Source organism: Prunus avium, chromosome 4, assembly GCF_965620075.1.
Source record: "Prunus avium chromosome 4, drPruAviu1.hap1.1, whole genome shotgun sequence".
Lineage (NCBI taxonomy): Eukaryota > Viridiplantae > Streptophyta > Magnoliopsida > Rosales > Rosaceae > Prunus > Prunus avium.
This window is the reverse complement of record NC_142287.1, coordinates 31,909,650-32,050,903: the sequence shown is the minus strand read 5'-3', so window position 1 is coordinate 32,050,903 and position 141,254 is coordinate 31,909,650. Positions and strand designations below refer to the sequence as shown.

At 38.7% G+C, this 141,254-nt stretch overlaps 13 protein-coding genes and 12 pseudogenes across 17 annotated transcripts; 6 read left to right on the top strand and 19 right to left on the bottom strand.

Moving 5' to 3' along the window:
• Positions 1 to 316: 316 nt before the first annotated feature.
• Positions 317 to 3,831, top strand: LOC110760243 (ethylene-responsive nuclear protein / ethylene-regulated nuclear protein (ERT2)). Of its 2 annotated transcripts, XR_015835167.1 has the most exons (3): positions 317 to 2,136; positions 2,268 to 2,354; positions 2,990 to 3,831. XR_015835167.1 is itself a non-coding variant. In XM_021962480.2 (1 exon), the coding sequence occupies exon 1, from the start codon at positions 437 to 439 to the stop codon at positions 1,997 to 1,999; it is 1,563 nt and encodes a 520-aa protein (XP_021818172.1). In that variant the 5' UTR covers positions 317 to 436; the 3' UTR covers positions 2,000 to 2,205. The 2 variants fall into 2 exon arrangements, 1 of the variants encoding a protein (XP_021818172.1); XM_021962480.2 differs by lacking the exons at positions 2,268 to 2,354; positions 2,990 to 3,831 and having other exon boundaries at positions 317 to 2,205.
• Positions 3,832 to 5,445: 1,614 nt separating this feature from the next.
• Positions 5,446 to 6,423, bottom strand: LOC110760252 (putative germin-like protein 2-3). The gene is made up of 2 exons (XM_021962491.2): positions 6,244 to 6,423; positions 5,446 to 6,107 (listed from the first exon to the last, which is right to left on the bottom strand). Exons 1-2 carry the CDS (start codon positions 6,356 to 6,358, stop codon positions 5,569 to 5,571), a joined length of 654 nt encoding a protein of 217 aa, XP_021818183.1. The 5' UTR covers positions 6,359 to 6,423; the 3' UTR covers positions 5,446 to 5,568.
• Positions 6,424 to 8,991: 2,568 nt separating this feature from the next.
• On the bottom strand, positions 8,992 to 10,114 carry LOC110760253 (putative germin-like protein 2-3). Its single transcript, XM_021962493.2, has 2 exons — positions 9,834 to 10,114; positions 8,992 to 9,694 (listed from the first exon to the last, which is right to left on the bottom strand). The coding sequence occupies exons 1-2, from the start codon at positions 9,946 to 9,948 to the stop codon at positions 9,156 to 9,158; spliced, it is 654 nt and encodes a 217-aa protein (XP_021818185.1). The 5' UTR covers positions 9,949 to 10,114; the 3' UTR covers positions 8,992 to 9,155.
• Positions 10,115 to 17,205: 7,091 nt separating this feature from the next.
• On the top strand, positions 17,206 to 21,008 carry FAH1 (fatty acid hydroxylase 1). Of its 2 annotated transcripts, none has more exons than XM_021962483.2 (7): positions 17,206 to 17,519; positions 18,646 to 18,712; positions 19,223 to 19,315; positions 19,436 to 19,632; positions 19,817 to 19,922; positions 20,304 to 20,450; positions 20,646 to 21,008. In XM_021962483.2, the coding sequence occupies exons 2-7, from the start codon at positions 18,662 to 18,664 to the stop codon at positions 20,763 to 20,765; spliced, it is 714 nt and encodes a 237-aa protein (XP_021818175.1). In that variant the 5' UTR covers positions 17,206 to 17,519; positions 18,646 to 18,661; the 3' UTR covers positions 20,766 to 21,008. The 2 variants fall into 2 exon arrangements, with proteins under 2 accessions (XP_021818175.1, XP_021818174.1); XM_021962482.2 differs by having other exon boundaries at positions 18,643 to 18,712.
• Positions 21,009 to 21,793: 785 nt separating this feature from the next.
• Positions 21,794 to 29,113, top strand: MEE22 (maternal effect embryo arrest 22). 2 transcript variants are annotated; one of them, XM_021962475.2, is made up of 9 exons: positions 21,794 to 21,953; positions 22,078 to 22,133; positions 22,239 to 22,311; positions 22,820 to 24,045; positions 24,810 to 26,203; positions 26,438 to 26,565; positions 26,672 to 27,507; positions 28,141 to 28,253; positions 28,478 to 29,113. In XM_021962475.2, exons 2-9 carry the CDS (start codon positions 22,080 to 22,082, stop codon positions 28,797 to 28,799), a joined length of 4,146 nt encoding a protein of 1,381 aa, XP_021818167.1. In that variant the 5' UTR covers positions 21,794 to 21,953; positions 22,078 to 22,079; the 3' UTR covers positions 28,800 to 29,113. The 2 variants fall into 2 exon arrangements, with proteins under 2 accessions (XP_021818167.1, XP_021818168.1); XM_021962476.2 differs by having other exon boundaries at positions 21,795 to 21,953; positions 22,070 to 22,133.
• A 535-nt stretch (positions 29,114 to 29,648) lies between these two features.
• Positions 29,649 to 31,627, top strand: LOC110760231 (putative protein phosphatase 2C 28). The gene is made up of 5 exons (XM_021962464.2): positions 29,649 to 29,942; positions 30,022 to 30,411; positions 30,540 to 30,819; positions 31,059 to 31,213; positions 31,323 to 31,627. The coding sequence occupies exons 2-5, from the start codon at positions 30,262 to 30,264 to the stop codon at positions 31,458 to 31,460; spliced, it is 723 nt and encodes a 240-aa protein (XP_021818156.1). The 5' UTR covers positions 29,649 to 29,942; positions 30,022 to 30,261; the 3' UTR covers positions 31,461 to 31,627.
• Positions 31,628 to 31,763: 136 nt separating this feature from the next.
• On the bottom strand, positions 31,764 to 33,530 carry LOC110760230 (berberine bridge enzyme-like 22). The gene has a single exon (XM_021962463.2). It carries the CDS (start codon positions 33,528 to 33,530, stop codon positions 31,953 to 31,955), a length of 1,578 nt encoding a protein of 525 aa, XP_021818155.1. The 3' UTR covers positions 31,764 to 31,952.
• A 2,221-nt stretch (positions 33,531 to 35,751) lies between these two features.
• On the bottom strand, positions 35,752 to 45,195 carry LOC110760229 (berberine bridge enzyme-like 22; annotated as a pseudogene).
• Positions 45,196 to 45,623: 428 nt separating this feature from the next.
• LOC110760227 (tetrahydroberberine oxidase pseudogene) lies at positions 45,624 to 47,477 on the bottom strand (annotated as a pseudogene).
• A 134-nt stretch (positions 47,478 to 47,611) lies between these two features.
• On the bottom strand, positions 47,612 to 49,459 carry LOC110760242 (monolignol oxidoreductase AtBBE-like 15). Its single transcript, XM_021962478.2, has one exon. The coding sequence runs from the start codon at positions 49,405 to 49,407 to the stop codon at positions 47,800 to 47,802; it is 1,608 nt and encodes a 535-aa protein (XP_021818170.1). The 5' UTR covers positions 49,408 to 49,459; the 3' UTR covers positions 47,612 to 47,799.
• A 6,575-nt stretch (positions 49,460 to 56,034) lies between these two features.
• On the bottom strand, positions 56,035 to 58,097 carry LOC110760244 (monolignol oxidoreductase AtBBE-like 15). The gene has a single exon (XM_021962481.2). The coding sequence runs from the start codon at positions 57,945 to 57,947 to the stop codon at positions 56,301 to 56,303; it is 1,647 nt and encodes a 548-aa protein (XP_021818173.1). The 5' UTR covers positions 57,948 to 58,097; the 3' UTR covers positions 56,035 to 56,300.
• Positions 58,098 to 61,529: 3,432 nt separating this feature from the next.
• Positions 61,530 to 64,353, bottom strand: LOC110760226 (tetrahydroberberine oxidase pseudogene; annotated as a pseudogene).
• Positions 64,354 to 65,896: 1,543 nt separating this feature from the next.
• Positions 65,897 to 67,750, bottom strand: LOC110760257 (tetrahydroberberine oxidase). Its single transcript, XM_021962495.2, has one exon. The coding sequence runs from the start codon at positions 67,707 to 67,709 to the stop codon at positions 66,090 to 66,092; it is 1,620 nt and encodes a 539-aa protein (XP_021818187.2). The 5' UTR covers positions 67,710 to 67,750; the 3' UTR covers positions 65,897 to 66,089.
• A 582-nt stretch (positions 67,751 to 68,332) lies between these two features.
• Positions 68,333 to 70,123, bottom strand: LOC110760225 (tetrahydroberberine oxidase pseudogene; annotated as a pseudogene).
• Positions 70,124 to 73,080: 2,957 nt separating this feature from the next.
• On the bottom strand, positions 73,081 to 74,904 carry LOC110760236 (tetrahydroberberine oxidase pseudogene; annotated as a pseudogene).
• Positions 74,905 to 84,276: 9,372 nt separating this feature from the next.
• Positions 84,277 to 86,058, bottom strand: LOC110760223 (tetrahydroberberine oxidase pseudogene; annotated as a pseudogene).
• A 5,084-nt stretch (positions 86,059 to 91,142) lies between these two features.
• Positions 91,143 to 92,881, bottom strand: LOC110760254 (tetrahydroberberine oxidase pseudogene; annotated as a pseudogene).
• Positions 92,882 to 93,908: 1,027 nt separating this feature from the next.
• Positions 93,909 to 95,274, bottom strand: LOC110760224 (tetrahydroberberine oxidase pseudogene; annotated as a pseudogene).
• Positions 95,275 to 99,386: 4,112 nt separating this feature from the next.
• Positions 99,387 to 101,087, bottom strand: LOC110760250 (tetrahydroberberine oxidase pseudogene; annotated as a pseudogene).
• Positions 101,088 to 106,641: 5,554 nt separating this feature from the next.
• LOC148295243 (uncharacterized) lies at positions 106,642 to 108,824 on the top strand. Its single transcript, XM_088252437.1, has 2 exons — positions 106,642 to 106,804; positions 108,466 to 108,824. Exons 1-2 carry the CDS (start codon positions 106,642 to 106,644, stop codon positions 108,822 to 108,824), a joined length of 522 nt encoding a protein of 173 aa, XP_088108563.1.
• Positions 108,825 to 109,489: 665 nt separating this feature from the next.
• Positions 109,490 to 111,433, bottom strand: LOC148295242 (uncharacterized; annotated as a pseudogene).
• Positions 111,434 to 115,333: 3,900 nt separating this feature from the next.
• LOC110760255 (tetrahydroberberine oxidase-like) lies at positions 115,334 to 118,287 on the bottom strand (annotated as a pseudogene).
• Positions 118,288 to 118,429: 142 nt separating this feature from the next.
• LOC110760240 (berberine bridge enzyme-like 21) lies at positions 118,430 to 121,726 on the bottom strand. 2 transcript variants are annotated; one of them, XM_021962474.2, is made up of 2 exons: positions 120,100 to 121,726; positions 118,430 to 118,706 (listed from the first exon to the last, which is right to left on the bottom strand). In XM_021962474.2, exons 1-2 carry the CDS (start codon positions 121,703 to 121,705, stop codon positions 118,612 to 118,614), a joined length of 1,701 nt encoding a protein of 566 aa, XP_021818166.1. In that variant the 5' UTR covers positions 121,706 to 121,726; the 3' UTR covers positions 118,430 to 118,611. The 2 variants fall into 2 exon arrangements, with proteins under 2 accessions (XP_021818166.1, XP_088108171.1); XM_088252045.1 differs by lacking the exon at positions 118,430 to 118,706 and having other exon boundaries at positions 119,923 to 121,712.
• An 8,598-nt stretch (positions 121,727 to 130,324) lies between these two features.
• LOC110760249 (berberine bridge enzyme-like 8) lies at positions 130,325 to 132,284 on the bottom strand. The gene has a single exon (XM_021962488.2). The coding sequence runs from the start codon at positions 132,187 to 132,189 to the stop codon at positions 130,528 to 130,530; it is 1,662 nt and encodes a 553-aa protein (XP_021818180.1). The 5' UTR covers positions 132,190 to 132,284; the 3' UTR covers positions 130,325 to 130,527.
• Positions 132,285 to 135,100: 2,816 nt separating this feature from the next.
• Positions 135,101 to 136,828, top strand: LOC110765006 (berberine bridge enzyme-like 17 pseudogene; annotated as a pseudogene).
• The last annotated feature ends 4,426 nt before the right edge of the window (positions 136,829 to 141,254 follow it).

Below are 141,254 nucleotides of genomic sequence, written 5' to 3'. Positions count from 1 at the left end.
AAAACGAAAACAGAAATGTCACCAAACCAGAGCCTTTATTATTTGGGGGATTCAATCCCATTTTCCACAGAGCCACGACGAAAACAAAACAAAACAAAATAAAATTTCCGAAACGCAGAAACAGAAAAGACAGAAAAGGAATTTCCAAGTCTCTCTCTCTTCCCCACCCACACCGCGTTCAAAGTTTCAACCTTTCACTTTCAACCACTCTGCTCATAATTTCCTCTCACTTTCGCAAACCCTTTTCTGAATTTTTTTATTCATTTTTAAATTGTTGACATTAAAGTCCAATTCTTTTTCAGAAACAGGGGACGACGGACTGCTATAAAATAAAGCCAAAGTAAAGTCCTTTTTTCCTCACATCTAAATAAGAAATTGAGTTTCCTCTGGAAACCAATTCTCAAGCTCTGTTTTTTTTCCCAAATTTTCACTGACCATGCCGCTTCCGTGGAAGAAGATGCGGGTGAACCGAATTTCCCAATTCGTCGCCGATCTCCAATCACCGAAACGGGGCGGTTCACTCGTGGTCCAGACTGGTTTTCCGACATCCCTCGTCGACCTCTTCGTCAAGAACCGCGATCACTTGAAAAAGCCGTCGAAAAAGAACAATAACAAGAACAGGAAGAAGAATAACTGGTCGGCTGACCAGGTCAACGATCGGATCACGGCGAATTGTGAACTGGGTTCGGGCAATTTCGGGATTTTGGTGCAACCCAGTTCACCAAAGGTCGAGAATTTGAGCCGGGAAGAAGGTGATCGCGGTGTTGAAGCTGGTGGTTTTCGGGTTTTGGGTGAAACCCATGTTGAGAATCGGATTGTTGATGATGAGCAATGCGTCGGTGGGAATTGGAGAGCGGTTTTGCTGGCAGTGTTGAAGATGTTCGCGGTGGTGGTTTTGGCTTTGAGTACCAAGAAGCTCGCTGTTGGGGTCACATTGTCTGCTTTTCTGCTTCTGTTTCTTGAATACGCGGGTAAGCACTTGGCTTGTTTCTTCAAACCATGCTCGAAAGCGAAATTTGTTTTGCAAAACATGGCTCAGAGGGCGTCTTCATTTTTATTGTTTTTGAATGGTTTTCATGAGAGTGAGGATTTGAAGGGGGTGATTGTATGTGAAAAGACTGGGGATGTTGTGTTTGAATTGGTTGATGCTACGAGTGATTCAGACTCTGCTATTGGAGAGATTCAGATTGTTGAGTCTAACAAGAAGGGAAGTGTGTGTGTTGATGAAACTGGTGGAGACAGACCTTTGATTGATTTACTTGGTGCGGATTATGAGAAGGAGAGTGTCGTGGATAAGAGAGATGTTGGTGATAAAACTTTGGTTGAGTTGCTTGGTATGGATTATGAGAAGAGGACGGTGGTGGATAAGAGAAGAGTGCGTGCAGAAAAAGCTGTCGGTGAAAGAACTTTGGTTGAGTTGCTTGATAAGGATTATAAGAAGATAAAGGTAGTGGAGGGTGGTGAAGATGGAGGTGAATTTGTAGCAGATAAGAAGAGTAAGGGTGGCAAAAATTCTAAGATTAAATCAAAACTTATTAAGAAATTTGTGCCTAAGAAGTTGCGCAGAAAGGGTAAGCAAACTGAACCGGAGCTGGAGCCTCTCCTAAGCAGTGAAGTTTCTTGTCACATGGGAGATGATAAGGTAGAGGGATGTGAAGAACATGAAGACCATAAAGATGTGAAACAAGAGGAACAGGAAAGCGAAAACATGTCAGTGTTTTCTGCAGAAGAGAAAAGTGAAATCCAAGGATTTGATGGAGTTTCTGATCTTGGTGAAGGATCATTGGCTGGCGGAGAAACACCCTTGATTGTTGAAAGGAAGGAAACAGAAGGGAATTTAGGGTATCTGGTTCTCTTTCTAATTGTTCTTGCTGGACTTTTCGGAGGTCGGATTGTAGCCCTGATGCTTACAATCACTTGCTGCTTTATGCCGAAGTTGGCTGGAAGCCTGAGGAGATCGGTAAAAATATGCCGGTGTTCTGTCCCAATCTCAAGTTAGAATATCTGTGGTTGTTATAGTGATGTCTTGTTTTCCTTCAGATATAGGTTCTTGAATTCAAGTCTCGAGTTGTAGTCTGAATGTGAAAGCTCAGTGTGATAGAAATTCCAACCTTTTCGTTGGAAACCCAGCTTGAGGTGTTGTACTCAAAACTGTAAAATTGTTACAGATACAAATCAATAGTACATAGTTCTTGTTTCCTTGTATTGATTTCGTTTATTTGTGATAGCCAAATCATTTTTTCATTATATCTGTTGTTCTGCTGTAGACTGGGGTGCAGAAAATACTGGCCAAAAGACACCCGTTTGCACCAAAAGTTGCACCAAAAGTATTGAGCGACTTTGTTACACGGATGGTGAGAAACTTCATAAGCTTAATTTTTTCAAATCATCCTCATTTTTTCTTATTTTCTGAAGTCTAAATTGAAACTTTGAATTAGGATTGGGGTTGAAATCTTTTTGAAGAAGATTGGAAAAGTTGAATGCAATTAAGTAATGTTAGTGTGAGAAAAAAAATGATGATACTAGAAGACGACCGCGTTCATAGTTGATCACCTGTTCAAATATAATCATGGGATTCACACAATCATTATCTTCTATTGAACAGGAATGTTGACAATTGATTTACCTATCAAAACTCATCACCGAGTGCTTTTAATAATGTATCGACCTTATATTCTAATTTCTGCAGTTCTATTTGGAAATTCTTCTTTATGCTTTATGTCAAGGCACTTGTAATCTAATTGGTTAAAAGAAAACAATAAAATAACAGGTACCTAGTATCTGGAAGCTTCTCAAAAACCTTGGATCTATTCTCCACCTTCTTTCATTTAGTACCATTTGCGTGGTCTTTCATTCCATTCTTTAGATATTGATTTAGCTGCTCACTTTCCATGTTGTCATCAAATTCCTTTCTTTTGATAACACTACATTGTTGACTGATTTCTGCATTTCTTTGATGATTCTTGTTTCTTGTTTCTGCAATTCTCAGTTTATTGAGCTGCCTTTCCACAGAAGTTGATAACAGGGCATCAGCTCAAGGAAGATAAGCATGCTCTTATGAACTTCATTTCCTGATATGAGAACCCTGCTCTGCACAGAAGATCAACTAGACAGCATGGGGTAACTTCCCACCATCTCATTAAACAATTTGCAGCCTCTATTAACTTCACTTTGCATTCTCCAAACTCCCACGCTTCAGGTACTTATAGAGCACTACACACACACGAACACATTCACCTAGAAGTTGTTAATATCACTAACTGAGCTATGAAGCTAACGCGAACGCTATCAGTGGTGTTGTGCATCCCAGTCATTGCACACAAAACACAGACAATGTTGTAGATGATATATTGAGGAGATGGTCCATCGTCCAGGTTTAACTTCCTAGCAGAGGATGCAAGCATGCTGGGTAGAGTAACAGGGTTAAAACATCTGCTCTCATCATATCTGTTATATGCATTCTTAATATCCAAGAAAATCTCGAAACCTTGTTTAAAGACCTTGTCTTAGTGAATGCATGAACCATTAAATTCCATGAAACAATGCCTTTCAAATCATAAGCAAGTTATGCAAACCAGTTACAGCCACTAAATTCTGACCCTTGGTAGACATTGTTGAGTTTAAAAACATTCAAGTGTGCACACACACACACACACATATCTATCTCTTGTCTTGTTTTTTGGTCCTAAAATCTCACTTCTTAGGTTGTTAGAAATGCAGGCAGGTCTAGGGCACAAAGGTTCTTGCCTTCATCAGGAAGTAAAGGGAAACACAATAATGAAAATATTTATAGAGTTCTATTCATGGATTCCATAACGCAAATGTGCTTATCTCATGATTTGGTATGTGGGTTGTAAGTGAAATATATAAAAGAACAATTTATTTATTATTTGTTATTCAAGGGAGTGTGTGAGTAAGTAACAACTTCTTGTTAGCCTATGAATTTGCTGGTTTGTAGTTGGATTACTGCTGTTTTCAAATACAAGGCTAAGGGCTCGTTTGGGAGTGCTTCTTCCCAAAGCGCTTATGCCAGTAGCGCTTATGTTAGTAGCACTTATGACATAAGCACTTCTACAAAGAAGCAGTTTGTCGTTTGGATATCACATTTAAAAGTGCTTTTGCACTACATAAAAGCGCTTTTGATATTTTGTTGAGTGTTTGGTTGACATAGTATAAGCGCTTTATAGCATTGACAACCCTTCCCAGTATTTTAATCTCTCACAAAGCCATATATGTTTTCCATTAATGCATCTGTCTTTTTCCTTTTCATTCAATTTCAATCAAAATATATGGAAAGTATATATGTGCTGAAATTTGAAAGTAGTGAGCGAGGGAGTGACTGAGGCAACAAATAGACAAACAAACCATAAATTTAAGCAAAAGGGAAAACACCAAAAAAATCAAACAAGAAAAATAAACATGAGATATGCGCCTGTAAAGGGTCGGCTTCTCTGTCTTTTGTCTCTCTGTCTATGTGAAAAGCTCAAGTGGGTTCTGTCTTTCTGGGTTGCTTGCTCCTTTCACTTTCTTTCCTTATTTTCTGTCTCGGGTTGATGTGTTTTTGGTATATTTCAAGGCTAAAGAAGCTAAACTGAAGCTGTTTATTGTTGCGAAGATAATAAATGCAGGCATATATGATCACAACGTTTTTCAAGGCTTCATTTATATAGGGAGGTTTCTTTGGGGATTTTTTCAAAGTTCTAACTTAGTCTGGAAGTTTGGGAACTGGAAATGGTGGAAAAAGGTCTGAGAAGAAGAAGGCAGAAGAAGAAGAAGGGTGTTGCTGAAGAGTGATGAGGATGAAGCTTCGTTGCCGACCAGAGTTAGCAGTGTGTGTGAGAGAGATGGAATAGAAGCTGTGTTTTGGTGTCTGTTGGGCCTTTCGCGGATAGAGAAAAAGAGAGAGGGTATTTTGGCATTTAAAAAAATTAAATATGGGTATTTTCGGCATTTTAAAAGTTTCATTAAAGGGAGCCAAGTGCTTCCCGTGTTTTTGTCCTACAACGCTTTTGAGAAGAAGCACCTCTCAAGTGCTTCTTCCAAAACCACTCCAAGTGCTTTTGGATCTCACCCAAAGCGCTTTTGCAATTTTTGCCAAACACCATTTTTAAAAGATAGAAGCGCTTTCACCCATTTAGAAGCGCTTTTCGCTGCTCCAAAAGCACTCCCAAACGAGCCCTAACAAATTTTTCTTTGTCCAAACGTCTCGCACCACACAGATTGCCGGGTCTATGTTGCGTTGTCTTCGTTGGAAAACTGTGGCAGAAAATTTCAACGAAAACCCAATATTCAGGTGTTTTTTTAAAAAAAAAAACTTATTTTTTTAATGTCCAGGTAGTTTTTTTTTCCCTTAAAATAAGAATTAATGAAAAATTGCTTCTCGGACAAAATTTTCACTTAGGGGCATTCAGATATGAATCAAGATTAATATAAAAGAATTTCATAAAAACCATTCGATTTCATGGAGATTTTAATACACTTCTACAAATCCAGCTCACAAGGTGCAAATCAAAAGCATAAACAGAGAGATGATATGAAATATGAGAAACTTTTTTCCAGGGGAAACATCTAAAATTTTGCCTGAAGACTGCTTATTACGGATTTGTCCACCTGGAAAGACTTGGCCAAAACGTCATCTGGAATTGAAGGATTGGCTCCAAAAACAGCATTAGCAATGGTGTTGACTCCAGGGTTTTGGCTGCTCAATGAAGAGAGTGATATGGCATTTCCATTGCCGACATTCTGCTGGAAATGAACTAGCCCAACAGGGAACACAAACACATCACCCTTGTAAAGGACCTTTGAGATGAGCTTGTTGTCAGGGTTTGAGGTCACAAAGCCAACATAGAGGCTGCCTTCTAGGACGGTCAAAATCTCGGTGGCACGGGGATGAGTGTGGGGAGGGATAACGCCCCAGGGTGCATAGTCGATGCGAGCCAGAGAGATGCCGAGTGTGTTGAGTCCTGGAATTTGAACCACATTGACTGGGGTGACTATTCCTCCTACAGGGTTTGAGGTGTTGCCTGGGATGTGAAGTCCACTGAAGAAGAAATGCTCAGCCTGTGCTAGCTTGGAGTCCAAGCAAGGTAGCCCGTTCACTCTTGTTGCTGTGATGCACAAGTTCAGTTGACAACACAATCACATAAAGTTAAAGTCATTGTAAAATCAAGTAGGAAGAAGAAGGATACTTATTTTTCAAAATGCAAATTAAAGCATGCATAAACCGGTAATTTTGATACGAACCTGAGCTAGTAGTGTCAGCAACGCAGAAATCTTGCAAAGGACTAGGCTCAAAAGCAATGACCAGAGCACAGGTCATGGCTAGCAAAGTAGTCAATAGCAACATTTGGTTTGCCATCTTAATTTTTCACCTTCTTCTATGGGATGGGATTTTAAGTGAAGTTCTTGGAAATGAGAAACGGAAAGGATTGAGAGAGAGGGAGAGAGATGTGAAGCAATTGAAGTACAAACTTTGTTATTTATAGAGACGGTAGAAGTAATTTGGTTATGATTCTGAATGAAGAACAAAGATATAATAGACAAAGCTACGCCGGCCCTGCATTATAGACACTGGACAAGTCTCTTGAACATACACTTAAGCTAAGAATTGTTCCTTCATTAATTTTCTATTCCTTGTGATTTGAGTAAATACTCATTCTGCATATGTTAAACATATCCGGACAAAGTATCCTGCTAAATTAACCGGGTCCAATTTAATTTTGTAATAATAAAATAAACTTTCAAAATCAATAACAAACCATGAAAAGTAAGATTCAGAAGCAGCTTACAGAATTCTGAAAACCATATAATAATAAAGCATCTATTTTTGTTTGTTTGCACATGCCCTGCTCCGGCAAAAGCTGATATATGGTGAGACTATAAGTTATATTGCCCTGTGTCTCTGTCCACTTGCAGATTCTGGCCAGCTTCTCCTCAAGACTAAGTCACAGTGTGAAAAGGATGATCGTAAAGTAATGAAATTTATCTTCATCTCTATGAATGCCTACTCCTTTTCAAAGCCAAATTCAAACCATGAATTATTATTTTTCATATGGTGCAGTGGCTAGAGGCTACAGAAAAAACGATGATCGAATTCTTTTGAAATGAAAGGTTAAAAGGTCCGCCGATTCCTCATGAATAGATGTATGAACTATGTGATCTATGCATAGCCATTATTTAGTGTGTTTTCTCTTTCTGGAATCTGGATTAGGAAATTACCCTTTTTATGTTTTTCTCCACTTTGCTGTATCCATTGGTCCTGTGGTAAATCTTAAATGTGATGATTGATTTTTATTTGACAATGAAGTGCCACAAACTGAGAGTACATGCATGCTTACCATGATACCATCTCAATTCCCAAATAAGAACAAAATGAAAGAGCTCAAAATGAGAGTACAATTGCTGTTCCAATCGAACATTTGAGGAATGAGAATAGAGGTTAATAATTTATCACATGGAAAAGTAGAGAAGAAAAGTGAAACCATCTCCTCATACCATAGTGGGCAAAATCCAAGTAATTCGCCCCCTGTACTGCAGTTGAAGCTTTAACCAGCAATGTTCCCATTTTCCGGAGTAGATTAGCACAAATGTATACCCAGGATCAATGATGTATATGGATCTGGACGAGACTCCGGAAAGTGTAAAGTAGAGATGGACATGGATTCATACGAACTCAAGAACAAAGCATCAGTTCCTATACTCTCAATCTCAACACATTTCCTGATATGAGAACCCTGCTCTGCAGTGCAGCCTCTATTAAGCATGGGGCAACTTCCCACCATCTCATTAAGTAATTGCCAGCCTCTATTAACTTCACTTTCATTCTCCGAACTCCCACACTAAACGTACTTGTAGATTAGTGCCCTTCCCAGCAATATATCTTGTCCCACTGCTGTAGATTGTAGATAATACACAAGCACACATACGTGCGCACACACACACACAACAAACTATTCACCTAGAAGTTGTTGATATCACTAACTGAGGCTATGAAGTTAACGCTAACGCTATCAATGGTGTTCAGAAGTGCTCTGCATCCAGGAATTGCACAGGTGAAACTCATATACAAAAACAGACAACGCTGCAGAAGATATACTGAGGAGATGTTCCATCCTGTATGTTTAACTTCCTAGCATGCTGGGTAGAGTAACAGAGTTATAACATATGCTCTCATCATATCTGTTATATGCATTCTTAATATCCAAGAAATTCTCCAGGCATTGTTTAAAGACCGTGTCTTAGTGAATGCATGAACCGTTAAATTCCATAAAACAATGCCTTCATTTCATAAGTTATGAAAACCAGTTGCAGCCACTAATTTCTGACTCTTGATAGACATTGTTGAGTTTAAAAACATTCAAGTGTATATCTGTTTATATAAACACATATTCATCTCTTATTTCTTGTTTTTTGGTCCTGAAATCTCACTTCTTGGGTTGTTAGAAATGCAGGTAGGTCCTGCTAAGAAACAAATGCCGGGCACAGAGGTTCTTGCCTTCATCAGAAAGTAAAGTGAATCCCATAACACAAATGTGCTTGTTTCATGCTTTGGTTAGTGGGTTGCAAGTGAAATATTATTAAAGAACAATTTATTTATTATTTGTTATTCAAGGGAGTGGAAAAAACTCTGGCCATGAGTGTGAGTAAGTAACAACTTATTGTTAGCCTATGAATTTGCTGATCTTATTGTCTAAAATTGGAAGATGAAATGCTAGGTTTATAGTTGGATTGAAGAAATTATGGCTGGAGTAATGCTGTTTTCAAATACAAGGCTAACAAAATTTTGCTTTTCCCCTGCGTCTTGTATCACACGGATTGCCGGGTCAGTTGCGTTGGCTTCGTTGGAAAACTGTGGCAGAAAATTTCAACCAAAACCCAATTTTCAGGTGTTTTTTCTTTTACTTGATTTTTCAAAAAATATTCAGGTAGATATTTTTCTTTTAAAAAAGTCATGAACAACTGCTTCTCAGACATATTTTCACTAAGGGGAATTCAGAAATGAATTGATATCAAAGAATTTCATACAAAATAATTCGATTTCATGGAGACTTAATACACACTTCTACTTCTACAAATCCAGCTCACAAGATGCAAATTCACAAGCATAAACAGAGGGATGATATGAAATATAAGAAACTATTTTCCAGGGAAAACATCTAAAACTTTGCCTGAAGACTGCTTATTACGGATTTGTCCACCTGGAAAGACTTGGCCAAAACATCATCTGGAATTGAGGGATTGGCTCCAAAAACAGCATTAGCAATGGTGTTGACTCCGGGGTTTTGGCTGCTCAATGAAGAGAGTGATGTGGCTTTTCCATTGCCGACATTCTGCTGGAAATGAACTAGCCCAACAGGGAACACAAACACATCACCCTTGTAAAGGACCTTTGAGATGAGCTTGTTGTTAGGGTTTGAGGTCACAAAGCCAACATAGAGGCTGCCTTTTAGGACGGTCAAAATCTCGGTAGCACGGGGATGAGTGTGGGGAGGGATAACGCCCCAGGGTGCATAGTCGATGCGAGCCAGAGAGATGCCGAGTGTGTTGAGTCCTGGAATTTGAACCACATTGACAGGGGTGACTATTCCTCCAACAGGGTTTGAGGTGTTGCCTGGGATGTGAAGTCCACTGAAGAAGAAATGCTCAGCCTGTGCTAGCTTGGAGTCCAAGCAAGGTAGCCCATTCACTCTTGTTGCTGTGATGCACAAGTTCAATTGACAACACAAACACATAAAATTAAAGTCATTGTAACATCAAGTAGGAAGAAGAAGAAGGATACTTATTTTTCGAAATGCAAATTAAAGCATAAATAAACCGATAATTTCGATATGAACCTGAGCTAGTAGTGTCAGCAACGCAGAAATCTTGCAAAGGACTAGGCTCAAAAGCAATGACCAGAGCACATGTCATGGCTAGCAAAGTAATCAATAGCAACATTTGGTTTGCCATCTTAATTTTTCACCTTCTTCTATGGGATGGGAAATGGAAAGGATTGAGAGAGGGAGAGAGATGTGAAGCAACTGAAGTAGAAGCTTGGTTATTTATAGAGAAGGTGGATATGGTTCAGAATGAAGAACAAAGATATAATAGAAAAGGCTATGCCGGCCCTGCATTATAGACAAAGTATCCTGCTAAATTAACCGGGTCCAATTTAATTTTGTAACAATAAAATAAACTTTAAAAATCAATAACAAAACCATATCAACAAAAGTAGGATTCAGAAGCAGCTTACAGAAATTCTGAAACCATATAATAATAACTAATTAAAAAGGCATCTGTTTTTATTTGTTTCCACATGCCCTGCTCCGGCAGAGGCTGATGATATATGGTGAGATTATAAGTTATATTGCCTTATGTCTCTGTCCACTTGCAGATTCTGGCCAGCTTCTCCCCAAGACTAAGTCACAGTGTGAAAAGGATGATCGTAAAGGAATGAAATTTATCTTCATCTCTATGAATTCCTACTCCTTTCGAAGGCAAATTCGAACCATGAATTATTTATTTCATATGGTGCAGTGCCTAGAGGCTATAAAGAAAACGATGATCAAATTCTCTTGAAATGAAAAGTTCAAAGGTCTACCTGTTGTGAAAAAATGGACAAACACTTTCACTCACTCCCCTAATGATCTTGTTGTTGATGGACTTTGTGACACACACAATGATGGATGAATCACACACACACACTTGAGACAACAACCAAGTACAAAGTGACACAAGAATTTATAGAGGTTCAGCAATTGCCTACATCCTCTTGGTGATCCCCTTGAGAAATTCACTTCATGAAAGAATAAGTTACAACTTTGGTTTTACACAGAAAAACCCCCTTAGAACTCTATTCTCTCCCCAAGCTCTCTTTTCTCTCACACCCCTTGCTCAACACTTTGATGCACTTGTGAAAAACTCTCACAACCCTTGGTGTTTCCCTCCTTGGTGTCTAGACTCTCAAGACCCCAACTCAGCTCCTAACTTGAACTGATTGCTCTCCCTCACGTTCTCCCTTGGTAAGTTAACCTCCTTTGAACACAATAGCACCCAGCTACTTGACCACCTTGAGATTAACCACACCTAACTTCAACTTGCTTTCTCATCTTATAATGTCTTGCTTTATCTCCATTACCTACACAAACCAATGGACACAAGATAAGGCACCATCTTGTCTTCCACGTTCCTTCCTTTAGTCTCCCACTTAGACTAAAGATCAGATCATGCAAGTAAACAAATCCCACTTCAGCCACCTTCCACAAAACCAGAAAATGGAGAATGGATTCTCCAAAACCAAGACAACCAATTGGCAATGAGTGCTCTCCCAACTATCCAGCAGGTAGTCAACCCTCTTTTACCTCAGAAGTGACCCACTAAGCCTCTGAAATCTTGTGGAAAGCGATAGCCACCGAAAACACAGTTGAAAACACGTAAGAAAACATCAACACAGCACAGGGGCGACCGGTCGCTGATACCTTGCGACCGGTCGCTACGACCATTTGGATACATAGCGACCGGTCGCTGATACCTTGCGACCGGTCGCTCGTTGCGATTTTTCCAGATTTCGAATCTGCTTCTAAACGACCGGTCGCCCAAACCTTGCGACCGGTCGCTCACTCATTCGCTTGCATACTAAATGTGAGCCTATTTTACAACAATCTCCACCTTGGCGAACCATTTAATCAACCCGTGAACCATTGTTGACCTCTAGAACCTCTTCAACCTCTTAGAAATCGTTCTAGTAATTTCCAAGAGCTCCACCATGGCAATACACCTCTTGCCTCAATGCACCTTTGGTGGAAGGTGCTCCACCCAAGCCTAAACTTGAGTAACTTGGACCTCTTGTGCAGAGAAGAGTTCCCCCTTGCCAAATTCGTTGCTCCTTGCCTCCTTGGAACCTTGAACCTTGGACTTCCCTTGATATGCAAACCACATACCAAACATTTGTTCACTAAATCCCCACTTAGCACTCCTTGCTCTTGGATTTAAGAACACATTTCTTTTCATCAATGCACTTCTCCAACTTTCCCGCTTCATGCTCCCTATAGCACTCCGAAACGTGGTTGGAACTTCTTGGTCCATCCATCCAAAACCTAGGGAAGGTTTGATGGATTCCTTGGGCCCGGACCTTGCAATTGATGATGGCTCCACCTCAAGTAGAACCCCTTTGTGAGTTTGTTGTTGTTGCCCTCCTTCTTCAGCCCTTGTGTCAAGCTCCACCTCAAATGGAGACTCCTCCATGACCACCTTGGCAAGAAGTTTCCTTTCAACAACATCCTCCCCATCATTCCTTGTCTTGACTTCACCTTTGTGGATTTTCCACTCCATACCTTCTGCACCTTTGAAATCAAGCACCCTTGATGATGAATTGTTAGTCACACAACCTTGACTAACCTTCCTTGCCCAACATCTCTTGAGCACACTTGCAGCTGCATTATGTTGGATCAGCTCCTTGACTTTAAGATTTGTTGCTTGCTCTTCCTTGGTACAAATCTCTGCACCACCCAAGAGCTTGTATGTGTTGTTTGGTTGAATCTCCCCCCTCATAACCACCACAGAACCTTGTGTGACCATGAGCTTCCCTCCTTTGGCCTTGTAAGAGCAACCTTCTCTATCCAAAGAACCAAGAGAGACTAGATTCGTTCTTAGTGCAGGTACAAACCTTACCTCACTAAGAGTCCAAACTTCACCACCTTGCAACTTGATCTTCACAGTCCCTATGCCCAAAACTTCACATGTAGTTTTGTCTCCCAACATAATCTTGCATGCATCCTTATCCTCATATGTGTCAAACATCAACTTATTTGCACACACATGATATGAGCACCCGGAATCTAAAATCCAACTTGAAGAAGAATTCTTACATGAAGAACTTGCCATGACTTCCCCGTTACTTTCATCCGTAACCGTCAAGAGTTCATCACATGTGTCCTCATCACACACGTGGGCTGAACTTCCAGCTTTCTTCATCTTGTTCAGCTTCTCCTTCCATACCGGACAATCTCGTCTCCAATGATCCATAGATCCACACTCGAAGCACCCTTCATTGTCCTTGGACTTAGTATTCCTTTTGCTGCCCTTGCCTTCTTGCTTGCTTGAACGACTCTTTGCGAACAAACCAGCATCTTGAGAGTTCTCCTCCGAACGTTGAGACATCCTGTGATGCGTCATCACATCTTGCACCACCTCCTCAAAATTCAGAGTACTCTTCCCGAACATAAGTGTAGTTCGGAAATGCTTATAAGACGGAGGCAAGGATGTTAGTAACATGAGTGCCTTATCCTCCGTATTATACAACACATCCATTCTTTGCAAGTCAGCAACACATCTATTGAAGCTGCTCAAATGCTCCATTAGATTTCCTTCCTCCGCCATCCGAAGATTTAGGAGTTCCTCCTTGAGGAAGAGCTTGTTGGACAGCGACTTCCCTGCAAACATCTCTTCGAGCTTCTCCCATGTTTGCTTCGCTGTGTCCTTCATCACGTTGATGAGCACCTCATCGGAGATGAAGTTCTCGATGGCTCCTCTAGCCAACTCATCTAGCACACCCCACTCCGCATCTGTCATGGTAACCGGCTTCTTCTCTTTGCCTTCCAAGACAACACTGAGATTTTGTTGTGTAAGGGCTGACTTCATCCTCCTTTGCCAAAGTGTGAAGTTCTCCTTCCCTGTGAAAGGCTTCAACTCCACCTTCATGCTGACAGATTGTGGTAGCCTCTGATGCATAGAGCTACTTCCACCTTCAGCTTCCTTGTCACTTGCCATCTTCAACACACTAGCAATTGCTGCTCCAACACAGCTCTGATACCACTTGTTGTGAAAAAATGGACAAACACTTTCACTCACTCCCCTAATGATCTTGTTGTTGATGGACTTTGTGACACACACAATGATGGATGAATCACACACACACACTTGAGACAACAACCAAGCACAAAGTGACACAAGAATTTATAGAGGTTCAGCAATTGCCTACATCCTCTTGGTGATCCCCTTGAGAAATTCACTTCATGAAAGAATAAGTTACAACTTTGGTTTTACACAGAAAAACCCCCTTAGAACTCTATTCTCTCCCCAAGCTCTCTTTTCTCTCACACCCCTTGCTCAACACTTTGATGCACTTGTGAAAAACTCTCACAACCCTTGGTGTTTCCCTCCTTGGTGTCTAGACTCTCAAGACCCCAACTCAGCTCCTAACTTGAACTGATTGCTCTCCCTCACGTTCTCCCTTGGTAAGTTAACCTCCTTTGAACACAATAGCACCCAGCTACTTGACCACCTTGAGATTAACCACACCTAACTTCAACTTGCTTTCTCATCTTATAATGTCTTGCTTTATCTCCATTACCTACACAAACCAATGGACACAAGATAAGGCACCATCTTGTCTTCCACGTTCCTTCCTTTAGTCTCCCACTTAGACTAAAGATCAGATCATGCAAGTAAACAAATCCCACTTCAGCCACCTTCCACAAAACCAGAAAATGGAGAATGGATTCTCCAAAACCAAGACAACCAATTGGCAATGAGTGCTCTCCCAACTATCCAGCAGGTAGTCAACCCTCTTTTACCTCAGAAGTGACCCACTAAGCCTCTGAAATCTTGTGGAAAACGATAGCCACCGAAAACACAGTTGAAAACACGTAAGAAAACATCAACACAGCACAGGGGCGACCGGTCGCTACGACCATTTGGATACATAGCGACCGGTCGCTGATACCTTGCGACCGGTCGCTCGTTGCGATTTTTCCAGATTTCGAATCTGCTTCTAAACGACCGGTCGCCCAAACCTTGCGACCGGTCGCTCACTCATTCGCTTGCATACTAAATGTGAGCCTATTTTACAACACTACCAAGGTAAGGCTGCAAAGCTGATCAGTATAAATGAGGAACAAGGTATTTTGCTAGAGAATTTTAGGAAACATTTTGTTAGAAAGCTGACCAAATAAGATTTCTGTGTTATCAGCATGACCGGCCGTCTATTGGGATACAAAATGATTAAACAAAACTCAATTTTTTTTCCAATTAAAACCAATTCTTCTTATTTTTCAGAATCAAAATTAGTGATTCAATTATTATATTTGTGTTCTACAATTACCACACTTCTACAGTTCCATATATGCTGCAAATTCAAGGAGAAACTTTTACTGCATGGAGCTTTTGCTTTGCCAGCTTGAATTCAATGGACCATATACATAGAACTCATGTAGAAATAAGAGACCGAGATTAAACTGAGGTATTGTATTGTGAAGAAGATGAAGAAAATCTATTTTAAATAATTTATGCTAATCGAAAACGACATTTTCTGGCACTCTATAAAGGAAACTTAAACAGTGCCCTTGTCTCACTTACAAAAATATAAATGTCCTAACTATTTGTTGCAACTCATCCACAATTGTTTTCTGTGGCGATTGTAGTTATTTTGACATTGAAGAACTTTCTCAATGAGCCAGATTTCTGATCAGATTGTCAAGGACTCAAAGCTAATGTTGCTGGTGAACATGGCATATGGTTACCAAATTTTCCATTTTCATTTCCATTTAATTAGGAAGGAAAACGAAGAAGATCAAGAAGAAGATAAAGAAGATGTGGGAAACCAACATGTTGATGAGATCAGCCTGAAATTAAGAGTGAAAAAAGTTGTGAAACAAAGCAGCATAAAGCTTCCTATTTATATGCAGTTGATATATAGAAGCAAATGATGCAATGCAACTTACATTCCAATCCAAACTAGATCTTTGATTTTGCCGTCCAAAGTTCAATTCACTCCAGCCAATTGTCTCAACTGTAAAGCAAAATTTGTCTCAAGTAGTCCAAAGCAAACACATAAGAAAAGCAGTAGCCGGTTTGGCATAACCAAAAGGTGTTTTATTTTTTGGGTGCTATTGTGAATGGAATATGAGAAGCTTTAAATGGTATCCAAAAACGATTTCCTTTTCCATTTGACACCCTTAATCTTATATGAAATCCGTAAGTTTTGTCCTCCCATATGTGTTGTTCACGTGATCCTCTTATACAAGAAATTAACGGAAGTTAATGGATGTATCACCCTTAATCTTATATGAAAGACTTTCGGAGACGGTTTTATTATTTTTTTGATCCTCTCTTCTTCTCCCTTTCTGTCAATCTATCATCTATTTTTCAGGATTATCTGCATTTCTATGCCTTGACAAACACTTATGTTTATGCTTGACAGAGAAATCACTTGAACCATCACTTCAGAATTCAAAGTAAGGGATTTGGGGTCACCTCCTCCTTATGGGACACTGTTTTTGGAACACTTCCTTCCACCAAGGAAAAACTGCCGATCCAAAAAACCAATAACTAGCTAGTAAGCCTTGCTGGCTGTCTGGCTTCATCGCATGGCTCACATAATAGTCACATGGATTCTCTTGCTACCTTAATTTAAGCCTTTTATTGGCTGTATCACATCACATTGATTTTCTTGCTACTATTTTAATAACTAGCAATCAAGCCTTGCTGGCTAGTTGTATCTTTTGTTTCTCATTTTGTTTCCCTTAACTTTCCTGAAACATATATGGTTTATGACATCTGTTATAATATGGATGAACGATAATATGTTATAGATTTTAGGTATATATGTCTCAATGTGACAATTACACAAAAATGATTAGTGTAGACATAATCCGGCCCAATTATGAGATTAATACAATTCAAAGTCTCTTAATTTTATTCTTTTAATTAAAATACACATTCTATTAATTGGTTAAAGGGTACCACATTTCCCCACCATTTTTTGATTTCTTTTATGGAAAACAATACAATTTATAGAATTTTAATTTTATTTCTGTGTGTGTTCAAAATGACGTTGAGAAAACAGAATCTGTCACAGTTGGGTGAGGAGAGAAAAATGGTTTGCCAAAACTTGATAAAACTGCCGGCGCTGACTGGCACTTGAGGAATCCGGACAAAAATATCACTGATTAAAAAATAAAATAAAAAATTCTGATATGCCCAAAAGGCCCAACCAAATCTCCATAATTAACAAAGTTGACCAAATGGGACCCGCAAATCGTTTGACCCAACAGTCTTCTCAGATCCTTTGACAAAAACAAACTCACACCCAACCATTACCCTCTGAGTACCTACATGCCAGTTTAGCCCAACTCCAGGCCCAAGCTGTAATTCTAATTCTAATTCTAATTCTTAAAGAAAAAAAAAAAAAATAAAATAAAAATAAAAAATAACTTGAAAAGTTCCAGACTGGCCACCGTTAGAGACTTGGAATCCAACGTGAGGATCGCTGGCTTGATTCTTTGATGCCCATACAAAAACCGACGGCCCAGATCGTCCCGTCTCTTAAATCTTTACCAGTTCGACTTGAATTTTTCCACAAACACGGAGAGAGAAAAAGAGAGACTCAGATTCCCTCTGCCACTGCACCACTTGACCCTAAACGCTGAAACTTGTTCTAGTGGTGGTGCTGGTGGTTCGTAGCAAGCGAAAGAGTGAGAGGAACTAGGGAATTCGTATTCTGTTGTTCTCTTCCATTGGATCCGACCCGCGTTTCTTAAGAGGTTATCTATTGGCTTTTTCTCTTCTGATTTCAGTGGTTTTTGTGCAATTTGTAGATCTGGTTTTGTTGTTTTTTCGTGTTTTTCTTTGGAAGATTGTGGCTTTTCGGGTTTGATTTGTGGGTTTTGGAAGTGGGTCTGGTACGCGCATTGTGGGTTTTTTTTTTTCAACAGTGTGGCTTTTGATTTCATGATGCTAATGCTAAATTATGGCGTTGAGGGGAAGAAGCATGAGTTTTGAGACTCTGTTCTATGGGAATTTTTAGAGAGAGATTATCTGGGGTTTTTTCATCTCTTTTAATTGTTTTGATTCATTGAAAAAAAGAACAAGAAAAAATTGGATCTTTATGAATTAATTAGTTTCATTTGAGGCATTTTTGGGGAAATTTTCTTGCTGAATTATGTTATGAATAACGTGGCTCGCTTTGAAACTGGAAGGACGCTTATTTCTCAAGAATTTTCATTTTTTTCCCTCCTCATTGATACATGTTAAAATTGCTTTGTTGAAAATGTGAGTCTTAAGCTTAAAAGTATAACTATCACGTGTCATGGTCATTTAATGCGTTGAATTCACTACTGAAATCCAATTTTGCTTGTGGTGCTGGTAACTGCTTCACCTTCAAAATTTTCACTTTTGATAATTTGGAAAGAAATACTTGTGACCTTTAGACAGGTACTAGTTTTCTATCAGGGTCGGTTATTTGAGGAAGGTGTAAGAAAACTTTATTCTAAATTGTCCTTGTCAGTCCATAAGACTAAGCCAGAGGCCATACGCCTAGATCCATCAACATTGAGTTTACAGTAGCCAGTGCTAGGAGGTTCTCAAACAAGGAAAACTTGAACTTTAGGTCAATTACTGACATTATTATTAGATACTAAGTTATCACATGTTACAAAGTTCTTTGTAATTTCTGAATCCTTATCTCAACTGTGTCCTTAGATCCTTTTGGTTCTTATCCCCAATAGATCTGCATCAGAAAACTTTACAGAATGATTGAGAAGAAGTTGGAGTGGGTTAATATTATAAGAGTCATTCTCTGTGTAATCCTTGACATTTTCTAAATTCCAGATGTAAAATAAAAGTTGTTCCTTGCCTAATCTGTCTTTTTTGTGCATGTTTCTCCAGCAGTGTTGTACGTGACAAGATGATTGCGCAGGACTTCAAAGTTGATTTGAATAAAGCCCTCGTATTCCAGGTGAGGTTACATTGTCAAATGTTTCATTTTATTTTATCTATCCTTTCATGGGAGTTGATTATGTGCACTGGTTCACTGCATTTGATGGACTTAAATGACTATATTGTCACATATATATTTCAAGTTTGATCTCAGGGCTCATAGATTTTGACAGCACCATCTTTCTAGGTTTCTGCAATAGTGGATTGTGTGTAAAGAAGAATAAGTAAAAAGACACTTGTTAAACAATAGCCCAGTTTATAGAGAAACTATCTTAACTGTCCTGAAGAATTTCAATAACTTTGTTTCACTCTAAAGTACTTGTTTGGCACTTCCTTACCACTTTAATTGGCTCCTCATTTTCCTTTTTTGGTAGTTCAGAACATGCATTGCATTTTAGTTTTAGAATTACTTTTTCCACTTTCATTATTCTTTGAGCAGAGTGCTCTACCTCTGCCTGCTCAATGTATTGTATTTGCCGTGCTGTAATTGGTTTTACTGTAAATTTTACCTTTTGACAATTTTTCGCAGGTTGGCCATCTTGGAGAAGCATACCAGGAGTGGGTTCACCAGCCGATTGTTTGCAAGGAAGGCCCTCGATTTTTTGAAAGTGAATTTTGGGAGGTACTTCCTGCTCCTTTTGTTCATATATGTACAATTCGGATATGGTTGCACATGCATCTAGATTTTCATTCTCGAGAATTTGGAGCTCCCGTTCTGACTCATTTGTACTACTTGAAATAGTTCTTGACCCGCACAGTGTGGTGGGCAGTTCCTGTCATATGGCTGCCAGTCGTGTTCTATTCTATCTCCATGTCTGTACGGATGGGCCATGGATTTCCTGAAATAGCTCTGATGGTTTTTGCTGGCATTTTCGTGTGGACATTGCTTGAATACACGTTGCACCGCTTTCTTTTCCACATTGAAACAAAGAGCTACTGGTGTGTTTCTTGTATCTCTCTCTCTCTCTCTCTCTTTCTCTCTCTCTCTCTCTCTCTCTCTCTCTCTCTATATGTATCTATCTTTATCATATCTCTCCCTCTCTGTGTTTATGTATTTGTTCACTTATATGCATATTTGGAAAATCTTCGAGACTAATGCGCTAGTTTTGTTGAGATTGTTCAGGGGGAACACCATACATTATCTTCTTCATGGCTGCCACCATAAGCACCCAATGGATGGCCTGCGACTTGTTTTCCCTCCTGCTGCGACAGCTGTTTTATGTGTTCCAGTATGTCTTTTCTTTCATATCACTTATTGTCTTGCCACCTGGTCACTATGTTTTTCTTAAGAATACACTGGTGGCTATGGTTACTGATTTTGAGCCGTCAAATTCATTATTTTTCCAATGGAAAACACAATTACACGTCGTACAGCCATGATACATTGCCTTGAATTTGATTAGATAGGATAGCTCAGTTACTGTTCTTAGTATTAAGATTACTTTATTGTGATCGGGAGGTTTACTTGGTCATTATTATTATTATTACTATGATTTAAATTTGTCTAGGTATTAATCTTTGTTGTGTGATTGTAGAATTGTCCTTTCCAGTCGTTTTTGTGAGAAAACAAAATCATTACCAGTCGTAACTCTTTTGTCAATTGTTGCCAGTTCTGGAACTTGGTGAAGCTGATTTCCGTTCCTTCTGTCACTCCTGCTTTGTTTGGAGGTGGTTTATTGGGTTATGTGATGTATGATTGTACCCATTACTATCTCCATCATGGTCAGCCATCAAGTGACGTACCCCGAAACCTGAAGGTAAATATCAGTACAGGTTTCATGCTTGCAGGATATTTTACCTATTAGACCCAAAACTACGTTTTCTTGGTAGTCCAGATGAGGAACTATAAATCTTGTAAAGTAGAGCACCAGAAAGAACAGCAGAAAAATTTATGTTTTACGGGAATTGGTGAATGCCAACAAGAATGAGCTGATGTTTGCTTGTTTTTGCAGAAATACCACTTGAATCATCACTTCAGGATCCAAGATAAAGGCTTTGGAATAACTTCAAGTATATGGGACAGGGTGTTTGGAACACTTCCTCAATCAAAAGCAGCCAAAAAGGACAGATAATTTTGCAAGGGTTGGCAGGTGGCATTGGTTAGGAAAAGCAAGTGCAAGGGAATTCAACATTAATATTCTTTATTTTTGCTGTCTCCTAAATTTGTTGTACGCATAAATTATTTATGTCTTGTGGGTGGCATGTCATGGATGAAGGTGTCAATTTTTTGTGGTGCTGTCATGTATAAATTAACAACGTTGACTGTCCTTGGATTCATTGGTTGTTTATGGGAGCAGGCTTCCCCTAGTTGTCTATATTGCCTTAGCTTTTAAGTTTTCTTGCATGTCAATTCCCTAGTATGAATCTTGTATGTCTTTTCTGTTGACTTGTTTTTATTTTTATTTTTATTTTTTAATATATTTTTTTTATAGCATCGAGAATGTTAATGTTATTAGTCCGCATGTTATAATATTAGTAGACCACATGATACTAAATAAATAAACGTGTTATAACATGAATGGTTTGGTAAAAACGCATGGTCATGCGACGGTCACACTCAAAAGCTTATTTCATAAAAGGGCATCCTTGACTGGATGTTTATATTTATTCTAACATAACCTTAATATGCATATGCCAAATCATTCTATCCAAAAAGAACGAAGTGTTGCAGGTACGGAAAGGCTATAATGAGGAGTTTATAGTGAGGAGCTTATTTGAGGGGTTCAATCCCACCATCAACAAATGTAAGGAAATCAATGGACTTAAAACATTTTAAATGGTTTGATAGTGGAATTGAACTCCTCAAATAAGCTCTTCACTCTAAACTCCTCGTTGTAGAAGCTGCCCCCTCAAATATCTTCTGTGTTAAAAAAAAAAACAAGGATGTGCCAAACTGGGCCTAGATGAGAATTTAATCTCAGCCCATATTGAATTCGTTAGCTGTTTTGATTTGAAATCGATTCGGATCTAACTTGGGTCGAGAACAAAATGAAGTCTGATCCAAAAAATCCAAAATAAACCCAAATCTGGGGGGTTTAAGGATCCGATTGGAAATCGGGTCTTCCGACCCAAATCATTAGGGTTCTTCTCACGGCCAGTTCTCAGTTGTCAGTTGTAATATTAACATAGGCGGTTAGGTTCCCTTCTTCTTCGATTCGCGCTCTCTTTGGGTTTAGCTATTAATCAGATTTTTGGGGCTTTAGGGTTTGCTGCTTGTTAATGGACTACTTCAGCGCCTTCGTCCCACGGCAATAAATCTAGTACTACTCTTCTCTCTCTCTCTCTCTCTCTCTCTCTCTCTCTCTCTCACTCCGCGTGTTACTAAGGAGCACGTTAACTTTTTCCCTCTCATTTTAAAATTTTGTTTACTTTTCCGACTGGTAGCAATGGCAGCAGACGTGCCAGTGAATCTCGAGGTGGTCAATTCATGTTGTGCTGCGGTAAGGGTTTCGAATTTTGATTTTCGTTTTCCTGTGAATTTATTTGAGTATGTGCAAGTGGTATTCGATTTCAATGTTCACCTAGTTTTATGATTTGCTATGCAGTGGAAAAAGGAGTGCTCAGAGATTGAAAACAGACGAAATGCTCTGCGGCAAGCTGTGCATCTCCTTACGAAAGGTAATTTTTGAAGTATCTTTCAGACATTAAAAATTCAGTATTATTGGGTAAGCTGTTGAAATGATAATCATTGCTTCACCCGATTCACTTGGATTGTGGATTAGATAACAAGATTCATGTCTGAAGCTCCTTCTCGAGTGGTTGTAAATTGAGTACCTTTTTGTTTTCTGAGTACAAGGTTTTTTGTTTGATCAGTCATCGACGTAATTTGTATGTTTTTGTTCCCTACCTGTTGAAATTTATGCTTAATTAGTTTACCTATAAGACTTATGTGTTTCATGTTAAACATGAATGAGATGCAAAACAAGGCCACCCAAATCCGTTGTCATGCAGTAGCATGCTTACGAATGGAAAGGCCAAGATGGCCAAGAGTAAAGTAAAATTTTCATGAAATGCTTCACTGAAGCTCTCCAGTTGATATGTTATTGTTGGTTAGTGCGTATTTGTTTTTCCTCTGTTGGAGAGTGTCTTATAACTTCTCTTAGTGACAAATCTTGTTTTCTTGCAGCATGTGAGGTAGAGAAAACTCGAGCAAATATTGAGAAAAAGGAGAAAGAGAAAGAATCTTCCATTAGGGTGTCTTTGGAGAATGAAATTTCTGGGTTGAAATCTGAGATATATTCTCTAAAGCAGAGAGGAAATGCAGATGCTCAAAATAGAAATGAAGTAAACCTTCTTAAAGCTCAAGTTTCTGACTGCGAAAAGGAAATTAATCGTCTCAAAGACCTAATTGAGAGAGAGAAGAAAAGGGCAGAGTCAGAAAGTAAGAATGCAGAAGTGGAGAAGAAAAAGGCTTGCGAAGCACGTAAAGCTGCTAAAGCTGAAAAAAGTAAGGCTGATGAAGAAAGGAAGCGCGCCAATACTGAAAAACAGAAGGCTGATAATTATGGGCTTCAGTTGGAGGTATTGAAGAAAGAAGTGCATAAAGCAAGTTCTAATTTGGCCTCGGAAACATTGAAGCTTGTTGAGGCAAATAAAAAGCTTGAAGCAGAAAAACAGAAGGTGGTCAAGGAGAGAGAATGTGCAAATTCAGCGGTGGCGAAAGCAGAGGAGCAAAAGAAGTTTGCAGAAGTGAATAGGACGAAGAGTATAGAAGAAAAAAGTCGTGCCGAATGTTTGTCTGTGGAATTGGTAGAGAGTAGGAAAAGGATTGATGAGTTACAGAAAGAGATAAATGAAATTAGGTGTTCAAGAGAATTGCACGAGGCTCCTGGCAGCCAACCTGATAATAATAGAAAGGTAATGGAGCTTCCAAATTTTGAGGAAGCATATAAAAGGTATGAAACTGAAAAACAGAAGGCAATCAAGGAGAAAAAAAGGGCAGAGTCTGAGATGGCGAAAGCTGAAAAGCAGAAAAAGCGTGTGGAAGTGAATTGGAAGAAGGCTATGGAAGAAAAATCTCGTGCTGATCATCTGTTTACGCAGTTAGACGAAGCTAAGAAGAAGATTGAGGAGTTATCCCCTAGAAAATTGATTGAGGCATCTGCTGTTGAACTTGGAAAAGATATGGGTGCTGAAAGTGCGAAAGTGAAAGATTTGAAGAAACAACTTAAGTTTGAGAAAATGCAAAAGAAGCATGCCAAAGAAGTAGTCAAGCTGGAAAGAAGTCGTAACAGCATCCTGCAACAAGAACTAGGTCGCTTGAAGTTCGAGTTCGATCAATTTTCACAGCGCCTGGGTATGCTAAATACAGCTTTCTCGCATAGTGCGGAAGGTATAGATGACCCAGAAAAGGTTCGTTTTCCGCAGTCTAATCTTTATAGACACCATGCTTCAATTTGATTTTGTAGTTAATAACTCAGTATTGTTAGTTCTCAAGATGTTGGTGAGGAATCTATACTTGAAACATAGCATACATGTTTTAGAGTTTGCTACAGCTACTGTTGATTTATTTTCTTTTTTCAGGCGTGGTTGATGACAAATGAACCTTATTCATCTGATGGCTTTTAGTGTTGTAATCTGGTGGGTAGAGCATAAGCTTGCTCATTGTTGGTACTTTAATGCTTGGAAAGTAGTACCAGAATCACACTAATAAGGTTTAGACTTAAAAATAGTTGCCTTTAGTTGGTAACTGTACCGTCTTGCAAAATATAGGAAAGAAAACCCTTAGCTTCTCTATTATTTTCTTTTACGTCTGTTATGTTTAGATTGAACAACTTTTAAGATAAAGGGAAAAGCATCACAATTTTACTCTCCCACCTATTATACTAGTCTAGTTATAGTTTTGTATCAATGAGTTGTATATTTCCTTTGACATGTGACTTGAGACTTTGTTTTCGGTCCAAGACTTGTGCCTGTTAGTTTTTCAAAACTTCAGTTTGGCTTCCAACTGCATAGGTTTTTACTGAACATTTATGCTGATGTCTTGTCTTTAACAGTCACAATCTTCTCTCTCTTGGACATTTTTCATTATTTACCCCAGTACCCCAATGTGATCGGTATTTTCACAAGATTGTAGTTCTATCACGCTTACTAAAATGGACTTGTGCAATTTGCAGATGAACATTGAAAGTGGATTTAAACGTCTGAAGCCGAACTGCCCAGTTTTGGATGCATCTCAACGTACTGCACCATTTCTTCCTTTATCTGGAGGAAACTGCACTGATTCTATTTCAGGTATTGATTCTATATTGGAGTCTCCAGTCAGAGGCTCTAACAGAAAAATGTTACAGAGTTATCCAATAAATTCCAGTACAGCATCTTTTTCTGATAGAAAGTTGGTGGGCTCACAGGATAAGGGTGCCTTTTCTCTTACCACGTCAGAAAAATTGGTTGAAGAGAATGTTCAACCAACAATATCCAACTTGTCTGCTGAGGTTACCAAAATAAATTGCTATGAAAATGTTGCCGTGGTGGCTGAAAATAGTGTCAGAAGTCCTGTCAGAACTGATGGGGTTGGAAGAGTTAATGAGCAGAGTAGGAAGAGAAAGAGGATACTTCATGCAGTTGAATCAATAGAAAATCTATATTTTGAGGGTAAGAAGTTGCACCTGCGGGTAGAGGAGAACCTTTCTGTTTTGCACTGTTTGTTGAACAAGCAAATAGAAAAACCTTTTGAAGAAGGGAGTTATCTGCTTCCTGGTCTTCAGGGTGATTCATCTGTAAAGCATGGAAGGGATTATGAGAAGGGGAAGGAAAGTACTGAAGAGAAACTAATAATGCAGAATTATGCCAATGGTAATGAGCAAAAGAAGGCCAATAAATTTGAAAATGAAGTCTGTGGATGTGCAAACGTCTGCAGACAAGTTTCAAAAAATGCCAATGAGCTGGTATGGATCCCTCAAGAAAGCAGAGATGGCACAAGTGATTTTGAAACCATGTCAAGTTTTTATGAAGTAACTGATGGGAACTACTTGAAACTGTTAGACTTGGACGATGCTGCTGATGAGGAATTGTATAGGATGGCAACAGAAATGCCACTGTCTCCTACACTTCCCGAGATTGAAGTTCGTGGTGTTGAAAGATCCAATGTGGAGATAAATTCAAATAGCTTGTATTTTGATGATTCTGAAAATTTCAATAATTCAGTATTGCATAAGAATGGAGACACCGTTGATTCTTTTACCATAATAAGGAAGACTGGGAATGGTAATTCTATTGCAATGGGAACAGATTGTGGTGTCCAGGACTCTGGTGCTGAAGTGATGTCTAATGCTCCTAATTCAAGAAATGAGGAGGCTATGCTCCCATTTGGAAGTGAACTTGGGTATGCGGGTGACGATATCCTTACGTGTTATGTTGTGTTTTCTAATATTAAAGACAGCAGCAGCATTTCTAGGATATGTTCTGCTTCCAGAACTTGTATTACACAGTGCTCTTTGGCTACTCATACAGATTGGATGGTTCGAGAAATTCTGCTTGCTCTCAAGACTGAAGAAAATCTTTTTCCCAAGTAAGTAATTCATGGTAATCAAGGATGGTACATTTTTTTGTATATTTGGATAGTTGGTCTCTCCCTCTCTCTCCTTTTCTCCTCCTCCTAAGCAAGTTGTTTCGTCCTTGTCATTGATCTTACTTTTTTTTTTATTCTTGAACATGCGAAGTTAGTTTAGATGAAAGAGGTCTAGTACTTAGTAAATTATTGGACACATGGGCTAATTGATTGTTTGTTGGTGGTCTTGTTTAGGGAAAAGGTATGTGTTTTCTTCTCATTGTTGCTGCTTAACTTCTCCACTGCTGCTTTGAGTAAATTTGGGAGCTTGAAGTGGACGTCCAACCTCTGTTTGGATGCTTTTGCCCGACACATGGGCTCAGGTCTGTATTTGTTGCTACATCATGTTATGTTATAATCTAGAATGTCATTATTGGTTTCCTCTTTGATTTTGTTCATTAAACTTATGGTTTCTTTCCTTTTTTGCAGTGATGTCTGATGGGGACGGAAGAAGCATATTTGCAGAATTTGGTTGTTTGGACGAATCACTTAGTCTCATTGAGGATTTCTTAATAAATGGAAGAGTTCTGGTGTGTAAGGATGCATCTTCTGAGGCCCGGGTAGAGTGTCACTCTATGGTGAACATCCTATGTGATGGCATTCATATATCCTCTCGACCAGCATCAGCAGATGAGTTGGTGGCAGGGAGCGTTGTATTAGCATCAATATGTGCAGCGTTTGACCATATTGGTTTTATAAGTGAAATGTCGTACAGCATTTTGCAGATTAGTAGATCTAGTCATTCATTAGTTCTGACTATTCTGCATGCTTTTGCTTATATTGGGGGAGAGAAGTTTTTTAACTTTTGCAATTTCAATTTAGTTATTGTCATGAGATCTATAGTTACATATCTCGAGAGAGTAAGCATATCGGATTCTTCTGGCTCTTGTATTCCATCTGCAAGCAATTCTCGAACAGTGTTCTGTACATGTGTGAAATGCCCATTTTCTGAGGATGCAGTTTCTGTAGATACTGCTACATCATTTCTTTTAGAAAGGCTCCAAATTGGTGCTTTGTCAGGAGCTACATATCAAGATGCGATGGAATCAGGCAGTTCGAATTCAAATTACTGTATCCTGTTGAACAAGTATAAAGCTGAACAAATTGCATATCCTGATAATTGTGGACTTGGTGTGCATGGTGATTTGTCCTGTTGTTTAAATAAGTTTGCAGTGCCTAGTATTCAATCAGACTCTTCTACCAATTTCACTCTCTGCGATCTCAGTGATCTCCTATCCTTGGTGGAGTTGGTTGCAATCAACATGGTTAGTGTTTTTACCTTCTGGAGTTTATCATGGATATTGTTTCCTCAATTTCCTACTCTCTTGTGTACGACTTAGAGATTGATCACTCATAGCTGCTCTACTTGTTACCCTTGTTACACCCTTTTGAGTTCATTGTTGATACTTGAGACTGTTTCCTTAATATCCTGCACTGTTGTTCTAATGACTTAGAGATTGATCACATGTAGCTGCATTACTTTTTGGATTTAATTGTTCTATGCCAAAAAAAAAAGGAGGGTATTATCATCCTCTCAAATGTCTTTGGTTGTCTTGTGCTGATCATTAGCTTTATTACCATATAATGCTGGCGTAGTATTAGAGTGATACAAGTAGATGGACCAAAATCTGTTGTTAATGCTTATGATATGTTTGTATGTTGCAAAGTTTCAAATTTTCTCTGAAATGATCGAATGCATTTAAGTTATTGACTTTTGTTTGAAGTTCATTCCAAACATAGCATTTCTTACAATATTTCAAAGTTGACTTAAAATATGTTAGCAGTTTAGACATTTCCCATTTTGTTATTGTCTTTTCCTCTTGAGAAAAGTATTGGTTCAGATGGTTCTTGGCTACTAATACTTGGACTTTTCTGCTTGTTTTCCTCTTTAAATGCAGAGCTGGGAATGGACAAGTGCCAAGATTGTTCCTCGGCTGTTGAAAGTGTTGGAATCATGCATGACTGAGAATGTGATTGCTGGAATTGTTGTTCTCCTTGGCCAGCTTGGGAGGTATGTTCTTGACTAATTTGCCTTGCATCATATCATGAAATTGTATGTTTTTGATTTGTTACTAATCAACTGTTATTTATACCATGGGAAGATGTTAATTCTATAATTTTGGAACGAAGCTCCTTTACTTCATTCATCCAATCCAATCTCATATATTAGGCCAAATATCGTACCGGTGCGACTACTTTTAAGTTCTAATTTAACACTATGTTATTTATTTTCAGGCTTGGAGTTGATGCCCTTGGATATGAAGATAAAGGAGTGGAAATCTTGAGGGGTCAATTGTCTGCATTTTTATGCCGGGACTCTGCAATTAGTGTCGGTCTGCCCACTCAAATTGCCACTGTTACGGCATTGGTGGGCCTTATGCCTTCTGATTTCGAAACAATTATTCAGGGAAATGTGGAGCCTGCAGCCATTGCAAGTCAGTCTGATCCAGCTCAGTCTATAAGGAAGTGGTTTTCTTTGCTGCCAAAGAAGCAACAGGACCTGTCATTTGGCTTTCTACAAACAGCTGGTATATTTGAAACAACTGGGCGTGTTTAAACTGCAACGGTACTCTGACGTGTAGTGGAAATGTTGACGCAATTTTTGTATGGATCATCCCAAGATTTTCTTTTTCTTTTTGGGGGGTTGAAATTAATTCAGAGCAGGAGATTTTGGTCAATTCCACCATTTGAATAGGGTGCTACCTTGAAGAAATTGAGGATTTCTGTCTGAGACGGCCGACGTGAATGCATTTTTGTTATTTTCACCGAAGAGCTTGTAAATTTCTGAGCCAGCTATTGTGATAGTTTGTAAATTTTGTTATGAAATCATTTCTTCAGGTCAGTAAATTGTTGCGTTTTGACCCTTCTTGCTGAGATTTTGCACCAAATATTGTTTTCTTCTCTGTTGTGTTGAACAAACGAGTAAACAGTGAGTCCAGCGAGGTTTATTCTTCAATTGATAAAGATGGCTGACATTTGGTTAAGCAGAAACGAAAGTAGGCCATTTCACCAAAAATGAAGGCAATTGAAGATTAAACCAGCAAAAACACCCGATAAAAAATGTATATTGGTTTGGGGTTGTCTACAATTTACTCACAAAAACTATAAAACAACAATTAACTTGTTCTGTTTTCGTGTCCAAAAGAAAAGAAACAATAAAAAAAAAAGGAACAAAACCTCTTTGTTTGGGTTTTGTGTCCAAAAATATACCAACCAACGGTGACCACTTGTAGTCTCTCACTCAAGCGGTCTGGGACATTTCTTCCACAACCCTCTGCGTGTCTTTCCCTGTCTTGCCATTTATGTTGACACGTTGACACAACAAAATAACAAAGCTTCTCTCTCTCTCTCTCTCTCTCTCTCTCTCTCTCTCTCCATCTGTACAATAAATGTGTCACCTGCTCTCAAGTAAAGTAGTGATCCAACAGAAATGAAGGCAAGCAAATCCCAATTAGTTTCATTTTATTCTGTATTTGATGCATGGCTACATATGACAGGATGAGAGAGAACAGTTTAGTTGTACAATTGCATGGCAGTTTGCATATTTTTTGTTGGCTTCTCATGTCCAAATATTAGCTAGATTTGTTCAAGTCTGAAAGCTTTCCTTCAAAACTCTTCAGTGCATGAGCATGCATTCATCTTGATTTTGCAGAGGAGGAACCCAAGCTTAAAATTTGATGAAGAATCCCACGAAGTAAAGGTACAGAATCTTCCTCCAGCATCTTAACTGTGTATGAACCCTATCAATATAATATTTACAATATGATGTCTTGCTGCAGAATACAAGACTTTCTCCAACAGATATATTATTAAACAAGATGAACGTATGTTCCTTAGTTGTAGGGTAAAGTTGCTTCTCCATTCAATGGGAATATGTACGGAAATATCCAACAGTATGGTATATTTTGCTTTAGGAGAAAGCAGGACATGGGTTGTGTAGGGAAGATGCAGAAGATGATGATGATAAAGAGCTTCCAAGTCGAAAAGTCAGCCATGGATTCCATTTGGTCAGGGGAAAAATGGACTATGGAATGGAAGATTATATTGTGGCAGAAAATCGGAAAGTGAATGGATATGACTTGGGTTTATATGCAATTTTTGATGGACATTCAGGTCGTGAAGTTGCAGAATACTGGCAATCCCATCTGTTTGATAACATATTAAATGAGGTATGAATATTTTCTTAGTGCTGACAATTTTTTATTTTATTTTATTTAATTTTTAACAATATTTATGCTCATCATCTCCATTACATTTTTAACTGGGAATTTGCTTGTTTTCAACATGCAATGAATAGCCTGATTTTTGGACCAACCCAAAACAAGCAGTCAGGAGAGCTTATAGAGCTACAAATGATGAGATTTTGGAAAAGGTAGTTGGTTCAAGAGGAGGATCAACAGCTGTTACAACAATACTAATCAATGGAGAGAAACTGATTGTAGCGAATGTCGGGGATTCTAGGGCAGTTTTATGCAGAGATGGTGTAGCAAAACAGATAACTGTGGATCACAACCCGGAGACAGAGAAGGAGAAGGATCTTGTTGAAAGCAGAGGTGGTTTTGTATTGAAAAGGCCAGGTACTTGTTCAGCATTTTTGTACACTTGGAAACTATTGGCTTGTACAACATATGGTTAAAAAAATGAGTATAGGCCGTTGGGAAATTTTAATATATTTTTCTACTTAAAGAACTTATGTGGAATTTACTGTGGAGAAAAACCCATATGATTGAACTTAAATGCTTAACATGATCTCAACAGATACTTTCTTTGTTCTGTTATATTATTCTCTGGTGTTTACATCTTATGATGAATTTAGGAACTGTTCCGCGTGTGGATGGCCAACTAGCTATGACAAGGGCATTTGGGGTTGGAAAACTAAAGGATCACATAACTTCAGAACCGGATATAAAAGTTAAGAAGATCGACGATGAAACAGATGTCATCATTTTGGCAAGTGATGGCTTGTGGAAGGTCAGCTTAAGCTTTTGTTTTCTTAAAGATTTTAGCATAACGTGATTCAATAATGATAATGTATTTCATATTTAATCCTTCCAAAGGCTTGAAAGTTTTATCTGTACAGGTAATGTCAAACCAAGAGGCTTATGATTGCATTGGAGAATTAGATGATGCTCAAGAAGCAGCTGAGGAGTTGATTGAAGAAGCATTATCTAGAGAAAGCTATGATGATGTCTCCTGCATAGTTGTTGTCTTTCACTAAGCATATGTCCTGCTTTTCTGCAGCAGGATTTGAAAGGTCTGAAGTTTATTTTATAATGAGTAATTTGCAATTTTCTTCTTAGTGTTCCATTGCAAAATTTTAGAGTAATTTTACAGGCATGGTTAGAATGAAAACAATGGTAATTCCTATATTTACATGTTATGAAGTTACACAGTTAGCACTATCTTTTTTTTCTGTCATGGAAATGGAGGGTGATGGTAAAATGTCGATAGTCATACGTAGCATGAAAGCAAATACCAGCTGATTCTTACAATGCAAATGTTAACGTTTCTTGTGACTAGCTTATGTCACATGCTGGCTATAAGATAAGCTGAAAGCTACATTATCCTTCAAATAAAAAAGCCGAAAACTATGATGAGAGGTTTTGCTTGCTGAAGTTGTTAGGCTTGCTAGCTGCATATAAAAAAGCTCTTAATGTACAAACAAATCAAAACAGACAGAAGTCTGGGTCTAAACTTCTGTAATTCTAAACTAAGCAGGAAGAGGGGGAATGCTTTGTTCATTTCTGAAGAAGTTGTCTGGATCAACCTTGCTCTTCACTTGTGCCAGCCTCTTGAAGTTACCCTTGAAGTACTTTGTGCCCCAAGCACTTGCTTCCAAGTAGCTTGTGTTCTCTTGCTTGTTGCTCCCCAAATCAAGATCCTTATAGTTGATATAGGACCCTCTCGGAGATCTAGAAACATAAGGGCTCATGAACCTATAAAGCATTCTTATCCAGTGTATATGCTTGTTGGTTTCCTCAACACTATTTACATCCCACTTCACAATGTATTGTATGTTGAACAAATTACCCTTTCTGTGGGGAAATGGAATTTCAAATTCTGATATCTCATTCATCCTTCCACCATAAGGATCCATTATCATGAACACAATTTGATCTTGCTGAAACCTCTCCCAAATCCCTTTTAGACCAACCTCTGGTATAGGTTGCTTGACATAGTCAGATTTAGCCTTGAAATTGCTCTTCCAGAGGGGGTCCCTAGACAGCAAGACCTCTGGGGACTGGTCTTTTTGGAACCCAGCAAAATACTGGACAGATTGGATCCAACTCATTTCAATGCAGTCTTTTGCCTGCAATCCCAGCTCTGGAAAGCTCTGATCCATCAATGGCATTAGTCTGTCAATTCCTCCTAGAAACAATGAGTTGAAAGATACTTGGACTTTTTTCTCCTTCCCACTTCCCACATTTTCAATGATGATCCTGATGAAAAGATCTTCATCAAACTTGTCTGCAATGTATTGCCACCTGTGAACAAGTTTGCTTGCACCTTGTGCCAATGTTTTGTGAACTGTGAAACCAGTCACAATTTTTGGAACCTGAACCAATTTGATTTTCCATGAAAGTATGATCCCAAAACTTGACCCCCCACCTCCTCTAATGGCCCAAAACAGATCCTCACCCATTGTTCTTCTGTCAAGGATTCTTCCATTGACGTCAATTAGGCGAGCATCTATGACATTGTCAGCTGCTAGGCCATGCTTCCTCATCAAGGTACCAAACCCACCTCCACTGAAGTGGCCGCCAATTCCAACAGTAGGACATAACCCTGCTGGAAATCCAAGGCTTCCACTTTTCTTGGCAATGCTATAGTAAAGCTCACCAAGTGTAGCTCCTGACTGAACCCAAGCAGTTTGATCTGCAACATTGACCTTAACAGACCGAAGATTGATGAGGTCAATGATGACAAATGGGGTTTTGCAGAGGTAAGACAGGCCTTCATAGTCATGGCCTCCACTTCTAACCCTGACTTGTAAGCCAAGTTTTCTGCTGCAAAGAAGAGCTGCTTGGATTTCAGACTCCTTCAGAGGTGTAACAATGAGAAGAGGCTTTGATGTGGAGTTTAACCATCTGGGATTTTGTTGGGAAGATTGCAAGATTGATGAATACGAAGAGGAATTTGAGGTGTAAATGGTCTGATCAGAAGTTCTAGTGTAGTTACTGGATTGAACTGTCATGCACTGGCTGAAAATTTGATCACTGGTTGAACTAGAAGTTGGCAGTGAAACTGAGACCAAAAACAAAGAAGCTAAAAGTGCAATTAACTCCATCTCTATGAGTAGCTGAAGCTTATAGATTTGCATTTATAAAGTCTTTTAACTGGTATGGCTACATATATAAAAAGTCTTTTTTCTTGGTGGGGTGAGATATTTGCTTTTAATTTGTGGATATTCTGAATTCGGCTTGTTTTTACTTCTGCTCATCTGCATATATAGAAACAAAAATAAAAAAATAAAGTGATAATTCCAATGGAGTGGATCAAGTATCTACCATATTAAAACCAATTTGTCCTTTTTCACTTCAATCGGCAATTGGCAAACTGAAGTTAAAAGTCTTGCTGTTTTCTGGTTTCAGATGTAACCCACAATGTGTCATGACCCCCGTCTCCTAACCCTTTGTTTAATAGATAGATAGAGGGTTAATTAAATTCATTCTTACAATTAATGGGTATGAAGTTCCACTTGGTGCAATTTGAAGAAAACATATGGCTATTGCTTTTGGAACTTCCATTGGCTTTGTGTTGCATGTGTCAAATTACATATGCTTTAATGCACCGGCTCTATCTGTTTTCTTGTGGCATTCTAGGATCAATATGTGTTGAATTGGTCATATCTGTTTTCTTGTAACCTTGTATTATAAATACCTCTTTTCGGAGAATGAAATATATCAGAAATATTCTACCATATTATTTAACTAAATGTTCAACAAAATGTTCAACAGGAAAAAAGAGCATTGGAAAAAAAAAAGAAAAAAAAGGAGCATCTCAATTCCCTCATTGCAAAGTCGAATGAAATAGGAGAGGGAAAGTTGCTTATAAAAGAGGAAGTGCAGTAGAGGACAAAGCATACCTTTCTTGGTCTTTTATGTGGGCCACGGCCCACTTGATATTATATTTTTAGATGGGGAGGCCCACAGTAGCTCGCTCCAAGTATTGATTTACCGCATGGCCCAAGTATTGGTAATTCCTATATTTACATGTTATGAAGTTACACAGTTGGCACTATCATTTTTTTTCTGTCATGGAGATGGAGGGTGACGGCAAAATGTCGATAGTCATATGTAGCATGAAAGCAAATACCAGCTGATTCTTACAAGGCAAATGTTAACGTTTCTTGTTACTAGCTTATGTCACATGCTGGCTATATAATAAGCTGAAAGCTACGTTATCCTTCAAATTTAGAAAGCCGAAAACTATGATGAGAGGCTTTCATTGCTGAAGTTGTTAGGCTAGCTAGCTGTAGGGCTCGTCAATGGGCCGGGCTGGGCTAGCCCGTCCCAAATTTAATGGGCTTGGGCCGGGCCGGGCCGGGCTTTAAAGAGGAGAGAGAAAATAGCGGGCCGGGCCGGGCCGGGTTTTTTTAGAAAATTCAAAGCCCAAGCCCGACCCATGAGCCAGGCTTGAGAAAGCCCATCGGGCCGGGCCGGGCCAAAACGGGCCTACTTCAATCGAAAAAAATCATAAACTTAATCATAAGGGCATTTTAGTCCAAATTTGAGATTAAACTCACTTAATTCCAATATTTTCACATCAAACCAAATTCATAAAACACCTAATAAAGTCACACAACTTAATAAAATTTTCTACAAAAATAATAAAACCAAGTATTGTTTTTGAGGTTATTACATAATTAGACCGTAATACGTTTTAAGAAATTATTTTTAAAAATAATAAGTATAAATTTTTTTTTTTTTTAAGGATGGTATGAATAAATATGCAAATGTTTGGTGATGTGTTCAAAAAGCATGATTATATTTGGTGGTACGATTATGTTTCGTGATATGATTATATTTGGTGATATGATATGTTGTTCATCTTATTTATATATATATAATTGTTGTATTAATAATTGACACAAATTACATTAATGTGCTAATCATCCAATTATAAAACTAGGAATGAGTAAAGAAAAGTAAATGAAATGAAACAAATTATATATGTGATTTAAGTGATATAATCCTAATCCTAAACTCTTATTTATACATAATTATATATGTATGCGGGCCTAATGGGCCGGGCTTTTGTGGGCGGGCCGGGCCGGGCTTTCTTGGGCCTAATCGGGCCGGGCCTATGGGTCGGGCCGTGCTTCAAACACTCAAGCCCAAGCCCGGCCCGACCCAAGGCGGGCCGGGCCATCTCAAATCCCATAACGGGCCGGGCCGGGCGGGCCCCCATCGGCCAATGAGCCCGCGGGCCAAATGATGAGGCCTAGCTAGCTGCATATGAAAAAGCACTTAACGTACATATAAAGCAAAACAGACAGAAGTCTTGGTCTAAACGTCTGTAATTCTAAACGAAGCAGGAAGAGGTGGAATGCTTTGTTCATTTCTGAAGAAGTTGGCTGGATCAACCTTGCTCTTCACTTGTGCCAGCCTCTTGAAATTACCCTTGAAGTACTTTCTGCCCCAAGCACTTGCTTCCAAGTAGCTTGTGTTGTCTTGCTTGTTGCTCCCCAAATCAAGATCCTTATAGTTGATATAGGCACCTCTCGGAGATCTAGAAACATAAGGGCTCATGAACCTATAAAGCATTCTTATCCAGTGTATATGCTTGTTGGTTTCCTCAACACTATTTACATCCCACTTCACTATGTATTGTATGTTATACAAAGGATTAACTACACTTTAGTCCCTACAGGTTTAGTGTCAGTATCGAAATGGGCCCCAAGACTTCAATTCAATCAATTTCATACCCGACATTTCAAAGTATTACCAATTTACACCCGCCGTTACATTGACTGTCAAAGTCAGACGTTAAATGCTGACGTGGCAGTCGTGGGACCCACCTCATAACCAAACAGTAGTTAGAAAGAGACCAATATAGGACAAATAATATTAAAAAATTCTTTATTTTTAAAGTTAATTAAAATCAATTATTTAAACAGCAAAAAAAAAAAACCAGCAAAACGTGGACTCTGTAACATTTTAGAGAATCAAACGGAAGCTTCTAGGTAATTTTCTTGATTATAAAGCGAGATAGATTTCTTGTCTTTTTTTTTTTTTTTTTTTTTTTTTTTTCTAATTGAAGTTTTGTATTGTCTCTGTAATTCATTTACAGCAAAACTCCAACCATGGAAATGCACAACAACACCGCCTCCTCCACCGCCAATGGCGGCCTCACCACCTCATCGCAGTTCAAATCGCAGCCTCGCTCAGACGACGCCGTGTTCTCTTCCCTCTATTCCGCCATCTTCGATCGCAAGCCGTCCCTCGCTCGATACAACGAATCGGAGCCCGACACGTCCTCTAATCATCCCCACCGCCAACTCTACCACTCTCTCATCGTCCAAGACCACCAGGAGATGGTCAACCGCTATTTCACAATCTAGAGTCTAGCTACTTGCAGATCTGGGTATGGGGCTTGGTGGTGGGGATATGGGTGTATTAGCATAACTGGATCGAACCATATGTAAAAGAGAGAGAGAGAGAGAGAGACTAAGAGGGGCGGAGATATTTCAGAGGAGGAGGGAAAGGGGATGGGGATGGGGCGAGGCTGCGTGGAGAAGAGGGGTGATGCTGGGCCGAGAAATTTCCGAGTGATCGGGAGGGGCGATGGGTCTTTGTCGACCTCGAAAACCCAAGTGTTGAATCTGCCATACGTCTCCGACGACGCGCAGATCTCCTCCTCAGATCTATTGGCTAGGGCTCTGTTATTGGTTGGAGCTAGGAGGAGAGGACTGAGAGAGAATGCGGTGGTGGGTGGTGGGTGAGGAACGAAGGTGGGGATGTTGGAAGAGAAGGAGGAGGAAGAAGAAGGATGGGTGGTGGAGATGCTGGGTTTGGATTTAGGGTTTGATGGGTGGAGAGAAGAAGGAAGAGGAAGAATGATGGGTGGTGAAGATCTGGGTTTGACGAGTGGGAAGTTTGAAGGGTTTTTTAATTATGGTTTTTTTTTGGTTTTAAATAATTGATTTTAATTAACTTTAAAAATAAAGAATTTTTTCATATTATTTGTCTTATATTGGTCTCTTTCTAACTGCTGTTTGGTTATGAGGTGGGTCCCACGACTGCCACGTCAGCATTTAACGTCTGATTTTGACGGTCAATGTAACGGCGGGTGTAAATTGGTAATACTTTGAAATATTGGGTATGAAATTGATTGAATTGAAGTCTTGGGGCCCATTTCGATACTGACACTAAACCTGTAGGGACTAAAGTGTAGTTAATCCTTATACAAATTACCCTTTCTGTGGGGAAATGGAATTTCAAATTCTGAAATCTCATTCATCTTTCCACCAAAAGGATCCATTCTCATGAACACTGTTTGATCTTGCTGAAACCTCTCCCAAATCCCTTTTAGACCAACCTCTGGTATAGGTTGCTTCACATAGTCAGATTTAGACTTGAAGTTGATCTTCCGGAGGGGGTACAACAAGACCTCTGGGGACTGGTCTTTTTGGAACCCAGCAAAATACTGGACATATTGGATCCAACTCATTTCAATGCAGTCCTTCGCCTGCAATCCCAGCTCTGGAAAGCTCTGATCCATCAATGGCATTAGTTTGTCAATTCCTCCTAGAAACAGTGAGCTGAAAGATACTTGGATTTTTTTCTCCTTCCCACTCCCCACATTTTCAATGATGATCCTGATGAAAAGATCTTCATGAAACTTGTCTGCAATGTATTGCCACCTGTGAACAAGCTTGCTTGCACCTTCTGCCAATGTTTTATGAACTGTAAAAACAGTTAATATTTTTGGAACCCGAACCATTTGATTTTCCATGAAAGTATGATCCCAAAACTTGATCCCCCACCTCCTCTAATTGTTGTGCGAAAACACTTCCAAGACCTTGTCGTTGATGGACTACGCAACAATCACAACACAAGCTACGCAAAGATAAATCGCACACGAAACCACAAAAGCAAACACACACAAGAACACACAAGAATTTATAGAGGTTCGGCGTCGTGCCTACGTCCTCTCCGGTGATCCCCGAGAAAATTCCAACAATCTCCGCCTGTAGTTTCCGCTCGAGCGCCTGCATGCTGGGCTGCTTCCTTCTTTCCTTCGTTTAGTCGAGCCAACTCTGAAATTGGCACTTAGGTGACGAGGGGTAAATTAAATGACACTCAAATAAAAAACACAACAAACTTCACACACTTTAGACCTTGACCAATACTCAGACATGAATAATCACAACCAAGAATCCACAGAGCATATCAATATGTACCTGCAAGCCTAGAGAATTACTAGTGACAACCTAGGCACTCAGAAGGACCCGTCAATCTAGGCATCCCCTGTGCTAGCAATAACTATGGTGAAAGTGTGTGAAAGCATCATAATCAAGTAAATACCAAACAGCAGATAATGATGACTAGTCAACCACCAAGAACAGAAACCCAGAAAAATTACAGATATGCAAACCAAATTTTGTTCACCCAGAAACCCACCATTGGGAAAAACTGGAGGTCATCAACCGACCAGGCAATCCACTAAGTAGAAAAAGATTCTTACAAAGGAATACAAGCAAGCTCAAGCAAAACCTAGATCTATTTAGGAAGATGAGCTATACCTCCTTTGTGCAATCTTCTTCTCCAACTTAGCAAAGCTTGAAGCTCAGTTCTTCATGGCAATGGCAGCTCCTTCTCCAGCTCGTTCATCCCATGGCACTAGCTTGCAAGCTCCAACTCAAACAGAAACCAAATTTGGATTCAAAGGAGAATGACCAATTTCTTCAAGAAACCATAGTCTTGAAGAAATCAATCTTGAATCTGACCTAGATATAGATATGAGAGAGTGTTTGATCTAGCAAGATGAGGTTTTCATATTTCAAATGCAGTTTTCGAAAAATCAATTTGGAAAACTCAAAGAAAAAAAATATGAAGATGGCTCTTGAGGAAGAAGCCAAAGTTTACAAAGAAACTTTCCAAAACTTGCCTACAAAAGTGACGGCTACCAAAAGAATAATTGGTTTCCTTTTACACCAAAATTCCTAGGTTAGAATCGTACAATGACAGCTGGGAATTTTGCAGAATAAGACAAAAACATATGGGTAGGATCCAGCTGGAACAGTGAGCTGGAATTCCTACTGAGGCAGAGGTTGACTAGTCATAATCTTCAGAAGTTGGAAAATGCAATGCAAAATTTACCTTTGTAAATTTGCTTGAACCTCCATAGGATAGTTGATAGTTAAGAACACCTAGAGAAGCTATTCTTAATCTAAACTTGAGCTTGATAAAAACAATAAAAATCCTATTACAAAATTGTCAAGGGAAGCCAAAAGAAATACTCAAAATTCATACATTAACAAACTCCAACAATCTCCACCTTGGCGAGCCTAAACACCTTTGTGAAAACCATTGATCCCTAGAACATCTTCAAACCTTTTGGAAATCGTTCTAGTAACTCCCAAGAGCTCCACCTCAATCTTCAGCATGTAACAAGATTGAGCAAGCTCAAACAATGTCTGAACTTCTCAGCTGTAACTGGCTTGGTCAAGCAATCTGAAGCGTTCTCATCTGTATGAACCTTCTCTATCGCAATGTCCCCATCGTTCACCCAATCCCTTATCCGGTGGTACCGTACATGAATATGTTTGGATCTTCCATGATACACTTGGTTCTTGGCCAAACATATAGCACTTTGACTGTCACACTTAATCACCACCAGGTCTTGAGCAATCCCGAACTCTTGTGCCAATCTTTGCAACCATAATGCTTCCTTAGAAGCCTCCGTTAGTGTCATATACTCCGCTTCAGTAGTAGACAATGCAGTGACTGATTGTAGCACCGCTCTCCAGCTAATCGGTCCTCCACCACAAACGAAAACATACCCTGTGGTGGACCTTCTCTTGTCTAAGTCTCCCGCATAATCTGAATCCACATATCCCAACACACATGCCTTTCTTTGTTGTCTTTCAAACAAAATCCCAAACCTCTTGGTGCCCTTCAAATACCTGAAAATCCACTTCACCGCATTCCAGTGTTGTTTGCCCGGATTTGCCATGTATCTTGAAACTACACTTACAGCTTGAGCCAAGTCGGGGCGTGTGCAAAGCATTGCGTACATGAGATACCCTACTACGCTTGCATACGGAACCTTACTCATCTCATCCTTCTCTTTGTCACTAGAAGGACTCTCTTGGGCACTTAGCCTGAAGTGCTCCGCCAAAGGAGTAGACACGGGCTTGCAATCCAACATATTGAATCTTTCAAGTACCTTAGCTATGTACTTGCTTTGTGACAGCCACAACTTGCCCTCATCTCGGTCTCTCCTTATTTCCATTCATAGGATCTTTTGTGCGGGTCCAAGATCCTTCATGTCAAACTCCTTCCCAAGTTGGATCTTCAACTCTTGAACCTTTGACATATCTTGACACGCAATCAGCATATCATCCACATAAAGTAGTAATAGAATGATCTTCCCATCCTTGAACACATGAGAATACACACAGCAATCTGATTCACATCTTCTATACCTAATCCGCAGCATATAAGTGTCAAAGCGCTTGTACCACTGTCTTGGAGATTGCTTGAGCCCATATAAAGACTTCTTCAACATGCAAACCAGATTTCCCTTACTTGCTTCAACGAACCCTTGAGGTTGACTCATGTAGATATCTTCCTCTAAGTCTTCATGGAGAAAAGCTGTCTTCACATCCATTTGCTCCACCTCCATGTCCCACTGTGCTGCTATGGAGAGCAATAACCATATAGAAGTATGCTTTACAACCGGGGAAAAAATCTCATCATAATCAATTCCTTCCTTCTGTAAGTATCCCTTCACCACTAGACGAGCTTTGAATCTAGTTGGCTCCTTCTCACATATTCCTTCCTTCTTCCTAAACACCCACTTGCAGCCAATCACCTTTCTGTCTTTGGGTTTAGGGACCAACTCCCAAACGGAGTTCCGGTGTAGAGATTCCATCTCATCCATCATAGCACTCATCCAACTTTCCCGCTCCGCACTTTCAATTGCTTCTTGGAACATAGTTGGGTCTCCTTCACTTATGTTTAGAGCATAGTGAACTGCGTCCGTCTCCCATCCAAACTGTTGAGGAGGTTTGATGGTTCTCTTGGGTCTGGACCTTGCTATGGATGGTGGCTCCACCTGATCTTGAGCCTCTTCTTCTTCTTCATCTTGAGTCTGTTGTTGTTGCCCAAATTCCTCCACCTCAGTGTCGGACTCCACTGCTTCATGGACGTCTCTAATTGGCTGCAAACTCGGAGTACCCCCGAACACTCTACTAGATGATTCTGTAACGGTTGTTTCTGTCCCAACAACATTCTCCTTCACCTTTGGTTTCTTGACTTTAATCATAGGCATAGTCTTCTCATCAAAGACAACGTCTCTCCTGAGTATCTTCTTCCGGTTCACTGGATCCCATAACTTGAAACCCTTCACACCACTCTCAAACCCGAGGAATATGCATTCAAGAGACTTTGGCTTCAACTTGGTTCTCTCATCACTAGGTATAAGAGCATAGGCACTGCATCCAAATACTTTCAAAATAGAATACTCGATAGACTTGTTAGACCATACCTCTTCCGCACACTTGAAATCAAGATACTTTGATGGTGACCGGTTAACCAAATAGGAAGCGTGGTTAACCGCCTCCGCCCAAAATGGCTCGGGCAAGCCTGCATGAATCCTCATGCACCTCTCACGCTCCATGAGAGTTCTGTTCATCCTCTCTGCGGCTCCATTCTGTTGGGGCGTCTTCTTCACGGTAAAATGCCTCTTGATACCTTCGCTCTTGCAAAACTCCAGAAATTTGCTATCTTTATATTCCCCCCCATTGTCACTCCTAAGGACCCTGATCTTCCTTCCTGTCAGGTTCTCTACTTCTGCCTTCCACACCTTGAATTTTGTGAAGACCTCGGATTTCTCCTTCATGAAATAGACCCAAACCTTTCTAGAAAAATCATCCAAGAAAGTAACATAGTACCGAGCTCCACCCAATGACTTAACTGGCGCGGGCCCCCATACATCCGAGTGAATATAGTCAAGCACTCCCGTGCTCCTCTTTTCCTTGTCTTGCAGCTTGAATGTCACTTTCGACTGCTTCCCCATGGTACAATACTTGCAGAACTCAAGTTTGCAACTGTGCACGCCCTTTAGAAGCTTCCGTTTGTGCAACTCTTGCATGGCTCGCTCACTCATGTGCCCTAGCCTCAAATGCCAAAGCTGAGTATCATCTTCTGAGTTCTTCTTGGTAGATATAGCTGCTCCACCGGTCACTGTTGTACCACATAGTCGATACAGGCAGTTAGGTTGAATCTCCCCTTTCATAATCGCGAGTGAACCCTTCGAAACTATGAGTTTTCCTCCCATACACTTGTACGAATAACCATTCTTGTCAAAAGTACCTAGGGAGATGAGATTCTTCTTTAGCTTAGGTATGTACCTAACCATACCCAATGTTCTAACCACACCGTCATGCATCTTCACCTTGATTGTACCTGTTCCTTCGACTCTACAAACTGAGCCGTCCCCCATCATAACTTTGCCGCCATTGTCCATCTCATATGTGTCAAACCAAGACTTGTTTGAACACATGTGATATGAGCACCCGGAATCCAAAATCCAATCAGAAGCAGAAACCCTGGAAGTAATAGCAAGTGCATCAGTATTAACAATGCTATTAGTAAGTAAAAGCTCACCGTCGCTCTCTTCCGCGACCCCGGCTTCATCCGGCTTCTTCCCTTTGTTTCTCTTCTCTCGCCATGTAGGGCAATTCTTCTTCCAATGATCCTTTGACCCACACTCGAAACAACCATCTTTCGCCTTGGATTTTGACCTTCCCTTATTGCTTTTCTTGCCCTCACGCTTGCTTGATCTACCATTCTGTCATGCGTCATGCGTCAGGATGTCTTGCATGACCTCTTCATACTTCAAGGTTCCCTTCCCGAACATAAGCGTCGTGTGAAAGTGTTTATAAGATGGTGGCAGGGATGTCAACAACATCACGGCCTTATCTTCCGACTTATAAACCTCATCCATTCTCTGCAAGTCAGCAATACACCTATTAAAGGCACTCACGTGCTCCATCATGCTTGTGCCCTCCTCCATCTTAAGAGAGTGAAGCTCTTCCTTCAAGAAAAGCTTGTTGGACAATGATTTTGATGCAAACATCTCTTCTAGCTTTTCCCATGTTTGTTTTGCGGTGTCTTCCATCGCATTACACAACACCTCATCGGTTAGATGTTGTTCGATGGATCCTCTAGCAAGCTCGTCTAGGTCATCCCACTCTGCATCTGTCATGGTTACTGGCTTCTTTTCTTTGCCTTCCAAAACTTTGCTAAGACCCTGCTGCTTAAGAACATGCTTCATTCTTCTTTGCCAAAGCGTGAAGTTCTCCTTGCCGGTGAATGGCTTTAACTCCACCTTTGTGCTTGATACCCGTTGTGACTTAGTACCGGAACATTCTTCGTCCTTGTCGCCTGCCATCTTCAACACACCGCCGCTCTTAAAGTTATAAGAGCACTTGGGCATAAACCAACGCCCGCCGCAACCGCGGCTCTGATACCACTTGTTGTGCGAAAACACTTCCAAGACCTTGTCGTTGATGGACTACGCAACAATCACAACACAAGCTACGCAAAGATAAATCGCACACGAAACCACAAAAGCAAACACACACAAGAACACACAAGAATTTATAGAGGTTCGGCGTCGTGCCTACGTCCTCTCCGGTGATCCCCGAGAAAATTCACTAGTATGAGAAAAATCCCTTTGGTTACAATAAAGAACTCACTTTGATCTCTCTCTCTCTCTAGATCTCTTTTTCTCTCACCCTAGGTTTGTATATCTTGAACCTCTTCTAAACCCTAGTCTAAAGTACCTATTTATATGTATAGGCCTTTAGCACAATCATACAAGGAATAGGAAACTAAAAAAACTCCCAAAACTAGGCCAAAAAACCGACCTGTTATGAAACAGGAAATCGCGATCCGCTCGAGCGCCTGCAGGTCCGCTCGAGCTCCTGCACCAAGATGCCTCTGCCGCTCGAGCACCTGCAGTTTCCGCTCGAGCGCCTGCATGCTGGGCTGCTTCCTTCTTTCCTTCGTTTAGTCGAGCCAACTCCAACACTAATGGCCCAAAACAGATCCTCACCCATTGTTCTTCTGTCAAGGATTCTTCCATTGACATCAATTAGGCGAGCATCTATGACATTGTCAGCTGCTAGGCCATGCTTCCTCATCAAGGTACCAAGCCCACCTCCACTGAAATGCCCACCAATCCCAACAGTAGGACAAAACCCTGCTGGAAATCCAAGGACCTCACTTTTCTTGGCAATGCTATAATAAAGCTCACCAAGTGTAGCTCCTGACTGAACCCAAGCTGTTTGATCTGCAACATTGACCTTAACAGAACGCAGATTGATGAGGTCAATGATGACAAATGGGGTTTTGCAGAGGTAGGACAGGCCTTCAAAGTCATGGCCTCCACTTCTAACCCCCACTTGTAAGCCAAGTTTTCTGCTGCAAAGAAGAGCTGCTTGGATTTCAGATTCCTTGAGAGGTGTAACAATGAGAAGAGGCTTTGATGTGGAGTTTAACCATCTGGGATTTTGTTGGGAAGATTGCAAGATTGTTGAATACAAAGTGGAATTTGAGGTGTGAATTGTTTGATCAGAAATTCTTGTGTAGTAACTGGATTGAGCTGTGATGCACTGACTGAAAATTTCACCACAGATTGAACTAGAAGTTGGCAGTGAAACTGAGACCAAAAACAAAGAAGCTATAAGTGAAATTAACGCCATCTCTATGAGGAGTTCAGGCTGCTAGATTTGATGAGCTTGAGTTTGAGTTTGAGTTTGGCTGCATATATTAAACATCACATTCCACTTGAGTCTTGCATGGTTGCAATGTGTCAAGACCTGAATGCAATGTGTAATGTGTCCAGAGCTGAGTCTTGCATGGTTGCAGTGTGTCAATTTACATATTCCACTTGCCACCTTACAAAGCTCCCCTACATCAACAAAGTTTAATGCACCGGCTCTCTATTTTCCTGTAGCATTTTAGGATCAACATATAAAACATACCTTTGAGGACAAACACATTGTTATTACATTGTTTATGAGATGACAAAAGCAAAATATTAATAGGAAAAAGACATTCCTTTTTTGCCTTTGTAACAGAAAATTGGAGTTATATATAGTCCCAATCACCAATTTGATTCTAACTTCAACCAAAATATTTCCTCAAAGAGAAAAGTTTGGTACAATACTTTGCTCATTCTTGAAGAAGTTTCCATAATCAACCATGCCCTTTATATGAGCCAATTGATCAAAATTTCCCTTGAAGTACTTTTCACCCCAAACCTTGGCTTCAGAAAATCTTCCATGGATATTTCTCCCAATGTCCAAATCCCTGTAGTTGACATATGCAGTCCTAGGGTTTTTAGTCACAAATGGAGCCATGAAGTTGTAAAGTCTGTTGATCCACTTCAAATGCCTCTGCTCAGCCAAATATCCCCCCTCTTGCCATTTGCTGAAGTATTGTATGTTGTGTAAAACTCCAGCTCTATGTGGAAATGGAATTGAAGATTCTGAAATCTCACTCATTTTTCCACCATAAGGATCCCAAACCATAACACCAGCCTCACCTTCTTGCATTACCTTCCATATGGCTTCTAAGTTTGTTTCTGAAATGGGTTCAGTCACAAAATCTGATTTGCCTTTGAAGAAGCCCTTTTGAACATGGTTTCTTTCTATCAAAACCTCCAAGGGCTGTCCTGGGTTTTCACCATTACTGTAAATAGTGGACTGGATCCAACTTATTTCCTTGCAGTCCTCAGGCTTCAAGCCCAACTCAGGAAAGCTTTTTGCCATCAGTGGGACTAGTTGATCACTGTTTCCAAGAAACAATGAATTGAAATTGGCCTGGATTGTTTTTCTACCCTTAGAATCCTTGCCTACAAATATAATGATTCTTATGAATAGATCTTCATGAAACTTGTGAGCAATCTGTTGCCACCTGTGAATCAATTTGGTTGCATTTTGTTCAAGGGTTCTTGGTATGTTGAAAACTGTCACCTTAGGAGGAACTGGAACCAAATTGATCTTCCATTCAACTACAACTCCAAAGTTTCCTCCTCCACCTCCTCTAATGGCCCAAAAGAAATCCTCACCCATTCCTTGCCTGTCAAGAATATTTCCATCAGCAGTAACCACAATTGCATCTACAACATTATCAGCTGCAAGGCCAAATTTTCTCATCAATGTGCCTTGTCCACCACCACTGATATGTCCCCCAGCACCCATACTAGGGCAAACACCAGCTGGGAAGCCATGGCCTTTGCTCTGATTGGCAACATGATAGTAAAGCTCACCAACTGTGGCACCAGCTTGAACCCATGCAGTGCCATTGTTGCTGTCAACTCTCACATTATTAAGGTTGACAAGATCAATGATGATAAAGGGGACATATGAATTATATGAGAGCCCCTCATAGTCGTGACCACCGCTTCGAATCCTGACTTGCAGGCCATGTACTTTGCTACAAATGATTGCAGCTTTGACGTGATCAGCGCTATACGGTGTAATGATGTATTGAAGCTTATGATATTTGGTGCTGTTGAACCTGAAGTTTTGTATAGAGGACTGAAAAATAAATGAAAATGAAGGGGAATGAGGGCTGTACACCAATTTGCTTATGGTGGCTGAGTATTGTGGAGACTGGTTGGCAACGCAAGTAACAAAGTTGTGTTCAGGGATGAGGTCAAATACCGCAGAGGAAACTGAGAAGAAGAGAGAAACTATTGCATAGGTTAGAAGGTCAGCCATTTTTGCTTCCACTTCAATTGTTTCCATTAGCTGGGGGTTTTCATGCTTCAATTTCTCTGTTAACATCTACTGAGATTTTGTAACTGAAAGGAAATTAAAGCATTTGAAACTGAAAAATCCAAAATCTCCTCATCAATGGTATCAGTTAGAAAAATTTCTACTTGAGCGTTTTCTTGAATTACAATCAATGATCAGTGAGCAAGTTGTGCAAAGGAAAACTAAAACAAAAGTTTAACTTCAGTTACAACTTTTTGAATCAATAAGTGAAACCTTTATTTTTTAGCACGAGTGTTGAGCTTATGGATGCGCAAGTTGTGAGTATAGGAAGTGTAAGTTCTCTTTGGCATAGTCTGACCAAAACATTATCATATATCTAGGCGGATTGGGGCCTGGAGATGACAAAGTTAGAGCAAAAGTTGGGCTGAGCCATTGAAATGAATTTGATTACATTACTTTTCTACAGAAGTAGAATGTCTCACCAAGTCTCCAAGAGACTTTTATGACAAATTTATTCGAGTCTGTATAAAAATTTGATGAACAAAACACACTGATCAAACCATTCAAATCCATACCATATCTAGCTTCTGGCTCCCTAGTGATGTCCTCTTTTTGGAAGAGGTGGAATGCTCTGTTCATGCCTGAAGAAGTTATTAGGATCAACCTTGGTCTTAATTTTTACCAATCTGTTAAAGTTGTCCTTGAAATAACTGTAACCCCAAGAACTCGCTTCAATAAAGGTTGTGTTGCTCTTCTTGTTAACCCCCAAATCAAGATCCTTATAATTCACATATGCTTGCCTTGGAGACATTGTAACATAAGGGGCCATGTAACTGTAAAGCTTCCTGATCCAATTCATGTGCTTTGCCTCAGTTTTATCTCCCTCTTGCCATCCACTCACGTACTGAATTTTAAACAGCACCCCTCTGTGGGGAAAAGGTAGTGTAGACTCTGAAATCTTGCTCATCATTCCACCATAAGGGGTCAAAATCATCAGAGGAGAGGCTTCTTTCAGCAACCTCTTCCATAGCCCCTGAAGCCCAGTTTCTGGAATTGGGTTCTGGACAAAGTCAGATTTGGCTTTGAAGTAGTTCTTGCCTGTGGATTTTCCTTGAAGCAAAACCTCAGTTGGAGTTCCACTTGGGTACCCTGCTATGAACAGCACAGACTTGATCCAACTTGTTTCAGTACAATCTTTTCTTGTCACGCCCAATTCAGGGAAGCTTTTCTGCATGACATCAACTAATCTATCAGCACCTCCAAGAAATAGGGCCTGGTAAACAGTTGTGACTGTTTTACTGCCAGTTTTGGTGCCATTTGCTAATTGTATGAAAACTCTGATAAACAGATCCTCATCAATTACTGGAGCTACTTGTTCCCATCTATGGAGGAGCTTTGTGGCACCTGTTTCCAAGGTCTTAGCAACTGTAAAAACTGTCACAGTTGCTGGAACAGGAACCAGCTTTATCTTCCACCAAAGGATGATTCCAAAGCTTGCTCCTCCACCTCCTCTGATGGCCCAAAACAGGTCCTCTCCCATTGCCTTTCGATCAAGAATTTTCCCTTTGACGTCGACAATTTGAGCATCAATGGCGTTATCAGCAGCAAGGCCATATTTCCTCATCATGGAACCATATGCACCTCCAGTTATATGTCCGCCAATGCCTAGACTCGTGCAGAGCCCGGCAGGAAAGCCATGAGTTTTGCTTTTCTCTGCAATTCTGTAGTAAACCTCACCAATGGTGGCACCAGCTTGAATCCATGCGTTGTTGTTTTTGATATCAACCTTGACTGACCGAAGCTTGGCAAGGTCTACAACAATGAAAGGTGTTTCAATCTGGGATACATAAGAGAGGCCTTCATAATCATGGCCTCCACTTCTGACCCTGAGGTGTATTTGAAGCTTTTTTGAGCAAATAACAGCAGCTTGGACATGAGAATCATGCACTGGTGTGAAAATGAACTCCGGCTTTGGCACTGAAGGGACCAAGTACCTGAGGTTTTGTGCAGTAGATTCTAGGACAGTGGTGAATATAGAAGTGTTTGGAGTGAAAAAGGCAGTGGAGAATGGAATGGAAGTCTGAGAATATTTTGAGAGGCATTTGATTAAATTGTCTTGTATTGAAGGTGGAGTCTGTGCCCATGAAGCTGATATCAGAAGGAAAAAAATCAATGAAGAAACTGCAAAGTTTGGAAGCATCATGCTGCCTTGCTTTCTAGTATCTTGAATGGTGTTGAGGATTTAGCTTAGTGTCTTGCGTTGCTTTATAGAAGTATGAAGGCCTTTCACCGACACCAACGTGTATTTGACCTAATGCAAACGTCACGTGTGTACGTTTATAAACGTTGTTGATCCATTTCTAATTAATTTAAAATTTTGGGATCTAAAAGTTGTGTAAAATGATCCATCAAGTTAGTTTACATGGTGCATAGCGGGGCTGTAAGAGCATGGGAGATTCAAATGCAAAATGTTAAATTTGAATTTGATGGTTTATACGACAATTTGACATTTTGGAAAAAAAGTAACTTCACGAAAAATGCCAAATATTATATTATTTTATTATATTTGTAAAAACAAATGGGACCATATAATGTATAAAGTTTTAAAAGAGAGTAAATGATAGTGGGATTCATGACTAAAAAAATATTAAAATAATATTTGACATCAAGCTTTTTGATATGTTATTTTTGACATATCTCTTCCTGCCTTCAAATCCATGTAGAATTTGACTACTCGGTTGGAGCAACTTTAACCTTCAATTTTTGTCATATCCATGTGGGAATTGACATATCTGCTGAAGATGCGCTAAGTTTCTTTATGTACTCATTTGCCTGACTGATTTGTTGGCCCGTTTTTAGTATTTTAAGCTTTTTGATCCACTTATTTTCTGAAAATGTGGTGTTGGGATCATTCTGGTCAATGGCCTCCACTTTGGGTTCTGTATTTTGTGGAATGGACGCCTACCATACGCAAGTCAATCAAAGCTTTCACTTCTTCTTTCTCCTTTGTGTATGTTCAACGGTGTACAAGACTCCAGCTCCATGTGAAAATGGAATTATAGACTCTGATATATTTGACTGACTCAGTCTTCCACTAAGGATCCCAAGTGATTAGGCCTGCCTCGTTTTCCAGCTTTTGAACCCCTCCACGGGTTCTGTAAAAATAAATAAATAAATAAAATCTGATTTTGCTTTGAAAAAAAGCTTTTTTGGTATTGATATTCATTTAACAAGTACTATAGTCAAATGATAAAACACCACTAGCTATAATGTTTAGACTTTTGAGAGTTTTCTTCAATACAATCAACGATTCATTGATTAAGTGAAGGTTCCATTGAACCCAATTGTTGGAATAAGAACAAATTAGATGCATTCCTTGTTATTTCATTTTCTGTCAAATCTGCCGACAATTTAGGCTAATTTCTACTAGGGTTGGACGCATATCGGACGGCCAAATCTAGTCTTTTGACCTATAATCGAGCCAAACCGGCCAGTTCGGTCCTGCATCAATCAGTTCACCAGTGTTTTTTAGCCCACCCACCCCTAATATAAAAATGTGCATCTATAAATCAGCTAAAGTTATGCCTCAGTACTAGTGCTACAGGCATGAAGAGCCGAGTTTGATATATTAATGTATCTGAAAGAATCTGAAGCATACTCCTTTTAATTTTGTATGGCTGTCAACTTGTTTGCAGTGGCCCTGTTTTGTATGTCTGCTTTTGGTATTTTCTCTAGCAGCTTCTTCCTTTTTGTTCTCTACCAGTTAACATGTTGGTTAACTACTTTCTCTGTCTGCATATGCATAAGTTATTTTTTATTTAGCTATCTACACTCCCTATCTACACTCCAAACAAAATACTTTACATGCATTCAAGAGTTGAATGTAGAAGTTGAAAAAATGAGTGTGAAAATCACAACCAAAACTTGTGCTTTTAGAAAAGTTGGCTTAGCTATTCCGGTGGCTGTATGGTCTGCGCAAGCATTGTCTTTTTCAGGCTGACCTTCTTTGCTCTGAAACTCCTCGGGGCCAATTAGGGCCAATTGCGCAAGCATTGTTAAGTCTTGCCGGAAATTTATGTTTGAATTTTTAGTGTTTTTAATCGCAATGATTCTTGAAAGTATACCCGAATTTCATTTTAGTCATTCAATTCATTGGAAACAAAATATTCATATGAAGATTTGAAGGACATCCATCATATCATACCCATTCGATGGCTCTTGAGCTAAAACTAATGGGCAACTTTGTGTTTTACTTTTCCACATATTATTTATTTTATTTTCAAGCTACATAAAACGTGTAAGACATTTTCCATATTTATATTAAGTTTAGGTAATTCAGGCTGCATAAGTATAAAAAGTTGTTTGTTGATAGACTATAAAATGATTCAGCTCAATTTTATGCATAGTAAGTGCTACCTAAAGAATCAAAGTTCGTTACCAGCAGGAAGAATCTAAAAGATACTTCATGTTCTTTCTGTTACCTTACAAAATCAATTTTGTGTGGTTTGTGTTGAAGTGATAATATTCACTCAAAAATAAATAAATAAAGAAAGTACGAGTAAAAAAAAAAGGTGGTTGAGAGGAAATCTTGTTAAAAGTGAATAATAGCAATAATAATCCACCAACATGTGTTCAAAAGGAATAAAAGTTCTTTTGATGCAACAGTTAGTGTGTTTGTATCAAACATTAAGGGCAGGGAGTGATGGTTCACTCAATCTCAAACTCCTCAAGACTTGGGCCTATAAAGAGTAGTTATGCATGCGATAAAAAAAAGGGAGAAAAGAGGGAGCAGCTGCAGGACGAGGAAAGAAAGACAGTAAGTGTGAGAATGTTAAGGTACATAGTCTCACATTAAAAAGTTGAGAAACCTAACAAGGGCTTATAAGAAGTTGAGCTTCTCCCCCCATTGCCAATTGGTTTTGGGGTGGAACCTCAATTTCCTTCAGCAAGCACGCCAGAGAAAGCAAGAGCCATCTCAAGGTAAAATCATAGTTTTATGGCACGGTTTTCCAACATGCAACTCCGATCAAATGCTTCCTAGATGTATTCAACATCCAAGTCTATGGGGATGTGTTGGTTTCTAAAGCAAGAAGACAATATGGCCCACAACAAGGCACCTTCTTAATCTGTACATGTGGAAAAGCACGTTTTGGTTTGGAAAAACAAAACAAAACAAAAATATCAAGAGCTATCGTTTTGTTTTCTAGCGATCTAAAGTTGTGGTGCACATATGTCTTTTTCAAAAGAAATTCATATAATCCTATATGGATAATGATGCTAATTTAGACTTCACTTGGACAATGACTTTCATCCTTGGGTGTCTTAATCAAATTAAAAGACACTTGTTTTTGGCACCAAGCCGAGAAGGAACTAGCTGGAGCAAGGCAAGGCCGTAATCGAACTAGCTGGAGCAAGGCAAGGCCGTAATCGAAAATTAATTGGGGTTGGCGTTGTGTGTACAGTGTACCTCTCTCAAGACCCGATGATTTGAAGCTAATATTCTAAGATTTGACGGTCTCATATACGATGGGCTCGTTTATAATAAGTCTCAAGTCCAAAATGAACTTGTTCATTAAAAATCCAGTTGGCGAACAATTGGTGCAAAGTCTCAAGTCCTCAAATTATGGATTAATAAAGGCCCATTAATTCCCAAATAATCAAATTCTAGAAGGGAAGAAACAATTTGCTTCTTCTTTTGATGATGCAGCAAACGGCTTAGGGAAGTCATGGGCTGGTCTGGAAAAGCAAAAGAAAAATATAAAGAGCTATCGTTTTGTTTTCTAGCGATCTACAGTTGCGGTGCACATATGTCTTTTTAAAAAGAAATTCATACAGTCCAATATGGACAAGGGGCTTGCTTTCCTTAATGCTCCAGGGGTTCCAATTCGATAAGGAACACTTGGACAATGACTTTCATCCTTGGGTGTCTTAATCAAATTAAATGACATTTGTTTCTGGCACCAAGCCGAGAAGGAACTAGCTGGAGAAAGGCAAGGCTGTAGTCGAAAATTAATTGGGGCTGACATTGTATGTACCTCTCTCAAGACCTGATGATCTGAAGCTAATATTCTAAGATTTAGCGATCTCATATACAATGGGCTCGTTCATAATAAGTCTCAAGCCCAAAATGGACTTGTCCATTAAAAATCCAGTTGGCGAACAATTGATGCAAAGTTTTAAGTTCGCAAATTATGAATTAATAAAGGCCCATTAATTCCCAAATCATCAAATTGAAGCCCACGTAGTACAAAACTACGTCAAAAGGCCCAAGTGGTATAAAACCAGGCAAATAAAGCCAAATTTTTGGAACTACGTCGGTTTGATCCCTTCAAGGGTACGTAGGCAGTCTAGCATCCTACTAAACACAAGTGCAACAAAATACGAATCACTAGTTACATCAGCAAAATTCCCACAAATGAAATCAAACACATTTTTACGCTAAGTCCGAACTATGTTGGTTTGATTCCCTTAAGGATACGTAGGCAGCCTAGAAATTCAATCTAGATGCAATTGTCCAAATAAACAGAATCCTTGGTTCTTTCTTAACCAAATTTGCCCACAAACACTACAAATTTCCATAACCAAACTATTATTTTAGTGGGTCATTCAATCACTAAGATTCCTTGAATTATGAGTGGCTTGATTTCCAAAAGGGATACGTAGGCAACTTAAGATTCTATTTAGGTGCAACTGCAAAACCAAACACATTGCTCATGTTTCTTTATGATGAAATCAAAGGGTGTTCCCTTAAAGTAAGGGATTGTAATTAAAAGATGGGTTAATTACTGTAGACGTCCGTGAACTATGGCCCCAGTTGCAATTGGGTCCGCGAACTAATTTTTGTGCCAATTACATCATTTAATTAGACAATTAGTTGCAATTGGGTCCTACCGTCCAATCCTGTCAATTTATCCGTTAAAATGAGGGGTAAAAGAGTCCTTTCGGGTTAAATAAATAATAATAATAAATAATATACAGTTTGTAAAACTGAAAAGAAAAACTAAAAAAACTGAAAAATAATAATAATAATAAAATAAATAAATAAACTTAAAAATAAAAAATCCAAATCCAAATTCCTCTCTCTCTCAGCTCTTCCTCTCTGTATATCCCTCTCTCCTGCAACCCATTCCCCCTCCTCCTTAGTCCACCCCCTCAAAACCCAAATCCAATTGCAATTGCATGTTTTTTTTTAAAGTTTTTTTTTTCACCTTCGTCTCTCTCGATAGACTTGGTGCGGATGGATATGTGGGTTACGGCAGGCGAAGAACTTGGTCACGAAGACGATGGCGTGGCCTTGACGAAGAGGGTGGTGTGGCCTTGGCAACGAAGATGAAGATGACGAATCTAGTGTGGGGCTCGTCGGATCTGGAGAGAGGGAGGTTCTCAAATTAAGTTCTCAATACCCAGAAAACGATGGCTGGCTTTTTCTCTTACTGGAACATTTCCACTTTTACTACATGGAATAACAGAGCTATATGAAAAAGGAAATAACTTGAAGAGTCAATTGGAAGGGGAAATCAGAAAAATATACGCGGGACTGCGACAAAATGAACTTTTGTTCACTTTCTTTCACACAACATGCCGTCAGGATTCATCTCAAGAAGTTTCAATTATTTTTCAACCTTCCAAGAATATACTGGAACAATGATCTGATTATGTTCGGTCCAAATTAGAAACGAAACTTCCCACACATACGGAGCAGCAAGAGAAGCCCAATTTACCTTTGCCAACTTTACGACATCTTGGGCAACATGCTTCAGATTCTTGTGCCTCAGATTTGGATCGAAAGATCTATACTCTTTCCTTGATTGAGTTCTCAAATTAAGTATTGATGTACAAAATTTAATAGCCACTATTTTCTTCAATTAATTAATCAATGGCTATTTTATATACATGAACTGAGCAGAGGAGAAAGAAAAACATTTGATAGGTAGGTGGTGGCCGGTAGACGATGGTTTGGAGACACAGCGAAAGAGAGGGAGAGACAGCGAAAGAGAGAGGGAGAGACAGAGCGAAAGGACGCTTTTACCCCTCATTTTGACATATAAATTGACAGAGTTGGACGGTAGGACCCAATTGCAACTAATTGTCGAATTAAAGGATGTAATTGGCACAAAAATTAGTTCGCGGACCCAATTGCAATTGGGGCCATAGTTCACGGACGTCTACAGTAATTAACCCTTAAAAGATTCTTTAATCTTGAATGGATCGAACTTAAAAGATAATAAAACCCCATTGCTTAGATGGTGAAATTATGTTGGGAAACTTACATTTTCCCTCAACAGTTTGTAATGTCTGCTTTTGGTTATTATTCTGTTAACCAGGATAGCTGCACATGCATGTTCTATCTGCTTTTGAAGACTGTTTTTGTAGTAGAATGAAATTGCTCATTTTTTATATGGTAAATGAAATCTCAAATTCTTTCATCCCACTATTTGACTTGAACTCCACAACTAAAGTTTGATTATTAGTTATTACTTTTTAATTAATTTAAGACTTCATACAGTATTTGCGAAAAAAGTATCATTAAGTTAAGAGTTAATTAGTGATTTAATTATTTTCTAAATAAATTCAATTTATAATTTTATGAAAATAAGCTTTAGTTTTCCTTTTTGGGTTGGTTGGGCCTAATCCTGCTCTGAAACTCAATTGGGTCCAGACAAAATTGGATTTGGGCTGTGCAACGAATAGAGGAAAATGAACGGGTATGAAATTAACTAGAAGATGTAATTTGTAGTTTTTCGGGCATTGAATTACATATTTGATTCCATATGTATTAGTAAACACGTTGAAGTCAGGAATCAGAATAACATTCCCATACCTATTCCAATTAAGTAAAGATTATTGCATATAAAAATAAAGGAATATTGGATAAATTACAATAATAAAAGGTATCTTCTACAATAAGGGTTACATTATTGCAGACCCAAAAAAGAAAACATTATTGCAGTGCCCATATTGGTTACATTACACCACTTTTCTACAACAGTTTGAATGTTGAGACTAGACAGTCTCTTAAACAAAGCACACTGATCAAACCAATAAAAGCATTACTTACCATGCAGCAAACATCATATCTTGCTCTTGGCTCTTCTTCTATAGACTGTGTTGACGATGACCAGTTCTAGATGTTTTAGGGAGTGGAAGAGGAGGGATGCTCTGTTCATGCCTGAAGAAGTTATCTGGATCAACTTTGGTCTTGATCTTTATCAATCTGTTAAAGTTGTCCTTGAAATACCTGTTACCCCAAGCACTTGCTTCAATGAAGCTTATGTTGCTCTTCTTGTTAACCCCCAAATCAAGATCCCTATAATTCACATATGCTTGCCTTGGGAACATTGTGGCATAAGGGGCCATGTAATTGTAAAGCTTCCTAATCCAATCTATGTGCTTTGCCTCATCTTCATGGGGATCTTGCCATGTAGTCAAGTACTGAATTTTAAAGAGAATTCCTTTTCTGTGAGGGAAGGGAATTTCAGACTCTGAAATTCTGCCCATCTGTCCCCCATATGGATTGAAAATCATCAGAGGACTCTCTTCCTCCATCAGCCTTTTCCAAAGCCCCTCAAGCCCAGTTTCAGGAATTGGGTCTTTGACAAAATCTGATTTTGCTTTGAAATAGTTCTTGAATGTTGATTTTCCTTGAAGCAAAACCTCAGGTGGAGTTCCACTTGGGTACCCTGCTATGTACATCACAGATTTGAGCCAACTTGTTTCTGTGCAATCTTTTTTGTTCAAACCCAATTCAGGGAATTTTGTTTGCACAACATCAAGCAATCTGTCAGCATCACCAAGAAATTGGGCTTGGTAAAGAGTTGTGATAGTTTTAGTGCCAGTTTTGCTGTCTTTTGATGATTGTATGACGACCCTAATGAAGAGATCGTCATCAAGCTCAGTAGCAGCTACTTGTTGCCATTTATGCAGGACCTTTGTTGCACCTGTTTCCAAGGTCTTAGCAACTGTAAAAACTGTCACCGTTGATGGAACAGGAACCAGTTTTATCTTCCACCAAAGGATGATGCCAAAGCTCGCTCCTCCACCTCCTCTGATTGCCCAAAACAGGTCTTCTCCCATTGCTGCCCTGTCAAGAATTCTGCCACTAACATCAATGATTCGAGCATCGATGACATTATCAGCACCAAGGCCATATCTTCTCATCATGCTACCATATGCACCACCAGTTATGTGCCCTCCCACACCTAAGCTTGTACAAAGCCCAGCAGGGAAGCCATGCGTTTTGCTCTTCTGTGCAATTCTGTAGTAAACTTCACCAATGGAGGCACCAGCTTGAACCCATGAGCTGTTGTCTTCGATATCGACGATGACCGATCGAAGTTTGGCAAGGTCCACAACAATGAAAGGTGTTTCAATTCGGGACACATAAGAGAGGGCCTCATAATCATGCCCTCCACTTCTGACCCTGAGATGTATTCCAAGCTGCTTTGAGCAAATGACAGCAGCTTGGACATGAGAATCATGCAATGGTGTGAAAATGAACTCAGGCTTTGGCACTGAAGGGACCAAGTACCTAAGATTCTGTGCTGTAGATTGTAGGGTGGGGATGAATGTAGAGTTGTTTGGGGTGATTAAGGCTGTGGAGAATGGGATTAAAATCTCAGAATTTTCTGAGAGGCATTTGATGAAATTGTCTTGTACTGAAGATAGAGGTTGTGCCAATGAAGTTGATATCAGAAGAAAAAGAAAGAGTGGGAAAATTGAAGGGTTGGGAATTGGAAGAAGCATGATGCTGGTTGCCTCTGCTTAAGGAATTGGCTTTGTGTGGTTTGTGTTGGGGAAGTGGCTTAGTGTTTGTGTTTGCTTTATAGTAGCATGAAAAGCTCATATGAGCTAATGCAAACGTCATGCGGTGTTGGGATGATTAAATTGATTTTGGGTCAATTTAGTCTCCATTTTAATTATGGGTTTTGTGGAAAAAGAGTTATATATGGGAGGCTTGTGCTTGCCTTGTACAATGCTTCAAGCATGTGGAGTGTGGACAAATTCAGCAGTCAATATCTATGATCTGCCATTTCTACAAGTTCATGTTCCTTTAGAATTAATGTCCCATGTAGCCAAGCATCAATTTGTCAAGTACTTGCTTTAAAGTCAAGTTCACGGGTATTTCATAAATGGTTGTTCGTTTAATCTAAGCAAAACAAAAATGAACTGGCATGTAAATTGTAAAGATAAGGAATAATGTATAAATCCGTTATAGGGAAGTTATTCACCTCTCGTAATACAGTGCAGAGTGTTTGTCCCATATTAAAAAGTTAAGAGACCTAATTTGAGTTTTGGTACGAAATCTCAACTTCCTTAACAGAGAATGTTTATGAGTTTCATCTCAATCATTGTTATTGATAATGTAATTTAATTGATACATTATTATCAAATTATGTAGATTTTGAATGATAGGGAAACTTTGTCGAATCAAAAAGATGAAAGGAAGGAAAATCAAAACAAACAGGCCCCGCTCGATCCTGAAAGGAAACCAAAACAATGCCAGCAAATAACATAAAATATCAACTTTCACAATTCTAGATTTGAATTGACTATTGTGTCACTAGCATGCCTCGTTTAGAGAAAACAGTGTCATTGTCAAATTGGACAATGACTTTCCCACAATTATGTATCGTGGCTCTCAATTCAGCTGCAATTACGCTTTTATATTATTTTCATTGCAAAATCTAAAATTATTATTCAGTCTTTTAGCTTTTTACCATAATGGATGAATCATATAACTAATTGACATATAAAATTTTTTTTTGTTGCAACGGGTGCATGCGTTTATCGTTTTATCTTGTCGCATGAGAAGAGAGATAAGAATAAGATAAGTTTATCCAAAATGATGACGTTTTTTTTTCTTTTGATGCCGTGATGATGATGAAGTTTTTCTTGTAGATATGAGTGGAGGTTGTATTATCTTAATACTTGATGAATTCTTGGTGGACTTGTTTGTCTGTTTTTGGGTTATATAAAATCTCAAATACTATTGTAAACGTTTTTAATCACAAGAGCAAGCTTTTGCCACTTCTTTGTCCTTGAACATTGAGCTAGTCCAATCAAACTATTGCATGTGAAAACATAAATTAGTCAGAAGTGGAGAAGGTAAAAGTTTGATGGTGACTGGTGAGTTTGAAAGAGGTGAATATAAATTAGTACTTTGAGGTGGTCTTATTTATTTATTTATTTTTTAAAATATGCATGCAATAGCTTTTTTTTCTTCTTCAAGAAAATGCATGCAATAGTTTGATTGCGCTACCTTTGCTTTTTAAATGCTGGATTGTGTTTGTATGTCAATAGAAATGCTGAATTGTTGCGCATTGTTTTGTTATTTCCAATTAATAATGTTATGTCATATGAAAGTCTTATCACGCATGTTATAGTATTATTGATCAAAAATAACAAAATAATAATATATATCTCCGATTCATAGAAATTTTTCTCTAACAGTGAAGGCATATCTCAAAATTTATGTAATATTTTTTACTACTAGTGCATTTCCTCGATGGACGGAACTTGTCAAGCGTCAACCTTGCTTAAAACATCTTAGATTATGTCTTCCCAAGTCATATAGCTATAAGATGGAATTTATATATACTTGCACGACAAAAATAGCTATTTTCTTTGCTCTTCATAATTACTTTACCACTTGTGCTGCTTGGATATGCATTGAGCCTGTGACTTCAAGCCTGAGGCACCTCTTTGCGTTTACTCTTAATGTTGCTTGTTTTATCAAGTTAAAGCTTCTTGCTTCTCTGTGGTTGGTAAGCCCATCAATTAACATGTATTAATTTGATATTTTTCTTTAATTAACATGTATTAGTTGGTAAATATTATGTTTTTTTATCTCATTAACCAAAGAAAAGCACTTACATGATGAGATCACTCACAAGCACATCCTGTATGATATGTGGTGGGAGCCCCTACCAAACAAAAGGAACCATGCAGAGATAAAGCATATTTAGCTAAAGTCATTACCCAATATTTTACCAAAAGATTAGCATCAACTCATAATATCATTCAACAAACTCTATAATAAATAACAATTTTAATCTGAAAAGGAGAAGAAAAGTTTAATGTGTGATTGAAAAGAAAAACTTTGACCGTAAAATGTTTCTAGAGAAAAACGTTTTTACTTGTATTTTTCTTTAAACGATATTGAGGGAAGGAAAAATCGAACACAAAACCTAACGTGTAGTGACAGTAATGGTTTTTCAAATCACTTACATGGAAATCTCGCCGCTCACTATGCAAAGACTCTTTTAACTTTTGAAAAATGTTTGCATGTCAAACGCTGAATCTGCTTCATAAGTTCTACACCCACCGGAGGGTCCAGAGGGAAGCCACAATCTGCAATTGTCAGAAAAATCAACTACCCACCAAACCAATTCAATTGTCTGCGATGTTGAAATGGTGAATGGCCCAAGATTGATCACACCGATTCAAATCCCTGCCACATGAATTGGGTTAATTTTGTGCCCCACTTTCCAGTCTTCTAACTGGTCAATGTTTTTGTAGTTGTAACATTTATTGCTTGCTAGCACTATCAATGTTTACCAATATTAGATTAGAAGTGCTGTTATATTCTTTGAATATTTCCACTAGTTGGGATCACATGTACTGTGGAATATTACTTAGTGGATGGTTATTGGAAGCAAAGTTCCACACCAAGGACATGTTGAGGCCCGCCGAGTTAGAAAAAACCTTGAATCAGGGAATTTGGTTTGGTGCTGGCAAATTAATTGATCATTTTAGGTGAATAATGAGTATGGACAAATAGCTAGTTGCTAAAATTTCCGCAACTTGGTCGACTGTTCATAGCAACCCCTTATCAAATTAGTTGCTTTTTTGCTGCCCATGTGCTCCTATAATATAACCTTCTTCAAATAATGGGAAAAAACTCTGTGAGGCATTTCATCAAACACCTTGTTCGTATATGAATGTAAATGTAATTTAAATATAGATTAGAGAACCCCATGTGATCAAATATATTATCAACCACTTTTGCTTTAACTTAAGACATCTTTAAACATGCAACTACCAAATCTATTGTTTAGATGCGAGATTCGTGGATTTGAAAGGATCCAAAAGATGCCATGACAAAGTTTTTTTAACACTTCAGCAAAAGACAGCGTTCCTAAAGTTGAGTTCTTTAAATTGATGGCACAATCTCATCTCATCAATTAGTCACTTTGATTGAATTAAAGAATAGTAAAGTATAATAGGAAAATTGTGATTTATAGACATTATTACATCATACTTCACAGATTATTACATCATAATACAAAAGAAAATCTATAGGGAAAAAAAAAAGGAAAAGGGAAACTATGAGATATGAACAATATCTGTGGGGACCAAATCCCACGTAGCATGACCTAACCCGTATGCTACGATTAAAAGACGTGGGATGGTCGAGGAGCTTCTGTCCCACTAAAGACGTGCAGAGCGTGGAAGACATAGCCCGATCATCCCATGATTGGGAAGTGGAGGATAGGGTGCGCAAAGCCAGGGAAGTGGAGCTAAACCCAAAGTGCTCGAAGCGCTATAAAATCCTAACCACACCTCCAACAAAGGTACGAAAAATTCAATTGAGCACTAAGAGTTCGCTGCGCAAACATTGACTTGAGCATCGGAGTGGCTTTTGCAGGTACTCACCCCATTTCCATCGTTTATTCTCGGAAATGCGATCCGGAGTTCTTTTCAACCAAGGAAGTGTGCAGACTTCAATCAAGAACTTGAGGAGGTATTTCTTCTTGAAAGAAATCCTGCTCCAACAATATCAGAATTTATAAGAGTGCTTCTGAAATTTGGTTTCCATTTTCACTGTTTTGGTAACAGACAATTGGATTTGAAGAAAGTTTCAAACTTTAACAAGCCCTGACTATTAGGAAATTATTTTGGAAACTAAAGCAGAAAGATCTTTAAATTATTGATTACTAATATTATCATGCATTTATTGTTGAAATTCTATTTCTTCCTAGATGAACGCACACTAGGGATGCTTTTGTTCATCCCTGAAGAAGTTACCAGGATCAACTAAGGTCTTAACATGAACAAGTCTCCTAAAGTTGTTCTTGAAATACTTCAAACCCCAAATGTTTGCTTGTGCATAGCTTGTATGAACATCATTGTTCCTCCCCAAGTCAAGATCCTTATAGTTCAAATAGGCAGCTCTTGGGGACTTTGAAACATATGGTGCCATGTAGTCATACAGCTTGCTCATCAAGCTCTCACCTCTCTCATTTTCCCTGTAATCATCCCAAGTGACCATATACTGTATTTTGAATAGATTTCCACTTCTGTGTGGGAAAGGAATTTCTGAATTGGAAATCTCACTCATTTTTCCACCATAAGGTGTCAATATCAGGTAAGCCCCTACTTCAATTAGTTTTTGCCATAAACCTTTCAAGCCAGCTTCTGAAATAGGTTCTGTCATCCCCCAACCCACGGGTTTATTACGTAACCTTGGATTAAGACGTGATTCACACCATAATTATAGAATATGATATATGTAATAGAATTAGATAAATATTTATTACATAAAACTATATATATATAACAATTATTTTTGTTTTTAATCATTATTTAAGAAAAAACGGACTCTCACAATCTATCCTCCTTAAAGAAATTTCGTCCTTGAAATTTAAAAAGAAAACTTAATGGAATCAAAGAAAAATTTATGGGTACTTCTTACGTAACACTTAATCTACTGTAATAAGTTATGCCCCTAATTCAAACTTATTTCGAACTAATACTAGACCACAGTTCCCAAGGGTGTCTAATCCCTATGCTCTGATACCATTCTATCACGCCCTAACCCACGGATTTACGTAACCTTGAATTAAGACGTGATTCACACCTTAATTATAGAATAGGATATATGTAATAGAATTAGATAAATATTTATTACGTAAAACTATATATATATATATATATATATATATATATTATTTTTGTTTAATCATTATTTAAGAAAAAACGGACTCTCACAGGTTCAGTCACATAGTCTGATTTCGCTTTGAAGAAGCTCTTGCATTGTTGAGCCCTCCTCCTGAGCAAAGCTTCTGATTCGTTTCTTGGGATGAAAGCAAAGTAAAGAACAGACTCAATCCAGCTCATTTCAGTGTAATCGCTGCGGTCTACACTTAACTTTGGAAAATTGTCCTGCATCAAAGGGAGAAGTTTCTCCACGGGCCCAAGAAACAATGAACTGAATTCAATAATAATAGTTTTGTCACCATTTGTGCCGGCTTTATTTCCAACACCTATGACTGAGTGTAGGAAAAGGTCTTCATGAAGCTTATCCGCAATGTTTTGCCATTTAGAAAGAAGTTTGGTAGCACCTTGTTCTGTGGTCTTTGAAATTTTGAAAACTGTTACAGATGGAGGGACAGGAACCAACCTAAGTTTCCATGCCAGAATAACTCCAAAGCTTGAACCTCCCCCTCCTCTAATAGCCCAAAAGAGTTCTTCTCCCATGGATTTTCTGTCAAGAACTCTGTCATTAACGTCGACAATTTTAGCATCAAGGACATTGTCCGCTGCCAGACCATACTTCCTGAACAAGGTACCAAATCCACCCCCACTAATATGTCCCCCCACACCCATGGTAGGACATGACCCTGCTGGAAATCCATAAGCCTTACTTTTTTCTGCAATTCTGTAATACAACTCTCCAAGAGTAGCCCGATTAAACCCAAGCACTCTCATTCTCTATGTCAACATCGATAGACCGAAGATTGAAAAGATCAATGATGACAAAAGGAGCTCTGGCTACGTAAGATTGGCCCTCGTAGTCATGGCCCCCAGTTCGGATTCGGATTAGCACGCCCTTTTTCTTGGAGCAAATTACAGCTGCTTGAACATGAGAATCATGAAAGGGAGTAATGATAGCTTCTGGTCTTGATGTTCCACTGGTCACGAATCCTAGGTTCTGTATGGAAGATTGCACGGCTGAGAAATAAGCAGAACTGTGTTTGGTGATAATGATTTTGCTAGAGTTATCCTTTATGTCGGAGGTAAGACATTGAAGAAAGGTTTCTACAGCTGAATTTGAAGTTGCGGACCAAACTGAGTTGAAAAGGATGAAAAGTAGTGGAAGTATAGTAGAGGAAGTAGTTTCATGTGTAAGGTCACCATTTTGATTTCCTCAGCGCACATATGAAATGCACAGGCTATTAGCTCTCTAATATATGTACTATGATTTGGAAAAGTATGAGTCCAAAAAAATAGGACTTGGAAAATTAGTGGAGGTGGATTGTGTTTGTATGTTAATAGTGGGAGAAAAACTTACTTGGGTTTGCTATTTATGGCCAATAATGCTATACCATTCCAAAGTACTATTACGTGTGTCATAGTGTTAAAAAAAGTATTATCCCCGTTTCATAGAAGTCTTTCTCCAATAGTGGAGGCGTATCTCAAAATTTATGCAAACTTTTTTTTTTTTCTGCTAGTGCATTTCCTTGATGGACATGGCATTATGTCAACTTGTCAAGCGTCAAACTTGCTTAAAACATCTTAGATTATATCTTCTCAAATCATATAGCTATAAGGTGGAATTTATATATACTTGCACGACAAAAATAGCTATTTTCTTTGCTCTTAATAATTCCTTTCCTAGTGGGCAATGTTGAAATCGTGAATGGCCCAACATTGACCAGCCCAATTCCAATCTCTGCCACATGAATTGGGTTATTTTTGTGCCCCACTTTCCAGTCTTCTAACTGGTCAATGCTTCTTCTTTTTTTGTTACATTTGATTAGAAGTGCTATAATATTCTTTGAATATATCCACTAATTTAGATCATATGCACTGCGGAATATTACTTAGTGGATGGTTATTGGAAGAAAAGTTCAACCGAGGACATGTTGAGGCACGCCGAGTTAAAAACAACCTAGAATCAGGGAATTTGGTTTGGTTCTGGAAAATTAATTGGTCAGTTTAGTTGAATAATATGGACAAATAGCTAGTTGCTAAAATTTGTCTTGCTCGACTGTTCAGAGCAAGCTTTTTTGCTACCTTCATTTGGTTGGGCCTCGAGAAGCTGTTGCCTCAAATCCTGGAGAATTCTTAATGGGTAATTGGCAATGGTTCTCAAATTGATTTTTGGACCGATAATTGGATGGGCAATTCTTTGATGCATTTGTTAGGCATTCTTTCCACAGTTGCTTTCTCTTCTCATGCTAAAGTTGCTGATTTTATTTATAATTGTCGTTGGGATTTGCCTGTGAATTTTGTAAGGCTTTTCTGTATTTGGCAGCTTATATTAAGGCTATTGATTTGCCTATTGAGCTGTATGCTGATCAACTTATTTGGACTGGTGCTATGTCTGGCATTTTATCAGCGAAAGAAGCATATTTGTGGCTTTCTTCTCATAATGTCTCCGTGCAATTCTGTAACTTGGTCATTTTAGGTAAATAATGAGTATGGACAAATAGCTAGTTGCTAAAATTTTTGTAACTTGGTCGACTGTTCATAGCAACCCATTATCAAATTAGTTGCTTTTTTGCTGCCCATGTGCTCGTATAATATAACCTTCTTCAAATAATGAGAAAAAACTCTGTGAGGTATTTCATCAAACACCTTGTTCGTATATGAATGCAAACGCAACTTAAGTAAAGATTAGGCCTTTCTTAATTGGTTTGCCCCCATGTGATGAAATGATGAAATGATGAAATGATGAAATGATGAAATGAAATGAACGCTATCATAATACAAAGAAAATGATGAAATGAACACTATCAGAATTTAGAAGAGTACTTCTGAAATTTGGTTTTCATTTTCACTGTTTTGGTAACAGACAGTTGGGTTTGAAGAAAGTTCCAAACTTTATTCATTGTTGGCAATTGGGATTGCTAATATTATCATGTACTCATTGTTGAAACTCTAGTTCTTCCTAGATAGGCACACTGGGATGCTTTGTTCATCCCTGAAGAAATTACCAGGATCAACTAAGCTCTTAACATGAACAAGTCTCTTAAAGTTGTTCTTGAAATACTTCAAACCCCAAATGCTTGCTTCTGCATAGCTTGTATGAACATCCTTGTTCCTCCCCAAGTCAAGATCCTTATAATTCAAATAGGCAGTTCTTGGGAACTTTGAAACATATGGTGCCATGTAGTCATACAGCTTTCTCATCAAGCCAATATATTTCTCAGTTTCCCTGTAATCACCCCAAGTGACCATATACTGGATTTTGAATAGATTTCCACTTCTGTGTGGGAAAGGAATTTCTGAAGTGGAAATCTCACTCATTTTTCCACCATAAGGTGTCAATATCAGGTAAGCCCCTACTTCAATTAGTTTTTGCCATAAACCTTTCAAGCCAGCTTCTGAAATAGGTTGAGTCACATAGTCTGATTTCGCTTTGAAGAAGCTCTTAGATTGTTGAGTCCTATTGAGCAAAGCTTCTGATTCGTTTCTTGGGATGAAATCAAAGTAAAGAACAGACTCAATCCAACTCATTTCAGTGCAATCGCTGCGGTCAACACTTAACTCTGGAAAATTGTCCTGCATCAAAAGGAGAAGTTTCTCAACCGGCCCAAGAAACAATGAACCGAATTCAATTACAATAGTTTTGCCACCATTTGTGCCAGCTTTGTTTCCAACACCTATGACTGTATGTAGGAAAAGGTCTTCATGAAGCTTATCCGCAATGTTTTGCCATTTAGAAAAAAGTTTGGTTGCACCTTGTTCTGCGGTCTTTGAAAATCTGAAAACTGCAACAGATGGAGGAACAGGAACCAATCTAAGTTTCCATGCCAGAATGACTCCAAAGCTTGAGCCTCCCCCTCCTCTAATAGCCCAAAAGAGTTCTTCTCCCATGGATTTTCTGTCAAGAATTCTGCCATTAACGTCGACAATTTTAGCATCAAGGACATTGTCGGCTGCCAGACCATACTTCCTAAACAAGGTACCGAATCCACCTCCACTAATATGTCCCCCCACACCTATGGTAGGACATGACCCTGCTGGAAATCCATAAGCCTTACTTTTTTCTGCAATTCTGTAATACAACTCTCCAAGAGTAGCACCGGATTCAACCCAAGCACTCTCATTTTCTATGTCAACATCGATAGACCGAAGATTGAAAAGATCAATGATGACAAAAGGAGCTCTGGATACATAAGATTGGCCCTCGTAGTCATGGCCCCCGCTTCGGGTTCTGATTAGTATGCCCTTTTTCTTGGAGCAAATTACAGCTGCTTGAACATGAGAGTCATGAAAGGGAGTAATGATAGCTTCTGGTTTTGATGTTGAACTGGTCAAGAATCTGAGGTTTTGTATGGAAGATTGCACGACTGAGAAATAAGCGGAACTGTGTTTGGTGATAATGATTTTGCTAGAGTTATATTGCTGTATGTGGGAGGTAAAACATTGAAGAAAGCTTTCTGCAGCTGAACTTGAAGTTGTGGACCAAACTGAGTTGAAAAGGATGAAAAGTAGAGGAAGTAGTTTCATGTGTAAGGTCACCATTTTCATTTCCTCTGTACATATGAAATGCATATTAGCTCTCTAATATATGCACTATGACTTGGAAAATATGAGTTCAAAAAAAGAGACTTGGAAAATTAGTGGGAGAAAAAACTTAGTTCCTTGATGGACATGGCATTATGTCAAATTGTCAAGAGTCAACCTTGCTTAAAATATCTTAGATTATGTCTTGTCAAGTCATACAGCTATAAGTTGGAATTTATATATACTTTCACGACAGAAATAGCTATTTTCTTTGCTCTTAATAATTCCTTTCCTAGTGTGCAATGTTGAAATGGTGAATGGCAACAACATTGACCACCCCAATTCCAATCTCTGCCACATGAATTGGGTTATTTTTGGTCCCACTTTCCCGTCTTCTAACTGGTCAATGTTTTTGTTAAGCAAAGTTCCACCAAGGACATCTTGGGTGAATAATGCATATGGACAATAGCTAGTTGCTAAAATTTCTGTGTCTTGGTCGACTGTTGAGAGCAACCCATTATCAAATTAGTTGCCTTTTTGCTGCCCATGTGCTCCTATAAAATATTACTATCTTCAAATAATGGGGAAATACCATGTGAGGCATTTCATCAAACACCTTGTTGGTATATGAATGCACATGCAATTTAAGAAAAGCAAGTGAGGCCAAAACATCATAATTCACATCATATTACAAAGAAAATCTAGGGGGGAAAAAAGGACAAGGGAAACTATGATATGAACAATATCACAATAACAGACAAATGGGTTTGAAGATAGTTCCGAACAGGCAATTGGGATTGCTAATATTATCATGTATTGATTGTTGAAGCTCTATTTCTTTCCAGATGGATACACAGGGATGCTTTGTTCATCCCTGAAGAAGTTACCAGGATCAACTAAGGTCTTCACTTGAGCAAGTCTCCTGAAGTTATTCTTGAAGTAACTCAAACCCCAAATGCTTGCTTGTGCATAGCTTGTATTAGCATCCTTGTTCCTCCCCAAGTCAAGATCCTTGTAGTTCAAATAGGCAGCTCTTGGGGACTTTGAAACATATGGTGCCAAGTAGCCATACAGCTCTCTCATCATGCCAATATTTTTCTCAGTTTCCTTGTCATCATCCCAAGTGACCATATACTGGATTTTGAATAGATTTCCACTTCTGTGTGGGAAAGGAATTTCTGAATTGGAAATCTCACTCATTCTTCCACCATAAGGTGTCAATATCAGGTAAGCCCCTACTTCAATTAGTCTTTGCCATAAACCTTCCAAGCCAGCTTCTGAAATAGGTTCATTGACATAGTCTGATTTTGCTTTGAAGAAGCTCTTAGATTGTTGAGTCCTATTGAGCAAAGCTTCTGATTCGTTTATTGAGATGCTAGCAAAGTAAAGAACAGACTCAATCCAACTCATTTCAGTGCAATCGCTGCGGTTTACACTTAACTCTGGAAAATTGCCCTGCATCAAAAGGAGAAGTTTCTCCACCGGCCCAAGAAACAATGAACTGAATTCAATAACAATAGTTTTGCCACCATTTGTGCCAGCTTTGTTTCCAACACCTATGACTGTATGTAGGAAAAGGTCTTCATGAAACTTGTCTGCAATGTTTTGCCATTTAGAAAGAAGTTTGGTTGCACCTTGTTCTGTGGTCTTTGAAATTGAGAAAACTGTCACAGATGGAGGGACAGGAACCAACCTAAGTTTCCATGCCACAATGACTCCAAAGCTTGAACCTCCCCCTCCTCTAATAGCCCAAAAGAGTTCTTCTCCCATGGATTTTCTGTCAAGAACTCTGCCATTGACGTCGACAATCCTAGCATCGATGACATTGTCAGCTGCTAGACCATATTTTCTCAGTATGGTACCAAATCCACCTCCACTAATATGTCCCCCCACACCCATAGTAGGACATGACCCTGCTGGAAATCCATAGGCCTTACTTTTTTCTGCAATTCTGTAATACAACTCTCCAAGAGTAGCACCGGATTCAACCCAAGCACTCTCATTCTCTATGTCAACATCGATAGACCGAAGATTGAAAAGATCAATGATGACAAAAGGAGCTCTGGATACATAAGATTGGCCCTCGTAGTCATGGCCCCCGCTTCGGATTCTTATTAGTATGCCGTTTGTCTTGGAGCAAATTACAGCTGCTTGAACATGAGAGTCATGAAAGGGATAAATGATAGCTTCTGGTTTTGATATTGAAGTGTTCAAGAATCTGAGGTTTTGTATGGAAGATTGCACGACTGAGGAATAAGCAGAACTGCTTTTGAGGAGAATGATTTTGCTACTTGAATTGAAATTCGGTATGTGGGAGGTAAAACATTGAAGAAAGCTTTCTGTAGCTGAATTTGAAGTTGTGGACCAGACAGGGTTGAAAAAGATGAAAAGTAATGGAAGTAGTTTGAATATCTCCATATTCATTTCCCCTGTGCAGTTTGAACTGTGAAATGCATAGAGCTCTAATATATCTACTACGACGTGGAAAAGTATGTCCAAAAACAAAACTTGGTAAAGTATTTCAGACATTTAGATGTCCATTGAAGACAAAGTCAATGCTCAAACTTTCTCCTTTCTTTTTCTGTTAAGACAAGCAATAACCTTTGCAAATAAAAAAAGGCGTAAGAGAATACGTCAGAGACTGAGAGCCAAAATTTTAAAGTCTTCTCGAAAGCTTATTTTAAAGTTGAAGACGCCAAAGATTTAATTAATCGCAGTTTGAATCATAGGATCTATGTCACGCTGTCTCTCTCAGTTGTAGTTTTTGGTCATTATTTTCATTCAAGTCAAAGAAATCCTTATTGGTTGGGCGGTATTACCACAGTGGTTGTGGCCCTACCCCTTCCATCTGCTTGACACCACGATCGAAACTCCAAAGTTTATTTCCTCTCAATATAACCTAAAAAAGAAATCTTTATTGAGCACATATAAAATTGTACACGTTTAGTTGCAGTATTATTTGTTTTTGAAAAAAAAATAAAAAGTCGCATTATTAGTTGCAGTAGACGTAATTGAAGACTTCTAGAAAGGTCAATAGCTTACAATGAAGAAGTTCCATGGCGGTGGAACAATGTAGGTTAGACGAATATCCACAAACGTAATTGAAGATTGTGGAAGATTCCAGAGCAAGTCAACATGTGTGGCTGAGAATATTGGAGAGATTGTCTAAGTCAGCAAACAACGTCTATAAGCAAACAAGATACCCAAATCTAAGTTAGAAGCTAGCAACCTAATAAGCTAATCAACTAAAGCTGATGGGAGTTAACCAAGAGGACTCCCAACTAAGAACAACTCCAACCATGTTTAGTCTAAACTCAAATTTTCACCATTTAAAATACAACTATTCGTGTGTTTTTAGGATCAAATTGTTTTTTTCTCAAACCTTGCAAACTCATAGTTTGAGTCTGCAATTTTGTTTAAATTATTTACAAATGGTTAACCTTTAATTATTTTTTTCTCAATTTTTCTTGACATTATTTTTGTTTCAATATTCATAATTTAATTTTATGAACATTTTAATCTTAAAAAAAATCCAAAATTCAAAACGTAATATAATTTCACTTTTAAGTACAACAAAAGAAAAAAAAAGCACATCAACTTAATTTTTTTTCCCCCGCAAAACAAAGCAACTTTAATTTGCAAGTTTAATATAAAAAAATATGAAAGAAACAACAACTACAAATAGTGAGCTGCCACTTGTCATGCAGAGGGAGAGTAGCAACTTTTTGTCACGCGGGGCTTGCTCCATTTTTCCTTTTCACGTGGGCTGTGCAGCATGAGTTGGGGTCCACAAAAAATTTCCAATCCAGGCAAAACCCAGACTGAAATTCCGCCCAGAATTCCACCCATCTCAAATTTCCACCCCTTAAATACATATGTTGGAGATGAATTTTGAGCTCAAAACTCAAAGTTTGAGTTTTCACCCCTTGGGCCAATCCACCTACAGTTCTATGTACACAAAGCTATGTACTATACTCCTTTAAATTAATAAAATCACTTTCTTTCGACTATTGTATTCCTAAACCCTTCACCACATAAACCAACTATTGTGCGCGGTGGAAGTGGATTGCATTGGATAGTGGATATGAAACCATTGAAACAACAAGAGGAAAATATGAAATACAGAAATCCAAACGACACCAAGGATTTATACTGGTTCAGCCGTGTGCAACCTACATCTAGTTTGAAGACAGCAAGAAATTCCACTAGTATCCCAAAAGAGATTACAACCAAAGGAGATTAACCCTCTCACCTATCCTAGGAATTACAGAGTTTAACTCTCACAACCCAAATCCCAATTACACCCAAGTCACTCTCAAGCTAACAACACACAAGAGCCAAGAACACAGGGATTGTTCTTGCTCACTAGGAAAGAACACACTAAGAATAATACAAAGCAATAAACCTTCCACAAAACATAAGGAACAAATGAAGAAGACTCAACCTTTGAAATGGCTTGATCTTCCCTCAACATCTTGCGTAGCCAAAGAGGAGTTTATCCCCACCTCCATGGTGATGCTTTCTAGTATTTCTCTCTATGTGGAAGTGTCTCTCATTTCTGTTTTAGCCTATATGGCCAATGGTGCTCATGGCACCTCCAAATGGTGAGGCATGCTGCCCCCCTTTCTATTTGCCAAGACTTCTTTATATTATCAAAGAATTTGGTCCAATAGTTGCTTGCATGAAGAAACCATGCAAGTTGTCCTGAGCACCTTCAAAGTCCTCCACAATACAAGAAATGCACCGAAAGAGCACAACCACCAGCATTAGAAAAGAAACCAGCCGCTCCTCTTTCTCATGCTTTTGGTGCGCCACAGTGCGGCACACCTGCACACACATCTCCTGCTGCCAACGAAGGCCCTCTCCATGCATATAGCCCAAGTTGGCTTCTCAAAGAACCCAAGAGTCAAAAGTAGTAGCAATAGAATACAAAGACTATTCTACCCCTCTCTCTCTTCTTACCCACGGGAACAAACCAACAATGTGGCCAATATAATATTGAAGGCTAATAAACAAAGAAAGAAAGATTTCTTTCTCATAATGGCAGCCACCGACAAAGGAAATGCCCAAAGCTTTGTCACAAAAGTAGCCGCACATGCCCACCAAGTTGGATTCCAATTGCTTTAGGTGTAGATCTCTCAAGTGCCGACGCCCACTCCATCTCTTTGTCTCCAGCCTTTTAACAAAGGGATGTGCCATCATTTTCCCATTTGAAAAGCCCACGGCATGACAAAGCTAGCAAACAACAATAATAAAGTAGCCCTTACACAACTAATTAAACAATACAATTTGGGCCAATTTTCAACACCAACAACGGTATTCGGAGCATCACACCCACAAAACACATTCATCACTCGCTTCTAAATTGCATCACTAACAAAGTGAACAGAAAGGTGCTTCTGAAATTTGGTTCCATTTTCTATGTTTTCATAATAGTGAAATATCTGGGGAGATTGTACCAAAGCAACCTTAAATACAAAAGAAACTAGTTTAATCAAAGTAGAAATTAAATCTTCAAATTAGACTACTTATTGTTTATTCTGTTACACAAACCAATCTAGTTGTTCTTGACATTCTATTTTTCCATCCAATGGAAACACAGGGATGCTTTGTTCATCCCTGAAAAAGTTACCAGGATCAACTAAGGTCTTAACATGAACAAGTCTCCTAAAGTTATTCTTGAAATACTTCAAACCCCAAATGCTTGCTTCTGCATAGCTTGTATCAGCATCCTTGTTCCTTCCCAAGTCCAGATCCCTATAGTTCAAATAGGCAGCTCTTGGGGACTTTGAAACATATGGTGCCATGGAGGCATACAGCCTTCTCAACCAACCAATATTCTTTTCAGTTTCCTTGTCATCATTCCAAAAGACCAAATACTGGATTTCAAATAAATTTCCTTTTCTATGTGGGAAAGGAGTTTCTGAAGCAGAAATCTCCCTCATTCTTCCACCATAAGGTGTCAGTATCAACTCGGATGCCTCCAGTTGAAGCATTCTTTGCCATAAATCTTCCAAGCCAGCTTCTGAAATTGGTTCTGTCACATAATCCGATTTTGCTTTGAAGAATCTCTTAGATGGTTCAGTCCGCTGAAGCAAGACGTCTACTTCGTTACTTGGGAGGCCTTCAAAGTATAGAACAGACTCAATCCAACTCATTTCCGTGAATTTGGTCTGGTCTAAACATAAGTCTGGGAAATTGTCTTGCATCCAAGGGAGAAGTTTCTCAAATGTCTCAAGAAACATGAAATCGAATACAACTGTAATAGTTTTTCCATCATTTTTACCAGCTCCATTTGCAACTTGTACAAGTAAACGCAGGAAGTGCTCTTCAGGAATTCTATCTGCTATAACTTGCCATTTAGACACAAATTTGGTTGCACCTTGTTCTATGGTCTTTGATTCCCTGTAAACTGTTACAGATGGAGGAACAGCAACCAACCTAAGTTTCCATGCCAGAATGACTCCAAAGCTTGAGCCTCCCCCTCCTCTAATTGCCCAAAAGAGGTCTTCTCCCATGGATTTTCTGTCAAGAACTCTCCCATTAACGTCGACAATCTTAGCATCAAGGACATTGTCAGCTGCCAGACCATACTTCCTGAACAAGGTACCAAATCCACCTCCGCTAATGTGTCCCCCAACACCAACTGTGTGACAAATCCCTCCTGGAAATCCATAGACTTTACTCTTTTGTGCAATTGCGTAATAAAACTCTCCGATAGTAGCACCTGACTCGACCCAGGCACTCTCATTCTCAATGTCAATATCGATGGATCGAAGATTGAAAAGATCAATGATGATGAAGGGAGTTTCGGATACATAAGATAGGCCCTCATAGTCATGTCCCCCGCTTCGGATTCTTATAAGTATGCCCTCTTTCTTGGAGCAGATTATAGCTGCTTGAACATGAGAGCCATGAAGAGGAGTAATGATAGCTTCTGGTTTTGGTGTTGAAGGGTTTAAGAATCTGAGATTCCGTATGGAAGATTCCAAGACTGAGGAATAAGCAGAACTGTTTTTGGTAATGATGATTTTGCTACTTGTGTTGAAATTCTGTATGTGGAAGTGGGAGGTAAAACAGTGAAGAAAGCTTTGTGTAGCTGAATTTGAAGTTGTGGACCAAACTGAGTTGAAAAGGATGAAAAGTAGAGGAAGTAGTTTCATGCGTAAGGTCACCATTTTCATTTCCTCTGTATGAAATGCATGAGCTCTTAGCTCACTTGAAACATTATTGCTGGCATTAGGTGTGCATATTGAAGACAAAGCAAAGGTTCAGTATGTGTCTCCTACTTTTGTCAGTCATTACAGAACAAGGGACAAGTGGCCTTTTAAATATTGAAACATACGTAAGAGCATGAAAACAAAACTCTACCGATTTAGAATCTTCTTAAAAACTTATTTTATAATTTGAGATACAAATGATTTAATAATCGCAATGTGTATCATATTTTCTACATCATCATACATATTTTCTACATCATCATAAAATAAACCCTCTTAATTGTCGTTTTTTGTCACTCATTTCAATTCATATTAAAGAAGTCATCGTAAAAATAAATAAATAAAATGTTGCATTATTATGTCTGTGAAAACAATGAAGTTGCATTATTGTTTGGACACCTAGTAAGCAGCAAATGAATGCTGATTTTTAAACCTCTTCTTGCTTACTAATTAAAAGAAAGATATCAGAAGCAAAAGACTCATTAATGTTGGGGTTTGGAGCAATTGCTCCCACAGGCAAGGTCCTGTGTTTGAGTCGTACTATTTATGTAATGTGTGTGAATTTAGTATATTATCTTCTCTCTCAATAGAAAAATAAAAATATCGAAAATTGAGTTTGAAGTTGTAGGAGGAAAAACCTTGAAGAAAGCTTTCAAAAATTGAGTTCGAAGTTGTGCACCACACTGAGTTGAGAAGGATGAAAAGTAGAAGTGGAACTAGTTTTACGTGTGAGATCTCCATTTCTCTGTGCATGTGGAATGGTATGAGCTCTGAGCTCACTTATATAGGTAGTTTGAGTTGAAAGAACAATGCAGCCATTGGATAACCATCGATGATTTTTCAATAATTGAAAACATAGGAGCATACGCAAGAGACTGAAAAAAAAAAATTCTACAGTATTTTTAGACTTTTCAAAAACGTTTACAAAAGAGTGTTGCTATTTCCACCCCTTTGTCCTATTTCCCCACCCACCTTATCTTCCCGCTCACCATGCAAATTTGAAAAAACCCAAACTTATCTTTCCACCCACCATTATTACTAAAATACCTTTAATTGCATTTTCATATTTTCCATTACAATATGTTTACACCCAAAATAAACAGCCAATAAGGGCAAGACACGTGGAGAAAACTGGGCTTGGTCAGAGGTGCCCTCGGCACTCTACCTACCGATCTCTCCATTAGGGCAACGCCCTCTCCTAGGACACGTGGCACGCTCCCAAGCGACGCCCACAGTCCCACATCGAAATATTCAACAAAGTGCACACCTCCCAAGACCTATAAAAGGAGGCCAACTATCCCAAAATAGAGGTAATCAGAACTTACGGCACACAAGCCTATTGATCTGTCAGTTGAACTTTCTATTCCCGAACTTACTTAAGCATCGGAGGGCCTTCGGCCGGTACCACACCGGTGCCCTAGGTCTTACCGTAAGTTTGCTCATATTGCAGATCGCGTAGACTACCGAGGCATCAAGGATACCGAAGGCATAAAATTACTAAGTTGACCCTCTAAGTCAAAGAACCACTTTTTGGCATCAACACAATAAAAAAAAAATCTATAAAAAACAATAAAAAATTTCTTCAATTAGCTCATCCCCACCCCAAGTTGCCCTCGCCGTCCCCCCTCAACCTCCTCTCTGGTGAAAACCCAACAGTTAACTCCATGACCATCACACCCACACCCACCTCTCGAATCCGCAGCCATCCCCACCACCAATTTGATTTTCCCACCGCAACCCTCACTTCTCCTTCACTAGACAAAACCCAAAATGAATAGATATATATCATTCCAACGCCACTGGGGCCAAAGTACAGAGCATTTAAAAGAGGAATTTTCATATGGAGGCGCTATACCCCAGCTAAGAGAAATTCCCCACAAAGCATTACAATTAAGGAGGTCCAAGAAGACCATCCGAAACCAACACCTGAACTAGTGACAGAGGTGGTTGTACAACCCCCTAAATTGATTTTGTACAACCCCCTAAATTGATTTTGTACAACCCCCTAAATTGATTGGAGATGGGTGTGGGTTTTGGGAAAAAATAAAAAATAAAAGAAAATAAGGGTGTGGGCGAGAGAGAGAGGGTTGTAAATTTGTCCTCAAAAGTAATTTTACAATGAGGTTAATTTGTCGTCAAATTTTTGAAGATAAGGTGGGTGGGAAAATAGGACAGGTGGGTGGAAATAGCAGCACTCTTACAAAAAGAGAGAAGTTTCTTCATAAACAATTAGGGAAATTTGCATAAATACCACCTGAACTTTCAGGCATGTGCGTCTTACCACCTGAACTTCTAATTTTTATTTTTAACCACCTGAACTTTGTAAAGTGTTGCAATCCACCACCTACATCTAATTCCGTTAAAATTTCCATTAAGTTTAAGGGTATTTTTGTCAATTAACTATAACAAAGAATAATTATATAAAAAAACAGATTTTAAAAAAAAGTTAACCTAATTACACGCCTTCACCCTACCCCTACTCCTACTTTTCCAACGTCAATTCGCTCCACTGCAAAAAACCTACCCTCCCAAAACCCACCCTCTGCACACATCATACTCTATATTCATCTTTATCTCTTGTGTGGGTTATTGAAATTGAGTAGCAAACTGAGGACTGAAGTAACTGATACGGATAATAACTTCAGATACGCTAGGGAGCCACCAAATTATGGTAAGCTTCAACAATTACATATTTATACTTTTTAGATTGTGAGTAATTGTTTGGTAAGTGGTGTGGTGACTGATACGTTTGAGTTTTTAACGTTTTATGGTCAATAGTGGTTCTAAATTTATGTGTTTTTCTGAATTTCTTGATTGTTTAACTTTACTGTAACTTTAAATTTTTTATTGCTATTTAATCTTGTAGTTTGCTTTGTCTATTATGATATTTTTTACTTAACAATTAGATTTGCATCGAGTGTCTGTGGGGCTATGTCGAATATGTCAAATTTTCACGTTTGTATTTTATGCTGTGACTCACATCACATATATATATGTACTTCAATAAAAATAAAATAAAAACGTTGCCTTGTTAGTTCAACAAAAAGGAGCAGCTCTTAATATTTGTTATTTGGTTTATGAAGATAGTTATGAAAAATTATATGTTTTGTTTGTTATTTGCATGTATAAAACTAAATTCACATGAAAATTACGATCATGTATGGTGTATTACTGTGGATATATATGTTAAATTTTTGAAATTTTAAAAATAGTGGTAACTTTTTTCTGTTCAATGTTCTATACATAGAGGGTTTAGATCCAGCATTGTGGACTGCTGAAATACACCATGGTGGTCAACTTCAAGACATAGGTAATGGATACAACTTTTATTCTGGTGGTAGTGTGGTTTGGGTAGACAACTTAAATCGAGACTACATGTCACCTTTCGATTTTGATGATTTTGCAAAGAAAATTGGGGTATCAAGAACGTGTTAGATACTACTATAGAGTGCCTGATGGAGTAAAAGGGGTGGAAGGTAAGTTGGTTTGTATTACAAATGATGAGGTGTTTAATAACATGTTTGATAACTTGCTTCACAGTAGAGTTGTTGTCATTTATTTCTCTCATGCAATTTCTTGTGGGCTTCTAGAGAGTTAGGCATCTATTAATAACCATTATGTGCAGCAAATAGATATATTTCAAACTGAGAGGCAGCAAAGTAACACACTTCAGCTAGAGAAGTCTCCTCAATCAGATGTACTAAAATTTAATTGGGTGGATGTGGATGTACAAGAAGAGGAAGCAACCACTGAATCTGATGATGAATTTATTGATTCTGATTATGAGGAAGATGAAGAAGGGCTTGGTGTATCATTTGAGAAAAATGAAGATGTAATGTCATATATGACCAAAATGTAGAAGGTTCTAACAAGGAAGATATACAAAATGAGATTGGACTAGAAGATCAATATGGCACAAATCTCAAGGTGGAAAGCATATAGAGCAAGATCAATAGTAAATGAGGAGCTTGAGGGTTCCTACCAAGAGCAGTATTCCATACTTAGAGATTACTGTGAAGAGCTTAAGAGGTCCAATCCTGGAAGTACAATTATGTTGAAAACAGAATTGGAAGGTGAGAAAGTCAGATTTCATAGGCTATACATATTTTTTGAATTTGCTGGATTAAGGGTGAGAGAGAGTAATTGTAGTCTGAATTTTTATTTTTTTTTCAATATGCAAACTTCCATTGAAATGAAGGACAAGCCTTTGAACAAATAATGCAAGCAACTCCAAGTGGAGGTGGAACCCAACTCCGAGGTCAAGGCGGATTCCAACTCCAAGTCAAGGCGGAACCCAACTCCAAGTCGAGGTGGAAACCCAATTCCAAGTCGAGGTTTAAACCCAACTGCAAGGTCAAGGCGAAACCCAACTGAGAGGTCAAGGCGGAACCCAACTCCAACTCAAGGCGGAATCCAACTCCAACTCAGTGGTACCAACAAGACCAACTCATTGTCAGCTACATCACCAGTACACTCTTTGAGTCCATTCTCTCATTCACCGTCTCTGCCCGGGATCTCTGGGAGTGTCTCCAATGCCATATCTCTCAATCCAGTATGGCCAGTGAATCTGCTCTTTGTTTTCAACTCATGGATAATCAAAAAGGCTCTCAACCTATTGATGCTTACCTTCGTCATGCTAAGTCCTTTGCCGATTTACTGGCTACCATCAATGAACCTGTCTCCCCAAAAGAACTTGTCACTATTGTGCTATGGGGTTTAGTACCTGATTACCAAATGCTTGTCACGACAATTCTAAATTTTCCTCTGCTTCCTGGCTTTGCTAATCTTCGTGCTTGTTTGTTAGCTTTCGATGCATAGGCTCCTCGAATCTCTCCTGATCAAAACATAGCGCTAATGGCCACCCAATCTTCTCCTCACAACACCGGCCACACTTCCTTCAATTCCCACCGTGGTGGTGGCTCCTCCATCAACATGCATGGTGGTCGCAATGGCTAGCGCAGTCACGGCCGTAGTGGCTGGCGCAACTTCTCACCTTCCTGTAGCAACCCATGGAATGGCTCCCAGCAGCCACAATGTCCTAATCAACTGTGACCTCTTTTTGCTCCAAGTTCTGGACCTCAAAGCAATTGGCCTTCCTTTCAGCCCCCTTGGGCCTAATCTGCCGCTTTTAGCAAACACTCTACTCGGCCCAACTCAGCTCCTGGTGTCTTGGGACTCGCTTGGTGCACCACCTACAATATAAATCAACATATTACTGCAACATGTACCCATCGTTACAATGGCCCAGAATCCTTTCCTTCCTTTGTTGCGCTCAATTTATGTAGCCACCTGACTCCACTTGGTACCCTGACACAAGTGTCACTCATCACATGACTAGTAGTCCTTTTAATCTCCAAAATCAACAGCCATATCAGGGTAATAATTCTGTATTTCTTGGTAATGGAGATTCTCTCTCTATCTCTCATACTGGCTCTCTTTTTCTTCCTTTAGGTTCTCACAATTTTTCTCTACAAAATATCTTTTGTCTTCCCTATCTTTGTACTAATCTTCTCTCTGTTGCCCATTTTACTCGTGATAATTTAGTTTTCTTTGTCTTTACTCCTGACTTTTATCAAATCTATGACTTACGTACTGGTTCGGTACTCTTTCAGGGCCCTTCTAAAGATGGTCTTTACCCACTTTCCCTCTCCTCTCACTCATCCACCGTCCCCTGTGCCCTTACCAGCGTGCACTCTCCTGCTTGGCATCGTCACCTTGGCCATCCATCCCATCATGTGCTTTCTCATATAGCGTCATCTCTAGGCTTCAAAGTTTCTCATGCTTTCTGTAAGGATTGTGCACTCAACAAATCAACCAAACTATCCTTTATTAGTAATAAAACTTTTGCCCCCTCTGCCTTTTATTTAATTCACTCTAATGTATGGATGTCCCCAGTCATTTCGGTCACTAGTTATCGTTATTATGTCTTGTTTATAAATGACTTTTCTCGTTACTCCTGGATCTATCCTATGCAGCGTAAAAATGAGGTCTTTTCTCACTTTCAAACCTTTCTTGCCATGGTTAAAAATCAATTTCACACAACTGTGCAAATCCTTCAAAGTGGCAATGGCACTAAATATGTTAAAATGCTTTCTCTGATCTTTACAGTTGTTTGTACCATATCTGACCCTCCACTCACATCATGACACGTGGACAGAGGACAAAGCTAAAGTCAACCCTACGACTCGCACCAGTAGATCATTCGAGTGCAAATCGGCATCCACCGCCAATTCAATCGTCAAACCCTTCAATCGACGAGCTCTCCCAAGCGCCCCATCGAACAGACTATCTATACCCCCTACCGAATGACCCTCAAGCATGCGTTCAGCATACCTTGACGATTCTGCGGGACAACCTTGAATGCCCCGCTTAGATATTTGCGGACTCGTGTCGACCTCAGAAGGCACTCCCATGAGTCCCACATCGAAACTAAGTACTAAGAGCACACCAGACACTCTCTATAAAATAGGGCCCCTTTGCCCTATAGAGGAGGTAAGACTTTCGACTTGACTCTTATGCCCATGCATTATCAATAGCAAAGCTCTTAAAGAAACTTACTTTAGCATCAGATGGTCTTCAGCTGGTACCACACTGGTGCTCCAGACCTCATCCTTTGTTTCTCTCCTTGTCCCAGATTCAGCATCCCAAGGAAGAACGTGTTCATACCGAAGGCCCGAACGGTCCTTAGACCGTCCACATCACCTGTAAGTTGCTTCTATTTCTATATGTTTAGTTTTAGCGCAAACATCAGTCAACTAGGCATCCATCAACGTTTCTCATGTCCCCACACTCCCCAAAAAAATGGCCTAGCTGAATGTAAACATCGACACATTGCCACCATGATTCGTACTGTCCTTACCACTTCTCACACTCCGCACGATCTCTGGGTCGAAGCTGCCCTCACTGTTGTCCATCTCATTAACCTCCTACCTACTCCTAATCTTCAATAGGACACCCTATACACTTATCTCTTCCAACATCCTCCCTCATACTCTCATCTCCGAGTGTTTAGGCGTTCTTGTTTCCTTTAACTTGGACCATATATTGAAAATAAACTCACTAACTGCACCCTTGAATGTGTTTTCCTTGGATATAGTTCTCACCACAAAGGATACCATTATTTACATCCCTCCACGGGTCATGTTTACTAGTCTAGTTATGTTTTATTTAACGAAACGCATTTTCCATTTGAGCATTTACAGGTATCATCTTCTTCAAAGTATGTGGATATTGAATTCCACCAAATTCCGCCCTTCTCCGCACCTGGGCCCGAATCAATCACTCCTACCCCAAACCCAGACTCGCAAACTCACAGCACCTCCCTGGTGCGCACCTTTCCAGTTGATGCAGTCACAAGTCATGACCCCAACCCTGCCACACCCCCCAGTCCACTTCACGACACTTCTTCCGCATCTGACCAGCCATTGCTCCAAACTTATTCCCGACGCCCTAGCATACACCTCTCTCCACTTGCTCCATTGTTCCTTCCCAAGTCCAAATCCCTATAGTTCAAATAGGCAGCTCTTGGGGATTGGGAAACATATGGTACCATGGAGGCATATAGCCTTCTCCACCAACCCATATTATTTTCAGTTTCCTTGTCATCATTCCAAAAGACCAAATACTGGATTTCAAATAAATTTCCTTTTCTATGTGGGAAAGCAGTTTCTGAAGTAGAAATCTCACTCATTCTTCCACCATAAGGTGTCAGTATCAACTCTGATGCCTCTAGTTGAAGTATTCTTTGCCATAAACCTTTCAAACCAGCTTCTAAAATTGGTTTTGTCACATAGTTAGATTTTGCTTTGAAGAATCTCCTAGATGGTTCAGTCCACTAAAGCAAGACTTCTACTTTGTTACTTGGGAGGCCTTCAAAGTATAGAACAGACTCAATCCAACTCATTTCGGTTAATTTGGTCTGGTCTAAACGTAAGTCTGGGAAATTGTCTTACATCCATGGGAGAAGTTTCTCAAATGTCTCAAGAAACAAGAAATTGAATATAATGGTAATAGTTTTTCCATCATTTATAGCTGCTTGAACATGAAAGCCATGAAAAGTTAGAGATTCACTATTATACCCAATATAGGGCCCAAATTATATAAAAAAAAAACCCTATATGAAATGGACTTAGAAACACACCCAAAACTCATTTACAACACAGCAAAGAGGCTTTTAATTTCTTATAAATTACAAAACTGCCATCAATTTCTTATAACAAGCCCAACCCCAAAACCTCATAAATAAAAAAAATCCAAAAAACGTAACAGGGCGTCAAAGTAATTTAATAATCAAAATTGAATTCAATAGGGTCAGCTGTCATTTTTTGGGTTTGTTTATAGAAATTAAATGGTACATGGTTTATCTATATCATTAGTCCTAAGAATGAGTATATGACTAAATATCTCATTGCGGACATTAGGTGTCCATTGAAGACAAAGCAAAGGTTCAGTATGTTTCTCTTATTTTTGTCATTTAGAATGAAACAAGAAACAAGTGTCCTTTAAAATATTGAAGCATATCATTAAAAAAAAAAAATTATTGAAGCATATGTAAGAGAACACCTAAGAGCATGAAAAAAAAAAAAAACTCTACTGATTAGTGAAGGAAGTTGAGGTTCCACCCCAAAACCAATTGGCAATGAGGGGAGTAGCCCATCTCCTTATAAGCCCTTGCTAGGTTTCTCAACTTTCCAATGTGGGACTCTTTACCTTCGCATTCTCACACGCCCCAACACGTGGGGCGAATTTTCAAGCCTAACACGTGAACAACACATATTGGGTGACGTAGAGCACGTGTGGCCATTGGGCTTTCACATGTGGGCTAACCTGTTCTGATACCATGAAGGAAGTTGAGGTTCCACCCCAAAACTAATTGGCAATGAGGGGAGTAGCCCATCTCTTTATAAGCCCTTGCTAGGTTTCTCAACTTTCCAATGTGGGACTATTTACCTTCACATTCTCATTTAGAGTCTTCTCAACAACTTATTTTATAATTGTAGATACAAATGATTTGACTGGCAATGTCGTTTTTTGTCATTCATTTCAATTCATATTAATGAAGTTATCGTAACAAAATTTTAAAAAAGTTGCATGATTATTTGTCTGTGAAAACAATGAAGTTGCATTATTGTTTGGACAGCTAGTAAGCAGCAAATGAATGCTTAATTATGACTTATATGATCATATGCATCTCAATCCCCAAACTCAGGAGTCATAGGCTGTTACTAGTTAAAAGAAAGATATCAGAAAGGTGCTTCTGAAATTTGGTTCTATTTTCTCTGTTCTGATAACAGAGAAATCTCCTGGGAGATTGTACCGAAGAATACTTCATTATTAAAAAAAAATAAATAAAATAAACAGTTTGACAATCAAAGCAGGAATTAAAATATTTAAATCATTTGAAATAAAATTATATTTCTGTTTTGCAAATGGATTTCAATCTTCACAGCAAGAGAAAGGCAACAAACGAGGTTCTATTATTCGTCGGTAGGTACAATGGAATGAGCAACTGAAGCCGAACCTATCTATTTGTTGTTTATTCTATTACACAAACACATCTAGTTGTTGTTGGCATTCTATTTTTCCCCAGATCGTAACACAGGGATGCTTTGTTCATTTCTAAAGAAGTTACCAGGATCAACTAAGGTCTTCACTTGAGCAAGTCTCCTGAAGTTATTCTTGAAGTAGCTCAAACCCCAAATGCTTGCTTGTGCATAGCTTGTGTTAGCACCCTTGTCCGTCCCCAAGTCAAGATCCCTGTAGTTCAAATAGGCCGCTCTTGGGGACGTGGAAACATATGCTGCCATGTAGCCATACACCATTCTTGTCCAGCTAATATGTTTCTCAGTTTCTTTGTCATCATCCCAAGTGATATAATACTGGATTTCATATAAGTTTCCTTTTCTATGTGGGAAAGGAATTTCTGATTCGGAAATCTCACTCATTCTTCCACCATAAGGTGTCAGTATCAACTCCGATGCCTCCAGTTGAAGCATTCTCTGATATAAACCTTCCAAGCCAGCTTCTGAAATTGGTTCTGTCACATAGTCTGATTTTGCTTTGAAGAAGCTTCTAGATTGTTGAGTCCGCCGAAGCAGAACTTCTGTTTCGTTTATTGGGAAGTTAGCCAAAAATAGAACAGACTCAATCCAACTCATTTCAGTGAATACGGTCTGGTCTAAATTTAACTCTGGGAAGTTTTCTTTCATCCAAGGAAGAAGTTCCTCGTAAGTCTCAAGAAACAAGAAATTGAATACAACTTCAATAGTTTTTCCACCGTTTGTACCATTTGCAACTTGTAAAACCAAACGCAGGAAATTCCCTTCAGGAATCCTATCTGCTATTGCTTGCCATTTAGAAACAAGTTTGGTTGCACCTTGTTCTATGGTCTTTGATTCCATGTAACCTGTTACAGTTGGAGGAACCGGAACCAACCTAAGTTTCCATGATAGAATGACTCCAAAGCTTGAGCCACCCCCTCCTCTAATAGCCCAAAAGAGTTCTTCTCCCATGGATTTTCTGTCAAGAACTCTGCCATTAACGTCGACAATCTTAGCATCAAGGACGTTGTCAGCTGCCAGACCATACTTCCTGAACAAGGAACCAAATCCACCTCCACTAATTTGGCCCCCCACACCAACAGTTGGACAAGTCCCTGCTGGAAAGCCATAGACTTTACTCTTCTGTGAAATTGCGTAATACAACTCCCCGAGAGTAGCACCAGACTCGACCCATGCGATCTCATTCTCTATGTCAATATCAATGGACCGAAGTTCGAAAAGATCAATCATGATGAAAGGAGTTGTCGATACATAAGATAGGCCCTCGTAGTCATGCCCCCCGCTTCGGGTTCTTATTTGTATGCCCTCTTTCTTGGAACAAATTACAGCTGCTTGAACATGAGAGTGTTTAAAAGGAGTAATGATAGCTTCTGGTTTTGGTGTTGAAGTGTTCAAGAATCTGAGATTCTGTATGGAAGATTGCAAGACTGAGAAATAAGCAGAACTGTGTTTGGTGAGAATGATTTTGCTGCTTGAGTTAGAATGTATGTGGGAGGAAAAACATTGAAGAAAGCTTTCAGAAATTGAGTTTGAAGTTGTGCACCAAACTGAATTGAGAAGGATGAAAAGTAGGACTGGAACTAGTTTTACGTGAGAGATCTCCATTTCTCAGTGCATGTGGTGTGGAATGGTATGAGCTCTGAGCTCACTTATATAGGGAGTTTGAGTTGAAAGAAAAATGCAGCCTTTGGATAGCCATGAATGATTTTTCAATAATTGAAAAGATAGGAGCATACGCTAACTGAATTGAGAAGGATGAAAAGTAGGACTGGAACTAGTGTTATGTGAGAGATCTCCATTTCTCTGTGCATGTGGAATGGTATGAGCTCTGAGCTCACTTATAGGTAGCTTGAGTTGAAAGAAAAATGCAGCCATTGGATAGCCATGGATGATTTTTCAATAATTGAAAAGACAGGAGCATACGCAAGAGACTGATGAGAAATATATATTATACAGTATTTTTAGACTTTTCAAAAACGTTTACAAGAAACAAGTTTCTTCATAAACAATTGTCTAAATGTTGAAGACACAAACAATTAAATAATGTTTGCAACGTGAATTATATCATCTATGAAGTTGTCACCAATTTGTTTTCTGTGTTGAAATGAGAAATACAAATAATATTTCTCTATTTTCTGCATCTGGACATAGAAAATAGCATTGATATATTCTTTGATGCTCCTACAGTGATGGAATATGGTCTAAGCTTCTGGAGAAGTGTTGAATACATTAATTGGTTGAGAGGCTGCAGACTTATTTAATATTATTTTCTACATTGGGCCAAACCCAACTATTTTATTACTAGCGAAGGTGCCCGTGCAATGTTGCGGGTTTTAAAACCGTCTGAAATGTGTATAAAGTTATGAAAATATGTAGCAAGTTGAAGTTACAAAATAAAAACTAATAACATGTTTTATATGTAGAAGGATTTTGACTTTGAGGACCATTTATGAACCCTAAACCCTTGTTTTTTTCATTTTTAAGTTTTATGATTTTTTTAATGATTTTTTAAAAACTCCATTAGTTGGTTGATGTGGCATATATGTGGAGTCCACATCTCCAATAATATAGTGTCATGTCTATTTAAAATACAATATATATTTTTAAATAATTTTAAAAAGAAAACCAAAATTTTATGAATTTTAAATTAAAAAATTTTGCATGGATCATTTGTGATAGGTGCGTGAACCTCAAGGATGTTTTGTGATATATATATATAGAGCTTCCATTGAGGGATCCCTCAAATAAGCTTATTTGAGGGACACCCCTTGTAGGCCCCACTATGGATTGTATTTCACTAATCCAAACCGTCTATTTTGTAGATACTCATTCAAAGATCATTTGTACAAAAAATCACTTGAATCTGATATCATTTGACCACTCAATTGTGTTATTGAAATTTGAGTACTTTCTTGATGCACCGTTGCTCGTTGATTTTGTAGGACACAATTGGATATCAAAACGGTTTCCGATTTGTCTAATTTTTTGTAAGGATGATCTATGAATGAAGACCTAAAAAATAGATTGTTTGGATCATTGAGAAAAAAATTGTAGGGTACCCTAAATGGTGTCCCTCAGCAAACTAACGGAGTTGTTGACGGAACCTAACTGCAGAGACTATTTGTGATCACACATACTAATCTTGAGGACCACGAATGACACAATAAAAATGGTCTGTGCTATTAGAAACTTTGTTAAATTGCTGACATGGAAGGTAAGTGGGCTCCACATCTCCAATAATGTCGTGACACATGGATAAGGTAAAATATATATATTTTTAAAAACATTTTAAAATAAAAAAATCATTAATTTTTTTATTTAAAAAAATTAAGAAAAAAGTTGAAAATTCTTTTTGTTCTTTCCCATCCCCCATTTGCCCTCTCTCTCTTCTCTCCCCCTGCTATTTTTCTCGCCCACCACCCCCATCCCCACCCGTAACTGTTAATGTATGCATTTTGAGTATTTCTTTTGGCTTTCCTTGACAATTTTGTAATAGGATTTTTATTGTTTTTGTCAAGCTCAAGTTTAGATTAAGAATAGCTTCTCTAGGTGTTCTTAACTAACAACTATCCTATGGAGGTTCAAGCAAATTGACAAAGGTAAATTGTGCATTGCATCACATAACATTAAATTGATTTCATAAAATGATGACTAGTCATCTGTTTCTCGTATGACTAGTCATCCTTGCTCTGTAGGATTTCCAGCTGGATAACCATCTTTTTTTGTCCTTCTCCATTCCCTCTTTGCTGCCATGTATCGATTCTGACCTAAGGAATTTTGTGTAAAAACCTCTGCATTCCTCTTTTGGCAGCTGTGACTTTGAGAGGCAAGTTTTGGAAAGTTTCTTTTCAAACTTTCGCTTCTTCATCTAGAGTAACCTTCATATTTTTCATCCTTGAGTTTTCCAAATTGTTTCTTTTTGAAAACTGCATTTGAAAAATGAAAATCTGCATCTAGCTAATTAAAACACTCGCTCATTTATATCTAGGTCAGATTCAAGACCGATTTCTTCAAGAGTATGGTTTCTTGAAGAAATTAGTCATTCCCCTTTGAATTCAAATTTTGGTTTCTATTTGAGTAAGAGCTTGCAAGCTAGTACCATGGGATGAAAGAGCTGGAGAAGGAGCTGCCATTGCCATGAAGAACTGAGCTTCAAGCTTTGCTAAGTTGGAGAAGAAGATTGCACAAAGGAGGTATAGCTCATCTTCCTAAATAGATCTAGGTTTTTCTTGAGCTTGCTTGTGTTCCTTTGTAAGAATATTTTTCTACTTAGTGGATTGTCTGGTCGGTTGATGACCCCCAGTTTTTTCCAATGGTGAGTTTCTGGGTGAACAATTTTTGATTTGCATCTCTGTAATTTTTCTGGGTTTGTGTTCTTGGTGGTTGACTAGTCATCGTATGAATTCTGGGTTTGTGTTCTTGGTGGTTGACTAGTCATCGTATGAATTATGGGCTTGTGTCCTTGTAGTTTACTAGTCATCATTATCTGTTGTTTGGTGTTTACTTGATTATGATGATTTCACACACTTCCACTATAGTTGTTGCTAGCACAGGGGATGCCTAAATTGATAGGTCCTTCTGAGTGCCTAGGTTGTCACTAGTAATTTTCTAGGGTTGCAGGTACATTGTGGCATGCTCTGTGTGTATTCTTGATTGTGGTTGTTCATGACGAGCAGTTGACTAGTCATAAGTGTATTTGGTCTAGGTCTAAAGTGTGTGAAGATTGTTGTGTTTTTTTTTAAATGTCGTAAAATTTACCCCTCGTCACCTAAGTACCAATTTTAGTAACCCACGCCACAGCTGCATTGCGAACCCCCACCCGCAACCCCCCACCCTCTCCCACTATTTTTTTCTCTCTCCGTATATTCTCTTTCTCTCCATATGACTTCCAAAATTTTATTGAAACCCATGATTTTCTTTGAGGAAGTGAAATAAATCCAAGTCAAATTATAAGATTTGTCAATGAAATTTGGATGGGCCAAATCGTACGTGAGAATTCGTGAAGTAAAGAATGATTGAGCCGTGAGAGAGCTCCAATGAAGATCCAATCGGGGAGGCAGCACATACAAACCACCTTCTGGTTTTCAAGTTTGCTTTTTAAGAAATCCAATCATGGAGAGAGAGGAGAGTTTGTAGGAGAAAAAATGGTGAGAGGCAAGAGTTTTCCTTTTGTGTAAGAACCGGTAAGATTTTTTTTGGGAGATTCACTATTATACCCAATACAGGAGCCCAAATTATTAAAAAAAAAAACTCATATGAAATGGACTTTAGAAACACACCCAAAGCCCATTTACAACATAACAAAAAGGCTTTTACTTTTTTTAAATTACAAATCTGCCATTGATTTCTTAAAACAAACCCAATCCAAAAACCTCATAAAAAAAGACCAAAACACTAAATAGGGCATCAAAGTAATTTAATAATAAAAATTAAATTCAATAGGGCAAACTATCATTTTTGGGTTTTTTTTGGGTTTATTTATAGAAATTAAATGGGTATATGACTAAATATCTTTTTTTTTCCTTTAATGCGAATCAGAAAAGGAGAAGGGGCAAAAAGGGAAGAGCAAAAAAGGTTTAGTGGAGGGCATTTTCGGCAATTCACTGTGCTGAAGAGAAAACAAAACTGTAAACAACAGTAAAAAGAGGGGCATTTCCGTCATTACACTAAGGTAAAACAGGGGTGCTTTGTTCATTTCTAAAGAAGTTACCAAGATCAACTAAGGTCTTAACATGAACAAGTCGCCTAAACTGACCAACAAGGAAAATGAAAAACACATTAGCTGGATGACTGAGAAACATATTTGCTGGATGACAAGCAAAACTGAGAAACATATTGCTTTGAAGAAGCTCCTAGATGGCTGAGTCCTCTTCAGCAAAACTTCCAGGGATTCGCTTATTGGGAAGCCAGCAAAGTGCATCACAGACTGGTTCTAACTCATTTCAGTGCAATTGCTGCAGTCTAAACTTAATTCCGGGAGCTTGTCTTGCATCAAAAGGAGAATCTTCTCAACCGGTCCTAGAAACAATGAATCGAATGACACTTTAACAAGTTGTACAACTATTAAAGCCCTGCACATTCATGTCTCGTTTCTAGCCAATATACATACACACCTAGAACAAATACTATCTTAGCATCAAGAACATTGTCAGTTGCGAGACCATACTTCCTGAACAAGGTACCAAATCCACCTCCTCTAATATGTACCCCCACACCAACTGTGCAACAAATCCCTACCGATTTAGAGTCTTGTCAACAACTTATTTTAAAATTGGAGATACAAATGATTTAATAATCACAATGGATCATATCATCATAAAATAAACTCTCTTAATTGTAGTTTTTGGTCATTCATTTCAATTTATGTAAAAGAAGTCCCAATACAATTATACTTTTTGCATTATTATTTGTTTGTTGAAAAAATGAAGTTGCATTATTGTTTGGATAGCTAGTAAGCACCAATTTAGTGCTTAATTATGATGCATACAGTCATCTCAATCCTTAAACTCAGAGTCAAAGGCTGATGCATAAAGAAAGATATCCTGTTCTGTTCTGATAACATAGAAATATCTTGGGACATTGTACCAAAGAAGACTTCATTACTAATAGATGAATAAATAGTTCGACAATCAAAGCAGAAATTAAAATCTTTAAATTATTTCAAGTAAAATCATACTATAGATTGGCAAATGGATTTCAGTCTCACAGCAAGGGAAAGGCAACAAACGGTTCTATTATTGGTTGGTACAATGGAATGAGCAACCGAAGCCGAACCTATCTATTTGTTGTTTATTCTATTACACAAACCCATCTACTTGTTGTTGACATTCTATTTTTCCCCAGATGGTAACGCAGGGATGCTTTGTTCATTCCTAAAGAAGTTACCAGGATCAACTAAGGTCTTCACTTGTGCAAGTCTCCTAAAGTTATTCTTGAAGTAGCTCAAACCCCAAAGGCTTGCTTGTGCATAGCTTGTGTTAGCATCCTTGTTCATCCCCAAGTCCAGATCCCTGTAGTTCAAATAGGCAGCTCTTGGGGACTTGGAAACATATGCTGCCATGTATCCATACACCCTTCTTGTCCAGCTAACATGTTTCTCAGTTTCTTTGTCATCATCCCAACTGACATAATACTGGATTTCATATAAGTTCCCTTTTCTATGTGGGAAAGGAGTTTCTGAATCGGAAATCTCACTCATTCTTCCCCCGTAAGGTGACAGTATCAACAGGGATGTGTCTAGTTGAAGCATAATGTGCCATAAACCTTCCAAGCCAGCTTCTGAAATTGGTTTTGTCACATAGTCTGATTTTGCTTTGAAGAATCTCTTAGATTGTTGAGTCCGCTGAAGCAGAACTTCTGTTTTGTTTCTTTGGATGTTAGCCATGGATAGAACAGACTCAATCCAACTCATTTCAGCGAATTTGGTCCGCTCCACACTTAACTCTGGGAAGTTTTCTTTCATCCAAGGGAGAAGTTTCTCGACAGTCTCAAGAAACAAGAAATTGAATATAACTTTAATAGTTTTTCCACCATTTGTACCAGCTCCATTTGCAACTTCTATAACCAAACGCAAGAAATTCCCTTCAGGAATCCTATCTGCTATAGCTTGCCATCTAGAAATAAGTTTGGTTGCACCCTGTTGTATGGTCTTTGATTCTGTGTAAACTGTTACAGATGGAGGAACAGGAACCAACTCTAGTTTCCATGCCAGAATGACTCCAAAGCTTGAACCTCCCCCTCCTCTAATAGCCCAAAAGAGTTCTTCTCCCATGGATTTTCTGTCAAGAACTCTGCCATTAACATCGACAATCTTAGCATCACGGACATTGTCAGCTGCCAGACCATATTTCCTGAACAAGGTACCAAAGCCACCTCCACTAATATGTCCCCCCACACCAATAGTTGGACATATCCCTGCTGGAAAGCCATAGACTTTACTTTTCTGTGCAATTGCATAATACAACTCTCCGAGAGTAACACCGGATTCAACCCAAGCCCTCTCATTCTTTATGTCAATATCGATGGACCGAAGTTTGAAAAGATCAATGATGATGAAAGGAGATTTGGATACATAAGATAGGCCCTCATAGTCATGCCCCCCGCTTCGGGTTCTTATTTGCATGCCTTCTTTCTTGGAGCAAATTACAGCTGCTTGAACATGAGAGTATCGAAAAGGAGTAATGATAGCTTCTGGTTTTGGTGTTGAAGTGTTCAAGAATCTGAGATTCTGTATGGAAGAGTGCAAGACTGAGGAATAAGAAGAACTTTTTCTGGTGAGAATAATTTTGCTTGTTGACTTAGAATGTATGTGGGAGGAAAAGCATTGAAGAAAGCTTTCAGAAATTGAGTTTGAAGTTGTGCACCAAACAGAGTTGAGAAGGATGAAAAGTAGAACTGGAACTAGTTTTACGTGTGAGATCTCCATTTCTCTGAGCATGTGAAATGGTATGAGCTCTGAGCTCACTTATATAGGCACTATGAGTTGATAGAACAATGTAGCTATTGATGACTTTTCAATGGTAGGATCCAAAAAATAAGTTCTATACTAATTAAAGACTTTCCATAAACGTGTACCCAAAAAAAGAAATATGATCCAGTAGTGATGCGGTAGTGATGCACTTGCTTCCATGAAGCTGTCATCAGTTTGTTTTCTGTGTGTTGAAATGAGAAATACAACTAATATTGCTTTATTTTTGTTAAAAGTAATGCACACATTTGAAAGGGATCTGCACAATTTTAGAAAGCTTGGTGGAAGAAGAGGCTATGTCGGCTTGGAGTAAAAAATATCCCAGAAGGATAGCTCATGCCCTAGACAAGTCCTATTAGAAATGATTTTGAGTTTATTCTAGAATATAATCTAAGAAGTAGTGGCAGAACTTGTGGCTAAGAAGAATAAGCCAAGTCAGTGGAACTTAGACAAGTCGGCAACAATGCCTATAACTTTGCAAGCAATCTAGCAAAGTGGAGCTAAGAGCTCACCAATCTAAGTCATCAAGGTGGCCACATGGAAGCCAATAGCCATATAAAGGCCAATAGCCTTGTTTTATCAAGCAGGATATGAAGTAGTTAATAGCTACATCAGTGAAGGGCCAATAGCCTACAATTCCCAATAGCTACACCACGAGAAGGCCAAATGCCTGTATCCTATGCACACAAAGGCATGTACTATTCTCCTCCAATCTAATAAAATCATGTTATTTCGATTATTGTACTATTATCCTAAACCCCTTCAGACACAACCTAACAGTGTTATCAGAGCATCTAAAATCCAACAATTTCCATTATAGAGTCTAATATATTCTGCATCTGCACATAGAAAATAGCACTGATGTATTCTTTGATGCTCTTACAGTGATGGAATATGGTCTAAGCTTTTGGAGAAGTGTTGAATACATTGGTTGAGGCTGCAGACTTATTTATTATTATTTTCTACATTGGGCCAAACCCAACTATTTATTATTTACATTCTATTTCTGCCCAGATGGTAAAACAGGGATGCTTTGTTCATTTCTAAAGAAGTTACCAGGATCAACTAAGGTCTTAACATGAACAAGTCTCCTAAAGTTACTCTTGAAATACTTCAAACCCCAATGCTTGCTTGTGCATAGCTTGTATTAGCATCATGGTTCCTCCCCAAGTCTAGATCCCTGTAGTTCTGGGGACTTTGAAACATATGGTGCCATGTAGGCATACACCCTTCTCATCCAGCTAATATGTTTCTCAGTTTCCTTGTCATCATCCCAAGTGACCAAATACTGGATTGCAAATATACTTCCATTTCTATGTGGGAAAGGAGTTTCTGAATCAGATATCTCACTCATTCTTCCACCGTAAGGTGTCAGTATCAACTGGGATGTCTCTACTTCAAGTAGTCTTTGCCACAAACCTTCCAAGCAAGCTTGTGAAATGGGTTGCGTCACATTGTCCGATTTTGCTTTGAAGAAGCTCCTAGATGGCTGAGTCCTCTTCAGCAAAACTTCCAAATATTCGCTTATTGGGAAGCCAGCAAAGTACATCACAGACTGGATCCAACTCATTTCAGTGCAATTGCTGTGGTCTAAACTTAAGTCCGGGAACTTATCTTGCATCAAAAGGAGAAGCTTCTCAACCGGTCCAAGAAACAACGAATCGAACGACACTTTAATAGTTTTGCCATCAGTTGCACCGGCTTCATTTGCAACTTCCACAACCAAATGTAAGAAAAGGTCTTCATGGAGCTTATCTGTTACTCCTTCTTCTATGGCCAGAATGACTGCAAAGCTCGAGCCTCATCCTCCTCTGATAGCCCATAAGAGTTCTTCTTCCATGGATTTTCTGCTGAGAATTCTGCCATGTACATTACTCTTTTGTGCTATTCAGTAGTACAATTCACCAAGTGTAGCACCGGATTCGACCCATGCACTCTCATTCTTTATGTCAATATGGATGGTCTGAAGATAGAAAAGTTCAATGATGATGAAAGGAGCATATGATACAAGATAGGCCCTCGTAGTCATGGCCCCCACTTTCGAATCTTTTTTGTATGCCATGTTTCTTGGAGCAAATAACTGCTGCTTGAACATGAGATTCATGGAAAGGAGTAACGATAACTTTGGGTTTTGGCGTTGAATTGTTCAAGAATCTGAGGTTCTGTATGGAAGATTGCAAGACTGAGGAATAAGCAGAACTGTTTCTGCTTAAGATTATTTCCTTACTTGAGTTAGAATGCTTTAGGTGAGTGGAAAGACATTGAAGTAAGCTTTCAGAAATTGAATTTGAACTTATGGACCAAACTGACTTGAAAAGGATGATAAGTAGTGGAAGTAGTTTTATGTCGAAGATCACCATGATTATATCCTTTGCATTTAACATGGTACCGGCTCAGTCGTTTATTTGTTGACGTTTCCTAGTAAATATCTGGTTGATGTTCCTACTTTGTACTCTAAATTAAAGAACATTGCAGACATTGGCCATTGAAAATTTCCAAGTACAAAAGGAAACTTCAAGTGAAAAAATTCTTGGATGAAATTTGGAATATGGCATGATTTTGTCTTGGATACATCAGCAAATAACTCATCACTTCTACAATGGCCGCAATGAGCAGTTTGTCATCACCTACTATAAAGTGCCGCATTCTCACTATTTGCATGGCCTACATCTGTCCTACGCTAACCAGAGAATCAACTAAGCCACCCTCAACTAACTAGAGGTTTATTTTTTATTTATTTATTTATTTATTTTTTTATTTTATATATTTATAATTAAAAAAAGGGAGCTTTAATAATACACCCAAAATAGGAGCTGAAATATTAAAAAAAACCCTACATGAAATTCAATTTAGAAACATACCCAAAAAACATTTATTACATATGAAATGAGTGTTGAAGTTACTATAAATTACATCTTTGCCATTGATTAACTTAAAACAAGCCCAACACCAAAAAACTCAACAAAAAAAAACCCAAAACAAGCCTAGCAAGCCCGAAGCATATTGTTAATGCCATGTCACAAGCAGCCCCAATAGCCTAATCAACCGTGGCCTCCTTTTGCTCCAAGTTCTGGACCTCAAAGCAACTGGCCTTCCTTTCAACCCCCTTGGGCTTAATCTGCTGCTTCTAGCAAACACTCTGCCTGGCCCAACTAAGCTATTGGTGTCTTGGGACTTGCTTGGTGCACCACCTGCAATACAAAATCATAATACTACTCCAACATGTCCCTATCGTTACAATGGCCCAAAATCTTTTCCTTCCTTTGCTAGGGCTCAATTCATGCAGCCACCTGACTCCACTTGGTACCCTGATACAGGTGCCAATCATCACATGACTTGAAGTCCTTCTAATCTTCAAAATCAACAGCCATATCAGGGTAATAATTCTGTATTTCTTGGTAATGGAGATTCTCTCTCTATCTCTCATATTGGCTCTCTTCCTCTTCCTTTATGTTCTCACAATTTTTTCTTAAAAATATCTTTTGTCTTCCCTCTCTTCGTACTAATCTTCTCTCTGTTGCCCGTTTTACTTGTGATAATTTAGTTTTCTTTGTCTTTGCTCCTGACTTTTATCAAATCAATGACTTATGTACTAGTTTGTTAATCTTTCAGGGCCCTTCTAAATATGGTCTTTAATTACCCACTTTCCCTCTCCTCTCACTCATCCACTGTCCCCCCTGCCTTTACAACCGTGTACTCTCCTACTTGGCATCATCGACTTGACCATCCATCTCATCCTGTGCTCTCTTACTTAGCGTCATTTCTAGGCTTTAAAGTTTCTCATCATTTATAGCTACTTGAACATGAGAGCACTACAAGAAAAGTCAGCAATAGTTACCATTTTTTTGGGTGACTATTGGTAGCAACAGTCACCTTTGTTGGTGACTAAGCCCAATAGTAACGCTGCAGTTACGAATTTTGGGTTGGTGATATATGAAGCCGTACCTATTGTCCTCTGTCACGAATTTAACAGCTTTCGTGACAAATTTTAGTTGACTGACAAACTCCCAAGTGCATGGGGCCCATAACACGTCAAATCCACTTTATCCTTATATTTTAATATATCTAAAGTTTTACTTAAATCTTTATTTGTGTATTAAATTTGTATTTGATATATTTATTTTTCTTTTTTTATTTGGTGTATCTCTTCCTTTTCATTTTTCAATAACTGACTGATAAAGTATAATCCATAACGTGATTAACAAACGAAAAATCTAAAAAAACAAAATGACAGCCCATATTTCAAACCTAAAAATCAAAATAGAAAGCAAAAAAATCAAACTCCAACTGGTAAAAATTAGTTATATCTTGAGCGTTTGTTCTTTGTCCTCATAATCTTCATCATCTGAGAAAAAGAAAAACCAAATCTATAACATACCGAAGAAACGAAAAAATCTATAAAAACGTAATGAAAGCCTTGGATTGAAACCTAAAAATCAAACCCCAAATGGTAAATCTGATTATGATAGAGGGATGGTGGTGGGATCGCCATCAATGCTCTGGCGGCGATAGATCTGAATCTGATGATAAAACCTTTAAAAAGTTAAACACACACTACAACTTGCATAAAAAACTAAGGTTTAAAAACCAACTTCTGTTTTCTTGTTGCTAGTTTGGCTTGGCTTTTGTTTTATTCGTGCATATTAAAAGCAAGAGTTTCTTTAAAATTAAAATAAAAACTAAAAGTTTGAATTTTTAATACAAAACAACATTGGTAATGTTGAAAGCTTTAGTCTTTTAAAAAAAAATATATAACTTTAATTTGAATTGTTTAATATAAAAGCACACCGGGAATGTTGACAACTAAAGGTGGGAGTTATTATTATGAGTTGTAATATTTTATTGTGAATTTAAAAGTGCATTGGGACTTACAAGTGTATTGGAAACTTGAATAAGTGTAATATTTTATTGATTTGAGTTATGGTTACCTTTATTTTTATTATATTTAATTCAAAACTCACCAAAGCAGAGCAAGAATGGTGAGGACTAACCCAAATCATTGACCATCTGCCTAAATGTAACGAAAACTGATTTACTATGAAAAAACGTGACTATTGCCCACTTTTTTTTGGTAGTGGAGCCATGAAAAGTAGGAAATTCATTGTTATACATAATATGAAATGGACTTTAGAAACACACCCAAAACTTATTTAGAGCATCCGTAATGATGCTCTCTATTTCTTAGCTAAAATTTAGCTAAAAATATAATAAAGCTATTTTAGGAGCTTTCTAAAAAATTTCAACTCTAACCATACTCCCTAATTTGGAGAGTCATAAATGCTATAACTCTTTTTTGATTGGTCCATCTCTATTAAAAAATAAAATAAAAAATAGTTTGCATTAAATAAAGGTTTGAAATACTCATTAAATAAGGCGGCATTAAATTATAGGGAGCCACTAGGAGTTCTTTCTTTCTTCTCAGATTTAGGAGCTCCTAGAGGACTCCCTATTTTAGGAGGTGGATAGGGAGCATGGTTGGAGTTGCATTTTTACAATTCCTCCCTAAAATTTGTTTAAGGATGTGGTTTAGGGAGCCCATTGCGGATGCTCTTACAACATAGCTAAGAGGCTTTTAACTTGTTTTAAATTACAAAAATGCCATCAATTTCTTAAAACAAGCCCAACCCCAACACACTCAATAAGGTATCAAAGTAATTTAGTAATCAAAATTAAATTTAATAGGATCAGCTTTCATTTTTTAGGTTTGTTTATAAAAATTAAAGGTGCAAAGTTTATTTATATCATTAGTATTAAGAATGAGTATATGACTAAATATCTCAATGCGGGCATTAGGTGTCCATTGAAGACAAAGCAAAGGTTTAGTATGTTTCTCTTATTTTTGTCAGTTAGAATAAAACAAGAAACAAGTGTCGTTTAAAATATTGACGCATATCATAAAAAATAAAAAATAAAAAATAAAATTATTGAAGAATACGTTAAAGAACACCTAAGAGCATGAAAACAAAACTCTATCGATTTTGATTCTTCTCAACAACTTATTTTATAATTGGAGATACAAATGATTTAATAATCGCAATGTCGTTTTTTGTCATTCATTTCAATTCGTATTAAAGAAGTTATCATAATTTTTTTTTTTTAAAAGTTGCATTATTATTTGTCTGTGAAAACAATGAAGTTGCATTGTTGTTTGGACAGCTAGTAAGCAGCAAATGAATGCTTAATTATGACTTATATGATCATATGCATCTCAATCCTCCAACTCAGGAGTCATAGGCTGTTACTAGTTAAAAGTAAGATATCAGAAAGGTGCTTCTGAAATTTGGTTCTGTTTTCTTTGTTCTGATAACAAAGCAGAGAAATCTCCTGGGAGATTGTACAGAAGAAGACTTCATCAAATAAACAGTTTGACAATCAAAGCAGGAATTAAAATATTTAAATCATTTGAAATAAAATTATACTTCTGTTTTGCGAATGGATTTCAATCTTCACAGCAAGAGAAAGGCAACAGATGAGGTTCTATTATTCGTTGGTTGGTACAATGGAATGAGCAAATGAAGCCGAACCTATCTATTTGTTGTTCATTCTATTACAGAGACACATCTAGTTGTTGTTGCCATTTCATTTTTCCAGATCGTAACACAGGGATGCTTTGTTCATTAAAAAAGAAGTTACCAGGATCAACTACGGTCTTCACTTGAGCAAGTCTCCTGAAGTTATTCTTGAAGTAGCTCAAACCCCAAATGCTTGCTTCTGCATAGCTTGTGTTAGCATCCTTGTTTATCCCCAAGTCAAGATCCCTGCAGTTCAAATAGGCACCTCTTGGGGACTTGGAAACATATGCTGCCATGTAGCCATACGCCCTTCTTGTCCAGCTAACATCTTTCTCACTTTCTTTGTCATCATCCCAACTGACAAAATACTGGATTTCATATAAGTTTCCTTTTCTATGTGGGAAAGGAATTTCTGATTCGGAAATCTCACTCATTATTCCGCCAAAAGGTGTCAGTATCACCGTGGATGTGTCTAGTTGAAACATTATCTGATATAAACCTTCCATGCCAGCTTCTGAAATTGGTTCTGTCACGTAGTCTAATTTTCCTTTGAAGAAGCTCCTAGATTGTTGACTCCGGTTAAGCAGAACTTCTGTATCATTTATTGAGTAGTCAGCGGAATATAGAATAGACTGAATCCAACTCATTTCAGTGAATGCGGTCCGGTCTAAATTTAACTCTGGGAAGTTTTCTTTCATCCAAGGAAGAAGTTCCTCATAAGTCTCAAGAAACAAGAAACTGAGTTCAACTTGAATAGTTTTTCCACCGTTTGTACCATTTGTAACTCCTAAAACCACACGCAGGAAATACCCTTCAGGCATCCAATCTGCTATTGCCTGGCATTTAGAAACAAGTTCGGTTGCACCTTGTTCCATGGTCTTTGATTCCACGTAAGTTGTTACAGTTGGAGGAACCGGAACCAACCTAAGTTTCCATGATAGAATGACTCCAAAGCTTGCGCCTCCCCCTCCTCTAATAGCCCAAAAGAGTTCTTCTCCCATGGATTTTCTGTCAAGAACTCTGCCATTAACGTCGACAATCTTAGCATCAAGGACATTGTCAGCTGCCATACCATACTTCCTGAACAAGGTACCATATCCACCTCCACTAATATGGCCCCCCACACCAACAGTTGGACAAGTCCCTGCTGGAAAGCCATGGACTTTACTCTTTTGTGCAATTGCATAATACAACTCCCCGAGAGTAGCACCAGATTCGACCCAAGCGATCTCATTCTCTATGTCAATATCAATGGACCGAAGTTCGAAAAGATCAATCAGGATGAAAGGAGCTATCGATACATAAGATAGGCCCTCGTAGTCATGCCCCCCGCTTCGGGTTCTTATTTGTATGCCCTCTTTCTTGGAACAAATTACAGCTGCTTGAACATGAGAGTGTTTAAAAGGAGTAATGATAACTTCTGGTTTTGGTGTTGGAGTGTTGAAGAATCTGAGATTCTGTATGGAAAATTGCAAGACTGGGTAATAAGCAGGACTGTTTTTGGTGATAATAATTTTGCTGCTTGAGTTTGAAGGTATGTGGGAGGAAAAGCATTGAAGAAAGCTTTCAGAAATTGAGTTTGAAGTTGTGCACCAAACTGAATTGAGAAGGATGAAAAGTAGGACTTGAACTAGTTTTACTTGAGAGATCTCCATTTCTCTATGCATGTGGAATGGTATGAGTTCTGAGCTCACTTATATAAGTAGTTTGAGTTGAAAGAAAAATGCAGCCATTGGATAGCCATGGATGCTTTTTAAACAATTGAAAAGATAGGAGCACATGCAAGAGACTGATGAAAAATAAATTAAGTATTTTTAGTCTTTTTAAACAAGTTTTCTTCATAAACACTTGACTAAATGTCACCAATTTGTTTTCTGTGCGTTGAAATGAGAAATACAACACAAAGAAAATAGCACTGATATATTCTTTGATGCTCCTACAGTGATGGAATATGATCTAAGCTTGTCTTGCATCAAAAGGAGAAGCTTCTCAACCGGTCCCAGAAGAAACAATGAATCGAATGACACTAAAACAATTTGTACAACTATTAAAGCCTTGCACATTCATGTCTCGTTTTTAGTCAGTACACATGCACTTCTAGAACAAATACTAAAGTTTACACCTGGAACAAATACTATCTTAGCATCAAGGACATTGTCAGTTGTGAGACCATATACTTCCTGAACAAGGTACCAAATCCACCTCCTCTAATATGGCCCCCCACACCGTGTAACAAATACCTACCGATTTAGAGTCTTGTCAAAAACTTATTTTAAAATTGGAGATACAAATGATTTAATAATCTCAATTGTCGTTTTTTTGTCATTCATTTCAATTCATATTAAAAATTGGACAGCTAGTAAGCACCAATATAATATTTAATTATGACCATATGAAATGCATATAGACATCTCAATCCTAAAACTATCAAAGGCTGATGCATAAAGAAAGACTCATCGGAATCTTCTGTTGCCTTGCGCAACATCATTGAAGGACTCATCCTTGAAGGGAAGCTGGACAAAAATGTGCACAATCTCCCACCCCCACCTAACCCTCAAACGGCAGATCAACATGATCTCCACCATCAGTGGTGGTTGATGGGTATATTTTATATTATATATTTAACCTCATTTTTAGTATATTTTGGTTAATATTTTAGAAAATTTTTGATACTTTGAATTATATTTCCAATATAGGACTTTCGACTTCCTCTGGAGCAAAACATAATCAAATGGACGAATTTTGGAGTAATTCCAATTGGAGGACGTTCGTGAGTCACTTAGCTTGATCGTGTCAAAATTTCAGATTTTTCTACCAAGCGTTTATTTTATGGCAATAAAATAAAGGAGTAGTGCACGGTGCTGAAATAGTGACGTTTTGGGCATTTATTGCATTTTTGGAGCCCAAGATGACCTCGGATGGGTTCGTAGCCTTCTAGAGAAGTGTTCGGAATATTTTTATCTTTAAAAAAAGCTATCTTGAGCCAGATTTGGAGGAGATTTGAGGTCAAAACGTGGCTGGGCATATTGTGGACAGATTCTCCTAATCCAATTTGGACTTTATTTCCTAGTATTATTTTATTTTAACTTAGTTTCCTTATGGGAATTGGGCAGCTAGGTTTTAGGAGATACTAGCAAAGGCGCCATGCTACGGGTTTTGAAATTGCGTCAAATGTGTATAAAATCGTAAAAATATGTAAAAAAACATGGCTTTGTTTATATGTATATTGAGATCTAAATAGTGGCATCATGCTTAGTTTAGTACGTTTAAGTTACAAAAAAATAAATTAAGATAGATAGATAAATTAATAAGATGATATATTTCCTGCTTATTATGTTAAAATACTAGCCATATTTATATATAAATTGAGATCCAAACAACGTCATCATGCTTAGTTTGGCAAATTTAAGTTGTAAAAATATTATGCATATTTTAATATATCAAGCATCTATTAAAACATCAAAATATGAGCAGCCTTGAGCTGCATATTGTTCAAAAAAACTTGTACAGGCGTCTATCTATATTTTAATGGGTGGTGGACATGGATTTTTCTTTTTTGATGTTTCTTGCAAGGGCATCTAGCTGTTGCTGCATTTGTTGCGTAGCTGACTGATGTTCCTTCTTCTCCATTTAAGAGGTTTTAACTCTGTTGGTATAAAATCGGAAAATGGCAAGTGTTAATTCTTATGATAGAATTAAGTTAAAAAAGTAAACCAGAGAAATAACTATTTACATACATCAAGCATTCTATTAATCTGATGGATAAAAGTATAAGGTCAATTTTATTGAATCAATTGAAAATAAACTGAAAACAATTGTGACAATTTTAATTGAATCAAATAAAGGGGTGTTGACTCTGTTGGTATAATCTTGGTAAACAGTAGGTGTCAGGGTCGACAAATGAGAAAATTTGAGCAAAGACAATGGCTATTGCTATAGAATTAAGGCCAAGACAAAAATTGCAAAAACCACAATTTAAATGATCTAAAAATACCTTATAACCTATAAACAAAACTAAGATGATCTAGTGACCTAATGAGCAAATTTGTTACAGAAGTAAGATAATCTAGTGGAGAAGTAAGCTATAGAAGCAGCAATGATGTATAAACAGCTATATGTTATAGAAGTAGAATAAAGGTAGAGATGAGACGCTATAGGTTATAGTTTTGTTAATTACATTTAAAACATTTAATAACAATGTTTCAAATTTGAAAAATGTAATGAACCAAATTGCATTCTAAAAGACATTTGAGAAAAATCATATTTTAAAAGAAGAGTTGATAAATTCTTTAAAATTGAATCATAATTGAAGACAATTATGAGAAAGGAAACTTTGCCCAAATTCAATGCAATCAACTACTACTTAATTTAGAGAAATTGAGTGGGGAAATAAGCTGTGAACAATGAAATATTATGTATGTAATGTGTACATTAATGAGATGAATGAATTGAAAAGCAAAGAGCATAAACTCTGATGTGGAAGTAGAAGAGGCAATTTTGGAATTGCCCTGGGCTTTTTTCTTCTTGAAACCGATAATTAGTAAATTGTCAGAATCTGACACATTTTCTTCTCTGGTTTTATGTTTATCATCGGCAAGACAAACACTTTCATAAGAGATTTCTATACCATTTGAAATGGCAAAACTATGAGCTTCTTGCATCATCTGATTTCGTTTGCTATCTCTAGTCCTTTTACGCATTATGCACAGAAATTTAAAACCCCAAGCAACAGATTGATAACTGAAAAGGAGAAAAAACATGCATTTATATCATTTTAAATTATAAGCAAATGCACCGTGATATTGACAGAACTACAGAAATGAGAATTTTCATTTGTCATAATATTTGGCAATCAATAAGCTACAGCCACCATGCATGCAGTCTTTTGGAAAATGGATGAAACACTAACCTGTAGTCAAAGAAGCTATCAAGCACTTCGAAAAACAGCCACACAAAAGCAGGATCACAACAGCTATCTAAAATACAAAGACAAAAAAATTAAATTAGGCTAATAAGTATAATTTTGGTTTTGCTTGTGAGATAAGACAGTCTCAATTAATGAATCTGTTTCAATACTGATTTTCGTATTGAAGAATATCAAGAACCAACAGAAACTATTTGCTACATTTCCTTTTCTTACACAAACAAATGAAAACATGAAAATATTACGATACGAATTGAAGACTGGTTTCTTTTCAAATTCCTTGAGCGGAGAATCACATGTTAATTGGTTGAAAAGCAACCAACACCATAAAGAGAAAACTAAATAAACACATCACAACTCATTTCAAAATCCATATGCATGCAAGACAGTGTAGACCAATACCAAATGTTCCGTAAAAAAAAAATTCGATAAAACCAAACATCGACCAAACCCTATATAATTAGTTAAGCCAGTGTGGTCAATTTGTTTTTGGAAATTAGTTCAATGGCCCATAATTGTGACTTGCAACCAACCATTTGCAGAGGAGCAATTTGAAATAAAATTAAGCAACAATCAAAAGAGCGAAAAATAAAGACATTCTAGATTCTAAAACAGGGCTCTGAACAACCTGGTGATCCCCAATTGGAGCATTAGTGCCACATGTGCTACATCTTTGACAGTGTTTTGATATATAGCCAACGTTTTTTTTTTTAAAAAAAAATCTCATCCTCATTGTTAAAAATTGATGATCTTTTCCCACTTTAAAGTTATTTCCACTATGAATTGAAAACAAAAAAAACATTTATTAAGAAAAAGTTCTTTCACTAACTGTATTGCAATGGAGATGCTACACTGTCTATTTAAAAACTATTAGATGCTGCCTTTAAAATAAAGAGTATACAATTACTTATTATAATGTCATGCTTTTTAATAATGTGTTCTTTAAGTCGCACTGCTGACCAGCACATCTCTAACCTATCTGCCATGTTCACCATCTTGAAGCAGTATAAAATGCGACTCAATCCCACGAAGTGTGCCTTCGGCGTGGCTTCAGGGAAATTCCTTGGCTTCATGATTAGCCAGTGGGGTATTGAAGCCAATCTAGAAAAAATTCAGGCCATCTTAGACATGAAGATACCCAAGACGGCCAATGACATCTAGAGCCTTACCGGACGTGTTGCAGCCCTAACCAGGTTTATCTCTAAGGCCACCGATCGTTGCGCCCCCTTCTTCAAGGCACTCAAGGGCAACAAGAGAAGCATCACCTGGACTGCCGAATGTGACAAAGCTTTCAGCGAGCTCAAGGAGTATATGAGCCGGGCCCCTTTGTTGTCAACCCCCAAGCCTGGAGACACCCTCACAATTTAGCTCTCCGTCTCGGCCACAACAGTTAGCTCGGTGCTTGTCCGACCACATGAAGGTGCTGAGCACCCGGTGCATTATGTTAGCAAAGCATTACAAGATGTCGAGGTTCGGTACTCAGATATTGAGAAACAGGCCTTTGCCTTGGTAATTTTGGCTAGACGCCTCAGACCGTACTTCCAAGCGCACACCATCCATGTCCTAACCAATCAGCCACTAAGGTAGGTATTGCAAAAGCCAAAGACTTCTGGCAGGTTGGTTAAGTGGGTCATTGAACTTGGTGAGTTTGATATCCACTACAAACCCCGCCCAGCTACAAAGGGCCAAGCCGTTGCTGACTTCATATCAGAATTCACGGAATCCCAAGCTTCGGTATCTACCCAAATCATAACCGAACCCAATCTTCCCTTGAGCCAGGTCCACGTCGCCAGCAACGGCACCCTCGACCAGACCTAGCCCTTGTGGACCTTATATGTGGATGGCTCCACCAATGCCTAGGGATGTGGGGTCGGCCTCGTCCTCATCTCCCCAGACAAAGTTGTTCTTGAGTACACCATCCACTTCAAATTCCACTCCTCCAACAATGTGGCCGAATACGAAGCACTCTTAGTTGGCCTTCGACTAACCAAGGAGATGAGCGCTAAGCAAATTCAGTTATTCAGCGACTCATAGCTTGTTGTCCATCAAGTCAACCAGGACTTCACTGCTAATGACATCTCTATGACAGCCTACCTCCAGCATACCCGCCACCTGCTTGCAACTTTCGACGCTTATCTCATAAGCCAGGTGCCACGCTTTGAGAACAGCCATGCTCATAAGCCAGGCTAGCCTCGGTCTTGGAGCAGGGTATATGATGCAACATCCACATCGAGTTCTTAGATCAGCCCAACACACAGGCACCATTCATTTGTACCATTGATCACAGCCCTACATGGATGTACCTCATCCTTCAGTTCTTGCAGAACCAGACACTACATGTTGATTCTGCTAAGGCACGGCGTGTTCGCTATCGCTCCGCTCGATACTTGATCATCAATGACACTTTATACAAGTGTGGCTTCAGCCTCCCCTACCTTCGATGTCTAACTCCAGAGGAAGGTAATTATGTCCTTCGGCAGATTCATGAGGGCATCTGCGGCTACCATTCAGGCGCTCGCTCACTAGCACATAAGTCCATTCACCAAGGATACTTTTGGCCATCACTTCACACCGATGCTCAAGCCTTCACCCAGAAGTGCGATAATTGCCAGTGGTTTGCCAACATCCCACAACTCCCAACTGAACCATTGACAGCCATGGTCAGTCCTTGGCCATTCGCCTAATGGGAACTTGACCTAATTGGACCAATGCTTGACGGCAAGGGTCAGGTCAAGTATGCAGTTGTAGCTATGGACTACTTCACCAAGTGGGCTGAAGTTGAAGCCTTAGCCATGACTACATCTCACATCGAAACGTTCGTTTGGCAAAATATCGTATGTCGCTTCTGTCTGCCGCGCAAATCTCACGGCCTGGAGTTCCGGGCCGAGGGGATGTGCGTTAACACGGGGTTTCCTGCTTTTGGGTGCGGTGCGGTTGTGCGCGGGCGTGCCAGCACGGTCTACCGTGCGTTGATGTTTTGATGAGTGTTGGATGGATGAATGGTGCGCCTGTTTGATCTGTCTTCCTAGTCAAACGATTGTAGCCGAGAGAGGAACTGGTCTCGGCTGTTAGGTTCACGGCCTGAACTACAAGGCCGTTGAGTGATGGTGTTGGTGGTGGGTTTTGGGCGGTGCTCCGGCGCACTGCTCAGGGAGCGACGGTCGTGTGATATATGGGGTGAGTGAACGAATAACAAGGATGGTGCTCCGGCGCCTTGAAAATCAAGGGTCGTATGATATATTGATGAATGGATTTTCCTTACAATCTACCACTACTCCTAGGAAAGCAAGTAAAGATATTGAAAGTGCATTACAGGAAAAAATAAGTTGCTTCGTGGGAGGCTTGGTTTTGGTGTTGAACCTTTTGAATGTAGCTTGAGTCTTGTATTTATAGGAAGAGTCCCTGGATGAGTAATCGAGGCTGAATTTACGCATAGTGGAGTCTGATTAGCACAAGTGGGCAGTCCAATCGACATTTAGGATCGTGAAGCATGGTGGTGAGACCCCAGAAATCCCGGTGAATCTCGGCCGCCGCCCTCGATCGTGGTTTCTGAGCCTCTGGCCATGGAGACGCATTTTTGGCCTGGATAGCTGGTGAACCAACATCTCAGGCTGTCAGAATTCTTGTGAGAATGTCCACGTCTAATCACTCTGATCCTCATCACCAAATCCTGACTTCAGTCACTTCCCACCTTCCCTCGTGCATTAAATGCTGCTTTGTGGCCAATGGGTTTGCTGCATTAAACAGGCACTACTTCATTAAATGAAGCCTGGGACCCTGCTGTCACGTGATGATTTTGCCTTTAATGTCTTGGCCGCAATTTTGTTCGGCCTCGGCCTCGGCCTATGCTTGAGGCCGAGATGATCATGCCTTAGCATTTCCTCTTTTATTTTTAGGAAGGCGAAATACCCTGGCGAAACGCTGCGTTTCAGCTTCTGCGAACAAGTGCCAGAGCCGAGAGAAAGGGCTCATTCGGCCAGCTCATGGCCGTGATTTATCAGGCACAAACAGCTTCGGCATCCCTCACACCATCATCACAGACAACGGCCGGCAATTTGACAACGCAAAGTTCAAGCAATTTTGTTCCAACCTCAATATAAGACTTTGCTTCGCCTCCCCAGCCCATCCTCAGTCCAATGGCCAGGTCGAAACTGTGAACAAAATCATCAAGAAGACCCTGAAGACCAAGCTTGACAAAGCCAAGGGTTGCTGGCAAGAGCTACTCCCAGAGGTTCTCTGGTCTTACCGCACCACCTTCCGTACCTCCATAGGAGAAACACCGTTCTCTTTCTCCTTTGGTATTGAAGTTGTGGCACCAGTGGAGATTGGTCAGCCCACATACCGAACCTCTACTTATGATGCTAAGGCCAATAACGAGCAGTTAGCCCTGAATCTCAACTTCATTGACGAGCTCCGTGACCAATCCTACATGCGCAACATCGCGTACAAACAACGTATCGCCAAGTACTATGACTCCTGATTCAAACCCCATGCTTTCAAGATTGGGGACTAGGTCATGCACAAGGTTTCCTTGGCCACCAAGAACCCTACTGAAGGTACCTTGGGCCCTACATGGGAAGGTCCTTATGAGATTACCAAAGTCTGTCGCTCCGACACTTATCAGCTTCGTGATCCCAAGGGCAAGACTTTGCCTCATCCTTGGAACGTTAATCACCTCAAGTACTACTATAAGTAAACACACCTAGACCCTAGGACATTATGTTTTCTTAGACTTTGGTCTTGAGCCTTGCCTCAACCAACTCTTGTACCTTTTGCCTTTCAGCACCTATTTAATGAAACGCCTGACTCTGGCTAATTCTCATCAATCACATGATTATCCTTTTACTAGCACAATTGATATCAAATGACAACAAGTCCAATATCATAGCAAATCAAAATAACCTTGCCCCAAACAAGGCAAAATGTTCATACAAAGCAGAAATAAACATCAAGTGTTCCAATAAATAACTAGAATACATAAGGAAGGCAATGCCTTCAGGACTCAGTAGAAGGGGCATCTGCGGTGGCCGGCTTTGACTCTGGTGCGACGACAATGGCATCGGTAGTGGGGCCAGGTGAAGGTGGCTCGTCGCTTGTATCGAAATTGATCTCAACTGAAGGATTGAACCTCGCCAACCTATCCTCCTAACGAAACTGCTCATCGACCAACCGATCCATGATATAGCTGCGCAACTCCTCTGAACTTCGAAACGACTCGACCGCTTCGGCTCGGGCAGCAGCTACCTCCTCGGCCTTCAACCATTTCAGCTCTTCCACCTCCTTGGCCAACGCCGCCTTTTGCAACAGCAGGGCGTTTCTCTTTCGAATGGCCTCATGTGCCTCCGCTACCTTGCCTTTAGCCATCTCATTGCGCCTCTTTAGCCTCTGAATCTCTTTATCCGCCTTAGCCATGTTGACATACATCTCGCCAAAGGCCTGCAAAACAAAGCATCATCAGTCTGAGCAAACCAGAATGATAAGAACAAATTCTCAAACCGAGATAACTTACATAAGCTGAAGTAAGGATCGTCTTCTGGGCACTATTTGCAAAGGAAGAAGTCTGAGTCATCGCTAGAGCCTCTGGGTCACTCTTCACGCCTTCCAAGAAGACGTTCACCAAGGGAATCTCCTGCCAATGCATGGCCAGGTTCACCTCATTCTTCTACAGACGTAGCTTGGAGAAGTCTACTTTCTCCACCACCTCAGAAAAAACATCCTCAATACCGAAGGGGAGCTTCGGCGGTGCCTGCAAATCAAAGGGAGGAAGTCTTGGCCCCGTCCCCATCACACTATGGCGAGCTTCCTCCAGCACCTTCCTCTTCCCCAAAATGTTAGCAACCCGCCCCTCATCGTCATCTCTAGGGCGTTTCCCAGTCGCCTATTGGGCACCCCCTTATTCGCCTTCTTGGCCCGAGACTCCCTCACTCGCTTCTGCATCTCGGCCTCATCAATATCCACCACCACCTTCGTTCTTCCCTTTATAACACCTGCCACTGCACATCAAAGGCTAAGTTAGTCACAACCACAAAACGAAATCAGAAGACATACAACAAAGGTAGCCCAGGTACTTACTCCCTTGCAAGAGTCCGGACTCGAATAAATTCTTCTGGGTGACTAAGTTTCGGCACTCACACTCGGTCTCTGACAGCAGTGACCTCACCCTCTCAACTTTGTCTTCTTACTCCTTGGAGATCGTCCCCCACTTCACTGAACCTACACCAAAAGTTAAATACTACTCAGCCATTTACACTTGCACAAGCAAAAATGGAGAACCAAGAGTGAAAATATGTAAAACACAACAAAACAACAATCAGTCTTAAAGGATGAGGCTAAGGACCTATAGACTGGAAGTGGGTAGGAATGTGTTTGGTGACGGTCTTCCCTGGTGGACACTCCATTCACCATAAGCCAGGCACCACCTGTTCCTCCAAGACTTTTGAGTAGAAGGCTTGTGACCAATAAAGTAACCCCTCTCTTTTGCCTTTCGACAATTGGCTTGTACCCAGCCAAAGCTTCCCTATTGCTTCGAAATCGAGCACAAGTACATGAACTGCTTAAATGTTGGCTCCCCCAACCCAGCCAACCACCAAGCAATGTAAACCCCATGCACAAGAATCCAAAAGTTGGGATTATATTGCCCCATCGCATACCCCAGCTTGGCCAACATCATCTACACCCAAGGATGAAACGGTAGTTGAAGCCATGCTGGTACATATCCGTAAAAATCAGCACCGAGCCCTCCGGAGGATACCTAACCACATCAGCTGCAGTAGGTAACCTCAAGCCCACATAGGGTGGAACACTATAATCTGTCCGAAGCTCGGCCAACTTTACTTCTGTAAGTGTATTCCGCCTCGCCAAAGGGACACCAACCCATATGTCCACTCCCTATGAAGCTGAAGCCACGGCTACACCCACGGACACCGACGGTGATACCTGATTGCTCGAGCCCACCTTTGGTGTAGGAGGCAAGGCTAGAACCCGATCAGCTATAGCCTCTAGCTTTGTGTAATTCCTCTGCATCTCCCTATATGCCTCTGACCTAGAGTCTACTGATGGCTCACCCCTCTCACCCTCATGCAATACCATCATACTTTTTATAATACCTTCTACCACACCCTCTGTCTGAGAACTCTCATCTTCAGAACAAACATATTCGCTGGGCTCCTCACTCTCAGTATCTTCCCCACCAAAGGCAGGGGGTCATGACTTTCTCTATTAGAACTTCCAGGCATCTACAATATGCAGAAACAAGGAAAAGGAACTAATGCATATGCAAGAAGGATCGAAACATACATTCAACAAGTTCATATCAATGATCAAGGTGTTCATCAAGTTCATGCTCATATTCAAGATGTTCATCCTAGTCTTCAGCATGTTCATACCAAAAAGGACATTTTAATTCAAAAGTTCAAGGAAAATGAGGTCTAACCTTGTTTGCACCACCACGAATAAGACGCCGGAAATCACCTTGGCCACAGCACCACCACGAGGTATCTCACCGGAAATCTCCTTCTCTACTTCTCACTTTCCAGAAATTTTTCTCAAGACTCAAGTATGTTCACCTTCGCCACTCTAAGCTCCTATTTATAGAGCCTCAAGGGTACCAATACCTCGGTTCACAAGAAAACCCTAGCACCCTTTCACCTTCCCTATCAAAATCCTTGTACCTGTTCCACAATTTGAAATTCAAAATTCAAAAAAAAAAAAAAAACAGAGAGGGAAATTAGAGGGGGCCTTGCCGAACAGCAAGACCCGTGAAGAAGTCAAAGGGGGGTCACAATTCACCCTTGTCCAAGATATAGCTAAGCCCAACTCGTGCCCTAGCTCTAAGGGCCCAGCCCAAATTCTACAGAACATTGGCCTTGCCGAAACAACAATCGATCAGCCTTGCGGAACGACAAGGCCCATGCGTAAAGAAACAGAGGCATGAAAAAGACTTACCTCAACGCAGGCCCAGCTCCAAGTCTTCACCCCGAGCCAACGCAAGCCCAACTTCACGAAGCCCGGCTTCTGAAATTCTCCTTCCAGACCCTGTCGGAGATTAACAACCACCATCTTAATATATTTAGCTTACTAAAGACCATGAAGGGCTAATGAAGTGGCCGCGAGTTCCTCACCTTACTCAGGCCCAACTATCGAATGTCAATGATCCAGCTACAAGCTCGTGCGCTCAAATTACCCAAGGCCCAGCCTTTTGTTCGGCTTCGAGTCCTAACCTGCCGAAGGTTTAAAGAATGCAACAACAACAAAATCATCATATTGATTAAACAAACTGGCCTTGCAAAATGGCAAGGCCCATGAAAGAATTTTGAAGACCCATAACACTACTTACCTATCGAAACATGTGCTAAGCAAACTTGGGGAGCTCGGAAGAAAAAGCCTTGTCGAAGCAAGCCACCTGCCAATGACCCAAGAATACCAGACCACTCGCAAGGTTAGATTTGCTAAACTGCCGAAGCTGGAGCACTAAACCGACGGTACAAAGTGACGCAACGAGGCTTCGAATATTCTTATCAAACACCCTTGCCGAATGGCAAGGGCAGTTATGATACCAAGATGTGCTCGCAGAAGCCTTGCCAAACACCTTTTTTAGAAAAGCAAATAGCCACAAATCATTCTTGCCAAAAGTCTACGCAACAAAAACAAAAACCAGCATTCCAAATAAAACATCCCATGAAAGAAATTTGGGACTCGCAAAATTACCTACCTGCTGAATCTTGGCGGGTTCCAAGTCCACCTGCCGAGGCCTTTCGTGGGGGCTCGTGATTCACCAACGATGAGGACGAAAGACCCAGGCCAAACTGGACCTATTACCAATCGGCAGGCTTATGCCTGGCCCCTTGCTGCACCTCTTGAGCTCCTGCAATAGACGATCTGACAAAAATAGCTTTCAATCAGCCTTGCGTCCAAAGCCTAGAGACGAGCAATCCCACTTACACTCCGACCCGAACCTTCAACACGCGGCCCCTTGCCGAACCCAACCTTGCTGAAGCTGGGGACGAACGAAATCTCCTACCAAACCACCTACCGAATCTCAAATGGCTAGCTCCTCAAGTTCAAGGTTCTCGATCCTCTCTTGCCGAATCAGCACAAACCATGTGTCAAGCGCACTTGCGTTCAATTCGAGCACCTCCTTGCTGAAGCCACAACAAGACTTCAAGAAACTCCCGAGGCCACCCTTGCCGAACGACATGGCCATAAAGAAATTCAGAGCAGGCTCACAAGGTCCCGGTTCCAAGTCACCTCTACCGAAGATCCAAAGGGCCCAAGCTTTCACTCCCTTCCTCCAAGAGATCAAATTGCCGAACCTGTCAGAGAGCCAAACCCGCCATGTAAACTCGAGCACAAAATCACCCCAGGAGACACTTGCCGAACCAGGCCGTGCGCAATCGATGAGTAGAGACCCTTGCCGAATGCTTGATGGTATTTTCCCCTCCCGAACTGCCCAGGCCACCTCCGATCCTACGAGATCAAGCAAGGTTCTCTCTGAAGCCGACCTTGTCGAACCCAAGACGTGTTGCTTAAGCCTCAGTCCACTCACGAATTTCCTTCCAGCTAACCTTGCCGAGTGGCAAGAATTGTGCTAAAAGCTTTGAAGGCTAGCCTTGCCGAATCACCCCTCACTGGCTCACGAAGACGAACAACTCGAACAACTCTCTTGCTGCACCGCCAAGAACCTCAGGAAGGTTTCAAAAATTCTCTTCCTATAAAATGCTGAACGGCACCCTTCAAAAAAAAAAAAAAAACCTTAGGGTCTTGCCTACCACCCAAATCCACCTCACCAAAGCCCAAATAGGGCTAGGCCCCAACCCCCCTTGTCCCAGCCGGCTTTTTACAACAACAAAAAATTCCAGGCCCGAAAGAGCCGAATGCCCCAAGCCATCTTGGTCCCTTGCTAAACGGCAGGGACCATGAAAGTCAAATAAAAGCCCACAAGAACCACAAGACACTTGCCAAAGCCTCAAAAACAAAAACACCAAAAAACAAAAACAAAAAAAAAACAAAAAAAAGAAGGGAAAAGGGGCTCGTAAAATGCTCCCCAAGACACTTGCCAAAGCCTTAAGGCCCCAGCACCTTGCAGCCCAGCTCCATAGAGCCCAGCCCTCGACATGCTCCTTGCCAAAACACCTAGGTACCCAGTTACCAACAATCCCATACGCTCATACAGCTTTTACCATACCTTCCAAGTGTTAACGCAACTTCTAGCTTGTCAATTTGGGGGACTGGGGAATGCTCTACGGCTCCCACTGAACTTGGAATGCTCGGTCATGATTACACAAAAATTTCACAAGTTCTAAGTTACTTCTTGACCGCGAACTCGGGGGACAACTGTTTACACCATAATCAACGGAGCATATCCAGACTCAAAGCGACTAGCATCAAGGTAGACACACCTTCTCCCCTGTCGAAGGAAGACACTCTTCCAAGGTGCCAGACACCTGCCGAAGCTCCCGACTGCCAAAGCTCCCAACTGCCGAACCTACTCTCCAAGACACGTGTCATCACCACAGCGGCTTGCACAAAGTCCCACATCGAAACTTTGTGCAAACCTCCCACTTTCACTTCCCTATAAATATGGAACAGTACCCCAAGTAAAAAGGGTAATTTCTCTCTCACTTTTACTGTTACTTTGCCAATTTTACCATCCATAGCTGACTTAAGCATCGAAGAGCCTTTGGCCGGCACCACACCAGTGTCCGAAACTTAACGACTACTTTTCCTACTTTGTCTTCTGCAGGCTCTTCCCTTACCGAAGGTCCTCACCTTCTCCCCTGTTGAAGACAATCCACTTCTCTCTAAGTTGACCTCCTAAAAAGAGCATCAACAGAAATATCTTGGGAGATTGTACCAAAGAAGACTTCATTACTAATAAATAAATAAATAGTTTGACAAACAAAGCAGAAATTAAAATCTTTAAATTATTTCAAGTAAAATCATACTAAAGATTTGCAAATGGATTTCAGTCTTCACAGCAAGAGAAAGGCAACAAACGATTCTATTATTGGCTGGTACAATGAAATGAGCAACCGAAGCCGAACCTATCTATTTGTTGTTTATTCTATTACACAAACCCATCTACTTGTTGTTGACATTCTATTTTTTCCCAGATGGTAACACAGGGATGCTTTGTTCATTCCTAAAGAAGTTACCAGGATCAACTAAGGTCTTCACTTGTGCAAGTCTCCTAAAGTTATTCTTGAAGTAGCTCAAACCCCAAAGGCTTGCTTGTGCATAGCTTGTGTTAGCATCCTTGTTCATCCCCAAGTCCAGATACCTGTAGTTCAAATAGGCAGCTCTTGGGGACTTGGAAGCATATGCTGCCATGTAGCCACACACCCTTCTTGTCCAGCTAATATATTTCCCAGTTTCTTTGTCATCATCCCAACTGAAATAATACTGGATTTCACATCAGTTCCCTTTTCTAGGTGGGAAAGGAGTTTCTGAATCTGAAATTTCACTCATTCTTCCCTCAAAAGGTGACAGTATCAACAGGGATGTGTCCAGTTGAAGCATAATGTGCCTGTTCGAATTTTAGGGGAAACAAAGTGATTGTATTAAATTGGAGGAGAATAGTACATGGCTTGATGTAAGCTAATTGGCCTTCTTCATAGCTTATTGGCTCATTGGCCACTATACTTGATTTAGAATAGTTTGGGCCATTTGGCCCTTCACTTAGATTAGTTTGGGCTATTTGGCCCTTGCACTTTGATTGGTGAGCTCATTGGCTCTCTATAACATAGCTAGCTTTGGATAGCTCTTGGCTCCCTAATGGTTTGGGAGTTCTTTTGTTGACTCCTCCATGTGACTTGGGTTGGGTAGCTTTTGTGCTCTCACATAAATTGGGAGTTGATTGGTTCACTTCACATTTCATTGTGGTTGCATGCCTATTTATAGGCTCCTTTGCCGACATGCACAGCCACCAACTTGGGCTTCTTCATTTCTTAGCCATACATGTGTCTTGTACTAGAATGTTCTTCAAACTTCAATTGCTTTTGTTCCACCACCTTGAGCATTTAGCTTGTTCTAGAATATTCTTGCATTGCCACCTCTATCTTTTAGAGTCTTGACTTTTCTAGAATTGTGTAGAACACAAATGAGCATTATTTTTTCCAACAGCGCGGTAAACCTTCCAAGCCAGCTTCTGAAATTGGTTTTGTCACATAGTCTGATTTTGCTTTGAAGAATCTCTTAGATTGTTGAGTCCGCTGAAGCAGAACTTCTGTTTTGTTTCTTTGGATATCAGCCATGGATAGAACAGACTCAATCCAACTCATTTCAGCGAATTTGGTCTGCTCTACACTTAACTCTTGGAAATTTTCTTTCATCCAAGGGAGAAGTTTCTCGATAGTCTCAAGAAACAAGAAATTGAATATAACTTGAATAGTTATCCCGCCATTTGTACCAGCTCCATTTGCAACTTATATAACCAAACGCAAGAAATTCCCTTCAGGAATCGTATCTGCTATAGCTTGCCATCTAGAAACAAGTTTGGTTGCACCCTGTTGTATGGTCTTTGATTATGTGTGAACTGTTACAGATGGAGGAACAGGAACCAACTCAAGTTTCCATGCCAGAATGACTCCAAAGCTTGAACCTCCCCCTCCTCTAATAGCCCTTGAGCATGTGGAATTGTATGAGCTCTGAGATCACTTATATAGGCACCATGAGTTGATAGAACATTGTAGCTATTGATAACTTTTCAATGGTAGGATCCAAAAAATAAGTTCTATACTAATTAAAGACTTTCCATAAACGCGTACCCAAAAAAAGAAATATGATCCAGTAGTGATGCAGTAGTGATGCACTTGCTTCCATGAAGCTGTCATCATTTTGTTTTCTGTGTGTTGAAATGAGAAATACAACTAATATTGCTTTATTTTTGTTAAAAAGTAATGCACGCATTTGAAAGGGATCTGCACAATTTTAGAAAGCTTGGTGGAAGAAAAGGCTATGTCGGCTTGGGGTAAAAAATATCCCAGAAGGATAGCTCATGCCCTAGACAAGTCCTATTAGAAATGATTTTGAGTTTATTCTAGAATATAATCCAAGGAGTAGTAACGAATCCACCTCCGCTAATATGTCCTAGCATCCATAACATTGTCAGCTGCTAGACCATATTTCCTGAATATAGTAACGAATCCACCTCCGCTAAACCCACTGTAGGACAAGATCCGGCTGGAAATCCATGTACCTTACCCTTTTGCGCAATGCTATAATACAACTGTCCAAGTGTAGCACCTGACTCGACCCATGCACTCTCATTCTCTATGTCAATATGGATGGTCTGAAGATTGAAAAGATCAATGATGATGAAAGGATCATATGATACATAAGATAGGCCCTCGTAGTCATGGCCCCCACTTCGGAATCTTATTTGTATGCCATGTTTCTTGGAGCAAATAACTGCTGCTTGAACATAAGATTCATGGAAAGGAGTAACGATAACTTCGGGTTTTGGCGTTGAATTGTTCAAGAATCTGAGGTTCTGTATGGAAGATTGCAAGACTGAGGAATAAGAAGAACTATTTCTGGTTAAGATTATTTCCTTACTTGAGTTAGAATGCTTTAGGTGAGTGGAAAGACATTGAAGTAAGCTTTCAGAAATTGAATTTGAACTTGTGGACCAAACTGAGTTGAAAGGGATGACAAGTAGTGGAAGTAGTTTTACGTTGAAGAACACCATGATTATATCCTCTGCATATAACATGGTACCGGCTCAGTCGTTTATATATGGTTGACGTTCCTAGTAAATATCTGGTTGATGTTCCAACTTTGTACTCTAAAGTAAAGAACATTGCAGACATTGGCCATTGAAAATTTCCAAGTAGAAGTGGAAACTTCAAGTGAAAAAATTCTTGGATGAAATTTGGAATATGACATGATTTTGTCTTGGATACATCAGCAAATAACTCATCACTTCTACAATGGCCGCAATGAGCAGTTTGTCATCACCTACTATAAAGTGCCGCATTCTCACTATTCGCATGGCCTACATATCTGTCCTACGTTAACCCGGAGAATCAACTAAGCCGCCCTCAACTAACTAGAGGTTTTAAAAATTTTATAAAAAAAACCAGGATATTTTCTGTCAGTTAAGATGCTGATTTTCAACCCCAGCCAAAAACGACTTCAATTTACACACAACATTGAGGGATTGACAATATGCTAAGTAAGAACTTACTAAACAGAGAATTTAAAAATCAAACAAAACAAAACAAAAAGGTTATGAAGGATCTTAGTCTTGACTCTGGAAACATTTCTCGTTACCAACCTCCGATAAGCAAGCATATCAGTAGAACGAATAGCTTCCCCATTGGTAAGTTGGAACTTGACCCGCTATTCACGTCTGAGTTTCCATCTGCAATATCAGCAACCAACGTCAGCAACTTCTGGAGAGGTCAGGAGTAGGAAACAAAATGTATGTGAAGATTGCAGTTTGAGTGTTTAACCATCCAATCAAACAAGTTCTGTTTACATTATTTATTAATTCCAGGTAATCTAGAATCATGTCTAACTCCCTTATGAACTTGGGGTTCAAGCCTTTGTCTGAAAGTAGGAAGCTCATGCATAAGCAGGCCATGGAAAAGCTAGTGGTAATTGAGTTAAAACTATTTTTGATTTACAGGAACAAAAGCATATCAAACATATAGTCCCTGGAAAATGGCAAGCCAGAGTCAGAGAGCTAAAATGTGCATCTCTTCACTTTGAGCTTAGTAATTAAATCAAATGCAAATTGGTTTCTGAATATCATCAAATAGGTTGAATGCATTCACAAGGAGTCTTGATGACTGACTGGAAATCACCAACAATTTGGCAAACCAACCATCCATAATCCTAACAAAGTGTTACAAAAAATTGGAGTATCCATAACTAAAGTGAATGCAAAAATGTTCTTACTATTTCAAGATACACAACAATAACAGTAAAGCACATGGTGATAGCCCACAAAAGAAAAAGGTCAAAAGGGTCATGTGCAGGGCATCCCACATGAAAGTTCTTCTATGGGGAGAGGACTTAGTCATAGGGAACAGCCTGAGGCCCAGACATTGTATAATTGTACTCCTCCTCTAGCAGTCGATGGGATCCCACACGCATAATTCTAAACTTGTGAAAACCATAAAGTCAAGACCTACCAACCAACCGAAGCTTCATTGCAGATAAGAGTTTTCAATGACAGCTATTTCCACTCACTTTTACCTATATGCCATTGTGAAAGGAGCATATATTCTGACTTTGATCAAAAGAAAAGTGGTTTTTAAGCTTGAAGTGAAGAATCTGCATGGATAATTTTGTTCATAGAGAATATTGAAAGAAATAAACCCAAAGAAAAAAAGAGAAAAATAAAAAAAGACTCATAACCCATCACTCAGTTCCTTTTTCTTTTTCCAATGGTTGAGAGAGAGCCTCTTTCAGATTATTGAGCAAGCAAACCAATCAGAGAAGATAGAAAGAAATGGTCACAATCAGCATTGAAAGGTAGACACCATCAATCATGCTAGTGTCCTACCATTTGCATTAACTAGAATGAATGAGATTGTTTTAATTTTCTTATACATGTCACATGTCCCATAATCTAAAATCAAAGAGTAAATTGTATAAATTTTGTATATTCACTATGACAAGCGCTCAATAAAAAATAACCAAATACTCATCTATCTAAGTGACATTATTATTATTTTTTTTAACTTATAGTATGATGAATCAATAACCAATACAAGCTGTGTCAACAGCTAAATTCTCCTATGCCTTACTTGGAAGAGTAGGGATACTCTGCTCGTTCCTGAAGAAATTTTCTGGATCAACAGCAGTCTTCACCTTCAGCAACCTATCAAAGTTGTCATTGAAGTACATCAATCCATAAACCTTCCCTTCTTCATAGCTGTTGTCACCAAATGTATTGATACCAATGTCAAGGTCCCTGTAATTCAAGAAAGCGCTTCTTGGGTTCTTGGACACAAATGGGGTCATGTAACTGTAAAGCCTCCTGCTTTGTGTGAGATAATTCTTCTCTAAATCCTCTCCTGCATCTTCCCAATTCACTGAGTACTGAATTTTGAACAAGTTCCCAGCACGGTGTGGAAAAGGCGTCTCAGAGGCCGGAATTTGGCTCATTTTCCCACCATATGGATTGAACACCAACCCTGTTTTGCCAAGCTCAATCATCTTCTTCCATAACCACTCCAACCCATCTTTGGAGATTGGGGTTTGAACATAATCAGACTTCCTTTTCAGGAAATTTGCATCATTGGGATTTCTATTGAGCAACGCTTCAGGTTTAGTCCCATTATCAAAATTAGCCCACCAAAGCATAGAGTCAATCCAACTCATCTCCATACAGTTCTCCTTCTTCAAACCCAATTCAGGAAACTCTTTCCCCAATAATGACACAAGTTGGTCGGCATTGCCAAGAAACTCGGCCAAAATTGAGATTCTAACAGTCTTCTCACCCTTCTTCACTTTAGAAGTCACAGGCTGCAAAAGCATCCTCAAAAATAGACCATCGTCTGTGGTTGGCGCCACCTCTTGCCACTTCAAAACGACGGCAGTTGCATTCTCTTCCAAGGTTCTCTCCACCCGGAACACTGTAACAATTTCAGGCACAGAAACCAACTTCAATTTGTATGAAATAATAACTCCAAAGCTTCCTCCACCTCCTCCTTTAATAGCCCAAAAGAGGTCTTCTCCCATTGATTTTCTGTCAAGAAGCCTCCCCTGAACATCAACAATCTGAGCATCAATGACATTGTCCACAGCAAGGCCATACTTCCTCAACATGTTTCCATAGCCGCCACCACTTATGTGCCCACCAACACCAACTGTTTCACAAACTCCAGCAGGAAAGCCATGAACTTTGCTCTTCTCCCAAATCCTATAGTACATTTCTCCAAGTGTGGCTCCAGCCTGAGCCCAAACAGAACCGTCTTTGATGTCCACAGTGATACTCCTGAGATTAAACATGTCAAGAACAATAAAAGTCTGATCAGACCAATAAGAAACACCCTCATAATCGTGCCCGCCGCTTCGGATTTTGAGCTGTATGCCAAGCTGCTTTGCGCAGAGGACAGAGGCCTGGACATGGGATTCAGCTAAGGGGGTGACTATGAGCACTGGTTTTGGCGTTGAGGTTTTGTTGAACCTGGAGTTTCTGATGTAGGCTCTTAGCACAGATGTGTATGAAGGGTTGTTTTGGGCAAAAACTATGTTTGCCAACGGGGTTGAAGATGATGAGTTTGCTTTTGTGTTTAGGCATTGAACAAAGTTGTCATAGACAGAACCAGAGGCTGCCCATGATGCAGAAACATAAAAAACAACAAACAAAACAGCAAGTGGAAGAATTCTAGGCATTGTGCCTCTCATCGTTTTTGTCTATTGGTTGTGTGTTTGCTGTGTGGTTTTGGTCCTCTTATATACAGCCAGAGGGGAGACTTTTTATTTTTTGGTATTTTTTATTTTCTGATATTTTTTCCATAAAATTTAATGCTGATGAGAAAATTCAATGGAAAATTTTATGGAAAGTGAATCTGCACCAATCATGCATGCATATCTCAAGAATCCAACTTTTTCTAAACTCGGTGCGTTGGTCCATCCACACTATACTTGTGTACATTTTGACTTTTATTTCTATTTGATGGTTTACAATTTGACTAGATTAAATTGGGATTATTGACTTTTGTTTTGAAAATTCTCTAACCTTTTAATATAGGAAAATTCAAACTAAAATCAAATTGAAGATTTAATTATTGTCTAAACATAGGGAGATACGATTTGATATTTTTGGAAGCATACAAATATTTATTTTTTCTATAGCAATATAAATTTGTTTCTCAATAGGTGAGAAGAGAGGACTCGAAAGATCCATATCTATATTTACAAATTCGTCACAAATTGATTTTTTTTTTCTTTTTTTTTTTAGCATCCAATATTAAATCATTAACACCAGTAACATTCGTTTCTTTTTTTCTTTTTTTTTTTCTTTTCTCTTAGGTCATTATCTCTTTTTTCTTTTTTCTTTTTTGTTTGGCCTGCAGTTACAACAGTTTTGTTTTTTAGCAAACGATATTTCATTAAAACCAACAGCAAAACACAAAACAAGAATCGTTGTGTAAAAGAGTGGTCTCGTTAAAACCTTCCCGAAGAAAATCATATGGGATAACAAAACTCCAAGTAAGAAAAAAGAGAACCAAACATGCAGCATTACAACTGAACTTAAGAAAAAAAACATGCGAATCAGGCCAATCATCATGAACGGAATCCATGAGCCAAGGAGGTCTCTCATCCATCCAGAACGACAAACCATTACCAGGGAAGGGAGACTAAAGCGCGCAATCCAATGGGCAGCACCATTAGCTTGATTGGCAGTTATAACAGGTTAACATAAAAATATTAAACTCATCTGCAGTTTAAATATATCAAGTGACAAGATAGACAGCATGTAATGAAAATGATAGCAGGTTTACAAATGAAGTTGGTCCAAAATCCAAAACTAGTTTACGTTTTCTGCATATATGATCAATTAACTCACCCTATATTTAAATAAAAAGAATGTCTGAAACCAGATGCCATGTTTTGAATCCTGTGTCAAACAAAGTCACCTTGTTTTCATTGTACATAACAAAATGCATGCATAGATATGTCTTTATATGTATAGTTGTTAATCAAGTCATAGGTACATGTACCATGTGCGTTATGGTAGGTATGCTGCATGATCTAGAAAATTAACCACTGATCGCATAATTAGTCAATGTTATTAGAAAATATTTATATGAAAGAAAAAAAAAACAATTTTCGAAGATAATTAAGCATATTGTGTTATGGCATTGACCAGGTCAATGAAATGGACAGGAAGCAGTGCGCCGAAGGTGGTGCCTAGGAGTTTGAACATTTCAAATTAGGGACCACTGACTTTGATAAAAGGATCGACTTCATGAGATGAGATATTTTGTCTTCAAACCCTTGTTCTTCGATAGCTACGTTAATTATTTTATGGTTTACGTAAAAGACTTTGTAATGAGATTACATACTTTCTTCTCTCTCACACACACCTTCACTAGGTCCTATAGTTGGAAGGCACCTCTAGGACTTTCAATTGCAGTTTAATTTTGAAGCACTTGCTTGCTGTTGAAACAATAATTCCATGTTAAATACTACTATAGGACTATGGATGGCACAGAGAGAGGTGGTGGCCATGGATAGCAGCAATCGGTGGGAGTGGTTTAGGACTGGGGCGGGTAAGGGCTGGGTTGGGGGCTGAGATTATTATTTTGTATTTTTAATATGGGAAATTTGCATAAATACCATCTGAACTTTCAGACATGTGCGTTATTACCATATGAACTTTTAATTTTTATTTTTAACCACCTGAACTTTGTAAATTGTTGCAATCCACCACCTACGTCTAACTCCGTTAAAATTTCCGTTAAGTTTAAGGGTATTTTTGTCAATTAACTATAACAAAGAATAATTATATAAAAAAACAGAATTAAAAATACAAAAAAATAAAGCTAACCTCCATATCTCTCTCTCTTCTCTCTACCCCATCGTCTTTATTCCACCAAATATTATATCAGATTGCAATGGTCAATTGATTTTGTTGCCTTCCTGTATTTCCCTTCTTCTTTTTTGTGCCAAAGCCTTCTTGCATTCATTTCATGGCTTGCACTATTTGTTCAAAGGCTTGTCCTTCATTTCAATGGAAGTTTGCATATCGAAAAAAAAAAATTTCAGAGTACAATTACCTCACCCTCAATCCAACAAATTCAAAAAATTTAACATCAAAGCTAGAATTTAAATTTTGTAACTTCATCATGGGTTTTGGGAAGGAATCAATTGCATTCCTAGTATATATAAATATCCCAAAAAGGTACTAAACATCTGCAATTGACAACAAGTTCTAGGAATGCCTAAATTCAAGTACCAAAACACCAGTGCAGTCCTTCTACAAGACATGCCTATAATAAACTTCAAATTAATTAGAAAACAGAAATATAACCAAGCAATTAAGTCCTCCATGATCTCTAAATCTCTGTCTTCTTAGCAGGAGACTTGAGCCTAAATTTCCTTTTTGTGCTGGTTGTCACAAAAGAAACGGGTTGTGATTCTATTGGCAAGCTAGAGCTTGGTTGGTATGTTGATGTATTTGCTAAATTTGGTTGAATTGTTTGTTCACTGATAGAGCTTGGTTGGCCTCTTGATGCACTTGGTCTTTTTACCTACAAATAAATTCAATAATTATAAACATATATCATGTGCTTGCAAATGATACCAATCAAGCTAAATACCTTATTGATGGCACCACCTCTTTTATCGCACTTTCTCTTGTTGTGGCCTTGCTCCCCACAAATGGAGCATTTTATTTTGACATGGAAGGATCTTGATAGCTTAGATCCAGTAGGTGCTGCTGGTTTCTCATCTCTCTCTTGCCCTCACTTTTTTGGGTCTCCCAGGTTGCCTATGATACACAGGGGGCAAAATGGGAGGAAAGTTAGTGTGTTCCCACAACTCTTCATTGGCTATAGGGTGAATAAAAGGTCCATAAGCCCTTTTCCATGATGCCTTCTTATAACATGAATGTATATACTTGAAAGGATCTTCATGCCTTCTACAAATGCAAGCTATTGCATGTCCACAAGGAATTCCAGTCAAATTCCACCCTCTACATGTGCAAGTGTGCTGAGCCAGATCAACTGCAAATTGAACCCCACTCATATGCACCACCTGATACATTTTTTGTCCTGCCAAATGAGCAATGCACTTATTGCTTTCTACCTTATTCTTCTCAAGGATCGTATGGATCCTTGGCCCAATATCACCATGCCATTTGTCACATTCTTCCCTTTGTTTAGCCATCCTCAACATCATATACATTCTCAGAGTTTCCAACATAGTCAAATAGGTTTATCCCTTGCATCCAGTATGGCACTATTGAATGCCTCACACAAGTTATTTAGCAAAATATCACATTTTGGGTGCTCAGAGAAATGTGATCTGCTCCAGTAGTGTGCATTTTCCTTTTTAAGCCACTTATATGCTTCATCATCCAACTTTTGTAAACTACTCATCTCAACATCAAACCAAGGCACTATTGTTGCCCTTGATGCTGCCCACAACCTTTGCTTCAATTCTAAACCCTCATGTAGTACTTTGAAGTTGTTGTAAAGGTGCCTAACACAATGCCTATGTTCTGCACTAGGAAACAATGTCTCTACAGAAGGTATTAAACCTTTCTGTTTGTCAGTGATAAACACCCAACTTAACCCATTGTTGATCCCAACATCATTCTAAAATAAATCCAAGAACCAAGTCCACGTGCTTTTATTCTCAATCTCAACAATAGCATAGGCTATGGGATACATTCCATTATTCCCATCTATTCCCGTAAAGCAACTAGAAGTTGCCCTGGATGTGGACCTTTAATGTGACACCCATCTAAACCCACAATAGGTCTACAACCCTCAATAAATCCCGTTTTCAAGGCTGCAAAACATATGTATAGCCTATGAAATCTGACTTTCTCACCTTCCAATTTTGTTTTCAACATAATTGTACTTCCAGCATTGGACCTCTTAAGCTCTTCACAGTAATCTGTAAGTATGGAATACTGCTCTTGGTAGGAACCCTCAAGCTTCTCATTTACTATTGATCTTGCTCTATATGCTTTCCACCTTGAGATTTCTTCCATATAATCTTTCCTCACCATAGCTTTCATTGTCTTCACATCCATTTTTGGATTAATGGATAAATCGTCAGCATATCTCTCAGACAACCAAGTACTAGTCACACTTGTATTGTTTTCATCAGTTCCACATGTGTGATTTTGAACTAATGTTTTAACATGTAAAAGGGGAATGTTTGTCAGACAAGCCATTAGAAGAAGCGTACACAGACCAAGGGCATGGCTCAACTTTACAAACAGCCTTAACCTTATACCAATAATTTATTTTGAACTTGTAAGACCGGGGCAATGGTTAACAAAATGCCATTTCACAGCTTCTTTGAATTCCTTGGCATTTGCAAAAACCATCCCCAAATGAAACTCTAATGTTCTAATATCAGTTTCTCTCCTGAATTGTTTAAATTTTGGCAATTTCTTCTTCATCCTTCTCCTATTCACTATATTTGGTTCTTCATCACTAGATGAGTTCCCATCTAGGCTTTTAAGATCTTCTGAATTGTATTCATCAAACTCTTTCTCTTCTAGTCCAATCTCATTTTGTATATCTTCCTTGTTAGAACCTTCTACATTTTGGTCATATATGACATCATCTTCATTTTGCTCAAATGATGTACACCAAGCCCTTCTTCATCTTGCTCATAATCAGAATCAATAAATTCATCATCAGATTCAGCGGTTGCTTCCTCTTCTTGTACATCCACATCCACCCAATTAAATTCTAGCACATCTGATTGAGGAGACTTCTCTGGCTAAAGTGTGTTACTTTGCTGCCTCTCAGTTTGAAATATATCTATTTGCTGCACATAATGGTTATTAATAGATGCCTGACTCTCTAGAAGCCCACAAGAAATTCCATGAGAGAAATAAACAACAACTCTACTATGAAGCAAGTTATCAAACATGTTATTAAACACCTCGTCATTTGTAATACAAACCAACTTACTTTCCACCCCATTTACTCCCTCTGGCACTCTATAGTAGTATCCAACACGTTCTTGATACCCCAATTTCTTTGCAAAATCATCAAAATCAAAAGGTGACATGTAGTCTCGATTTAAGTTGTCTACCCAAACCACACTATCACCAGAATAAAAGTTGTATCCATTACCTATGTCTTGAAGTTGACCACCATGGTGTATTTCAGCAGTCCACAATGTTGGATCTAAACCCTCTGTGTATAGAACATTGAACAAACAAAAGTTACCACTATTTTTAAAATTTCAAAAATTTAACATATATATCCACAGTAATACACTATACATGATCGTAATTTTCATGTGAATTTAGTTTTATACATGCAAATAACAAACAAAACCTATAATTTTTCAGAACTATCTTCATAAACCAAATAACAAATATTAGGAGCTGCTCCTTTTTGTTGAACTAACAAGGCAACGTTTTTTATTTTATTGAAGTACATATATATATATATATATATATATATATATATATATATATATATATATATATATATGTGTGTGTGTGTTGTGTGAGTCACAGCATAAGATATAAACGTGAAAATTTAACATATTCGACATAGCCTCAAAGACACTCGATGCAAATTCAATTGTTAAGCAAAATATCATAATACAGACAAAGCAAACTACAAGATTTTTTTTTGGTCATAAAGCAAACTACAAGATTAAACATCAATAAAAAATTTAAAGTTACAGTAAAGCTAAACAATCAAGAAATTCAGAAAAACACATAAATTTAGAACCAATATTGACCATAAAACATTAAAAACTCAAACGTATCAATCACCACACACTTACCAAATAATTACTGACAATCTAAAAAGTATAAATACGTAATTGTTGAAGCTTACCATAATTTGGTGACTCCCCAGCGTATCTGAAGTTATTGTCCATATCGGTTACTTCAGTCCTCAGTTTGCTACTCAATTTCAACAACCCACACAAGAGATGCCAAGAGACAAAGATGAATATAGAGTATGGTGTGTGCAGAGGGTGGGTTTTGGGAGGGTTAGATTTTTTTGTAGTGGAGCGAATTGATGTTGGAAAAGTTGGAAAAGTAGGAGTAGGGGTAGGGTGAAGGCGCTGTAATTAGGTTAACTTTTTTTAAAAATCTGTTTTTTATATAATTATTCTTTGTTATAGTTAATTGACAAAAATACCCTTAAACTTAACGGAAATTTTAACAGAGTTAGACGTAGGTGGTGGATTGCAACACTTTATAAAGTTCAGGTGGTTAAAAATAAAAATTAAAAGTTCATGTTGTAATGATGCACATGCCTGAAAGTTCAGGTGGTATTTATGCAAATTCAAAGATATTAGATACACATAAGGTGTAAAGAGATGCTGAGATGTGGACAGTGGCGGTTCCAGGATTCGAAAGCCGGTTGGGCAAAACTTACATACTAAACTCGATGGTACAAGTGAATTTCATTAATAAACATAAAAATATACACCTAGTCAATGGGACATAATGAGCCATACCCTCAAATGCATCTCTATCCATAAATAAAAGTTCAACAAATACAAAAGCTAAAACTAAAACCAAAAGTAAATGCAATGCAATACAAAACAACACTATTTAAATTTAAATTTAACCCTGCGAGGCTTGGAACTCTTAAAAGATAGCCTATGAATAATATGTAGAAAGAATTTTAATCAAACATACTAATAAAAAATCAAACCAATTTTCATAATAGCATCAAAACCAAAATTTATAATTCATCCATAACTAAACCCTAGAATACTCAATTTTAACAAAATCCCAAATCAAAGCCATACAATAATTCATCTCTAATCAAAGCCCTGATTAATTTCAACAAAATCCCAAAATTATAATTCATCCTTAATTCCTAAAATACTCAATTTTTAATTAAAACTATAATTAAAGATATATAACAAAGGAGAGAATGAGAATAATACTTCTTGTTGACAAAAGGAGAGGAGAATATGTTGTTGTCAAGTTGCCCACCCAAGAGAATAGAAGATGTAGCCAATAAAGGGAGAATTTGACCCAAAAAAGAGAGAGAGGGAGAAACTTGCTGCTGTCAGGTAGCAGAGAGAGAGAGAGAGAGAGAGAGAGAGAGAGAGAGAGAGAGAGAGAGAGAGAGAGAGAGAGAGAGAAACAAGAAGTCTAATAGCCAAAAGAGAAGGAGAGAGAAGATATGGGACCACCTGGATGAGCAATATATGTGTAGGGTTTGTTTTTAATTTTTTTAAATTTTAGGATGGGCTTATAACACATGTAGGTAATTTTTTTTAAAAAAAATTTGGGCTGGCCGCCCATGGATGTGGACTTGTTAAAATTCAATAGATCAATCTAATGGTTAATATCCCTTTAAATGTGTGTAAATGCACAGATGCTAAATGCAGAGGCTCGACATCCTAGGCATACAATCCTATGGAAAAAGGAAACACAAACTTGCCAAAGAAAACCTAACTTTCTTAAGAAGAAATTAGAATTGAAAATTAGAATTTTGAATTTTATGCTGGTTTAACCAATTGATGCATAAAATGATCCGTCAATTTGTTCTAGATAATAATTTTTTTTTCTTGATGAATAAATCAATAGAATTTACAAATGAAGCATTCAAAGGAAACAATAAATAAATGAAAACGACCATTGGGTCAGGGAATTAAGGGCGAAATTCTATAGTGAGGGTGTCATATATGGACTCCTCATATGAACCTTCATATTACCCACACGATCATTTCATTAAACTTAACTGAAGTTACTATTCAAATGAATCATGTGACTACTATGAAAGTTCACATATATGGTCCATATATGACACCTTCACCATTGAACGACTCGGAACTATGGTTATAGGTACTCCAGTCGGATTGGATTGGGTTGATTTTGGGCTTAGACTAGAATGAGCCACTATCAGGCTTCACTTGAGTTGTTGAGTGAAATTTTGATCAAGCATTAAACACATGGAATGTGACAAATTATGCACCTAGGAAGGTGATCGTATTAAGGAGGATAAAATCTGGGACTGTCCACTCTTATGAGGATGACAAGCAAATCGGGGTGGGTATGTCATTCCCATCCCCATCTCCATCTCCGTTAAGCATTTTTCCCTCATCACCGCCTTCATTCCTGCCTTCATTCCTGTTACACTCTTGTCCTTATAGCTGTGTTTATATTAAGCAGATAAACTTGTAGCTATGTTTATAATAGTGAATAGGAAAAAAACCAAGCGGACCAACTATTGATATAACTCTTTCCAATGGCTTCCAACTTTCGAATCCATCTTCCACAATCATAAGAAAAAGGAAAACCCAACAGGAATATTCATCCAAGACAAAGGAAAGGCAACAAGGAAAAAAGACAACTAAACTTGGAATTTCCATCAAATAGGCCAAGGAAAACTGGACAAATTCAGTTCCTCACCTTCAAATCCAACATTTCCACATGCTCCACTTATTCTGCTACAAACTTTTGCATGTACAACAATAATATCTTATACAAATAAATTTTCATTGCTTTAAAAATATATATATATACACACACAAACACAAAGCAGCCTTTACTCTGCCATTTTACCTTCCCAAGCTGTAAGAGATGGAATACTTTGTTCATAACTAAAAAAGTTTCCTGGATCTACAGCAGTCTTCACTTGTACCAATCTGTCAAAGTTCCCCTTGAAGTACTTGGTCCCCCAAACACTAGCTTCTGAGTAGCTTGCATTGCCATTTCCATTGGTACCCAAATCAACATCTCTGTAATTGAGATATGAACACCTTGGTGACTTTGACACATAAGGTGTCATAAACTCATAAAGCCTTCTTATCAGATCAAGGTTTTTATCTGCAGCCTCCACACCCTCCTCTTTCCAATTCACTGAGTACTGGATTTTGTACACATTTCCTGCTCTATGTGGAAATGGGGTTTCAAGCTCTGAAATTTCCCTCATTTTTCCACCATAAGGATTGAATGTTAGTACTGGCTTTCTCAGTTCCATCATTTTCTTCCAAAGTTCTTCAAGACCTGACTTTGACATTGGTTCTTGGATGTAATCAGATTTCTTCTTCAGAAATTTTTCTGATGATGGTTGTCTTTCAAGCAAGACATCAGTGGAAGTTCCAATTGGGTAATTAGACCAATACAAGACAGATTCTATCCAACTCATTTCAATATAATCCTCAGGCTTCAAACCCAATTGGGGTAAGCTCTCATCCATCAAAGCATGAAGCTTTTCTGCATTTCCTAGAAACAATGCCACAAATTTAGCTTTCACTGTCTGATGCCCCTTTTTATTCGATTGCATCACAACCACCCTAATGAAAAGATCTTCATGAATTGTATCAGCAACATATTGCCACTGATGAACAATGTCGGTGGCACCTTGTTCTAAAGTCCTCTCAACTCGAAAAACTGTGACAATTTCTGGGACAGGAACCAACTTGATTTTCCAAGAAACAATCACACCAAAGCTAGCTCCACCTCCACCTCTAATAGCCCAAAAGAGGTCTTCTCCCATTGACTCTCTATCTAAAAGTCTTCCATTAACATCAACAATTTGAGCATCAAGTATGTTATCAACAGAAAGGCCATATTTTCTCATCATATTACCATACCCACCTCCACTCAAGTGTCCTCCAACCCCAACTGTGGGGCAAACACCAGCTGGGAAGCCATGGATCTTGCTCTGCTCTGCTACTCTGTAATAAACTTCACCCAATGTTGCTCCAGATTCAACCCAAGCACTCTCATCTTCTACGTTGACACTTATGGATCTTAAACTGAACATGTCAACGATGATGAACGGAACTTGAGACACATAAGAGAGCCCATCATAATCGTGGCCGCCACTGCGGATTCTGACTTGAAGGGCATGGATTTTGGAGCAAAAGATTGAAGCTTGGATGTGGGAAACGTGTGTGGGAGTGACTATGAACAGTGGCTTTGGGGTTGTGGGGGTTATGAAGCGCAGGTTTCTGATATATGACTGCAAGATGGATGTGTATAAAGGGTTGTTGGGGAAGTAGGTGACTGCAGAGATTGGTGGGGAGGAATATTGGGAATGATTGGAAAGGCATTGGAGGAAGAAGGTGTCTTGGGTTGGATTTGAAGCTGCCATTGAAACATGGAGAAGAAGGAAGAACCCAGCTGCTAAAATTGCACAACTACTTGGAGTTTCCATGAAATGTGAGTTGGGTTTCGTCACTTTTGCCAAATTAACTACCATGTGTGCTTGCTTAGTTAGGACAACTAAGAAATAATAAGCAGGAAGTTTTTGCTTCCAACCTCCAAATTTAATGCCTTAAGGATTAAGACTGGTGAACAGAGAGAAATTGGGAAGGCAAAGCACCCAGCCCAAGGCCAAGAAGTTGGGTCACTCGACTCGCAGAGATACTGGAACTCGTGGCTTGTTGAAGGCCATGAAAATGAGCTTAATCTTTGACTTTCAGGGAAATTGGGTCTAGTGGGTCAGGGATAGTTAGTTTTAGGCCCAGCTTGCTACTTACTTCGGTCCGGTTGAGTTGGACAGGCATTGGGCTAGACCAGACCAAGCCACAATCAAGGCTTCGCCCCTCAACCCAAATGATGATTATTTTTCTTTTTCTTATTTTTTTGGTGTGACAAATGCTGATATTTACACCTATCTTGATGTGCTAGTGAAGCTCTACTCTAGTTAAGAATTCTCGATTTTATTGGAAGGGTAAAACTGGATTTTTAGAGTGTTAAAACTTAACCTAACTGATGATAGCTAACGTGTCATGTTATGGGTCGTTAGATTATTACAACAATTAAGATTAAGTGAAATGCAGAAAAATGCGTAGATTCTAAATGCAGAGACTCGGGATCCTGTATAATGTTACTTCAATTTATAATCAAAATATTAGTCAATCTTGGCCTATTGAATTATTCATGTTAAGAGACTTTGACACTAGACTCAATTATGATATTAATTTTGTGGCGTTTATGAAAACGAAAGATTAGAACTTTCTTATGTTTAATTAAAACTAGCCTCTTTGCATGCGCTTCCGCACCTGCAAGAGGCTTTTTTTATATAAAAAATTAAATTTATTTTAGAATTAAAAAAAGATAATGGGTAGTTGTGTTCCTTAAAAGGAGGATCCATTATCTGATTTTTCTTTTAATTTTAAATTTTTTTAATATGAAAAAGTGTGAATTTACCATATTATTCTCATTTAATTAATAATTTCAATTCTTAATGTTTGCATTAACCAAGGGCATTTTCTGGTATTTTGAATGTTTCACCATTCTCTGCATGCACTTCCGCGCTTGCGAGAGGCTTTTTAAAAGAAAAAATTAAATTTATTTTAGAATTAAAACAAATAATGGGTAGTTGTGTTCCATAAAAAGAGGATCCATTATTTGATTTTTCTTTTAATTTTAAATTTTTTTAATATGAAAAAGTGTAAATTTACCATATTATCCTCACAATGCATTTAAACGAAAAAAAATAGTAAAATGAAGTTATTTTCAAATTGTACTAATAGACACGTTTTCACTGTTTTTATTTTCTGAATTTGTTTTTTAATTAATCTACCAGATGCATTCTCGAATTTTGAAAATGCAAATTTGTTTTCTCATTTTTATTCTTTGAAAATATTCTCATAAAACGTTACCGAACAACCCCTTATTTTTCAAATCTTCAATCATAAATCGTCCTTAGAAAACACTAAACAATTTTAGAAAAATCATATAACTTTGTACTATAATTGAGCTAAATCACTATAAAAAAAAAAGAAAAAAAGAAGGAAAAAAAAAAAGAAGTGTTGAGCGCCCAGATCTAAATGCCCAAACCACTTGAACCAAACTGCCTAATCGTTGTTTGATTTGGTTTGAGTTCTCTCCTTATCTTAGCTTAAACAAATCAAATCGCACCATTCAACGGTTGATTGATTTTGTCGCATTTTTAAAGTGAAACTGATGCAAATCGGATCGCTTTCAACCCTAACATGATCCCTTCTTAGTTTATGAATACCAACTTTGCTGCTATGAATGTGAGTAAAACATCAATAAATGCCCACCACACTTTGTCAAACAACTCTACCCTAGAGAAATTTCCCCTAGGAAGGTAAGCAAAGCGGAAATGCTATAATGACCAGTTACCCCTTGTTTTCTTAAAAATACCAACTTGATGATATGACTATTACATAGAATGGGTTTAACAATATAGACCAAGCTTTCCACATTTCCCATAATATAAAAGAGGATCTGCAATGGAATATCGCACATTATGCTTTTCCTTGGTCCAGAACTAGGGAGGTAGCATCTCTACTTTTGAACTCAAACAATATTTTTCTGGGAAAAGGATTGCCATTGGCCAAGTCAATCGACCAGACTTTCAATACGTGGTAGCGAGAAACTCCTATTGAAACTCAAAACAAACAAGATAATCTTTTCTAGACTTGGGGGCATCCATTTGTATACCTTTCTAATATAATTTGCATTTATTTGTCAATTAGTCCATGGGGTGCCTAACAGTCAATATTTAGCAATGTGAACATAACATTTTTTTGGTTAACAAGAATTTCAGTTTATATTCACCAACTAACCATCATTTTATTATTTTCCACGTGATTCAAGGTAATTATTATTTTTAGAACCTTTTCTATTGAGAGAGGCAATAATATACTAAACTCACAAACACTATACACGAATGCTAAAACTCGAATGCATAACCTTTTCTGGAAGAACAATTGCTCGAAACTAATACACTAGTGGGTACTTTGATTCAAGATAATTATCTTGATTACATATTCAATGTACAACAATCAAAACGTTGCGCTTTAATATTATAGAATTAAGAGAGGACGTTGCAACTGCGTATGCTATATATTCCAGCGTTGAGGAGGGAGATTTGAAAAGTCCATTTCTCAAACGGATAAGCTTTTCTAATATTAGCGAAGTCTACAATTGGATTGTCTACAACTATACAATAAAATACACTAATATTACAATTGGATTTTATAATATTATAAAATTCAACATAACAAGTTGAATTTGATACGCTACAAAGGGTTGTGTGAGAAACCAAAAACAAATTCAAAGTTGGCTGCTTTGGCTCCCTTATAAAAAACCGCCCCCAAGCATGTTGTATTATCACACTGCTATGCATTAAATCAAGAAAGCTACAATCCCACATATTACCAATGAAGTTCAGAAACCCTCCAGTCCTGCTTTTCATTCTCTCCGTCCTTTCACTCTCGATACCATGGACAACTGCAAGAACAGTTTCCATTGATGGCTTTCTCCAATGCCTCACAAAATATCCTCACCCTGACCACACAATCCAAGAATCAATTTACACCCCTCAAAATAGCTCATTTCAATCTGTTTTGGTAGCACATATCAATAACCACAGATATTCTACAGCTGCAACTCCAAAACCTTTGGCCATAATAGCAGCCAAGAATGAGTCCCACGTCCAAGCAACTGTGCTTTGTGCCAAACATCATGGGATGCAAATTAAAATCCGAAGTGGTGGCCATGATTTCGAGGGTTTATCTTACACGTCGGATGTGCCCTTTGTCATTCTCGACATGTTTAACATTAACTCCATTGATGTTAATGTTGCTGATAAGAGCGCTTGGGTTCACTCTGGAGCTACTCTTGGAGAAGTTTATTATGCAATTGGTACAAAAACCAACGTTTACGGGTTTCCTGCTGGGATTTGTCCAACGGTTGGTGCTGGTGGCCATTTTAGTGGCGGCGGCTATGGGTTTTTGATGAGAAAGTATGGGCTTAGCGTCGATAATATCGTGGATGCTAGGCTAGTTACTGCCAATGGTAGAATCCTTGATAGAAATTCAATGGGAGAGGACCTTTTCTAGGCCATCAGAGGAGGTGGTGGAGCTAGCTTCGGAGTTATTCTTTCATGGAAGCTCAAGCTGGTTCCAGTTCCACCCAAAGTGACTGTGTTCAGCCTTACAAAGACCATAGAGGAAGGTGTTACAGATTTGGTTTACAAGTGGCAAACTGTTGCACCCCAGCTGCCCAAAGAGGTCTTCCTCAGAGCACAGCCACAAGTGCAGAATATTGATACCAAGGGAAACAAGACTGTGGGAGTATCATTCATTGGCCATTTCTTGGGAACAAGTGACAAGGTTGTGGCATTGTTGAATGAGAGTTTCCCTGAACTGGGCTTACAACGAAAAGACTGCTATGAAGTGAGCTGGGTGGAATCCACTGTAATTTGGGCTGGAATTCCTATTGGAACCCCCATAGAAATTCTTCTCAACAAGTCCATTGACCCAGGGACCTTCTACAAAGGTAAGTCAGACTATGTGAAGGAACCAATTCCAAAACATGTTTTTGATTCTATATGGAAGAAGATGATTGAGATAGAGCAGATTTGGTTGGATTGGAACCCTTATGGTGGAAGAATGAGTGAGATTTCTGAGTCAGCAACTCCATACCCTCACAGGGCCGGAAACCTATTTTTTGCTCTATACTATTCGTCGTGGTCTGACGAAGGGATTGAGGCCACCAACAAGTACGTTAACTTAACAAGAGAGTTGTATGACATGACGACACCATATGTCTCCAAGAATCCAAGAGAGGCGTTCCAAAACTACAGGGACCTCGACATAGGTGCGAACCAGGATAATAAGACTAACTTTGAAACTGCTACACTTTATGGAAGGAAGTACTTCAAAGGTAATTTTGATAGATTGGTGCGTGTGAAAACCATGGTCGATCCTCATAATTTTTTCAAGCATAAGCAAAGTATCCCCCCTCTTTAGAGAGAGATGTATACTATGTATATGTGATATCCATAAACAATAAATTTCACCTATGAGAGAGAGAGAGAGAGAGAGAGAGAGAGAGAGAGAGAGAGAGAGAGAGAGAGTGGAAGGTTAACATAAATCATCTAATGAGCTGTGTGTCATTTTTTATGATGTTATTGATGTTACCAAAATATTCATTTTATTTGTTGTAAAATAAAGATGACGATCTCTTGTAACCTCTACTATATGTGTTCTTTCTAAACCCGAATATAATCAACAAGTCCTTCACATAGATACAAATGACTCCTTTTGGTAATTTTTTTTTTTGGAAACCTCCTTTTGGTACATTAACTCATAAAGGGATTGAGCTTTACGTAAGTTTTCAAATCATGTTCACACAATGAACAATGAACCTTATCTACTAAAGAAATCAATTGTAGGCTGGCCAAAATGTTGAAGCACACCCTCAAACTCTCTCCCTGTATGTCTAAGAAATGAAGAAATTATGGAACACTTTTTCTACACTTCTCTATCTAATATGTTCATGAATCATCTGTTGGGATTTCTTATTCTTTATTTCTTCCTTTTCATTCCTAAGCACAAATTCAAGCTTTGATTAATTTTTTTCTTCATAAAGGCCGTGTATGGTTGGGGGGAGACCATTATTATGTATAGGTGCCTGTTGATGAATTAACTGGGTGCCAAAAAAAAATAAAACAAAAGTAAAGCAGCAATCCACCCACACAAAGCATATTATAATGCATATTTAAGTTCTTCACTCAATTGGTTGAGCTCTTCCATCTTCATCTATGTGGACAGAGGTTCAAAATCTCCAAACACCTCTCTCCCAATCGCTTGTACTCGAAAAAGAATAACCTTTCATTTATCGAAGCCAGAATGTAGGAAAAATAAATTATCGAAGGCAGGGTTTTAATATTTCTCCTTTCTAGCTTTCCCAATTACCAAAGCACTGTGATTGAAAGAATTGAAAGTCAATGTTTAATAACTAAAAAGAAACTCATAATTTATTCTGGAAATGGCGGTGTGCCTAATAACTTTCAATATTCATACCTAATTTTTTGAAAGATACCTAAAAGTCAACTATACTAAAACTTAACATTGTTTTCTTCCTCAACGGTTTCACTAACCCTGTTAGTTTGTGACTTTGATGTAATGTTGAATATTGTTAGGATACCACGTACAAATTTAGAAATTAGAATGGTGGATACAATATTGGCCTTTTATTATGTGCTTTAAATTGTTATAAGATTGTTGGGTTGATTGGCTTCATAAGACTATAATAATAAGAAATAATATTTGATGTGTTTGTTTCAATTTGAATTATAATTGATGTGTTTCATTTCACATGACTGTTAGATGTGAAAAGTGCGTAAATGAAAGTTATAGAAAAAATAAATACTAAGTGGCAAACTGTTGCACCCAAGCTGCCCAAAGAGCTCTTCCTCAGGGCAATGCCACAAGTGAAGAATATTGATACCAAGGGAAAAAAGACTGGCAGTATCGTTCCTTGGCCATTTCTTGGGAAAAAGTGACAAGGTTGTTGCATTGCTCAATGAGCGGTTCCCTGAATTGGGTTTACAACGAAAAGACTGCTATGAAGTGAGTTGGGTGGAATCCACTGTATTTTGGGCTGACAATCCTATTGGAACTCCGATAAATGTTCTTCTCAACAAGCCAACTGAACCTGAAACGTTCAAGGTAAGTCTGACTATGTAAAGAAGCCACTTCCAAAACATGTTTTTGAATCTATATGGAAGAAGATGATCGAGATTGAGAATATTTGGTTGGATTGGAACCCTTACGGTGGATAAATGAGTGAAATTCTGTGTCAGCAACTTCATACCCTCACAGGGCTGGAAATCTATTTTTTGCTCTATACTATTCGTCGTGGTATGATGAAGGGATTGAGACCACCAACAAGTATCTTGGCTTAATAAGAGAGTTGTACGAAATGATGACTCCATATGTCTCCGAGAATCCAAGAGAGGCCTTCCAAAACTACAGGGATCTCGACATTGGTGCCAATCAGGACAGTCAGACTAACTTTGAGACGGCTAAACTTTATGGAAAAAAGTACTTTAAAGGTAATTTTGATAGATTGGTACGTGTGAAAACCAAGGTGGATCCTCACAATTTTTTCAAGCATAAACAAAGTATCCCAACTCTTTAGAGAGAGAGAGAGAGAGAGAGAGAGAGAGAGATGGAGATGTATAATAAACTCCACCTCATATATAAATACGTGTGTGCGCGCATATATGTGTGTATATATATATATAGAGAGAGAGAGAGAGAGAGAGAGAGAGAGAGAGAGAGAGAGAGAGAGAGAGAGAGAGAGAGAGAGAGAGAGTGAGAGAGAGAGAGAGGGAGAATAAGTGGAAGCTTGTTTACATGTATGATGTGCATGCTTGGTTGATTATGTTATCGACGTAACCAATATCGATTTAATTTAATGTTGAATAAACTGAAGTTCTAGGAAATTCTATTATTGCATAATAATTATTTACGAAGAATGTTTAAAAATATATACTCTCAAGTCTAAAACCCAGGCAGAGCTTATTGTAAAGCATTTTGTAAACCTCAATCCTGATAAGCTTAGAGCAGCATATATACTAGGCCTATTAAGGAGTACCTCCTAATTGAACATTGGAATTTTTAATAAGAAAAAGTTCGTTTACTTCTAGACCCATAGAGAAGTAACTCCTAATTGAACATTGGAATTTGTTCTAATAATGATTTTCTTTATCCAGAGAAAGGACCTTATGGTTAATTTTTCATATGAAATTCATACTTAAGTGAAAGGGGTAAATTAAAAATTAAACTTGCTGACAGTGGCGAAGCCAGGATTTCATGTATGTGGGGGCCTCTTACAAATTATAAAGAATCAAAAATTCGAACTCACAATACATACGAAAAATAGTATATATATATATATATATATATATATATATATATTTATATCACATATGTCAAGAATTATATTGCTTATTGGTTGAAATCATAATTGTCTTCAACAAAGGGATAGAAAAATACATTTTGGGCATGAATAATTGCAAGAGATAGACAAGTAGTAGCGATTTAGCAAATATCTTTAAAGCTTTTTCCCCCATTAAACCCAATAGAAAGAAAAAATCAAAATTTCACAAACTAAAAAAAACCTTAGGTCCCTTCATGCATTCATATCATACATGAAAAAATGTTTTATGTAAAAATATTGACATAAGTATGAAAAATAGTTTTTCTGAATAATCATTTTCTCAAGATAATTTTTGGCGGCTTTTATTCCTTACACATCAAATAAGAAAACTTGATTTTATGGGATTTTAGTATGAAGTATATATTGACTTAATGAGCCATCATTTTTAGCCTAAAACGTATTTTGCACTAAAACCGATTTTTCATATTTTGATTTGGTGGGAATTTGATTTTCTAGCATTTTTATTTGAATCCAAATAAGGGGTACTTCCTTATTTACATTGTAAACTTAAGTAAATGGAGTAATATAAAAAAATAAATGAAAGTAAAAGGAGAAAGATAAGGTAATCTGTACACCTGGAGTGCACCACTACCAGCTGAGTAAATGGGAAATTTGAAGCACCTCCTTGTGCCTTAATAGGTCATCCACAACACATGTGGGTACATATCAAAACGTAAAGTATTTGAAATAATATACATATACAAATACATAATAATATATTACTTTTAAAATATTAAAAATTGAGTGGGGGCCCGTGACCACACTGGTCCCAGTGTGGCTCCGCCTCTGCTTGCTGACCATAGATTAGATAACAAGGTAAACCTAACAACTGTATGACTAGTCGTTCATGATGATGGCAGCTTCCTCCTTCAGCTTGTTCATCTCACGGCACCAGAAGCACATCACGACTCAAAATCTGGAATGATGAAATGTAGATTCAAAACTGAGAATCAACTTTCTCAAGAAACCATTCTTGAAGAAAATCAATTCATAAATTTGAAATCTAGATCTAGAATGATATGATTATTTTTAGAATAGCTAGATGATGCACAAAAACAGATTTCAAAAATGCTATTTTAGAAACCTCACAATGCACACTCACAGACTTCACAAGAGGCAAATTGGGTAAACTGCAGATTTGGGCTCCAAGCTTAGAATTGGGCCCATGACCTATTGATTCGAAGAGAACGGTGTCACGAGTAAAACTTATTGTTTTGGCATGACGTATGGACTTTTTCGGGCATCCGAAATTTGGAATGATGAAATGTAGATTCAAATATGAGAATCAACTTTCTCAAGAAACCATTCTTGAAGAAAATCAATTCATAAATTTGAAATCTAGATCTAGAATGATATGATTATTTTTAGAATAGCTAGATGTAGATTTAATGCACAAAAGCAGATTTCAAAAATGCTATTTTAGAAACCTCACAATGCACACTCATAGACTTCACAAGAGGAAAATTGGATAAACTGCAGATTTGGGCTCTGAGCTTAGAATTGGGCCCATGACCCGTTGATTCGAAGAGAACGGCGTCACAAGTAAAACTCATT

Excerpts from the sequence above, each read along its gene's own strand:
- LOC110760243 (XM_021962480.2), top strand. The coding sequence starts at position 437 with ATGCCGCTTCCGTGGAAGAAGATGCGGGTGAACCGAATTTCCCAATTC.
- LOC110760252 (XM_021962491.2), bottom strand. The coding sequence starts at position 6,358 with ATGGCAAACCAAATGTTGCTATTGACTACTTTGCTAGCCATGACCTGT. Across the intron at positions 6,108-6,243 it reads TGCTGACACTACTAGCTCAG|CAACAAGAGTGAACGGGCTA; the intron begins GTTCGTATCAAA and ends TGTGCATCACAG.
- LOC110760253 (XM_021962493.2), bottom strand. The coding sequence starts at position 9,948 with ATGGCAAACCAAATGTTGCTATTGATTACTTTGCTAGCCATGACATGT. Across the intron at positions 9,695-9,833 it reads TGCTGACACTACTAGCTCAG|CAACAAGAGTGAATGGGCTA; the intron begins GTTCATATCGAA and ends TGTGCATCACAG.
- FAH1 (XM_021962483.2), top strand. The coding sequence starts at position 18,662 with ATGATTGCGCAGGACTTCAAAGTTGATTTGAATAAAGCCCTCGTATTC. Across the intron at positions 18,713-19,222 it reads ATAAAGCCCTCGTATTCCAG|GTTGGCCATCTTGGAGAAGC; the intron begins GTGAGGTTACAT and ends AATTTTTCGCAG. Across the intron at positions 19,316-19,435 it reads TTGAAAGTGAATTTTGGGAG|TTCTTGACCCGCACAGTGTG; the intron begins GTACTTCCTGCT and ends TACTTGAAATAG.
- MEE22 (XM_021962475.2), top strand. The coding sequence starts at position 22,080 with ATGGCAGCAGACGTGCCAGTGAATCTCGAGGTGGTCAATTCATGTTGT. Across the intron at positions 22,134-22,238 it reads TCAATTCATGTTGTGCTGCG|TGGAAAAAGGAGTGCTCAGA; the intron begins GTAAGGGTTTCG and ends TTTGCTATGCAG. Across the intron at positions 26,204-26,437 it reads GAAGAAAATCTTTTTCCCAA|GGAAAAGGTATGTGTTTTCT; the intron begins GTAAGTAATTCA and ends GGTCTTGTTTAG.
- LOC110760231 (XM_021962464.2), top strand. The coding sequence starts at position 30,262 with ATGGACTATGGAATGGAAGATTATATTGTGGCAGAAAATCGGAAAGTG. Across the intron at positions 30,820-31,058 it reads TTTTGTATTGAAAAGGCCAG|GAACTGTTCCGCGTGTGGAT; the intron begins GTACTTGTTCAG and ends TGATGAATTTAG. Across the intron at positions 31,214-31,322 it reads CAAGTGATGGCTTGTGGAAG|GTAATGTCAAACCAAGAGGC; the intron begins GTCAGCTTAAGC and ends TTATCTGTACAG.
- LOC110760230 (XM_021962463.2), bottom strand. The coding sequence starts at position 33,530 with ATGGAGTTAATTGCACTTTTAGCTTCTTTGTTTTTGGTCTCAGTTTCA.
- LOC110760242 (XM_021962478.2), bottom strand. The coding sequence starts at position 49,407 with ATGATGCTTCCAAACTTTGCAGTTTCTTCATTGATTTTTTTCCTTCTG.
- LOC110760244 (XM_021962481.2), bottom strand. The coding sequence starts at position 57,947 with ATGCTTCTTCCAATTCCCAACCCTTCAATTTTCCCACTCTTTCTTTTT.
- LOC110760257 (XM_021962495.2), bottom strand. The coding sequence starts at position 67,709 with ATGCATTTCATATGTACAGAGGAAATGAAAATGGTGACCTTACACATG.
- LOC148295243 (XM_088252437.1), top strand. The coding sequence starts at position 106,642 with ATGTACCTCATCCTTCAGTTCTTGCAGAACCAGACACTACATGTTGAT. Across the intron at positions 106,805-108,465 it reads ATGTCTAACTCCAGAGGAAG|CCCATCCTCAGTCCAATGGC; the intron begins GTAATTATGTCC and ends TCGCCTCCCCAG.
- LOC110760240 (XM_021962474.2), bottom strand. The coding sequence starts at position 121,705 with ATGAGAGGCACAATGCCTAGAATTCTTCCACTTGCTGTTTTGTTTGTT. Across the intron at positions 118,707-120,099 it reads GAGTATCCCTACTCTTCCAA|ATGGAAACTCAGACGTGAAT; the intron begins GTAAGGCATAGG and ends CTGATATTGCAG.
- LOC110760249 (XM_021962488.2), bottom strand. The coding sequence starts at position 132,189 with ATGGTAGTTAATTTGGCAAAAGTGACGAAACCCAACTCACATTTCATG.